This window comes from Lemur catta, chromosome 19, assembly GCF_020740605.2.
Source record: "Lemur catta isolate mLemCat1 chromosome 19, mLemCat1.pri, whole genome shotgun sequence".
In the NCBI taxonomy this organism is placed as follows: domain Eukaryota; kingdom Metazoa; phylum Chordata; class Mammalia; order Primates; family Lemuridae; genus Lemur; species Lemur catta.
Genome location: NC_059146.1, coordinates 19,313,955 through 19,434,254, shown reverse-complemented (window position 1 = coordinate 19,434,254; position 120,300 = coordinate 19,313,955). Strand labels below are relative to the sequence as shown.

The window sequence follows — 120,300 nt, the reverse complement described above, 5'->3', positions numbered from 1 at the left end:
TTTAAAATACACCTATTTCCACATGCCACACCCAGAACAACTGAATCAGAATCTCCAGGGGTGAGGCCCAGGCATCACTATTTTCATAAGCTCCCCAGGTGGAGCTAGCGCCAAGACTCACTAGTCTAGACCTTGTGGCCTCTTTGAGGACAAAGCAATGATCTTTGCTTAAGGAAGCCTTTTTTCCGAACAAAGCCCTAGGATAGGAGATAGTCTGGGATCACTGAATCTTTCAGAACCTCAGTTTTGTCATCTGTAAAATGAGGCTAAGTGTACTTACCTCGCAGGGCAGTTGCAGTAACTTTGTAAGACAGTAAGGAAAATACTGAGTACGTGGTAGTTATTCCCTTCCTACTCCATCATTTTATTAATAAATCTTCATTCACTCAACTGAGTACCCAGGAAGGAGATGGGAATATTTCCTTCGAATGACTAAGGTCTAGAAAAGCTAGGCTACCTTAATGCAAGGTCATGGGCCAAATGTGGCTCACCACCTATTTTCATAAATAATGTTTTATTGGAACACAACCATGCTCATGTGCTTACATATTTTCTGTGGCTGCTTTGAGGCAAAACCAGAGCTGGGTAATTGCAACAGGATCTATAAATCTCATATATCTTCTTAGTGGCAGACCACAGTATGAGGGGACACTGCTGTAGAACCAAACACAGCTCACATAATTCTGAGGTAGACACAAAGTACACGGGACTCTTCTTTCACAAATCCAGCCCCGACATCAACTCTAGAAACAGAGAAATAAGGCAGTGGTTCACACCTGTAATCCTAGCCATTTGGGAGGCTGAGGAGGGAGGAACACTTAAGGCCAGGAGTTTCAGGTTGTAGCCACTGCACTCTAGCCTGGGCAACAGAGCAAGACCCTGTCTCAAAAAAAAAAAAAGAGAGAGAAACAGAAGAATAAGGTTGGGGTACTCATACCTAAACTCCTGAGTTTCAGAGTCCAGCAGACTTCACAAATTGTCACACACAACCACACTGAGAATGTCACAGTCACAAAAACACAGCTACATTCACATGCTGGCAAACCACCATACTCTCAAGCCACCACATACACAGTCTCTCTCAGTAACACAAGCCCCAAGCACAATCACATACCCAGCTACAGGCAAAACATATTCGCACACTGTCACACGTGTGTAACTGTCTTAATGCAACCTCCAGCATGATAGCATGTTCTTTTGCACACAAGTTTGAAACAACTGCTGCACCCCAGCCCTGCCCTGGGGACTCTTGACTTCTCATCTTTCTCAACCCTAGCCTGTGGATGAATTCCTTGGGGAAAGTATCTTCTCAGTGGTAGCTTTAGGACATCACCAGAGGTCATGGAGGTGGGGAGGGTCTGATCAAAACCAAGAAAAGGACTGGATTCTGAGCCTGACTCCAGGACAAACTCACTGCCTCAGAAAGCTCCTGGGCCTCTTGGGAGAAGGCTGCCTCATTCAGACAAAACAGGGCCTGATCAAGATCCAAGACATCTGATCCTCAGCACTCTGGTCTCTCTACACTAGGCCATGTGGTCTCTGGATGCATAAAGCTTTTTCCTCCGTCTAGGGCTTCCCAAACTTTCCCACCAAAGTCCCCTTAAACAGCAGAAAGATTCACACCCACTCTTGGGAAGTTGTTTAAGGAAAACACCAAAGAAACTGCTAAGTAACAGATTTATTCTGAGGTTTCTTGAATATCTCAGCCACACCTCTTGTTCTAGTACTACCAGATGCTTGGAATAATCTCCCAGTCCACAAAAAAAAAAAAACCAAAAAACTTACACACCCTGAAGACATAGAAATAGTAGGGGCTTTGGAGTCAGAAAGACCTGGATTCAAAATCCGCTCTGACCCTTTCTAGCTGTGTTACCTTAGGTGTGTTATTTAATGTCCCTGTGCCTCAGTTTACACACTTGAAAGCTGGAGATTTTTGTTGAAACAACTCAGAGGTGGGTTAAAAGGATTAAAGAAAACAGTAAATAGAAAAAACCACTTTTGACTGGGATCAGCAATCAGTTAAGTACTACTAATAGTCATAGTGGTGACAGCAGTAATAATAGTAAAAGCCCGAAATACCTGTTAGCTGATATTTTTATTATTATCACCACCTAATCATACAAATGGGAAACTAAAACTTGTTCCTCACACATTTACCCTAGTACCTTGTACCCAAAATTTCCTCACTCATAGAGTCACATGGGCAAAACTGCAAGCCCTGGGTTTCCCTCACACATATGCACACATACACAACCACAAAAACTGGGTCTCCACATACAGGCAGGTACACACACGGTCACAACAGTGGCTTCCCATACACAACCACAATAACTTAGCCTCACACAAACACATACACACAATACACAATCACAAAAACTGAGTTCAAAAGAGTCACATAATATTTTAGGCCTGTGGGTCATAAGATCTCTGTAGCAACTACTGAATTGTGCAAAAACAGCCACAGACTATATGTAAACATACACTAGCACACGTGTTCAAAATCAGTGGTTCCCGAGACAGGTGTATACACCAAAAAACTGGGTGTCACACACACATATACAAGCACACACATTCACTATCAGTGATTACACATACACAGCCAAACAAACTGGGCTCTAAAGCGTTAGACAGTAGAAATTTTAGGTTTTGTGGGGCTATACCGTCTCGGTTGGACTACTCAATTCTACCCTTGTGGAAAAGCGGATACAGATGTTAAACAAATATACATTCAAAATCTGAGCCCCTCCCCACGTACACAGCCAGAAAAGCTGGGTCTCACACACATGCACGGGCACACAACTACAAAAACTGGGTCACATACACACTTATATGAAAACACACATTCACAAACACACATATCCACAATAACACAATCTCGGTTTCACATACACAAACGCACAAAAGCCGGAACCCGCACACCCAGAAGGCCGGGGCGAGGTCACACCTCACACGTTCTCTCACAGAGACTCACAATCACGCAGTGGTAACCTCACGCCCCGCCGCGGTGGGCAACCCTGGACCCCTCCGCTCCCCGCCCCTCCGACCCCCTCGCCAGCCCCACCAGCCCCACCAGCGCCTCATCCCCGGCCGGGTCCCAGTCTTACCTTCGCACCGCCTCCAGCCGAGTCCGAGGCCGCCTCCGACCCCGGGCGGCGCAGGCGCAACACGACACGGAATGCAAACTGACCGCGGGGGTTCCTGGGAACTGTAGTCTGCGCGCCGTGCAAAGGACTCTAGGCCTCCTCAAAAAGGCGCAGGTGAGAGTCCCCATTCCTGGCCAGAAAGAACGTCCCTCCGCCCCTCTCCAGAATCACTCTGTCTCCGGACCGGACAGATCAGAGCAGCGAAGCCCGAGAGCTCTCCACCTCACGTTTTGGTGTGGCCGTCACCGCCACGCCGCGGAGGCTTCTGGGAGTTGCAGGCTGAGTTCGTAGTACGCACGCCCAGCTGCGCGCGTCCATGTCCTCATCCAAGGGTGCTAAAGTCGGGGGCTGCGGGTGCTGGGGCGTTAAGCCCCAAACGGGAACATGCCGGGGAGGACAGCAAATTGGGGAGGTTGTGTTTAGTAAAAGAGCTCAAGGAAGGGCCTCAGCGCCTGAGTAGGTGCACGTACCTTCGTGAAGAGCCGCAAGTGAGGCCACAGATGCCTGTCCAAAAGAGGCCCTGAGCGCGCGAGTGCGCGCTGCTACAGGGAGGTGGGCGCGTGGGGGCGGTACTCCTTCCCGAGGCCGGCTCTGATTGCGTGAACGTGCTTGCGTGCTGCTACGCGTCACGAGAGGGCGGGGCTTAGCGGACCGGTCCCGGAAAGACGTGAGCGCGCGCGCGCGCCGCGTGGCCTTGTTTGGGGGCGGGGCCTCACGCTCCGGGGCGTTCCGGGGGCGGGGCCTCACGCTCCGGGGCGTTCCGGGGGCGGGCCCCGCGCGGGGTATCGGGGGCGGTGCGCAGGGGTGGGGGGCGCGAGAGCGTGGGGCTCCTTCGCGGGTGTTACGGTGGGCGCTGCCAGGGCCAGACCCAGGGATGGGGGTGAGGACGACTGCGAGTGTGTGGGGCGTGTCTGTGAGAGCTTGGGGCTGCGTGGCCGAGTATGCGTGGGCTCTGAGTTTGCGTGGGTCGTGCACCTGCGCTGGGTGGTGTGCGTGCAGTTGTGCCTCTGTGACTCTTTGGGCTTGTGCGCCTGTGGCTGCGTGTGGGGTTGTGTGTCCGTGATCGTGTAGTGGACTCCAGGTTGAAGTGAGATGGGGTTGTCGGTGTCTCCCTGTGTTACAGATTCGACCTGTATGGTGAAGGGAGCTGTGTCTCCGGACCACGTTTTATAGATCACTACGTAATCAGTGGCATTTGCATAAGGAAACAGTAGAGCCTGTAGGGAGCTGGGGGTGGTGTGTGAGTGTGGCTCTGAAGATTTTTGTTGTTGGGAGCGAGTGTGTGTGTTGCAGACTGATGTGGCTGTTTATCGTAGTGGGGTGACTGTGATTTGACTCAGTGTCTTCCACTAAGTGTCAGTGGCTTTGTGGTTGTGTATGGCAGTGTGTGACTGATTGTGCCATCCTGGTGTATATCTCACCAAAACTGTGGAAACGAGGGTCCTCGTAGGGATAATTTTGAGTGGCTGTACAGGTGTGGTGGGCTACTCTGGAAACTTCATTTGTGCAAGATTTTCCTCCTGGGTGAAATAGGAACATAATAGCATCTGCCTGGGTGCTATTAAATGTGATAGCACAGCTGAAACACCCCACACAGAGCTTGACACATACAGAGCATTCTCTTTGTGGGTGTTAGTTGTAGTGCTGGTGGTCATTCTTCTTTGACACAGTACAGAGATAGGGGTGAATCCTGGAAGAGTTTGCGTCTCTGAACTTGGGACTGGGTGTTCTTCGTCCTCATAGCAGAGGATATGACCATCTCCCAGTTGAACAATGGTGCCCGCTGTAGCCGAGCACCTGCATTGTCTGTTTCTGCATGAGTGTGCATTTGAGGGGAGGGCAGAGCCCACCTCGCCTCTGGGACCCAAAACTGCATATGGTTGTGCCTTCATACATGTGATTAAGAGCATGGACTCTGGGCCCCGCTGCCTAGCATTGACTCCTGGTTGCACCACTCACTAGTTGTGTGACTTTGGGAGAACTTACTTACATGTGCACACCTCAGTTTCACCTGCAAACAGGGTTAATAACAGAACCAGCCTCAGGCTTATGGTGAGCAATAAGTAGAACAGTGCCTGGAAGAAAGGAAGCAACATATAAATGGTCATTGTTTTTATTATTAGCATAGTAACTGCAGGGATCCCACACTTAGAGAATAAAATCCATAGGTAGAAAATGAAAAATATAAGTGCCGGAGTAAAGGTTTCAGGTCCAGAGGTCAAATAAAGTCTAGATCAGGGCTTAGATTTAGAATTTTCTAGGCAGGGCACCGGGAGGGCAATGGTGGGACGGAGGAGGTGGGGACAGGAATAGAGGGTCTTCCTGGGTGGAGATGGCTCTAGGGAGCCTGTGGGGTCAGGACCAGAACTGAGAAGTGGCAGTGACTAAGGAGTGTTTCCATATAACACAGAGGTCTGGGAATGTCTCTTTGCAGACCAGGGCTCCTCAGCCTTGGCACTAAGGGCATTTTGGGCTAGATAATTTTTTGTTAGGGATTGGGAGGGGAGCTATCCTATGTATTATAGGACGTTGGGCAGCATCTGTGTGGTCTACCCACCAGATACCAGTAGCACACCACCCCCCACCCAGTTATGATGAGCAAAAATGTTTCCAGACACTATGATGTGTCCCCTGGGGGGCAAAATCACCCCGGTTGAGAATCATTGCTGTAGAGGACCATAATGTGAGCACACCCTGGACAGGCTCAAGGCATAAACATAGGAGAGCAAGGGGCCTGGGGAAAGTGGGAAGGGAGGAGAGGATAAAGGGATAGCATTCTGAGATGAGAAGTGTCCATGGCCTGCAGCTGGGTAGGCTCCAAGACACATTGATTCATTCAGCAGTTGAGTGCCTACCATGAGTGGGGCACCATGCTAGTCTCTGGTCAAGACAGACAAGGTTCCTAACCACCTGAGCTTGCATTTAGTAGGAGAGACAACAGTAAAATCTACAATAGGTGGTGATAAGTATTTTGAAAAATAAAGCAGGGCGAAAGGATTACAGGGTGATGGCAGGTGCTATTTTCAGAATCAACATCCAAACTTCCCACGGGCATCTCGGTCAACTCTCCTGAGCCAGGAACGGCCACCATTGGTGACTTCTTTGGAAATCACTTGACTGGGGAATCGAAGAGTTTGGCTTTGAGCTTATCAAAGACTTTTCCAGTGGTGAGGTGTGGGCCTCAGCAAAGAGAGGTCTGATTTCCAGCACTGCCCCTGAGACAGTGATTCTAAACTATAACTTTGCATTGACATTACCTTGGAAAGCTTTTAAAAAAATAAGAATAAAAGGCCCAGACTCAGTTCCCAGAGATTCTGATGTAATTGGCCTGGCATGGTACACAGCCATTGCTATTTATTAGAAAGCTCCCAAGAGACTCTCTTGGACACACAGGGTTGAGAGCTACAGCTCTGAGTGCCTGCGGCACCCCTGGCTCCTAGAGAGCTTGTGGGAATGAGAAAAATTATTTGGAGGAGGGAGGGGAGGATGAAGATGACCTGTGCTTGGATATCTCACCGAAAGCAATCTTCACAGCTGCACTTGCTTGCAATAGGGGCACTTGGAGCCCTGCCCCACAAGTGAGGGAACCAAATCTGCTCTCGGGGAAGTGGCAGGACTAATATGCACGTGCAAAGCCCATGTTCTTTCTGTTACAGACCATAGAGATAGGCATTAACCCTCCTCCACTATTCTGAGATATTAGTCAAAAGTTTGAGAATTCCCAGGCGAAGAACAGCACTTCGGTCTCAGAGGCCCTGTGGCTGGAGTGCTGTCTCATTTGAGCCCATTGCCAAATCCCTCTCCAGCCCCATGTTGGTAGCTCACAATCAGCTGTGGTGGGAGTATTTACACCATGGAATTGGCAAATGCTACAAATCTCCCAACATTCCCCATCCAAGCTGCTTGTTAAACATTTACCAGCCTACCACTGCCCTGGTGTCTAATACAGAGGGCCCAGAATTCAGGTGTCCAGGACTCTAGGCCAGGCCCTTTGGTCCCAATTTCTGCATGAGGGAGGCCTTGCTTAGAGCAGCCAGAAAATTGAGGGCCAGGCCACTCAGATTGTCACTGAGCCACAACTCCTCAACCTGAACATGGTGAGCTCTAACTTTCCCCAAGTCCTGGGGGATGTTTTCAGGAAGCTGCTCACCACATTGATGCCTCTTGGACCCTGCCAGGGAGGACAGTGGACTCCTATCCTGCATGAGGAGAGCAGAGTGTGCCACTTGTGGATAGGGGCTCAAATCTAGGCTCCATCAATCAAAGCTCTGTCATAATGGGCAGGTCATCTTCCCTCTCTCATCCTTAAGATGAAAAATGAACCCTGTATGGTTGGTTTGCTCTAAAGATTAAAGGAGATTATATATCACATTCAAAATATCCAGTGCAGCTTTCCTTCTCATTATTTTGTTTTGTTTTATTGAAACAGGATCTCACTCTATTGCCCAGGATGGAGTGCAATGGTGCAATCGTAGCTCAGTGCAGCCGCAAACTCCTGGCCCCAAGCGATCCTCCTGCTTCAGACTCCTGAGTAGCTGGGCCTACAGGTATGCATCACCACACTCAGCTGATTTTTAAATTTTTTGGAGACAGGGTCTTGCTATGATGCCCAGACTGGTCTTGAACTGGTCTTGAACTGGTCTCAAGCGATCCATCCACCTCAGCCTCCCAAAGTGCTGGGGTTACAGACATGAGCCACTGTGCCTGGCCTTGTCATTAGTATTGACTGAAGAGATGATGTTGCCACTTGAGCATTGAACTCATTCAACACACACACCTGAGTGCTTACACAGAGCACATGGGCAGAGGACGGTAAACCTGGCCTTCTCCCCAAACTTAGCCCACAGAACTGGCCCCAACTGGCACTCATAACATCAACAGCAGTGATGATATTAGTACATACAGCTTACCTTAATGGAGCACTGACTGATACGATTTCATCTCATCCTCACGACAGCAGCCCTTCGTCCTCCCTTTGCAGATATAAAGGAGGGTGGTAAAGGCTCAGCAAGGTTCAGTAACTTCTCCAAGGTCACACAGCTACACACACAAGAATGTTGGTCAACGCACAGTGTCCAGTGGAGGACAAGAGGTGAAGGCGGAAGGCAAATGTGGTAACAACTGAATGTGGTTCCCACTTAAAGAAATGGCACCTGGTACCAGCGGAAGAGGCACCTACCCTGGCCTGGGGGCAGGGGTGAGGAAGTCTCCTTGAAGAAGTGAAGGTAAAGAAAGTTAATTCCTACTGTGGGGCCATTCAGTCCTTCAATGAGCAACAGTTAACCAGCCCTTCCCCCATGCTGGTTGCTGTTTCAGGCACTTGGGATCCATAGAGCCCCATCCTGGAGGTGTGCACTCGGGTGGATGGAGACAAAAGACAGTGATCAGTACATATAATAAGTGAGCAACTTCTGTGGCATGTTAGACCATGATAAGAGCTATGGAAAAGAAAAAAATCTGGATAGGGTAAAGGAGATCGGCAGTGGTGGGTAGGTGGGACGAGGGCAGGTTGCATTGTTGAAATGGCCAGGGTGAGGCTCGCTGAGGAGGTGAGGTTTAAGCCATGGCTGAAGGGAGTGAGGGACCGAGGCACGGTGTGCCAGCCCATCCAGGGACTAGCAAGGAGGCACCAACTTGGGGGTGGGGTTGTGGGACCTGAGTTTGACTCTTCTTCATCCTTACAACCCCAGAAGTCAGCTCTGTATTGTCCGTACTTAACAGGTGAGGAAACTGCTGCACAGAGGTTGAGTGACTTGCCCAAGGTAACACAGCTAGTGAGACCAGTTGGTCACTGCTGAGCTGGGGGGCTGTCCCGCCCTGACCCCCAACCCTAGCTAAAACTAAGCAGGGCTCAGAGCCTCGTGTGATGTCGGTGTCTGGACCCATAGTATGTACCTGAGGCAGGGCTGGCATCAGGGCTCCTTTCTGCCTCTTGGGGGGACCTCCCAGGCCAGCGCCAGCGATCACCAGCCAACCTTTTCATCTCGCCATCACTGCCCTGAATGAATGACACGTTTTTTTCAGCAGCGGGTCACTGACAAAGCAAAAGAAGCCTATTTATTGGGCCCGAGGACTGGAAGAAATGGCGGAAGGGTCGCCGTGTTCATTGCCTGCTGCTGCTGTGACAAATTATCACGAACTTAATGGCTTCCGATGACACTCATTTATTCCCTTACAGCCCTAAGAAGCAGAGTATGCCGTGGTGCCGCAGGGGCCCGGGTTCCTTCCTCTACGGAGCCAGACGCGTAGCATCCTCCACTCTCTGACTCTGGCCCTCTTGCCTTCCGTTGAAAAAGAGCCCACTGGGATAATCCGGGATTATGATATTGCGAAATAACGTATCTGGTCTTTGGCCCTATTTCTTGATACGCAATTCCTAAAATCCATGGAGTCTCCAAGTGGCGTCTGTCCATATGCTAATGAGCTGGCCACCGGAAGGACCGAGGGGGGGTAGGCGGGAGTAGAGAGGGGCTGGGGATTGGGCGGATCACCAGTGGCCCATGGTTCAGTCAATCATGTCTACGTCATGACGCCTCCGTGTTACGCAATGGCGCCTCCATAGAAACCCAAAGGGAGCGTTGGGCGATCTTCCGGTCTGCAGAGCGCCAGAAGGATCCTGCAGGCTGGCGCGCCGGGTTTGGCATGGTGGCTCCGCGATCTGCGCATCTCATCGTCTTGTGATATCCTTTATGATAAATCCTTTATCTTTGTAATATCCTTTGCAATAAATAGGTAAGCATCCGTATTACCCCGAGTTCCGTGAGCTATTTTAGCAAATTAATCAAACCCGAAGGGAGGGTTGTGGGAACCCCAACGTGAAGCCAGTCGATCAGAAATCGTAGACTCCTGGACTGGCCCCTGGTGTCTGGGGGTGAGGGTGGGGGCGGCCTCGGGGACTGAGCCTTCGGTCCGTGGGATCTGACGCCATTCCCAGGTAGCGTCAGAATTGAATTGGAGGACCCTCCGCTGGTCTTTACTGTAGAATTGCATGCTTTCTTGGTGCGTAGGGTGACATCCCCACATGTATGTGTTCACGGAGGTCTTTTGTGTCGATGGCGGTTGTGGCGTGAGAGTAGAAGAAAAACTAATTTCCTGACCTCCAAGATCCTTAACTTAATCAGATTGGCAAAGTCTTTTGCTATATAAGGGCCACCTTCATGGGTTCTGGGATCAGGATGTGGCTATCTTTTGGGGGCTATGCGTCTGGTCCACCGCAGGCACTAATTCCTCCCAGCCCTTGGTCCCCCACCCTAGATTCCTCCCAGCCCTTGATCCCCCACCCTAGCCCCAGGCAGGCCAAGCCAGGCACTCGCTCAGCATGGCCTGGCCTGTGTGGCTCACTGTAACTTAAGGGTCCTCCTGGATCGTGGCTCAAGTGCAGGGGACCCCACCCTCCCACCCAGTGAGAAGTAAGAGAGAAGTGGGGTGTGGCTTAAGAGTGGCTGGGGAGCTCCACCTCCGGCTGAGGCTCCTGTGCCCCCCCCCCTCAGCCCCATCTGTAGCAGAACCGGCTGTTCATTGGTCCTGCTGTGTGAGGCCGGTACAGCCACCTCCCACGTTGAGCCATTCGCTGGGAAGACTCCCATGTCACAGCCTGTAGTCATACTCAGCTACGACTTTTTACCGTGGAAGGGTACAAAGCAGTATGGGCAAAGAGAAAAGGTTTGTGGGAGAGAGTCCTGGGGGAAGCCAGCAAGCTCCCAGGAGTCCTCACCCAAGTGGAATCCCATGGAATACACTAATCCCCCTGGAACACACTAATCCCCCCCCCTCACCCCCGGCAGTAATGAGTTAACACGTGTGAAATGTCCTCCAGGCACACTGTTGCAGACTCAGTGTCCATGCTTGTTACTGTGAGCTGGTCCCAGGTCGACAGCCTCTGCCTGGCAGGTGCCAAAGTTCCGGACTTCCAGAAGGAAAGCAGGCCTTCAGCATTAGCCATAAATTCTGTGGCTAACTGGGCTCTCCCCGCCCCCACCCCGCCCCCCACCCCATGTACACAGCAACTCACAGGGAGCCATTCTTACCATTCAGGGAAAGTTTTATATCAGTGTAGGGAACTGCCAGCCTCTCGGGACAGCAGTCTCAAGCCTGGTGGGTTGACGCTTCTCAACTTGTTTCCTCTGACCCAGGCAGAGGGAAGGTGGGCACAGCATGATTAAGAGCCAGGCATTGGGGGGCAAATAACCCCACTTTGAACCCTGGCTCTGCACCTTGCTACCTTGTGACCTTGGGTGAGTGATTCCTACCAGTCTGTGCTTCCACATCCTCATCTGGAAAATGGCATTAATAATAGCACTTGCAAGAATTAAATGATAAGCCTCAGAGTGTTGCCTGGCAAATGTAAGCATTCAATATTTATTAATCTTGTTAAAATTATTCTTAGGTTGGGGCCAGGCGCAGTGGCTCACACCTGTAATCCCAGCGCTTTGGGAGGCTGAGGCGGGAAGATCACTTGAGGCCAGGAGTTCAAGACCAGCCTGGGCAACATAGCAAGACTCTGTCTCTACAAAAAATTTTAAAAAATTAGCAGGTCATGGTGGTGCACACCTGTAGTTTTAGTCACTCGGGAGGCTGAGGCAGAAGAATCACTGGAGCCCAGAAGTTGGAGGCTGCAGTGAGCTATGATGGCACCACTGCACCCAGCCTGGGCAACAGAGCAAGATCCTGTCTCTAAAATAATAATTCATCTTAGTATTACCTTTTACTGTTATTTTTTACTACTGCTTTATCCTACAAAGAAAGAAACATAATAAAGCAAGCATTATTCTGGCTGGGCTCCCTTAAACAGTACAAGGCCATCTTATGGTTCATGGTTTTACATCAAAACATACCCATTATCTAACTCTGAACTTAAGCATGGCCTTGGTTTTGTTATCTTCCTCCACCCCCAGGGGAGGGAAAAAAGCAAACATCTATAGAGGGAAACACCCATATTTCCACTTTCCTGGCTGCATTCTGCTGTAACTTTTTCATAGAAAAGTCACAAAAAGAGCTTTGGGGGATGTATTCACTGTTGTCAGACCAGAGCATGGTGATGATGTTCGTCCAAGGCACATGCTGAAGGATTTAGGGATAAACTGTCACCAGGCTACAGCTTCCAACCAACTCCATTTTTTAAAAGCATAAGTAAAGTGTTAACATTTTTCTGAGTAATCAGAAGTTCATTTTACTGGTTTTTTTTACTCTTCTCAAGATTTCACGCTTTCCACAATGAGGGAAATAAAAAGTATGTCCCCATTCCTGCCATTCTCCAAATGACAAATTTGGAGGGCTGTGGAATGGCTGCCAAGAGAACTGTTTCCCTGCAGTGGGGTTTCAGCCTAGGGTGGTTGAATAACACCTTGATTTCAGCCCACAAGGAAGCGTGTTGCGGTTGTGGTTATTGAGCACTGGCTCGGTGTCAGGTGGGTTCTCAGCCCTGGAGGTGGAGCAGTGAATAAAACAGCCAAGGTCCCTGTTTTCCTCAAGCCCAAATCATGTGTGCATATCTGTGTGTGTGTGTATGTGTGTGTACTAACGATGTAAACACATGCAAAAGCAAGCTGGTCTCAGGAAGCAACAGGTACTATGAAGAAAATGAAGCAATACAATAATAGAGACCCCACAGTATGGAGTGGCACTGTCCTGCAGAAACATACTGCAGAATATATAATTTTAACGTTTCCAGTAGGCACATTGAAAAAGGAAAAAAAAAACCAGAAAGTAATCATTAAGTTAATTTTAATAACACATTTTATTTAACTCATTATATCTAAAATATTACCATTTCAATATGTAATCAATATAAACAATCAGATATTTTACATTGTTTTTTCATACTGAGTCTTCAGAATCCCATATAAGTTTTATACACACAGCCCATCTCAAGCTGGACCCTTAATTGTCATCAGAGATACCTGATCTGTACTTAAGTTTCATAAAATTCACCATTGGAAAAGTAGAGTCACATACCCAAGTTATTCCAAACATACTTAAAAGGTTTACAATAACTGAATTATCAGTTTTTTCATTTTAAATTATTTTTAATTTAATAGTTTTAACTTTTATTAATTATTGTTTTAATATTAAATTGCTTGAGATTAAATTCAATCAAGTTCCTCACTGGCCCTAGTCTTATTTCTAGAGCTCAGTTGTTGCATGTGGCTAGTGGTATGCGCCTTGGACAGGACAGGTAAGGACTGAGGGTGGAGGTGCTTTTGGACAGGTGGTTAGAGGGGCCGCCTTGAGGAGGTGAAATCTGACCACATCTTACCCCTTCCACTCCACCCACCCTAGTCCACTCTGCCAGCATTTCCCCCTAGATTTCTGCACAGCTGTCTAATGAGTTCCCTCCTTAGCCCTTCCTTTTCCCCCAATATGCCCAGTTTATTTGCCACAAAACCACACAAAAAAATTTTGTTGAATGTTAAGTCAAATGATGTCACTCCCCTGCTCAGCTCCCTTTTCTTTCCCTGTGATGTCACGCTTGGGGTCAGATCCAAGCTGATCACTCATGATCCCTCTCCTCCTGCCCTCAGCCAGCTCCTCCCTTCTGCATTCACTCTGCTTCAGCACCTACCCCTTGCTTCCCTCCACACTCCAAGCCTGCCCCTGCCCTGGGGCTTTGGCACCTGCTGTGCCTCTGCCCAGATTGCTCTTCTCCTGACACCCATGTGGCTTGCTGCATTCAGACCTCAGCTAAATTTTGCCTCCTCAGAGAGGTCTTCCCTGACCACCCTGTCACTCTCTATCCCCTGCCCTAGTCTTTTGTTCCTTCATAGCGATGACCTTGGCTATCATTGTGTTTTATATGGACTTGTTTTCCCTACTGGGATGTAAGGTGCATGGAAGCTGGCACTTTTAGGCCCTAACTCGCTGCTCTCTCCCTAGCCCCTGGGACTGCACCCGACACCTCATAGGCACTCAATAAATAATAAATACTTGTCAAATGGATGACCAGGGCGGGGCACAGTGGCTCACACCTGTAATCCTAGCACTTTGGGAGTCCGAGGTGGGAGGATTGCTTGAGCTTAGGAGTTCAAGATCAGCCTGGGCAACACTGCAAGACCCAATCTCTACAAAACATTTTTTAAGTTAGCCAGGCATGGCAGTGTGCCCCAGTAGTCCTACCTGCTCAGGAAGCTGAGGTAGGAGGATTCCTTAAGCCTAGGAGTTCGAGGTTACAGTAAACTGTGATCATGCCATTGCACTCCAGCCTGAGTGACAGAGTGACACTGTCTCTAAAACAAAAAAATATTTTTTTTAAATGGATGATCAGGTGTCTGCACAGTCCTCATTAGCCCCCTGATTGAGAGCTTGCTGTGATCTTAGGAGCAGTGTTGGGGATGCCATTCCCTGCTCCCTAAGAGGTGGCAAGAATGCTCCAGATGTCCTGACTTCTGTGTGTGTGTATGTGTGTCCAGGGCCTGTGGACTCTGGGACCACTGAAGAGGCCCCTTCAGCCCCGTGACCTCTCTTCTCCCCAGCTCTGCCTTCCCAGTAATCTGTCTCTCTCTGAATGTGGACCCGAAAGAGGAAGGAAAAGATGCCTCCTGTACGAGGGAAATCCAAACCCAAGGTAAGTGATGATGTGTCTTCTTTCAGGAATAGTCCATCTTGTCTTGTAAGATGTGGACCACTTGCTTCCCTTCCACGGAGACTTCCAGCCTGTCAGAGACCCATCCAGCACCTGGTTCTTGGTTTATTCCCATCACTGTGGAGAACGGGAGTCTGAGTAGGGCCCAGTGGCCCTCTCTCTGTTCCTCTCAGTGTGCACACGATCACTCAACTGTCTGTTCAACATTTCCAAGGGCTCTGCCAGTGCCGGGAGAAATACCCTCCCCTGAGGGAAGATGCAAGCCACTGTGATTTCTCAGGGTAGAGATGAATGTCCAGTGGGGACCTGCTGAGGCAGAGGGAGATTTAGTGTGTACTTCAGAGTTAATCTCATCGTGACACTTTGTTTACATGTAGGAAATCTCTCTAGCTAGGTCCCAAGTCCAAGGGGCACCACATAGCTCTATTATTCCATGAGGTGGTACGGTCAGCCTCCTGTGGTCAGCATGCTTCACGCCTATAGATGATCAGGTGGTTTCTACAACAGCATCTCAGGTGCAGTTTCCCATAACAAACTCATTTGCCTTCAGAGTTATGTATATTAGCTCTATCTTGCTGTTGTAATAAATTAACCACAAACTTGACAGCTCGAAACAGTACATGTTTATTATCATGCTGCTTCATGGGGTGGAGTCCCGGCACAGCGAGGTTTGGCGGCATCCTCTGTGGGCTGAAATCCAGGTGTCAGCTGGCTGCTTTCTCATCTAGGGCTGGGGTCTTCTTCCAGGCTCACTGGGGATTGGCCAGATTCAGTTCCTTCTCACGCTTGCCACGTCACCCTCTTTTTCTATATCCATCCAACAAGAAATAACCAAGCCAGCCAGGTCAAGGCCCTGGCCAATCTACCTATTTTAAGGTCTCCCTATATTAAAATTAGCTGGTCAATAACCTTGTTACATGCTCAAAGAACCTTTTGCCATGTGTAACATATTCACATGCTCTTCAGAGATAGCATGTGGTCGGGAGCTGGGATTTACTAGCTGTAACACCTTCGGTAATTACCTCACCTTCAGTGGGCCTCAGTTTCCTCGTCTGTGACATACTCTGATCCCACTGGCAGTACCTCTGGCACTGGTGAGTGAGAACACTAAGTGAGCCAGTGGGGTTGGGTGCTTACAAAAATGCCTTGGCTTTGTAAAATGCCCATTAGTATCAAGTTGTTAGCTTTTTTTTATTATTATTATTTTTGTATCCCTTAGCAAAACTCTTTTATTTATTTTTTTATTATTTTTTTTATTTCAGCTTATTATGGGGGTACAAAAGCTCAGGTTATATATATTGCCCATGTCCCGCCCATCCCCCTGAGTCAGAGCCTCAAGTGTGTCCATTCCCCAGACAGTGCACCTGGCACTCACCATGCAGTCATACCTCCATCCCCTCCCCCCACCCCCCACCTCCCGTTGTTACGTGTTCTTATGCCACATGATCTTTAGTAACAGCTGTATCATATTGCATTGTATTGTGTTTATTATATTTAATATACCTGCTCCTTTTGGCCTCAGAACCCAGAATGCTTCCTGGATAATTCCTGGCACCATGTGTCTCCTGTGTTTGGGCTGCGTCCACTGGTTTCTCCAGCTGTGTGGAAGCGCGAGCCCGGGATGAATGGACGTGTGATTTCCATTTCAGGCACCAGTGACGTTTGGGGACGTGGCCATCTACTTCTCCAAGGAGGAGTGGGAATGCCTGAGCCCCAGTCAGAAAGATTTGTATGAAGATGTCATGATGGAGAACTACCAGAACCTGGCCTCGATTGGTAAGGCCCTCCTTCCCCCATGATCCAGAATCATCCTGCTGATGGACATGTACGTCAGGGTCTAGTCAGGAAAACAGAAGTCAACTGCAGTTTTTTGTTTTTTTTTTAAGTATTTTTGACGGACTTATTGAGGTATAATTCACATACTATACAATTCACCCATTTAATGTACAATTCCATGGTTTTTAGTGTATTCACAGTTATGCATCCATCACTGCAATCAATTTTAGAACATTTTTATTACCCCCAAAAGAAACCCAGTTCCGATTAGAAATCAGTCATCATTTCCCCCCACCCACTCAAACCCCCAATTAGGAAACCACTAGTCCACTTTCTTTCTCTGTGGATTTGCCTATTCCGGGCTTTCATACAAATGCAGTCATAAATATTTAGTATGTGGCCTCTTTCACTTACAATGCTTTTGAGGTTCATCATGTCGTAACAAGTGCCAGTACTTCATTCCTTTTCATTGTATGAATAGACCACATTTTACTTATCCATTCATTAATTAATTGATGGGCATTTGAGGTATTTTCACTCTCTGGCTATTAACTATGTTGCTAAGAACATTCATATACAAGTTTTTGTGTGGATGTAAGTTTTCATTTCTCTTAGGTATATACCAAGAAGTGGAATTGCTGGGTCATATGCAAACTCTGTATGTAACCTTTTGAGGACAACCTAGTTGTTTTAAAAAAAATTCACACATTGCTTTAACAGGTGCTGTTAAAAGCGAATAGTGGATATTGATGTATTAGTGGAAATAAACCCAAACTCTGTAAAATAATTTTAAGAGGTTTATTCTGAGCCACGTGTGTGTGACCAATGGCCCAGAGCACATGTTTTCAAGAGGTTCTGAGAAAATGTGCCCGCAGCAGCCTGGTTACAGTTTGGTTTTATACATTCATGGAGACAAGATTTACATGTAAGGTAATAAGTCAGTGTGTGGAATGCATACATTAGTTTGGCCCAAAAAGGCTTACAGGTTATAGGTGGGTTTAAAGATTCTTTGATTTGTAACTGGTTAAAGAATGAAGCTTTGTCAGCTCCCAGCTTTTTAAGTTAAGGATGTTTGTTAATCAGAGACAAGCCACCAGACATTTACCAAAACTCAAGTGATCCAGTGCCTGGCACAAAATAAATGCTAATTTATTGGTTGACTATATGAATAAACAATTGAATTAAAAAAAAACCTCAAGTGATCTGTAAATTCGTGGCCAGCAGGTGTGGTTTAACCTTTGTCTTGCATGGCCTTAGGTCCTGTTAATGATTTAGTATCTTATTCTTTTTTTTTTCTTTGCCTCTTTTTTTTTTATTTCAGCTTATTATGGAGGTACAAAAGCTCAGGTTATATATATTGCCCATGTCCCACCCATCCCCCTGAGTCAGAGCCTCAAGCATGACCATTCCCCAGACAGTGCGCCTGGCACTCACCATGTAATCATACCTCCATCCCCTCCCCCCACCCCTCACCTCCCTGAGTCAGCACCTTCAAGCATGACCATTCCCCAGACGGTGCGCAACGCACTCATCATGTAGGCATACACCCATCTCCTCCCCCCATCCCCCGCCTCAGTCTGATATCCAGTTGGTATCATTCCCCAATGTGCATTTAGGTGATGATCAGGGAAACCAATTTTCTGATGAGTACATGTGATGCTTGTTTTTCCATTCTTGGGATACTTCACTTAATATAATGGGTTCCAACTCTCTCCGGGGAGAACCAAAGAGATGTCGTATCACCGTTATTTCTTATAGCTGAGTAATCCTCCATGGTATACATATACCACAATTTACTAATCCCTTCGTGAATTGATGGGCATTTGGGTTGTTTCCACATCTTTGCAATTGTGAATTGTGCTGCTATAAACATTCAGGTGCAGGTGTCTTTTTTATAGAATGACTTTTGTTCTTCTGGGTAGATGCCCAATAATGGGATTGCTGGATCGAATGGTAGGTCTACTTGAATCTGTTTAAGGTATCTCCATATTGTTTTCCATAGGGGTTGTACTAGTTTACAGTCCCACCAGCAGTGTATGAGTGTTCCTGTCTTTCTGCATCCACGCCAACATGTATTGTTTTGGGACTTTTTGATAAAGGCCATTCTCACTGGAGTTAAGTGGTATCTCATTGTGGTTTTGATTTGCATTTCTCTGATGATTAGAGATGTTGAAAATTTTTTCATATGTTTGTTAGCCATTTTTATATCTTCTTTTGAAAAATTTCTATTCATGTCCTTTGCCCACTTTTTGATAGGGCTGTTTGATTTTTTTCTTACTGATTTTCCTGAGTTCTAAATATATTCTTGTTATCAGTCCTTTATCTGATGTGTAGTATGTGAAAATTTTTTCCCATTCTGTAGGTTGTCTGTTTACTCTCATGACTGTTTCTGGCTGTGCAGAAGTTTTTTAATTTGATCAGGTCCCATTTATTTATTTTTGTTGTTGCTGTGATTGCCTTAGGGGTCTTCTTCATAAATTCTTTGCCTAGGCCAAAGTCTGTAAGAGTCTTTCCTACATTTTCTTCTAGAATTCTAATAGTTTCCCACCTAAGGTTTAAGTCTGTTATCCACCTTGATTTGATTTTTGTCAGAGGTGAAAGCTGTGGGTCCTGTTTTAGTCTTCTACATGTGGCTATCCAGTTTTCCCAGCACCATTTATTAAATAAGGAATCTTTTCCCCAGAGTATGGTTTTGTCTGCTTTGTCAAAGATCAGATGGCTATATGAGGATGGTTTCATATTTGGATTTTCTGTTCTGTTACACTGGTCTATGTCCCTGCACTTGTGCCAATACCAAGCAGTTTTAATAATCACAGCTCTGTAGTATGGTTTGAAGTCTGGCAAATTAATACCCCCCATTTTGTTTTTGTTGCTTAAAATTGCTTTTGCTGAACAAGGTCTTCTTTGGCTCCATACAAAGCATAAAATTATTCTTTCTATATCTGTGAAAAATGATGTTGGTAATTTAATAGGGATTACATTGAATCTGTAGATAACTTTGGGCAGTATAGACATTTTAACAATGTTGATTCTTCTGATCCACGAGCATGGTATGGTTTTCCACCTATTTACATGCTGTGCGATTTCCTTCTTCAGTGTTTTGTAGTTCTCCCTATAGAGGTCCTTTACCTCCTTAGTTAAATATATTCCAAGGTATTTTATTTTCTTTGTTGCCATTTTGAAGGGTATTGAGCCCTTAATTTGGTTCTCTGTTTGACTGTTATTGGCATATATGAATGCCTCTGATTTGCGTGTATTGATTTTGTATCCTGAGACTTTACTGAATTCATTGATCAATTCCAGGAGTCTCTTGGTTGAATCCTTGGGGTTTTCTAGATATAACATCATATCATCAGCAAAGAGTGAGAGTTTGATCTCTTCTTTCTCTATTTGGACTCCCTTGATTCTGCTCTCTTGCCTGATAGCTCTCGCAAGGATTTCCAATACTATGTTGAAAAGTAATGGGGACAGTGGGCAGGCTTGTCTGGTTCTAGTTCGAAGTGGGAATGCTTTCAATTTTTCCCCATTCAGTATGATGTTGGCTGTGGGTTTGTCATATATGGCTTGTATCATTTTTAGATAGGCCCTGTCTATGCCTATTTTGTTAAGTGTTCTTATCATAAAAGGGTGTTGAATTTTGTCAAATGCTTTTTCTGCATCTATTGAGAGGATCATATGATCTTTATTTTTGCTTCTATTTATGTGGTGAATTACATTTATAGATTTGCGTATGTTAAAACATCCCTGCATCTCTGGGATGAAGCCCACTTGGTCGTGATGGATTATTTTTTTGATAAGCACTTGGATTCAATTTGCTAGGATTTTATTGAGAATTTTTGCATCTATATTCATAAGAGATATTGGTCTGTAGTTTTCTTTTTTTGTTGCATCCTTTCCTGGTTTTGGTATTAAAGTTATGTCGGCTTGGTAAAATGTGTTGGGGAGAATTCCATCCTTCTCAATATTGGAGAATAGTTTATGTAGGATGGGCACCAGTTCTTCTTTGTAGGTATGGTAAAATTCAGGTGTGAACCCATCTGGTCCAGGGCTTTTCTTTTTGGGAAGGTTTTTTATTGCTGTTTCGAGTTCAGATCTAGATATCGGTCTATCCAGGAATTCTATTTCTTCCTGGTTGAGCCTGGGAAGGCTGTGTGTTTCTAAAAATTTGTCCATTTCCTCCTCATTTTTCAATTTGTGTGCATAAAGATTTTTGTAGAATTCATAGATGATATCATGTATCTCTGTGGTATCGGTCATGATTTCTCCTTTCATGTTCCTGATGGAGGTTATTAGAGTTTTTTCTTTTCTGCTCTTGGTTAGTCTAGCCAGAGGTGTGTCAACCTTATTTTTTCAAAGAACCAACTTTTTGTTTTATTAATCTCCCTTATGGTTTGTTTGTTGTCCTTTTCATTTAGTTCTGATTTTATCTTAATAATTTCTCTCTTTCTGCTGGGTTTGGGGTCAGTCTGTTCTTCCTTTTCCAGCTCTTTGAGTCTGTTCATTAGATTATCTATTTGTAAGTTTTCTGTCTTTTTGATATAGGCATTTATGGAAATAAATTTTGCTCTCAGGACTGCTTTAGCTGTGTCCCACAGATTTTGATAAGTTGTGTCTCCTTTGTCATTTAATTCAAAGAATCTTTTGATTCCCGTCTTGATTTCTTCATTTATAAAATAATCATTCAGGAGAAGATTGTTTAGTTTCCATGACTTTGAGTAGGAATGAGAAGTTCTGTTAGGGTTCATTACTACTTTTATTCTGCTGTGATCTGAGACGATGCATGGTATAATTTCTATTTTTTTAAATTTTTTAAGACATGCTTTATGTCCTAGGATATGGTCAGTCTTGGAGAATGTCCCATGAGCTGATGAGAAGAAAGTATATTCAGTGGATTTTGGATAGAATGTCCTGTAGATGTCAATCAGGCCCATTTGTTCTAGCATTCTATTTAAGTCCATTATTTCTTTGTTTATTTTTTGTTTGAAGGATCTGTCCTGTACTGTCAGCAGCATGTTAAAGTCTCCAGCTATTAAAGTGTTGTTATCTATCGTTTTGTTCAGACCAAGTAGGGTTTGCTTTATGAATCTGGGTGCACCTAAGTTGGGTGCATATATATTAAGTATAGTTATGTCTTCTTGTTGAATTGTACCCTTCACCAGTATATAGTAACCGTCTTTGTCTTTCATTACTTTTGTTGATTTAAAAACTAAGTTATCAGAGATTAAAACCGCCATGCCAGCTTTCTTTTGGCTTCCATTTGCTTGAAATATCGATTTCCACCCTTTATTTTCAGTCTAAATGCATTCTTACAGGTTAGATGAGTTTCCTGAAGACAGCAGATACTTGGCTTGTATTTTTTTAACCATTGGGCCAGTCTATGTCTCTTGAGTGGGGAATTCAGTCCATTCACATTTAATGAGAGAACTGATAAGGGAGACTGATTTCTGTTCCTCATGTGAGACTGATTTCTGTTCCTCATGTTGGGTTGAATTTCATTATTCTGTTTTCTGACTTGAGCCATTGTGATAACTGGGTTTTTATCTTCTCTTGAGTAGTTTTATATTCGTGGGTCTTTCTTGTGCTGGTCCGTGTGTAACTCTGTTTTGAGTACTTCTTGGAGAGCTGGTCTTGTCTTGGTGAATTCTCTGAGTTTTTGTTTATCTGAGAATGTCTTAATTTCACCTTCATATATAAAGCTGAGCTTAGCTGGGTGTAAGATTCTAGGCTGGGCATTATTCTGTTTCAGAAGAGTGAGAATGGGGCCCAAGTCTCTTCTTGCTTGTAAGGTTTCAGTTGAGAAATCTGGCGTGATTCGGATCGATTTTCCTTTGTATGTTACTTGTTTCTTTCTCCTTACAGCTCAAAGAAGGGCCTCTTTAGTGGATATTTTGGTCAGTCTGATAACTGCATGATGTGGTGTCTTCCTATTTGGTATGAATCTCCCAGGGGTTGTTTGAGCTTCTTGAATCTGTATATCTAGAGTTTTGGCAAGGCCTGGGAAATTTTCCTCAATTATATCTTCAAATAGCTTATCCAACCCTTGCTTATTGTCTTCTTCACCCTCAGGAATGCCGATAACTCTCACGTTAGGCTTCTTCATATAATGCTACATTTCTTGTAGACTCTGGTCTTTTCTCTTATTTCTTTGCTCCATCTCTGTGACTGACTTATTTAATTGGAAAGTGTTTCTTCAATCTCTGAGATTCTTTCTTCTGTTTGATCTACCCTGCTCTTGAGACTTTCCACTGTGTTTTGTAGCTCCCTGAATAAATTCTTCATTTCCAGGAGTTCAGTTTGATTTTTTTTCAATATTTCGATTTCTTTAGTGAATTTTTCTTCCAAGTCCTGGATCTTTTTCTGTGGTTTCTTTGTGTTGGTTATCCATTTTTTCTTGCATAATATTCAGCTTATTTATGATCCATGTTTGAAATTCTTCCAGTGACATGTTGCTATTTTGAATCTGGTTTGTGTCAATTGGTAAAGAACTAGTAATCCTCTCTGAGGGCAAGGTTTCAGCTTGATTCTTTATACTCCCAGAGTTCTTTCGCTGAGCCCTTCCCATCTGGAACAATCGCTAGGTCCCTTCTTTCAGCTTTAGCCTGGATAGAGGCATGCCCTGCGTGCTGATCTTGGGCTTGTGCAGCAGCCCAGGTAAGCTGCCTCCTCTGTCACTAGGGGGAGCCCTTCACGTGTTGTTCAGGATTTTACTACCTCAGCTGGGGGGGCTGATCCTGTTGGGTCCAGCCCCAGGGAATTAATTTGACCCGAAACCGGTTTGAGAGTCCCGTCACTGGGCTCTTCTAATTGCAGACGGAAAGCGACTTTTTCCTTGCCTCTTCCTCTCCCAAGATGGTTTCTGCCTCTCTCTGCGCGAAAGACAGTGGACAGGGGGAGGGGGCGGTGCCCACGTTCGCCCAGCGCCCCGGCTGCTGCAGCTCTCGTGGGCGATGGTCCTCCCTGTCCCAATGTCCGCAAGGTCCACGCTCCGCTCCCTCGCAACTGGGGAAGCCCTCAGTGTTCACGCAAAGGCGGAGCTCCTAGTGGGGGTCCACGGACTAGGGGAGGGAGCCACCCAGGGAGCCACCCGGTTCCCAGTTGCTCCGCAGCGGCTAGGCTGGGGACCCAGACAGTGGCAGCTGCCCGCCCACCGATCACTGGCACTGGGGGCGAATGTTCAGGGTCCAGCAGGAGCCGGAGGAGCCGGGGATTGAGGGAGCCCAGCCGCCCGTGTAAAGGAGACAGTTCAGCATCCCCCAGGTGTCTTTCGCTGCAGCCCAGCGCAAACCCTCTCCCTCCAGTTGCAGTCCGCCCACAGGGCTCCGGGGTCCAAAATGTCCCCCGCTATTGTCTCCTGTCTGCAGAGCCCCACGGCTCCCACGGTGATTCCACACTGGCTTCAGGCAGATCCCTAATTGAGTGGGTGTGGAGGTCAGTGGGGAAACAGGCCGCTTTCCTGTGGGGCTGAACCCCCCTCACTCGCTGGTGAGGTGGGTGCAGCCGTCCCACGCTCCCCTCTCTATTGCCCTTCCTGCACTCTCCAGATTTTCACGATCTGATTTCCCGTTCACCTCAGTCTTTTCTTGCTCTCTGTGTCCCATGCTGATTCTCCATGGATTCACACCGCTGTTCTTGTGGGGGAGCGATCCTCTAGCATTGTGGCAGACTGAGATCCATGCCTTCCTCTCCAGGAGCACGAATCCAGGAGGTCACCACTGCTCTGCCATCTTTCTCTATGCAATATCCATTTTTATTGTGTATCTTATTCTTATTCTCAGGTAATTCCAAAAGGGAGGGGGCATGATGAGGCACATCTGACCTCATGTCTAGCAACTCAGCTTTAACGTTTTTCTGGGGTCCCCTTGGCCGAGAGGGCATCCATTCAGTTGGCTGGGGGGCCTTAAGATTTTATTTTAGGTTGGGCATGGTGGCTCATGCCTGTAATCCTAGCACTCTGGGAGGCTGAGGCAGGCAGATTGTTTGAGCTCAGGAGTTCGAGACCAGCCTGAGCAAGAGCGAGACCCCCGTTTCTACTAAAAAAATAGAAAGAAATTAGCTGGACAACTAAAAAAAAATATATATATGGAAAAAATGAGCCGGGCATGGTGGCGCATGCCTGTAGTCCCAGCTACTTGGGAGCCTGAGGCAGTAGGATTGCTTGAGCCCAGGAGTTTGAGGTTGCTGTGAGCTAGGCTGACGCCACGGCACTCTAGTCCGAGGAACAGAGTGAGACTCTGTCTCAAAAAAAAAAAAAAAGTTATTTTAGTTCACAGATGTAGTGCAGAGATAGTAACTGCAGGACACTGCCACCATCCCTGGGGTTTCAGGGACAGAGGGAAGGATTTAGGGGTTTTAGGACTTAGAGGAAAGTCCCCACAGAGCTGAAACTCAGCCTTCTGTGTTCTGTGACTTTGTCCTCTGATGCAGTCATTTGCTAGAGTAACTCACAGAACTCAGGAAAGCGCTTTACTTGCATTTGCCAGTTTAGTATAAAGGATATAACAGAAGATGAGCAGCAGCTGGGAGGGTTCAGAGGGCGGGTATGTGGGAGGGGTGCAGGGCCCACATGCCCTTGCTACGTGGCTGCATGCTCTGCCCTCCACTTGTGCGGCAACCAGGAAAGTTACCCAATGCAGTCCTTCTGGGCTTTTATGGGGGCTTCATCACGTAGGCAAAGTTCATTAAATCACTGTCCATTGGTGATCACCTTGACCTCCAGCCCCTCTTCCCTCCCAGAACTCAGGAGATAGAGCTGAAAGTACCCACCTTCCAGTCACAGGGTTGGTTCCCCTGGCAACCAGCCCCTGTCCAGAGGCTGTCCAGGAGCCCCTAGCCACCAGTCATTGCATTAGCATACAAAAAGACTTATCCATTTGGAGATTGGAAGGGAGATTGGAGGAGACAGGGATGAAGACCACATGTATTTATTATAAATCACAGTATCACACTCCCCTATCTCCAGCTGCCTTCACATCCTATGTGCTCCCTTCTTGCTAATAAACCCTCAACACCTATTGACACAGGATATGGCTCTGAATTCTATGGTGTCCACATTGTGGCCAACTCACACATTTGTCCCTTGTGCAGGTTTTTCCTGTCGGAGGCCAAATGTGATCACCTTATTGGAGAAAGGGAAAGAGCCCTGGATGGCGGAGCCATTGAGAAGACGCCAGGGCCCTGGTGAGTGATGGAGAGCCAAGGCGTGTGTTAGTCCACTGGAGCTGCTGTGGCAGGATACCATACAGCAGTGGCTGATAAACAACAGATATATTTTGCTCACAGCTCCGGAGGCTGGAGGTCCAAGATCAAGGTGCAGGCAGATTCGGTATCTGATGAGGGCCCAGTTCCTGGTTCGTAGATGGGGCCTTCTCCCTGTGTCCTCACATGGGAGAGAAGGGACAAGGGAGCTCTGTGGGGGTCTCATTTATAGGGGCACAAATCCCATTCATGAGGGCTCTACCCTCATGACCTAATCACCCCCCAAAGGTGCTACCCTTAATACCATCACTTTGTGGGTGAGGATTTTAGCATATTAATTGGGGGGGTGGCACAACATTCAGTCTATTGCAATGTAGAAAAGTAGGCATTCTGCATAGGGGTCCATGTGATTGTAAGGAGGACAACCTCTTTAGGATATTATTTTAGAGCCTCCCCCTTTCCAAAGGCCCGGGGCCTATGCATAGAAGTCAGGTCTCTTTAATGTGAGTCCTTGAGAGAGAATAACCAACATTCAAAAGCCCCACTAGCTGTCAGGCACTCTTCTAAGTACAGGTTCCTCCCAGCAATTTTATAAAGTGGGTGCTATTATTACCCCTAGGTTACAGATAAGCAAACTGAGACTCGGAGACATTTAGTGACTCAACCAAGGTCACTCAGCGAGGATGTGGCAACAGAGCAGGGTTTGAAGCCCAGCCTGTGCCTATATCCAGAGTTTGACACCCTCTGCCCTACCTGTTGCCGCCCGCTCAGAGAAGGTGTATGCTGACCTCTGATTATGACCTCTGATGATTAAAACATTAATCATGATAATGTTTAAATTTGTATTATTTTCATCCTTTAAAAAATTTTTTTGAATCTTTTCTATAACTTTTTTTGTCTTCTCCTTTCCTTTACAAATAGAGTCCTCTTTGGTTGGCAAAGTTATATATTCTTTTATGTGTTTCTTTAAATAGCATGCATTGAATTTCTGCTTGGACAGACACTGTCTAGGGACTAGGGGTTGGCAGGGGGTGTGAGCCAGGAGAAAAGTGCACCAATCCGGGCATCCAACGTCCATGTCTGAGGGTCCGTGATAAGACACAGCCAGATGGCAGCCCAGCGCAAGCAGATGGGCCCATCTTCATGTCTACCTGAGAGGGGAAGAAATATCCTTCATTAAAACACTGTTACAGAAGAAACTTAGCCACATTACATAAAATTTAGAAAAAAGAAAAGATAAAAGTAGTTATGCAACTATACCTGTTTATTTCATGAAATGGAGTGTCATACTTATTTTCATAAAATTTATATATTTTTGCTTTTTCCCACATTTTGTTTTAGTGGAAATGTTCTACATTAGTAGTCTCTTGTGTCCTGTTTTCCATTTAGATTCTAATTTCTTATTAATATCAGCATGTTTCTATAAGTAGCTGGCTTTGCTTTTTCTCTGTTGTATCAAGTCACAGAAGTGGGATCACCATGTCAAAAGGTAGGACCGCTTTTCAGACTCTAGATGCTTCCAAATTGCTTTTCAGAAGAATTGTCAAATCACCAGCTTTCCATAAGAAGCCTGGCACTGAGTCTTTTTCAGTTGTGAAACCTCACAAATTATGTATGTCTTGGTCACAATTTGTTTCTGCGAGAATGAAGCACAGCCTGTGTGACTCCATGGGGACAAAACTCCTGAAACTTGGCACCTGGTTTCCTCTGGACTTTGCCCCAGTAGCCTTTTTCCCTCTGCTCACTTGCTTTGTATCTGTTGCTATGATAAATCATAGTCATGAGAACAACATGAAAAGGAGAATTATCAAATCAGCACCATCAACAGCAATGGGGTGTAGTGTCAGTTTCATTTTCTTACTCACTAGTATTGGATACTGTCATTAAAATTTCTCTCTTAATTTGGTAAATTAAATGAATAGCAGTCAGCTTTTATTGAGAACTTACTATGTGCAGGTTCTATGCTAACGCCCATGAGTCCTTTATCTCATCAAATCCCCACAGCACTTATAGGAACCTCTGTCATTCCCACGTGTCGGATGAGGGTTGGAGTCTCAGAAAGGTGAAATACCTTGCTGGGGTCTCCTGTAAACCCTGGCATTTTCACTCTTGGGCACCTGTGGACACACTGGACATCCACTCTGGTCTACACACACGGGAAAGACCACACAGTCTTGTATATTTGCTGGCATTTGTTTGTTTTCTGTTTTTACTATTTCTCCTATGGATTTTCTCCTGGTAATTTTTCCCCTTCTACCAGTGACTTTGTTTCTTCTTTTCAACTTCTATAGTAAGCTTTCATGTAGAAAAGACATTAACCATTTGACATCACATTATACTTCAAACGTTTCCCCATTCTGTCCTAAAGCTTTTTCTTTGTTTTTTTTTTTTTCCAAATAGGTTTTTTTTTTTTTTTTTTTTTTTTTGAGACAGTCTTGCTCTGTCACCTGGGCTAGAGTGCTGTGGGGTCAGCCTAACTCACAGCAACTTTAAATTGCTGGGCGTAAGAGAGTCTCCTGCCTCAGCATCCCAAGTAGCTGGGACTACACCACACCACCAAAAAATTAGCCTGGCTAATTTTTTCTATTTTTAGTAGAGACAGTTCTCGCTCTTACTCAGGCTGGTCTCCAACTCCTGACCTCAAGTGATCCTCCTGCCTCAGCCTCCCAAAGTGCTGGGATTACAGGCGTGAGCCACTGCACTTGGCCCTAAAGCTTTCTATTTTACTTATCTCTGATTTTTCTATTTGGTTGTACGAAAGTTGTTTTCATTTTCACATGCTTGAATGTGTGCCTTCATATTGTAATTTCTCCTGCTATTTCCACAGTTAGAAATTCATCTGCTTTGTAGAGGATTGGCTACAGTCCATGTTATTTTAGTTTGATTTTTAATGCCTTTATAACTTAACACTGAACCGAATTTGGTGCTTAATTTTGGTGTATGCTGGGATCTAAGGGACATCCACACTGAAGACAGGGAGAGGAGCTGAGGGCAGTGTCGTATTCCACACAAGAAAGAGTGAGGCCATGAATGAAGGAAGGTGCGGAGAGAAAAGAAAGGAAGACAGGAGTTGATGTGACTTACGGGCTGAGGAGCAGGAAGGATTCTAGGATAAATCTTGGGTTTCTTGTTTGGCAAGTGTTGCTGGCTTCACTGTGAAAATTCCAATAATTTTCCTTTCTTAATTCCTCATTTTGCCGGTTGTTTTTTGGTACTTCTGACAATGATAATTATAGTGATAGCTACTCCCAGGTACTCCCCAGCTGCAAGTCCACAAAACTTTCTCCAGAACCCTTGGAGCAAGATGTGTTTCACATTTCAGAATTGTTCAGATCTTAGAAAGGTGAACGGGTCGTACACTGCATATTGGGTAACACATCCCGCAGGGGCTGGAGCAGCAGCTGGAAATCAAGCACATTAATACAGCTGCAACAAACACATGACTCGTCTTCCTCACTGCAGTAAATGGAGGCCGTGAATAACTTCTTTGCACTTCAGGTGGGATTTTGTTTAAAATATCCAAACATCCAAAAAGAAAAAAAAAAAAAAGGAGAAAGCAAGCTTTGGTTCTCAGTTTTTTGGATACTGGAATGGCAGATGGGAGATTATAGTATGTGCCAGAAGTTATTTCCAATTTTCACAAAAGCTCCGTAAGGTAGGCCATTGTGTCTACATCTTGAAGAAGAGAATATGCTGATGGTAACAGAGGTGAAGAGAGGGTCTCAAGGTAATGTAGGTAAATAACAAACACTTCAGTAAAGTCTGCTGTTAAAGCACAGCTATGCAACAGAAATATAATGTGAGTCATGTGTGTAATTAAATTTTTCTAGTACCCACATTAAAATAAATTGTAAAAAATAAGTAAAATTAATTTTATTTTATTTTTATTTTTTTATTCTTATTTCAGCATATTGTGAGGGTACAAAATTTAGGTTACATATATTGCCTTTGCGCCCCCACCCCCCTGAGTCAGAGCTTCAAATGTGTCCATCCCCTAGACAGTGCGCATCGCACTCATTATGTATGTATACACTCATCCCCTCCCCCACCCACATCTGCCCGATACCCAATCAATGTTATTCCTAAATGTGCTCTTAGGTGATGATCAGTGAAACCAATTTGATGATGAGTACATGTAGTGTGTATTTTTCCATTCTTGGGATACTTCACTTAGTAGAATGGGTTTCAACTCTTTCCAGGAAAATACAAGAGGTGCTATATCACCATTGTTTCTTTTTTCTTTCTTTTTTTTTTTTTTTTTGAGACAGAGTCTCGCTTTGTTGCCCGGGCTAGAGTGAGTGCCGTGGCATCAGCCTAGCTCACAGCAACCTCAAACTCCTGGGCTTAAGCGATCCTACTGCCTCAGCCTCCCAAGTGGCTGGGACTACAGGCATGCGCCACCATGCCCGGCTAATTTTTTATATATATATTTTTAGTTGTCCAGATAATTTATTTCTATTTTTAGTAGAGACGAGGTCTCGCTCAGGCTGGTCTCGAACTCCTGACCTCGGACAATCCACCCGCCTCGGCCTCCCAGAGGGCTAGGATTACAGGCGTGAGCCACCGCGCCTGGCCTCATTGTACTTTTGATTTACATTTCCCTGGTGACTAATAATGTGGAGCATTTTCTCATATACCTGTTGACCCTTTGTATGTATTCTTTTGAGAAATGTCTGTTCAGATCCTTTGCCCATCTTTTAATAGGATTATTTGAGTTTTTCCTATTCAGTTGTTGGAGCTCCTTATATATTCTGTTTACTAATCCCTCGTCAGATGGGTGCGTTGCAGATATTTTCTCCCATTCTGTGGGTTGTCTCTTCACTTTGCTCATTGTTTCTTTTGCTGTCCAGAAGCTTTTTTAGCTTTATGTGATACCATTTGTCTAATTTTCCTTTGGTTGCCTGTGTTCTTCAGGTTTGGGAAGTTCTTTGTTATTATTTCTTTGAGTAAACTTTCTACCATGATCTCTCTCTCTCTCTCTCTCATCTCTCTCTCTCCCCCTCCTCTTTAAGGTCACAATAACTCTTAGATTTGCCCTTTGACGCTATTTTCTAGATCTTGTAGGGATGCTTTATTCTTATTCTTTTTTTTTTTTTCCTCTTCTGACTGTGTATTTTCAAATAGTCTGTCTTCAACCTCACTAATTCTTTCTTCTGCTCAGTCTGCTGTTGAGAGACTCTGATGAATTTCTTAGTTTATCAGTTCAACAGTTAAGCTCTACAATTTGTGTTTGATTTTTTTTTTATTATTTCAATTTCTTTGTTACATTTCTCTGTTAGGCTTCTGAATTCCTTCTTTGTGTTGTCTTGAAGTTCATTGATCTTCAGGGAAGCTATTTTGAATTCTTTGTCTGAAAGGTCATATATCTCCAAGATTAATCACTGGTACTTGATTTAGTTTGTTTGCTGATGTCATGTTTTCCTGCATGTTCTTAATGCTTGTGGATGTTCATTGAAGAGTTAGGTATTTATTTTAGTCTTCCCAATTGATCTTGTTTGAACCCATCCTTGGGAAGACTTTCCAGATATTCACAGGGAATTGAGTGTTGTGATCTAAGTCTTTGGTCACTGCAGTCATAGCAGCACTGGGGTGCCCCAAGTGCAGTAATGACTCTTGCAGACTCCTGGCCGTACTGCCTTGGTAAACTTCAGTAAGATGGCAGAATTCCCTGGATTGTCAGACAAAGTCTCTCACTTTCTTCCCTCCCTCTATGTGCTGGGCTGCAGAAATTGGGGGAGGAGTGATGTAGGCACTCCCTCATGGCCAACAGTGCCAGGTCACTCCGGAAGCCGTTGCAGTCTCACCCAAAGCCCATGGTGACTGCTGCCTGGCTACATCTGATGTTATTCAAAGCTCAAGGGCTCTTTAGTCAGTAGGTGGTGAATCCTGCCAGGACTGGGTCTTTCCCTTCAAGGTAATATGTTTCCTTCTGGCCCAGGGTGGGTCCAGAAATGCCTCCCAGAACTAAGGCCTGGACTCAGGAGCTTCAGGAGTCTGGTACTTTGTTTTACCATGGAGGAGCTGGTACTCAAAACAAAGTCCTCTGAACTTTTCCCTTTCCTTTCTCCAAATGGAAGAAGACGCTCCCTGAGCTGTATTGCTTGTAGCTGGGGCTTAATGATGTGGGCACTGGCTTGGCCGCAGCTGCTGGTGTCTCACGGGGTCCGTGCACCCCAAGTTGGCTGACTCAGAGCCAGCACAGCCACAGGAATTGACCAAGAACTGCAGACTTTGTGGCCTGACTGCTTTAGGAATTTAGTCCAGGCTGCTTTTGTCAGGTGGTGGTGGTACTAGCTGGAACTTGGGTTTCAGGGCATAGGATATCCCTCTGGCTGGGCTGTTCTAAATGCTCCCTCCATGGGCACCAGCAGAATTTGTCCCTGTGCTGTGTTCCCTTGTGCCAGGGCTGCCCTAAGTTTCAATGCAAAGTCCCACAATCACTTCAGTCTCTCTCCCCTAGGCACACAGATTCTCTCTCCACTCAGCGTCCCTGTGTGTCACTGCTGGGGAATAGGGGTGGGGTGGCATAGGCAATGCAATATTGTCTTTTCTGGCCTATTCGGTCTTTCCTTTATATAATGTTAAAAACAGATAGTATGATCGCTCACCTGATTTTTGGTTCTTCCAATAATGCTTGTGTGGATAGTTGGTGAATTTGGTGTCTTAGGGGAGGGATGATGGTTGGAGGTATCTATTTGGCCATCTTGCTTCACCTACCCTCACAGTGCATTTCTTAGAATGTATCCCTGTCAGTAAGCGACACATGACTTTACTCAATTCTAAGTGCTACCAGATTCGTTTTTGTACTATTTGATTTTAAGAATACACTTTTAAAGTTTACAAGTTTATTGAAGTATAATTTACATATCATAAAATTCATCTCTATCTGGCATATAATTCAATGATTTTTGATCAGTTCATCAAATGTGCAGCCATCACCATAATCCATTTTTAGAAAATTTTCATCAGCACAGTAAGATCCCTCATGGGACCTTGTACCCTATGCAACCACTAATTTTCTGTCTCTATGGATTTGACTTTTCTGGATATTTCATATAATAAAAATACATTTATCTGATGAACAACCTATGGAGTTTAATGTGCAATATATGGTATAACATTTTTCCTATAAATCTTTATATATTTATTTTCAAATTATAGACTCTTCTGAATTCCAGTTATTAAATATGTCTGTAAAGCCTTTGGTATGATAATTGAAACCATAATAAGACATCAAAAATTTATTTTGATTATCATGATTATTGTTGTTATGATTAATAATGATAATTCCTGCCTTATATTGTAGAAGCTTCAGTTTTTCAGCACAGGAGAACAGAAACATTTAATTTCTTGATGTCTTTCAGACTTAGGGTCTAAGAAGTTACCTCCAAATCACTGCAACAAATCTGGGCAAAGCAGCTCTCAGAAACCAGTTTCTGCACGACAGAAAGTTCCCACAGGAAAGAAGGGCTGCAAGAAAAGTTCAGTCCTAATAAAATCCAAGAAAGGGCATTCAGGGAAGAAATCTTTAAAATGTAATGACTGTGGGAAAACCTTTGGTCAAACCTCCTCTCTTAAACTTCATCAGAACATCCATACTGGGGAACGGCCTTATGAATGCAGTAATTGTAGAAAGGTTTTCAGACAAGTTTCATCCCTCATTCTTCATCGGAGAATTCACAATGGAAAGAAAAGCCATGAATGTGATAAATGTGGGAAAAGGTTCAATCAAAAAATAACCCTTATTCTACATAGGAGAATTCATAATAGAAAGAGAACCATCGCGTATCGGAAGGCCTCGAGTCAATGCCCCTCTGTCTGTGTACGTGAGAAAATTCACATTGTCGAGAATATCCACCAGTGCAAAAAATGTGGGAAAGCCTTTAGTCAGATGTCATCCCTTTTACTTCACAAGAGAATTCACAATGGAAAGAAAAAACATAAATGCAAGCAATGCGGGAGAGGCTTCAAAAATAAATCAGTCTTTGTGATACATAAAAGAATTCATACTAGGAAGAAAACCCCTGAAAGTGAGAAAGCCTTAAGTAAGAGCCTGCAGCAGAGGTGTTATCAACTACAGAATCCTTATAAATGCAGAAAATGTGGGAAATCCTTTAATAGGATTTCACCCCTTATGCTTCATCAGAGAATTCACACTTCAAAGACACCCTACAAATGTGATAAATGTAAGAAGACCTTCAGACGGCTTTCAACCCTTATTCTGCATCTAAGAATTCACAATAGAAAGAAAAAATACAGATGCAATAAATGTGAGAAGGTCTGTAATCGCTATTCATCCCTCATTCAACACCAGAAAATTCATAAAAAGAAAAAGAAACGATTTGAGTGTAAGGAATGTGGGAAGATGTTTTCTGGAACTGCAAACCTTAAAATACATCAGAATATTCATTCTGAAGACAAACCTTTCAAGTGTAGTAAATGTAGTAAAGTTTTTGGCCGCCAGTCATTTCTTATTGAACATCAGAGAATTCATACGGGAGAAAAACCGTATCAGTGTGACGAATGTGGGAAAGCCTTCAGTCACCGAATATCTCTTACTCGACATAAGAGAATTCACACCGAAGATAGACCCTACGAATGTGATCAGTGTGGGAAGGCCTTCAGCCAGAGTGCACACCTTGCCCAACATGAAAGAATTCACACTGGAGAGAAGCCGTATACATGTAAAACATGCGAGAAAGCCTTTAGTCAGCGCACATCCCTTATTCTACATGAAAGAAGTCATACTGGAGAGAAACCCTATGAATGTAACGAATGTGGGAAGGCATTTAGCAGTGGCTCAGACCTTATTCGACATCAGAGAAGTCATTCTTCGGAGAAACCCTATGAGTGTAGTAAATGTGGGAAGGCATACAGTCGGAGCTCCTCCCTGATTCGACACCAGAATACACATTCTGAAGAAAAACCCTAAGGTGGTTTTAAATCTATCAAAGTGAAGAATGAAGCTATCAAAGAGGCAGAGGTATGGGGAAAATGTATTTGTCTATAACATAAATTTTGTCTATATGGGACCATTTCTTGGTGTGTCCCACTTTAAGAGACGAAGAGCAAAAGTCATTCATGACTTTTGACCTCAGGATTTGAAATTGTCTACAGCAAGTCCAGAATATTGGATTAGTCATTGTGAGTGAGACCATTTTTCACTTGATAATAATTATTGATATTTTACTTCCAGTGTAGTTTTAAAGATACTTCATTGGTCACGTACAACAAAGTAGAATTGTGAAGTCCATTTTCATTTTTCTGAGTGGGGCTTTTGAGCCTCATTTGATGTCACTTGAAGAAACTTTTGAGTCTGTTCCTCAGAACTAGACATATCAAATAGAAGGGACTTCCTGGCAAAACAGGGTGCCACTTTCAGCTGACAGAAACTTGTGGTTGAGAATAAATAAGAATGAGTCTTTAGGTAAATGAAGATATCATGCATAATGGTGTGTAGCAATAGAGTTCTTACCATACTGTCACCATGGTTATGATGATATATAATCTTCATGATGTGAAAAATCTAACATGGCTGAGACAGACTAACAGAAAAAGAACCAGGATATACTGAAGAACAAGGAACTTCAGAGCCGACAGAAATCGTGAATGTTTATTTGAAGATAAATTGTCTATATTTATATGAAGAAACATTAGTATTTTCATGTAATAGTACTTGTGTGCAATAAGTGATTGGTGAAATATAAGTTCTTATGGAATGAATGTTTGTGTCCCCCAAAGATTTATATGTTGAAGCCCTAACCCCCAATGTGATGTTATTTGTAAATCAGGCCTATGGGAGGCAATTAGAGTTCAATGATGTCATGAGGGTGGGGCCCTCATGATAGGATTAGTGCCTTTATAAGAGGGAACATCAGAGAGCTTGCCCTCTCTGTGCCATGTCAAGAAAGCAGCTGTCTGCAAAGCAGGAAGACAGCCCTCTCCAGAACCTGACCATCTTGGACTTCCAGGCTCCAGAACTGTGAGAAATACATTCCTGTTGCTTAAGCCACCCAGTCTGTGGTATTTATTATGACAGTCAGAGCTAATACATGGGGGAAACCCTATATTTGTATATTGAGCTCTTTTCCTGTCTGCTGTTCACCATATGTGGTAGCTTTGAATCCCTCTTTCTTATTTGTGCCAAATATATAAGAAATAAAATCAGAGTTCTGTGAGAGTTGGGCTCTTCTGTGTTAGTTTTCCTTCCGCAAGAGCTATTTTTTTTTTATTTCGGCTCATCATGGGGGTACAAAAGCTCAGGTTATATACATTGTCCATGTCCCGCCCATCCCCCGATCTATTTTTTAGAACACATGCATCTTGTTAAGAAGACTTCATGGAGTATATGATCACATGGGCTAGATCATTCTAACTTTGACCACAACTGAGAAAACAGCAACCAAAATTGTGAGGTGTGAGCATTCATTCAGGATACTAGAACAACTAACTACCCATTTAAACTTGTCCTTTCAGATCTGTAAACATAAAAAAAAAATCTCCACTACTTGGAGCAAATGGGTGAGAAAACAGTACAGAGAAGGCTCATGAAGAGGCATGTCTTTTCTCCCTCCCCTTCTACACACATCATCTACGTTGTTAATTCCTCTGCCAACCTGCTGTAGATGTTGGTGCCAGGTGAGTGGTGACAGTTACACTTGAAGAGTGGGAAGGAACAGAGGATGCCCTGCCCACAGTCACCTATTTCTTCAGTCTTATCTCATTGCCTATTGCATTTCTTGTCCCTTTGGGGAATTTAAAGAGTGTCTGAGACTAGCAATACACTGTAATATATGTATATATATATTTTTGAGACAAGGGTCTCACTCTGTTGCCCCAGCTAGAGTGCCATGGCATCAGCCTAGTTCACAGCAACCTCAAACTCCTGGGCTCAAGTGATCCTTCTGCCTCAGCCTCCTGAGTAGCTGGGATTACAGGCATGCGCTGGCATGCCTGGCTAGTTTTTTCTATATATGTTTTTATTTGTCCAGTCAATTTCTTTCTATTTTTAGTAGAGACGGGGTCTCGTTCTTACTTAGGCTGGTCTCAACCCCCTGACCTCAAACAATCCACCTGCCTCGGCCTCCCAGAGTGCTAGGATTACAGGCATGAGCCACCACGCCTGGCCTACACTATAATATAAAACCTAACATGGAATTGATTGTGAGAATGGCTTATCCTTGCTGCCTTATTTCTGACCTAGTCAAAAATCCTCACTTCATCTCATTTGCACACTGCCTCACAACTCCTCTTCTTCAGCTCTTAGAGACATCTGTGAGGGTGTTGTAAAGGTAAAGTAATTGCAGACTCATGTGTGTTCCCAACTACTAGGAACTCAATTGTTTTCTAAAGGAATGAAACCATTATTATTTATTTTAATTCTTTTGTATTATGTGAGTTCTAAAAATAGCATCCAAACTAAGAAGAAAGTCAAGGGTGTTTTTTGAAATCGTGAAACTTAAACTGACCAAAACCAATGTTTTATCATTAGAATGATGTAGGAGAGCCCATTATGGAAACATTTTTCTTTTAAGGGATGCCTATGGATTTGTAGGTCTCCTTTAGCAAACATTTCACCTGAACATTTAAAGAAAAGATTTTTTTTTAACAGATGGGGGTCTCACTGTGTTTCCCAGGCTGGTCTTGAACTCTTGGCCTCAAGCCATCCTCTTGCCCTGGCCTCCCAAAATGCTGGGATCACAGGTGTGAGCCACTGTGCCTGGCCTCATGTGCACATTTGTTGTGCATGTAGCTACCATGGACTAATCACTGGTAAACCTCAAGGATATATAAACTTATAAGACACTATTCTTGCCCACAGGCACATAAAGTTTACCAGGGAATACAAGAAAAAATACAGAAATATGTATAAGGTGTACAGGTAGCACAGAGAAGAGGATGATGAAATTCATGGTGATGGAGAATTTGGGGATTGCTTTTTGGAGGTGGTGATTAATACTATTACCTATTATACTAAAGGAATAACAAGAATTTACTAGGCATACAAAGTTGGAAGGCTATCAAAGACAGAGAAATGTACAGATGCATAAAATAATGACAGAAGGTAGAGTATTTGGGGAGTTAAAATTTCTAGCATTTAGTATGGTGACTAACACATACTTAAGTGTTCAGTACTCAATAATATTTGAATGAATTATTAAATAAGATATTTTGGTATAGCTGGACTGTCTCTGAGGCATAATCCAAAGGTAACACTTAAACCTGAAGGTGACCTAAACATTGAGATTAACCCTTGTGAATATTAGCCTTTGCCCTAAAAATAAGGAATCACTAGTGGTATTTGAAGCCTGTGGTGAATTTAGGTTAACCATAGCAACAACAAACTTTAAACCTACCCAATTCTTAACTATATTAATTCAAGCCCTCTTCACACATTAAAGGCTCAATAGAAGGAAAAACTTGCTCTTTCCAGTAATTAAATCTGTTTACCTCCGTTTCTACTATCCTACAAAAGATATCTGGCTTTCAGGATGAAAAAAACCCACAAATTACAAGGCATACAAAAATGCAAGAAAAAGTAACACTTCCCCACCCCCCGCCCACCAAGAAACAGCAGTCCTCATAACTAGATTCAGAAATAATATAGCTGTTGGTTATTCTGACATGGAATTTAAAATAACTATGAGTAATATGTTAAAGATTCTAATGGAAAAGGTACACAACAGCCGGGATTAGATGGGAAATTTGAGCAGAGACAAACTATAAGAAACAATCAAATGGAAATACTAGAAATGGAAAACACAGTAAGCAGATGAACAATGTCTCCAACAGGTTAATCAATATCCTTGACACAGCCAAGGAAAGAATAAGTGAACTTGAAGACAGGTCAACAAAAATTACCCAAACTGAAACATGGGGGTGGGAGGAGCAGTGACAAAGAACAGAGAATCCAAGAGCTGTGTGGAAATAGCCATTGGTTCAACACACATAAATTGAATCCCAGAAGGCATAGAGAGAGTAATGGGGGCAGAAGAAATATTTGAAGAAGTAATGGCTAATAAGTTTCCAAAATTAATGACCCCACAATACAAATCTATGAAGCTTGGAGAACACCAAGAGAAGTAAATACTAAAAGTGAACACACATACACACCCCTAGACATACCATGTTCAAACTGCCAAAGACAGAAAATTTTGAATGAAGACAGTGAGGAAGGGGAGTCATTACATGTAGAGGAATGAAGATAAGAAAGAATTAAAGCAGAATTATCAGAAACATTGCAAGACAGAGAACTATGTAATAACACCTTTAAAGTACTGAAAGAAAAAAACCTGTCTTCATAAAATAGTTCATGAAAATACCTGTAAAATTGATAGAGAAATGAAGACTTTCTGACAGAAACAAAACTGAGAGAATATATTGCCAGAAGACTTACTTTACAAGAAATGTTAAATGAGTTCTTCAAGCAGAATGAATATGAAACACAACAGATACTTGGAGATACACAAACAAATGAAGACATATGGAAATGGAATAAATTAAGGTAAAATAATTTTTTAAATTTATCCAAATGGTAACTGGCTGTATTGAAGCATATAAAAGTGAAATAGGACAGAAGCATAAAGGATGCTTGGGACAAAATGGGAATATATTATGTTAAGTGGTATTATTTGAAGGTATATTCTGATTAATTAAAGATGTATTAAAGTTGTATTATAAACCCTAAATTAGTCACCACTAAAATGTTTAAAAAGATACGTAAATAATAATAGGACAAAATAAAATCACTAAAAATCAAAAAACAAAACAAAAAGACAGGAAGTGAGGGAACAAAAACCAGAGAATGGATGGAACAATTAGAAAAGAGTTAACAGGATAGATAGATTTTAATCCAACTATATAAAAATTACATCAAATGTGAATGGTCTAAATATACCAGTTAAAAGACAGATTGTAAGACTGAACAGAAAAGCAGGATCCAACTATATGCTGTCTACCAGAAACACACTTTAAATATAAAAGTGTATGTAAGCTAAATGGTGAGGAAAAGATACACCATGCAAACATTAACAAAAAGCTTAAATTACAATTGGTATCAAGTGAAGTAGACTTCAGACCAAAGAATACAATCAAGGATAGAGACAGAGTTTATGTAACAATAAAAGGGTGAGTTTTCCAGGAAAAGATAAATTCTAAATGTATATGTGTTGAATTACAGAGGTACAAATTACATAAGGAAAAAATAATAGAACTGAAAGGAGAAACACACAATTTCACAGCTGTCACTGGAGATTTCAACACTCCTCTCATTTATTAATAGAACAAGTAGGCAGAAAATCAGTAAGCACATAGAAGACCTGAACAACATGATCAATCAGCTTGACCTTGTTGACATCTGTAAAAACATTTTACTCAAAAAGAGCAGGATACATGTTCTTTTTAACTGTTCATGAAACATTCTCCAAGACAGACTATAAAACAAATCTTAATATATTTTTAAAAAGCAGTTATTGTATAAAGTATATTCCTTGACAGTAACAGAATTAAACTAACAATAAAAGAGATAAATGAAAATATTTGGAATGCTTAAATTACAAATTCTATTTCAGATTTATAAGTGTTCTGATTATCTTTTTCTTGAGTAAGCTTTAGTAGTTTGATTCCTTCAAGAAATTTTTCATTTTATCTAAGTTGTCAAATTTATTTGCATAAAGTTCATAACTTCTGTTATCATTCATTTAATAACTATGGAATTTGTATCTATATTACCTCCACCATTCCAGATATTGATAACCTGTATATTTTCTTTTTTTTCTTATCAGTCTGCATGAAGATTTATTGGTTTTGTTGACCTTAAAGAGCCAGGTTTTGTTTTTCTGTTTTTTGTTGATTTCCATTCCAATTTTTATTATTCCCATTCTTATGCTGACTTTGGAGTTCATTGTTCATCTTTGTCTAATTTGTTAGGTGGAAATTGAAGTCATTGATTTGAGACCTTTCTTTTATAGCAGGCATTTAGTGCTGTTATTATTTCTAAGTACTGTGTTAGCTGCATCCCACACAATTTGATATGTGTGTTCTAAGTTTCCTTCAACTCAAAATACTTTCTATTTTTCTTTTCTTTTTGATTTCTTCTTTGACCCATGGGTTACTGAAAAGTGTGCTATTTTGGTCCACATATTTGGGGATTTTCTAATTATCTTTCTGTTATTTGATTTCTAAGTTAAATCCATTCTGATCAGAAAACATATTTTGTATGTTAAATTTTGCATTTTTGTATTTCAAATTTATTGAGATGTGTTTGGAAATCTGGAACAAGGCATGTCTTGGTAAACATTCTGCATACATTTGACAAGAATTTGTGTTCTCTTCTTGGGGTAGATTGTTCTTTAAATGTCAATCAGGTCAAATGGTATTGTTCAAGTGTACAATATCCTCACTGATTTTCTGCCTACATCTTCTCTTATGAGAGGCATGCTGAAATCTCCAGTTATAATTATGGATTTATCTATTTCTCCTTGTAGTTTTGTCAGTTCTTTCTCCAGCTTCAGGTAATTTCCTCACATCCATATTCTGATAAGTACTCAAATGAAAAATAGAGGGGCAACCCTCTATAGATTTCTAGGGATTTTTTTTTCTGAGAGCTCTCTCCTCTCAGGGACTATCTTGTGAACTCTAGCTACCTTGATCACTCTGACTCCGAGCTATATCACCTCAATTCAGAAAGACCTGAACCACAGCAAGGATACTCTCCGTGCAATTATCTAAGGAAATCATATGAATCATATTTGTTTTCCATTTTTCAGTGATCACTCTTTCATTGCCCAGTGTGCAATGTTTTGAACAGCAAGGTTTCATGTATTTTGGGCAGTTTTTTAGTATTTCAGATGGCAGGTTAAATCATTCCCTATAACTCCATCTTTGCCAGAAGTGCAGATTTCAGATACGCATTTAGGGAGGGCAGGAATCACTATAAATCTAGGAATTTTAATTTTTAAAATAATGATGCCATTAACAGTATTGTACATATGCTTTTGAAAAGTTTTACCAATATTTTTAGAGGATAGATGATTGGGTCAGAAGGCAGGCATGTTTTAATAGATATTGCCCACTTGCCTTTCCTAACCAAACTAGTATCTATCTGGTGTGAAGTAAAATGATTCTTAAAGGAATTTTATGTACCTTTGTCCAGTGCTACCTACATTTTGCCCCCCAGATTGGGATATGTCAGTGAAATTTTCCAGAATTTCCTCCACCTACTTTTTCTCCATTATGCTGCTTTTCCCAGAGGACAGAGAGTGCCATAGATGCTGGCATATTCTTTTTGTATGGCCCTAACTGTTGTTTCTGTATTACATGTTTAAGTGTGGGATATGAGGTGGTACCACTTCCTCTTTCCATGATGCTGGTGCACCGTTTCTTTTCATTTTGTTCAGTTTTAATGAAGGGAAGTTCTGTAAGTTTGAGTCTACCATTATCAATAGGATCTGTAAAGGGGTGGCCTTTTTAAATTTTTGAATGAGAGGAGTTCTTCCTGATCTAGTTATTTATCAAAGGCACTGCTTCAGATTAGCAGGAAATGTGTGTCAGCTCAGTGATTCTCAAACCATAATGTATACAAATCACCTAGGGATCTTGTAAAAATACAGATTCTGAATAATGAGGCTGGCATGGGGACCACGATTCTGGAATGCTAATCTGTCAGATGACACTGATGCTGCTAGTCCATAACCCATACTTTGTGTAGCAGGATTTAGCCTTTACTTTGTAGCCCTGCACACATCACTGGCAATCTTTCCTCTCCCTCTGTCACATGGTAAATTGTCTTTGCAAAACCCATGTGTTTTCCCCTAGAGCCTTCTTGCTGCTCACCCCTGCCATTCTGCACTTGTAAATAGAGTTTAGGAATGCCTGTAAAGTAGACTGTTCAAATGATATTGTGGCTGCAACCAAGATGCCCTTTCTATTGCCTTTCCAGATATGTTACTGCTTTGGGGGAGTTTTGTGCTTGTCAATGCAGCAGCCCTTACCACTTTCAGGATTCATGCCACATTTGGCAGCACTACTTTGAGAATTTTGAAACTCAGAATTATAGATGTTTCTTCACTTCATCAAATATGAAACTTCCAAATCTATTTCTTCTTATTCTTGTTGCTTAAACTTGGTTTCAGAAAGGAGAAATAGAGACTTCTTGGTTCCACTATGTTACATTCAGAAGTTAGTAAATATTTTTAAAGGCTACTCATACAAACAAACTTGCCTCCTTGTAGGGATACACCAGTCTGCCGTTCTTCTATAGAGATCAGGAAATGGGAACGGGAAAACAAAGTTTCCTTACTTGAAGGCGACATTCCTTATGGATCAGATCTTCTGTCCTTTATCTCATATGTAAACAGCTTCACTTTCTGTAGGTTGTGTCTCTACCTGACACCTTCTGTGAGGGAGGACTTCTTTGGAAGGTCTTAAAAGAATATCCCCTGAAGTCCCCTGACATGCTGGGTCCAGGTGAGGCTCAGCCATTGTCTGTCACCCCAGCCCCAGTCTCTAGCTTTTGGAGTTAGTCTAATATGCAGCCATGTCAGGATTACTGGAATGAGGGATTAATTCCAAACCACTTTGTACTGTGTCAATTTGACCCATAGAAAAAAATTTTTTTTTTTTGAGACAGAGTCTCACTCTGTTCCTTGGACTAGAGTGCCGTGGCATCAGCCTAGCTCACAGCAACCTCAAACTCCTGGGTTCAAGCAATCCTTCTGCCTCGGCCTCCCGAGTAGCTGGGACTAGGGGCATGTGCCACCATGCCCGGCTAATTATATATATATATATATATAATATATATATATAATATATTATATGTATATATAATATGTATATTATTCTTTAGCTGTCCAAATCATTTCCTTCTGTTTTTTTTTTTAATAGAGATGGGGTCTCGGTCTTGCTCAGGCTGGTCTCGAACTCCTGACCTCAAGCAATCCTCCCACCTCGGCCTCCCAGAGTGCTAGGATTACAAGCGTGAGCCACTGCACCCGGCCTAGACAGATCTCTTAAATCCTCTCTGTGTGCCATGAGAATATTATTACCCCTTATTCTTCCTTCAGTCTCTTATTTCTCCATCTACCTCTCATCATCCAATATCTCAACTATATTTTGTCTTTTACCTTATTAAGTAGATATTTATAGTTAGATATATTTCAGTGACTCATCTATATATTTGAAATATAGAAAATATAATAGCATTGTATTACTGTCACCTTGTAAAAATCACTCTCTGAAGAGCCAGAGCCAAGTGATGGGAAGATTATAGATAATATTCCTCCTCTACCAGCCCAAGGTTATGATCCCAGTACCCACTTATAGGAGACTAGTCCCAATATCAGTCAAATGGATTTTCCTTTTCTCATACTCTAGTTATTTTCCAAAATCATGCCACCTTTTTTGAGTACTTGCTTTACATTAAGACCATGATATCTGGTATGTTTTCCTTTGTTTTTACCAGAGCCAATAATTGCCTTTCTTGCCTTGTAAGAACAAAATTTTGTATCCAACATATTGCTAAGGTCCTCCAACTTTGTATGAATTCTATATAATTGAAGCCATTCCATTCTTCATGAAGATTTTCTTCACTGACACCCTGGACTCTTAGTCTGTCAATAATTTGGTTTGTTTCTATGCTTGCTTGCAGAGTAGGCATCCTAGTCATCCTCAACACCACTGTCCTGGGTCACATCTACTATTTATTGAAGCTTTTTAGGAAAGGTGATACTTCTATGCACTAATGTGGAGGGGTATGAATTTGTACAACCTCTTTGGTGGGCAGTTCCTCAATTTTGGAATTGAGGAACCACCAATAATAAACATATCCTACCATATTTTCTTCTAATACTTTCATTTAGTAATTTACTTTTACATTTAAATTTTTATTCATCTAGGACTCATTTTTTAATGAATGATGTGAGGTAATGATCCCATTTAATGTATTATAGAAGAGAGGGTGGAGTAGGGAAGCTGCTGGCAGGGCCTACTAACATAACTTTCACATAGAAAAGCTTTTAGCAGCCTTGTCATGATGTCTCCTTATTATTCCCTGCCTCTACACAAGCAACTCCAAGCCTACACTTCCCTAAGAATCCTTTGGGCAGATTGGCTCCCATTATTAAAGCCTTTCTGTGATTCAAACATTACAGGTAGCAGCTACTTCTGCTACATTTCATGAATAAACCATCATCTCCTTTTTGTCTTTTATAAAATGTAATTTTTTTCATCAACTGATAATCCTTTTTTTAAAAAAAATAATTTTTACATCTTCCTATTTAATTGGCCCTGGAAGTAAGACAAAATTATGTGCTATTTTTTAATTGCAAAAGAAAATCTTGGCTTTCCAAACAAAATTCTAAAATTGAGGAACTGCCCACCAAACAGGTTGTACAAATTCATACCCCTCCACATTAGTGTACAGAAGTATCACCTTTCCTACAGTTACACAATGTAAATTTTTACTGATATATTTTTACAAATGGATATTTTGTCTTTTTATGGTCACAGTGAGATTCAGTACTTATTACACTTATAGGTCACTGGTTGCCTTTTCATATGTTCTACCTACGAGGGGAGAAGTGTCATTTTCTAAGTGATTTGTAAGAGCACTGTTAAGGATATGATTTTCATAGGTTATATATATTGCAATAATTGTCTCCCATTCTGAGGTTTTAAAAAAAGTTATCACTTTTTTTATACTATCTTTGACCATACAAAAGCTTTATAAAGTACATATGCAGTCAAACCTGTGAATCTTGGGGGTAGGGGGCAAGAGGACTTGCAATTTCATTTTTAGGAATATTGTTCTCATTCCATGATTGTGTGTTACACAATCCTCTAATAACTGTTTGTTCCACATTAATGTTAACCACTTGCAAGTAACTTTCAGGTATAGAATGAGAGCATTATTTTTGTACAGAGCACAATCAGTTTTCCTAATACTGTTAAACCATTCATGTGAAATGTCACTTTTATTATGTATTTTCTTTGTATCTCTATGAATGTACATGTGTGTATCTTCACACATATAATGTTCCAAACCTTGAAAAATTATTGTCCAGGTTTTGCTGGGTATAAAGAATTTGTAGATTAATTCACAGGCTACTGACATCTATATGATAGCTAGTCTTACCATAGAGGAAGATAAAAATATCTCCTTTTTCATCCTCCATTAAACTTTCATCATTATATTCGTATATATATTCATATGTGAATTGTTTACTGCATTAACTACATACTCAAAGTCTTCAGGAGTCAGGAAGAAATATAGAGTAAGACAGGTCACATATAAAGGAACAGAGTAGTTTGAACTTAAGAGAACTAGAAAATACATGCTCTCCTACAGGTATTCACATTTATTTTAACCTCAATGCAAACCAAGTCAAACATGTTTGTGAGCAGCCAATTTATAAGTATTAATTTACAGCTTTGGTTTCTTTTCTCTAATTTTGGAATTTTAGAAATTTAACACCTTGTCTAGTTTAAATGACATAGGCTTCATACAATTCATTCACCCAGAACTAGGACAGGTGCTCATATACTTTATTTTCTATTCTTTGTAGGCTACTGATCTTTTCAAGTTTTCTCTCTTGTGTTTTAAATTTTTATTTTGCATCTGCTTTCATATAAATGTGTACATCTGAGTAAATTCTGCCTGTCTTATTAAAAGTCATTTTTAAAACTGACTTCTTCAGACTGTTGAATATCTGTTTTTTTTTTTATCAATAAAGTCATATATCTACGTGTTCATGCTGATAGAAGTCAGCTGTTTAATCAATCCTATTGTATTGGATACCCTCATCAGCTACCTTTAGAATAATGATTACTATTCTTAATCAAAAAGCTTTACAATCTCCCAGGCCTGAGCTGCTGATTCTTTCCATTTGTCAGATAGATCACAGCTGAGATGATTAGCTCTGCATTGTATACCATGGTATCTTTTTATTTTACATACATGTTTTAGTTATTACTTTATGCTAGGCACTCTGCTGAGAAATTTACATGCATTACTTAATTCTTCTATTCACTTTTGAGGTAGTACCATTATTATTCCCATAATATAAATAGGACTGAAGCTTGCAAAGGACAAATGCTCCCCTCAAATTAGAGGGCTAGAACATGGAAGAGCAAGAACTCTAACCCAGATCTATCTGATGCTGGAATATGAGTTCTTAATTCTGGGTAAGTATGCAGACAATGAGATGGCTAATGACATGAAAGGGCTTCAGAAGGTAGTCTGGAACAAGGAGATATTGGGAGGTAAAGGGTCGTATAGGCTATTTTGAGGAATGTGTGCTTTAACTTAAGAACTATGGGATATCACTGAGGAATTTTAATGAAGGAGAAATGGTATGATCAATTTTTTAAATACAAGTTTGGCTGTTATGTGGAAAACTGACAGTGGTGATGGTAAATACAGGGAGACCAATTAGAAAGCTATTTCCATATTCCATGTAAAATATATCAATGTGCATTGGACAAGGATGAAATGGAAGTAGATTGAAGGGGTCATATTCTAAATATATTTAGGAGATAAAACCTATAGGTCTTGGCAACTGATTGGATGTGGAAGGTGAGGGAGAGGAAAGAGTCAAGAATGACTCCATAGTATGAATTCTCTCATGATGAGCAAGGTGTGCACGCTGCCTGAAAGATTTCCTGCAATCCTTACATTCATATGGTCTCTCTCCAGTATGAATTCTCTGATGTAGAGTAAGAGATCCACTATAGCTAAAGGCTTTCCCACAAATATTACATTCATAAGGTTTCTCTCCAGTATGAATTCTCTGGTGTTGAGCAAGGCCTGCATTCTGGCTAAATGTTTTCCTACATTCCTTACACATATAGGGTTTTTCTCCAGTATGACTTCTCTGATGTTGTGCAAGTGAAGAACTATTACTAAAGGCCTTCCCACATTCAATACATTCATATGGTTTCTCTCCAGTATGAACTCTCTGATGTTGATCAAGGTATGCAATCTGGCTGAAGGCTTTCCTACATACTTTACATTCATAAGGTTTTTCTCCAGTATGAACTCTCTGATGTTGAGCAAGATGTGCATACTGGCTAAAGGCTTTCCTACATTCCTTACATTCATAAGGTCTCTCTCCAGTATGAATTCTCTGATGTACAATGAGATATCCACGATGGCTAAAGGCTTTCTCACATACATTACATACGTAAGGTTTCTCTCCTGTGTGAATTCTCTGATGCTGAGCAAGAAATGAACCATTACTAAAGGCTTTCCCACATTCAATACATTCAAAAGGTCTCTCTCCAGTATGAACTCTCTGATGTTGAGTCAAGTGTGCAATCTGGCTGAAGGCTTTTTTACATTCTTTACATTGATAAGGTTTCTCTCCAGTATGAACTCTCTGATGTTGAGCAAGATGTGCATTCTGGCTGAAGGCTTTCCTACATTCTTTACATTCATACGGTTTCTCCCCAGTATGTATTCTCTTATGTTGAGCTAGGTTTGCACTCTGGCTGAAGGTTTTCCCACATTCAACACATGCATATGGTTTCTCTCCAGTATGAATTCTCTGATGAAGAGTAAGGGATGAGCTCTGATTGAAGACTTTCTCACATTCATTACATTTCAAAAGTTTCTTTTCCACATAGACTTTCTTATGTTTTGTTTCAACAGATTTTTTTCGGTAACTTCTCTTTTGTGGATCATGCCTACGTACCTTTTCTTTTGTGGGAAAACTCTGTTGTATATCAAGTATTGCATCCTGATGCAATATTTGCCAAGATTTATTATATTCATTACTTTGATCTTCTGGAATGATTTCTTTATGCATGATGATTAATTGACTAGAGTGAACCTCCTGACTTCTCAACTGATTCTTAAACCAGTCTTCACTTTCACAGTCTTCTCTCATACTGGGGCAGTTAAGGTTATAAGTAAGATGGCTTCTTCCCATTGTCATTGCTTTGGATGACTCTTCATAAATATCTTGCTTTGATGAAAATTCACTGTTTTTAAACACATACTCCCAACCTAAAAGATATGAAAAATACAAATGTCTTTTATATTTATTCATTAGAAGAAAATAATCTTCTAAAACAAAAATAGGTGAATAAAATACATAATAAGTTTAAGGATTTAACAGCTCTTAATGCAGTCTATAAAAAATATGATAATAAAGAATGAGAACTTGGCCTGGCGCGGTGGCTCATGCCTGTAATCCTAGCACTCTGGGAGGCCGGGGCGGGCGGATCGTTTGAGCTCAGGAGTTCGAGACCAGCCTGAGCAAGAGCGAGACCCTGTCTCTACTAAACATAGAAGAAAATTGTACGGACAGCTAAAAATATATATGGAAAAATTGGCTGGGCATGGTGGTGCATGCCTGTAGTCCCAGCTACTCGGGAGGCTGAGGCAGGAGGATTGCCTGAGCCCAGGAGTCTGAGGTTGCTGTGAGCAAGGCTGACGCCACGGCACTCTAGCCCGGGCAACAGAGTAAGACTCTGTCTCAAAAAAAAAAAAAAGAATGAGAACTTAATCAAGTTGATTAAGGAAAAAAATTAATCATAAATAATAACGCAAATATCAGAAAAGTAAAAACATTGAAGAGGTCATGTAAAATCATAATCATCATTTAATATCGAGGTCAATATAACAGTTTCCAAACACCTTTCCTCTCGTGCCACAGGTTATCCTGCATTCAAGCTAAGTTAGTTATCTTTAAAACGCCATTTTTTATATGTCAATAATGCAGCTAAAAACCCCCTTTGGAACTGCTGACATAAAGACACACCAGGCACTATTAGTATCCTTAGGATGCACATGAAATACTATGGTTAAACTTCTGCAGTTAGAAAAAGGTTTTCCTGAAAATCATTTTCTATGTGATAAATTCCAACCAAATGTAAATTTTCAGTTGATTCCTGAAGATAAGATGCCTTCACATAAAACTACTTTCATACGCTTTTTTTTTTTTTAACCTAGTGCGCACTTTAATCTACCTTCCCCTTTTCACTTCCAAATCAGATCACCTTATTTTTCTGGTTAAGACTTTCTTGTGCTTTCTCAAAACACTTATAATAAAACCAAAATTCCTACCATGAGTTTCAAAGCTCAGTATGATCTTATATTATAACCTTAATTTCCACTGCTTTCTTGCTTACTTACTCCCCCCCTTCAGCCACATGAGTACATGAGTACTCACTTCATTGCCACTTTAAGAACACTACACTTGTTTTACTAAACCTTTTCTTTCTTTCTTTCTTTTTTTTTTTTTGAGACAGAGTCTCGCTCTATTGCCTGGGCTAGAGTGCCGTGGTGCCATCCTAGCTCTCAGCAACCTCAAACTCCTGGGTAAGCAATCCTTCTGCCTCAGCCTCCCGAATAGCTGGGACTACAGGCATGTGCCACCATGCCCAGCTAAATTTTTCTATATATTTTTAGTTGTCCAGCTCATTTCTTTCTATTTTAGTAGAGACGGGGTCTCGCTCTTGCTCAGGCTGGTCTCAAATTCCTGCCCTCAAGTGATCCTCCTGCCTCGGGCTCCCAGAGTGCTAGGATTACAGGCGTGATCCACCTTGCCCGGCCAAACCTTTTCTATGTTTAAATTTTAAAAAATACTACACTTGCTGTTTCTCTGCTTGGAAAGCATTCTCCAGAAACTTCCTTGACCAATTATCTCAATGTACTTCTTCACTTGAAGTTCTACTCATATATTACCCTCTTCAGTATGGCCTTCCCTTACCGCCCAGTATAAAATATTATACACTCATCATTTTCAATCTTCCTGCTTTGCACTTCATAGTACTTAACTTACTTAACATTATCTTACATGTTAACTTAATCTAAACCTTACTAGAATGTAAACTTTCATGTGCAGGAAATTTTTTTTTCACCCTTGAATACCCATTGCCTAGAAAAGGATGGGCAGAGAGGTGATTAGTATCTGTGGAATAATTCATGAATCAGTAATACATGAAACACCACACTAATTCATCCTCTCATTAGAATGATATCTTTGTATGAATGTGGTAAATGGTTGAAATCAAATGGAATGCTACAACTGACCAGGATGTATTAATGTAGCAGATAATGAGATTTAGTAGGAAAAGAATCTGAAGATAATGTACTCAAATGGAGGCCGATAAATCCTGCTGTGTAGCCTCAATGCTCATCCAAACTCCGCCTCTCCTCTAAACAATTACAAACCACATTCATAAATGCTCCCTAGAAAGTCAACATGAAGATGAAATTCTGAAAACTTATGCGTAGAGAAGAAATAGGAAATGATTGGCAAGAAGCACTAAATCTAGTTAAACCCAGAATTAAGTTAATAAAACAGTGCTAAGAAAGAAAAACGTAGGTACAGTCATTCATAATATTAAATTTCATTAGACTGAAAAGCATGTATATTATAATCATTACAGATGGCTGTAATGATTCTCAAATTTTAGATTGCATCAGAATTACCTGGAGAACTTGCTAAAATATAGATTGCTGTGCCCCATGCAGAGTTTTTGATTAAGTACGACTGGGATAAGGGCTGAGTATCTGCATTTCTATTAAGTTCCTAGGTGATTCTGCTGATCTCAAAACCACAATTTGAGCACTACTGTGCTACAGCAGCCACTGAAAACATACTATACAAAAGTATACCTAAAAAGCCAACAGATAAAGTAAAAGAGAATTCTAAAAAATATTCAAACCCAAAAGACAATAGGAAAGGGGAAACAGAGGAACAAAACTTTTGTTAAAAACAATGTAAAAACAATAGAATGGTAGACTCAAATCAAATTATATAAATAATGAAATATTAATGGACTACATATCAAATTAAAGACACAGTTTATAAGAATGAATTGAAAAGGAAGACCCAATTATACACTGACCACAGAAAACCCACATTAAATATAAGGATACATTAAAAATAAATAGATGGAGAAAGCTGTAACACGCAAACAGTAAACATTAGAAAGCTACAGTGACTGTATCAACTGTCAGATAAGGTAGACTTCAAAACATACTATTACAAAAGAAGAAACTATAATAAAAAAGGGTTACTTCATCAGGAAGAAATGATAATCATTGTGTATGCAGCTACACAGAGCCTCAAAATACATAAAACAGAAATTGACAATGTAAGAAATAGGCAATTCCATAATCATACTAGGTGATTTTCACATGCTTTGCTCAGCAATTGACAAAACTAAAAAAGAAAAAAAAATAGTAAATACATAGAAGATCTGAACAGGATTAACCACCTTGATCTAATTTATATTTATGGAACACTACACGCAACAATTGTACAACATGTATTAAAGTGCACATGGTGTGTTCAATAAGAGAGACCATATGCTGGGCCATACACCAAGTCTCAATAAATTTAATTTAAAAGTACTTAAATGAAGGAGAGTATGTTCTCCAGCCTCAAGAGAATTAAATCAAAAATCAATAATGAGGCCGGGCGCAGTGGCTCACGCCTGTAATCCTAGCACTCTGCAAGGCCGAGGCGGGTGGATAGCTCAAGGTCAGGAGTTCCAGACCAGCCTGAGCAAGAGCGAGACCCCACCTCTACTAAAAAAAAAAAAAAAATAGAAATTATCTGGCCAACTAAAATATACATATGAAAAATTAGCCGGGCATGGTGGCGCATGCCTGTAGTCCCAGCTACCCGGGAGGCTGAGGCCGTAGGATCGCTGAAGCCCAGGAGTTTGAGGTTGCTGTGAGCTAGGCTGACGCCACAGCACTCACTCTAGCCCAGGCAACAAAGCGAGACTCTGTCTCAAAAAAAAAAAAAAAAAATCAATAATGATGTCTAATAAACTCTAAACATCGAGGAACTAAACAATACATGTCTATATATTTCATGGGTTAAAGAATACAAGAGAAATTAGAAAATATCTTGAACTGACTGATAATGATGATACAGCATATCAAGATTTATGGGATAAAGTAATACTAAAGGAAAATCTATAGCTTTAAAATACTTAGGAAAAAAACTGAAAGTCTGAAAATCAATAATCTAAGGTGCCACCTTAAGAAATAAGGAAAAGGCCAGGTGCAGTGGCTCACGCCTATAACCCCAACACTTTGAGAGGCTGAGGCAGGAGGATCACTTGAGGCCAGGAGCTCCAGCCCAGGCGGAGCAACATAGTGAGACCCCGTCTCTACAAAAAAGTTAAAAAATTAACCAGGAGTGGTGGTGCATGCCTGTAGTCCCAGTTACTCAGGAGGCTTAGGCAGGAAGATTGCTTAAGCCCAGGAGTTCAAGGCTGCAGTGAGCTATGATCTTCCCACTGTACTCCAGCCTGGATGACAGAATGAGACGCTGTCTTTTTTTAATAAAAAAAAAAAAGAAAGAAAGAAATACAGAAAAGAAAGAAAAAAGAAATAAGAAAAAAACCAAAGTAAACTTAAGGAAGGTAGACAGATTTAAAAAAAAAAATGCCAGGAAAAGAAATTAACAAAATAGAAAACAAAGAACAAGAAAATAAAACCAAAAACAGGTTATTTGAAAAGATCACTGATTAAGAAAAACAGACCAGAAATCAGCAACACCAGAATGGAAAGAGTTATCATTACATATTCTAGAGACATTAAATAGGTAATAGAATGTCATGAACTTACATTAAAAAATTGGACAACTCAGATGAAATTCACAAATTCCTTGAAAGATTCAGCCTACCAAACCTGACTCAACAAGAATTAGATAACCTGAATAACCTTATATCGATTAAAGCTGTTAAACAAAAAATACTCCATGCACAGATGTCTTCACTGATGAATTCTACCAAATATTTAAGATAGAAATATCATTTTACCCAAATTCTTTCAGGAAATAAAAGAGGATAAAATAATTCCCAAGGTTTTTTCATAAGGCCACCATTATCTTGACACTAAAACCAGATAAAGAAATTATAAGAAAGTAAACCTACAGACCAATGTAGCACATGAACATAAATGCAAAATCTTTCATAAAACTATAGCAAATCGAATCCAGGAAAATAAGAAAAAAATAATCTTGACTAAGTAGAGTTTATTCCAGGAATGCAACATTGGTTTAATATTTGAAAATCAATGTAATTTAATATAACAGATTAAAGAAGAAAAATCACATGATCATTTCAACAGACGTAGAAAGAGTATTTGACCTATTTATTATAAAAATTCTCAGCAAACCAGGAATAGAAAGTAACTTTTTCAAATTTATCAAGGGTATGTAAGAAAAACCTACATCTTACATGACCTTAATGGTGAAAGACAGAATGCATTTCCCCTTACAAATGGAAAAATACAGCAGGGTGTTGTGGCTCACACCTGTAATCCCAGCTACTTTGGAGGCTGAGGCAGGAGGATCACTTGAGGCCACGAGTTTGGGACCAGCCTGGGTAACACAGAAAGACCCTATATCTAAAAAAAAATGAAAAAAAAAAAAAAATTAGCCAGGCCCGGTGGCACATGCCTGTAGTCCATAATCCCAGCTACTCAAGAGGCTGAGGCAGGAGAATTGCCTGAGCCCAGGAGTTCGAAGCTGCAGTGAACTATGATTATGCCACTACACTCCAGCTTGGGTGACAGAGATCCTGTGTATAAACAAAAAAAGAATGGACAACACAAACATATATGCTCTTACCACTTCTATTCAACATTCTACAGCAGGTCCTAGCCATTACAATACACCAAGAAAAACAAGGCATAAGGATCAGGAAAGGAAAAAACAAAATCGTATTTGTAGATGGCATGATTGTCTATGCAAAAAATCCCCAGGGACCTTCAAAACAATTATTAGAACGACTAAATGAATCTAGCAAGGTCATAAAATATAAAGTTTATATAAAAATCAATTTACATTTTTTCATACTAGCAGCAAACTATTAGAAAATAGAATTGTTAAAAATTCTATTTAACATATGGAGATACCTCAGAGAACTAAAAGTAGACCTACCATTTGATCCAGCAATCCCACTACTAGGTATTTACCCCAAGGCAAAAAAGAAATTTTATAAAGAAGACACTTGCAAGTGAATGTTTATAGCAGCACAATTCATAATCGCAAAGATGTGGAATCAACCCAAGTGCCCAGCAATACATGAATGGATTAGTAAAATGTGGTCTATGTATACCATGGAGCACTACTCTGCCATAAAAAAGGTGATCTAGTATCTTTTGTAACAACCTGGATGGAATTGGAGGCCATTCTTCTAGTGAAATATCGCAGAAATAGAAAAACAAACACCACATGTACTCAATACTAAATTGGAACTAATCAACCAACACTTATGTGCACATATGGAAGTAAAATTCAAGGGAAATCAAGTAGGTGGGAGGAGGGAGGAGAGGATGGGTAAGTTTACACCTAACAGGTACAATACACACTGACTAAAGGGCACACTTACAACTTCTACTCAAACTGTACAAAAGCAAATTATGTAACCAAAATGTATGTACCCCCATAAAATTCTGAAATTAAAAAAAAATTCTATTTATTACAGCTCCCCAAAAAAGTATAAAAGACTATGGAAATGAAGATGATTTTAAATATATAGAAGACCACCACTCTGCATACAATAAACTATTCCTAAGAGAAATTTTAAGACTGCAATAATGGATTGGAAGACACAATGATGTCAAGATGTCATTTCTCTTCCAATTGATGAACAGATTCAACATAACCCCAACCAAAAGCCAAGCGTAGAAATTCTCAACTTCATTCTAAAATTTACATGAAATGCAAATGATCTAAAACAGTAACAGCAATTTTACAAATCGTATTATCTGATATCAAAATTTAATATAAAGCTACAGTAAGCAAGACAATATGGTGCTGGTGAACGGACAGACATATAGATCAATGTAACAGAACAGAGTTTAGAACTAGACCCATGCACATGTGGTCAAGTGATTTTCAGCAAAGGTACCAAGGCAATACAATTGGGAGTGGAAAGTCTTTCCTAACAAAGTGTATAAGAGCAACTGTATACCCACATGGGGAAAAAAATGAACCTTACCGTTTACTTCACACAAGAAACGAAACTAAGCTCAAAATGGATCACATACCTATATGTAAAAGCTAAAACTATAAAACTCCTATAAGAAAATCTTTGTGACCTAGAAATAGCAAGAATTTCTTAAATATGACACAAGAAGTACCAACCAAATTAATGAATTAAACTTTACAAAAATTGAAAACTTTGGCTGTACAAAAGACAGCAGTAAACTGGGCACTGTCACACAAGCCTGTAATCCCAGCTAACTGGGAAGTTAAGGCAGGAGTATTGCTTGAGCCCAGGAGTTTAAATCTAGCCTCAGCAACATAGCAGACTATCTTTTTAAACAAACAAACAAACAAAAGACAAGACACAAGTGGCATGTAAACATCCCAATCCATATAAATGACAAAGAATCTGTTTTAAGACTATATACAAGCCGGATACAGTGGCATGTGCTTGTAGTCCCAGCTACTCTGGAGGCAGAGTATCACAGGCTGAGGCAGGAGGATCACTTGAGTGCAGGAGTTCCAGGCTGCAGTGAACTACGATCACACCTGTGAATAGCCACTGCACTCCAGCCTGGTCAACACAGCAAGACCCTGTCTCTTAACAACCAAAACAAGACTATATATAGAACTCTTACAACTCTATAAGACAACCCAATAAAACATGGGCTAAAGATCTGAAAAAAACACTTCATGAAATGTATATGCATATGAAAAGATACTCAACACATCATCAGTCACCCTAGAAATGCATATTAAAACCACAATACAGGCCAGGCATGGTGGCTCATGCCTGTAATACCAGCACTTTGGGAGGCTGTGGTGAGAGGACCGCTTGAGGCCAGGAGTTCAAGACCAGCCTGGGCAACATAACAAGACCCCATCTCTACAAAAAAAAGAAAGACAAGAACAAAAAACCACAATATAACCATTAGAATGACTAAAATAAAAATACTAATGACAATACCAAGATTTGGTGAGGATGTGGAGCAACTGGAATTCTCATATACTGCTAGAAGAGATAGTATAATCCCTTTGGAAAACTGTCTGGCAGTTTCTTACAAAGTTAAATATATACCTATCATATGACTCAGTTTTTCCACTCTTAGGTATTCACCTAACAGAAACAAAAACATATGTCCACACAAAGTCCTATATATGACATCTTCACAGGAGTTTTATTTATAATAGCCAAAAGCTGGAAACAACCCAAATGTTCATCAGCAGGTGAATGGATACTACTCAATGGACTACTACTCACCAATAAAAGGAATAATCTAATTATACATGCAACAATATGGATGAATTTCAAAATCATTACGCTGAGTGAAATAAATCAGGCATAACAGAATACACACTATGTGATTCCATTTAGTTTAATTTTTATTATTTATTTATTTATTTATTTTTTTAATTTTTGGAGACAGAGTATTGCTCTGTTGCCTGGGCTAGAGTGCCGTGGTGTCAGCCTAGCTCATAGCAACCTCAAACTCCTGGACTTAAGCAATCCTTCTGCCTCAGCCTCCCAAATAGCTGGGACTATAGGCATGAGCCACCATCCCCGGCTAATTTTTTCTATATATTTTTAGTTGTCCAGATAATTTCTTTCTATTTTTTAGTAGAGAAGAGGTCTCGCTCTTGCTCAGGCTGGTCTCGAACTCCTGAGCTCAAACGATCCTCCCACCTTGGCCTCCCAGAGTGCTAGGATTACAGGCATGAGCCACTACACCCATCCTCCATTTAGTTTAGATGCATATTAATCTAAAATGACAAAGATCAGATTAGAGTTTGTTTGGAACTGAGGATGACTGCAAAGAGATAAAAGCAATCTTTTGGGGTGATAGAAATCCTGTGTATCTTGAGTGTTGTGATGGTTTCATGGGTATATGCAACTATCAGAACTCATCAAACATATATAATTTATATGGATGCAGTTTACTGTAGGTAAATAATTTCTTAATAATAATACTGTCTGATCAAATACAATAAAACAATCTGACCAAAATACAATAAAACCACAAAATCTCTTTTAAAAACTCTTGAGTGAAAGGGAAACTTTAAAAATGTATATTATCTCAGAAACTGCAATAACCAAATACTAAATATCAGAATCTATAGGGGACAGTTAAAGTCAGAGGAAAATTCATAGCACTTAATAATTTCATTACTGAATAAAAGAGAATGAACAGATTAAGCTCTCATTTCAGCAATATGGAAAACGAAATAAACAAGAAAATTACAATGAAAGAAATAGTAAGGAGAAAAACAAAAAACAGAATTGGAAAAGAATGTAACACTATACAGAAATCCATAAGCTGGGTCTTTAAAACTAAATAAAACTAATTTATGAGTAGCAACCTAATAAATAAATTCTTTTTAAAAAAAACAGCTATATAAAATAAAAAATTAAAGTAGGAAACCATTATAGATATAAAAGAAATAAAAAGAATTATAGGATATTACTTTGCTCAAATTCATGGAAATAAATCTTGGTAACCTAAATAAAAAGGATAATTACCTAGAAAAATTAAAATATATAAAATGTAACCAAAGACAGAAAATCTAAGATAATGAGGAAGTTGTCAAAGATCTACTTTCCACAAAGGCCTCAGCATCAACCTTTATCTCTCAAATTCTTAAGACCACTGATCTCATTCATTCACACTGACATCTCTAAATCAGACATTTTGTCTGAGCCTCCATTTCACAATCCAATTGCATGCTGCATTTCTTTGCTTGGAAATCTCCCTATCTCATAAAAATAAATCCCTATGTCCCCAACCTATTCTTTCTTCAGATTGTTTCTATTAAATGCTACCGCAACTTTCAGTTACCCAGGCTTGAAAATAAAACTGGAAATGCTTTCCTTTTTGATGGTTTATAAACCTCAGAATAATCCTAAAAATTTAGCAGAATACACTTCTCAAAATAGAAACTCAGTGTGTCTTGGCAAAAGAATATGTGAATAAATAAATGCACAGATTCTTCAATCTAAAAGGAAATTAGTAACTTTCTTAGAAAAGAGAAAAAAGTCTGGATTTTTTTTCAACAGAATGAATTAAATTGTGCAAAACTAAAATGAAAGGACGTTCCATGAATCCTAGGAACCTGAAAAAAAAAAAAAAAAAAAAAAAAAGAAAGTTTTTTTAAAAAAATAAATAAAAGAAAAATAAAATGCAAGGACAAGGAGATGCTATGACATTTGGAGCTCAAGAATATATAAAAAGAGAATAACTGGGGAACTCATGCTAAAGATGCCTCAATGTTTCTTCCCAGACCTTGAGCTTTTAAGAAAAGCTACCCAGGAAACATCAATTTGAGCTAAAACCTTTCAGAATAGCCAAGCTTTTCCTGGCAATGGTTTCTAACTTACTGGTTCTCTCTCACTCACCAGGGCTTGTGCCTCTTGTTCCCTCCTTCTTCACCATCCAGGGCTCTTGTCCTTGCTCCAATAAACAGATCACATCTGGCTTAGAAACAGAAACTCCTGCTTGCAAGAAATAAAACAGGAATTAGCCAGGTCTATAAATCAGATCAAGTTCATTGGTCATCAGGAAGATGGTGACATTACAGGAGGGAGTTAAGGAAAAGGTGAAGTATTCTAAAGAATGGAGAAGATGAAGTTGCAGGAATATGTAATGAAGCTGCCAATTCTACAAAATTCAACATATTTTGGGAAATACGTGAAAGAGAAATTTAGTAAAGCACATCAGATGCTTCCCAAACATTACACTAGAATGCAGTCCTGTGTGCAGATTCTGAATTATGGAGAGACCTCCTTACCCAGTGAAACCAGGCTCCTATAGTTCTCCAACATCACCTTCCTGTACAAATTCCTCTGATAAGGGTTGAGCCATTCCCACTCCTCTTGAGAGAAATTTACAGCCACATCCCCAAATGTCACCAAATTCTGAAATGACATAAACACATTCTTGCTCTATTAGTGTTCATGCCCTCACATGAGCCTAGGTTAAAGAGTTAAATTGTCTATACTTTTAAACAGAAACATATTGCATACAGCAAAATTTTATGGCAGTATCTTAGATTCTGAGTAATGCATGTCTAGTAATTGCTAAACAAGTTCTTTTGGTTTAGTTTTGATATTCTGTCATGGAAAGTATACAATTTCACAGATAATTCTCCTGATATAGCAAAGATTTATAACACACACACAAAATTGAACAACAAAGAACACTTTAAACAATCAACTATAAAATATGTTATTCATAATAAATGCTAGAGCATTTCTCAATATGGGGAAACCATAATACACTGGGGCTTCAAGGAGGAGACAAGCCATGAGTTAAGCTTTATAAGATATACAGGGTCTAAGCTGGCATTTTTCCAAACTCCGTACAATGGAATGGTCAATATTCCAAGGACATTAATATGGTTATATAAAAATGTATTTGATGGTTATAACATTGATTTTCTAAAATTAAATATATATGTAATAGAAACAATAAACAAGTTTTATAGTAACTTACAAAAATATGCCATAACAGAACAATCAGGAAGTTGAGTGACAGATCACCTCATGTATGAAGGTATGCCACTGAATTTGTGCTTGGTAGCAAAGACAAGACTTCCCAACCAACTGTCAAAGTGATGAATGTCACGTCACTGATGACATCATGTATGTTACATACTTTATAAAAAATATTACATATTTTATGCTCCATTTCATTACACATCTCACAATTCCAACCTGAGTCTTTGGTTTGCTGCACATTAAACATTTATTTTACACAAACTCCTTCTCTGTAGATGGTTTTAAATGAATGGAAGATATATGGTTTAAATTAACAGGATTTAGGTTTCAAAAGGTATCTGAATCAAAACAAAAACTTTGCATACACAAAATGAAGTTGATCAAAGCCTTTGACTTCTAAATCTGAGAAGGGGTAAATTAATTTCTGAATCCATATAACCAGCACCCAGTAAAAAGAAATCAAAGAGGTTCAATAAAAGTTATTTAGGTTTGGGATGCATTTCCTTTGCAAATAAAAATTGTCCTGAGACTCAATGTGTAAGGGGTAATAAAAGTTTATCTAACAGCTCTTGATAATCCCACTAAGTTTCAAAGACAGTTGGTAACTTATTATGCTACCTGAGAGACTAGTAATTTTAAGTACTATTAATTAACTTAGTGAACACTTCAAAGTCTGATGATAAAATGTATCAAAAAATACAGCTCTCATTAGAGGAACATACACAATTATGCATGTCTAATGAGCAAGAGAGTTTTTAAAATGTTATATAATACAGCTCTCAAATAATACTACTGCATATCCAATTAAGGATCTTTATGATAACATAGAACAACACTTCATTTGCTCCCGAAAAATTCAAAATGGGTGTTCTTCCTACCAAGATAAATCTGTTCTAGACTTACCATGGCTTGCTGTGTGGTGTGGTAAATGCTCCTTAGCTTTGGTATGTCACAGAGCAAGGCTTGTTCTTACATTAGGCTGACATATAGATAACATTCAATGGTATACACCTAAACAGCTGTACTGATTTGTTAAATATTGAAATATCCCCACACTGGTTGGTAAATAGCTACTACACTTGAGTCCTGCTAGTGACTACACCAGATTTCCCCACAATCCAGCAACTGAAGGTTAATGCCTAGTTCAGCAGTGGCCTCCAGGATCCCAGGAATGAAGCAGATTGCTAGGTAAAGTTCTTAAAAGACATTTTTTAGCTGCACACGTGAACTAATGGATCCCAGGTTTTGAATGTCTGACATTTTCCTCTCAGCCAATGAGACCTGAATACCTTTTGAATATTTTAATATTTATTTTGATTTGATAAAAATATATATACAATTTTGTCATCATTAAAGAAAATTAGAAAATAATGAGCAGTATTTCTACCCTCAGTGACTTTTTTCCTTTTTAAGTTAAAGAATTGGAAATCTTCCACCCACCTCCACGCCTAACCCCCTGTGTAACCCTACCTCCTAGAAGCAATCACAATTAAGTTAGTATATATTTGTCCAAATGTTTCCCTATACAGATATGTCTATGATCATGTATATATATGTTCATTTACCTGTAACATCACTTTTGTTGGCTGGATAAAATTACATGTTATATATATGACATCTCTTATTTAATAACCCCATGCTTATTTTCAGTTAGGTGAATCTTTATTTTTCACCATGATTCTGCAAAGGTCTCTAATTATTTTTTTATTTTTTTGAGACAGAGTCTCGCTGTGTTGCCTGGGCTAGAGTGAGTGCCATGGCGTCAGCCTAGCTCACAGCAACCTCAAACTCCTGGGCTTAAGCGATCCTACTGCCTCAGCCTTCCCAGTAGCTGGGACTACAGGCATGCGCCACCATGCCCGGCCAATTTTTTCTATATATATTTTTTAGTTGGCCAGATAATTTCTTTCTATTTTTAGTAGAGACGGGGTCTCGCTCTTGCTGAGGCTGGTCTCGAACTCCTGACCTCGAGCAATCCACCCGCCTCGGCCTCCCAGAGTGCTAGGATTACAGGCGTGAGCCACCGCGCCCAGCCTCTAATTATTTTCTTAAAATAAATTTCTATACGTTCTTCTCTCCAATGAAACCAAGATCTCCCAAACTTACTTACCCTTAGAAAAAATTTTAAATTACAGCATTTTGACCCAGCAAGAACAGGAACTCATGAAAAAATAATTTATACTGGGAGTAAAGTATTGACTTGCACTGAAGAAAATCCTAATAGGAGTTCTTCAAGTAGAAGGAAACTGAAAGGAAATGGAAGGAAAATGGAAGCATAGAAACACAGGAAGAAATTAAAAGTCCCAAAACAGTTAACTATAAACTAAATATAATAGTAAGAATATCTTGGAGTTAAGTCAATATGTGTCTTATCCTGTTCAGGAAATGGTAAGAATACTAATACAGGAGGAAGATTACAGAAGCAAGAAAGATTATTATATAATGAGTAATGGATGCATATTATATTAGAGTAGCCTCTGAAAAAACAATAAAAATTATGTATAATTAATAAGATAATAAAGGAAAATATCTGATTTAACCAAAGGCAAAAAAAGAGAAATAAAGGAACAAAGAGCAGGTAGAAAAATGGAAAACAAATAGAAATACAGTAGGTTTAACACACACCTATAAATAATTATGTTAAATGAAAATGTACCAAAAACTAATTTAAAGACCAAGATTATCAGTCTAAAGTTTTAAAAACCAATGAAATACATGCTGTTTACAAGAAGCATACTGTAAATATAATCTTTAGAAGCAGAGTTTCTCAAAAAATGAGCACTAAAACCATCCTGGGAAATTCAAGAAAAATGTTTTCCTGGGCCCCACAACCAGAGACTATGATTCAGGAATTCTGGGGTGGGGTCCTAGAAATAGCTTGAGCTCATGGGCTCTTTCTATTCTATACATCATACCCTCAATTTTTTCCTTCTTCCATTACCAATTCAGGGGCAGAAAAGAAGAGGTGGCTGCCTCCTGCTATGCTGATCTCACTCACAGATGAAGAATTCATTCCTTTGTTCTTTCATATATTTATCTGCCAAATATTGACTAACTGTCTACTACCTACCAGGCACTATTCTAAGAGTCAGTAATACAAAGGAGAGCAAAGCAAAGTCCCTGCCCTTGTGAAGTTAAAATTCTAACAGAGGAGAAAGACATTAAACATAAGGTCATATAATGTCAGGTAGTGTTAAATACTGTGACAAAAAATAAAAGAGGGTAAAAGGTGATTGAGAGTGACAGGGGTGTTAATTGTAGATAAGATGGTCAAAGTAAGCCTAAACGAAGGGGTAATGTTTGAACAATAATCTGAGTGAAGTAGGACAGCAAGCCATACCAACATGTAGGGGGAAGAGAATTTTACAAAAGGGAGGAGCAAATGCAAAAGTTCAGAGACAGAAAGGAGCTTGGCTAGTTTGAGGAACAGCAAGTTTACCAGTGTAACTAGAATAGAGACTTGTAGAAAATGAGGTCTGGGGTAGTCAGGAACTAGAGCACATAGGGCCTTATAGGCCATGGTAAGGACGCTGAATTTTATTCCAAGTAAGATGGGAAGCCAATGACAGTTCTGGGCAGGAGAGTGAAAGAACGGGCCCCATCACAGTCTCTTCAGAGTGTCCTCCTTCATTTTCTACCACCCTCTTCAAATCATCACTCAACATCTATGTTACTGGCCCTCAACATATATTACAACTTCTTACATCTGACTCAGTCACTAACTAGTGACATGGATATGTAACTTTCCTCCCTTGGCCTCTTTTTCCTCATTTGTAAAGTGAGTAACTTGGACAAGATCATCCATAATTTTCTTCCTGGCTTTTTCATTCTTTTTTTTTTTTTTTTCTGAAACAGGGTCTTGCTTTGTTGCCTGGATTAGAGTGTAGTGCCATAATCACAGCTTATTGCAACCTCAAACTCCTGGGTTCAAGTGATCCCTATGCCTCAGGCTCCTGAGTAGCTTGAACTACCGACATGTGCCACCACAACCCAGCTAATTCTCACTTTACATTTTACAAGCCGAGGTCTGTGCTGTCCAATATAATAGCTGGCTATTTACATTTAAATCAATTAACATTAACAATTCAGTTCCTTAGTCACACCAGCACATACACGTCTCCACAGCCACAGGTGGTTAGCGACTACTGCATTAGACAGTGCAGACATAGAACATTTCTATCATCAACCATCACAGGAAGTTCTACTGGACAGTGCCACACTAGCTGACTCCTGCATCTTCCTCTTTACAACCATTCTCTATATTTTTATCTAGCAGTTTATATGGTTTTATTTTTTATATATAATCTAGAGAATAGATTTAACCTCTACGTATTTTCTTCTAAGTATGAGGAAAATTATATTTTCTAAATGAATAATCTATTCCTTCCCAGCTTGTTTAAAATAATATCAGTACATTATCATATAATAAGCAAACTTAGTAGACACTCAATTCTATGAAGACATGAAGACAAAGACAGTGTCTATTGTTATTTACCACAGCACTTAATACACAGTCCGTAATAACTTTGTGTTTAGTGAATGAATAAACATTTTCCATTCTTATGGAATTCCCATACTTGCATTTGTTTCTCAACATTATATGCTGATCTTTTCATGTTTCTTCTGGCTCCCACTCCACACCATTTACTGTTTTCATTATTATAGATTGATGTAGCTTTTTTTAAAAATGTGGATTCTGCTCCTAATTACTTTTTTCAAAAAGCGTTCTGCTAGTCTTCCATATTAATTCCACTAATCTTAACTGGATGACCCAGAATATCATAACTGTGGCTTGCTACTAACTCAACATGTCCCTAAAATGGGACCTCATTATTCCCATGAAATCCTACTATTCAAAGCCCACAGAATGCCTAGAAATATCCCTACCATGGCTGACCCACACTTTAATACACAAGATCCAACACATCCCATTCCTCAAAATCACCTCAAGTCAAGCAAGAGACCTTGCCATATTCTATGACTAAGACTACCCGCCTGTTTTGCCTTCCTTTCAAACCCAGGTCTGTAGAAAAGCTCTATGCTAGCATTTACATCTGAACATAGACGTTGACCTCAATGAATCAAGTTACCACAATGAAGGTTTGCATATCCCACCAATGAGTGTATTTTTGACTCTTGAGAGCTCCTGACACTGAACCCATAGGAGGTACTGAACTATTTCTTGAATGCAGATGAAAATGCTTCCTGTGAAAAAAAAGGAAGACAGCCGGGCTTTCTGGGACATTCTTTTACTGAAAAGGAGGACATGAGGAGCAAGTAAGTCAATGGATGAATGGAATTTTGTTAGGGTGGGGAATTTTGGAAGAATAGCAAAATGTTCACATAACCTGAAATATCAGTTCGGTATCAAGGAAGAGAGAAGAAATGCTTCCTTACCTTGGACATGGCTTTAAGAATTTATGACAGTTCTTCTGTCCTCCTCCTTCAGGTTCCTTTCTGAGGAAAGAGTAGTATCCTGAGAAAGTAAAGCTGGAGAAGAAAAAAAAAAAACATAAAATGCCAAGCCTACCCAGCAGGTCCCACCATCACCTGCCTAGAAACCCTTCTTTCCTTTTCTTTCCCCTTCTCTCTATACCACATAAGTAGATTAGAAGAGTCACTGAGCAAGTCATTCACATCTAAATTTACAATTCTTTTCCCCATGTGCTTTAGGTCTTAAGAATACAATATACATTTTCTGTGCATAAGTTATTCTTCATTTATAAACAATAACAACAATTACAGAATGACATTACCAAGTAGGGATTCGTCCCCCTTTTACAAATGAAGGCTGTTCATTGGTGAAATTATCCAAGGTGAGAAGTAATTGAGCCAAAATGGAAACCAGGTCTGACTTTTTAGTCTTTACACCAGATAATGATGTTGAAAGGAAATATGTACCCTCCCATTTCTGCAAGGATGATAGATAAAGCTACAAACTGAATGCTTCAGAGAAAGCATCTTTACACAGAGTGGATATCAGAGGGGCCATGTGGTCTGGAGGACACTGGACCAGTCAGGACACCCGCTTCTGGTCCTGGCTATGACAAACTCCACCCGAAAACCAATCTCTTGACTTTTCTTCTTAGCGATTTCCTCGAAAAGAGAGAAAGAGGGAGGAAGGGGAGAGGAAGGAAGGGCAGGCTATGTATGAACAGTCATCAGAGTCTTTAAATCTTTTCTTTTCCACTATACTTCCACTATACTTCAATGCCTTGAAAAATAAAGCCATTACTTAAGAAGCAGCATAACTCAGTGGTGAGAACCACTAGGTTGGGGATTAGAACACCTGAGCTCAAGCACCTGATCCATCACCACTCACTACCTATGCAACCTTTGGCAAGTTAGGTAACCACTCCAAATGTGTTTCCTTACCAGTGAAATGGTAACTATTCCCTATTAAATGTTGGGAGAATCCTGAAATGATCCAAATAAAGCATTTAGCACAGTGCTTGGCACATTCTTTGTGCTAAATAAATTTTAATCATCAGTCACTTATTTTCATAAAGAACACATAGTGAGTCTCCCTTTCCTTTTTCCTCTTCAATTCCCCACATGCCCGAGAGACTAAGAGAGGATGGAAAGACCTTCCCTGTACACCAGAGAGGGCTAAGGCCCAGCAACCCGGTCTGCTTTCCAGGCCTAAGGCTGGGGCTTCCCTCTCAGTTTCTCCCTCTCCAGCTCTCTGCTCTTTTTCCAGCTCTCTTCCCCTCTTCTTCTCCTCTCCCCCTCTCCATCTTTTTCTCTTCATCTCAATCTCTCTGTCTCTCCCCCACAACAGCAGTCTCCTAAACCCCAGAGCCCATTGGCCTCCCCAAGCACCAACACAGCCTCCCGCCCACCACACAAACCAGACAAGACAAACCACAGAATCCTTCATTCTGGCACCTCCCTGGCAGCCTGTGCACATGGCCCCATGCTATAGCCCACCCTCCACTCACAAGGGGTCATAAAAGGCCACTCTGGGTCACCCTGTCACAGTCAGGATGACACACAGTGTTAAGTTATGCAATCTCACATAATCATACACACTGTCAGCTTCATAGTCACACTCACTCTCCCACTCACCATCAAGCACATTCTCAAACACTGTCAAATAGAGTCTCACATGGTCCCACAACACACAGTCAAACTGTTCACAGTTACATACAGCCCCATACAGTGACATGGTCTCACACACTGTCACACAGTCGCACACCAACAGTCACATACTGTTCACACACAATCACATACAGCTTCACACACAATAACACATCATGACATGGTCTCATACTGTCTCACAGTCTCATACAATCCAAACTTTGTTCACACAGTCACCCACACTGTCACATACTCTCACACACTGTCGAACAGTCTCTCACACACAGGTCATACACACGATGACATAGTCTGTCATACTGTTCATCCACGGTCTGCCACGATCTACACCACGATCTACACACAGTGATACAGTCTAACACTATCGCCCATTCTCAAACACAGTTTCAAATGGTCGGTCTCACACGGTGACACAGACTCACACAGTGCCACACTTTGTCACAGGCTCCCTCACATTCGGAGGCACGGTCTCTCACTGTGACACACATTCTCACACACTGTCTCACACGCGGTGGCACGGCGCTCCCGGCGCCAGTTCGGTCCCGGCAGGCCCGTCCGGGCGCGCGCCCGCTACTGCACTCCTCACCGCCGCCTCCCTGCCGGCGGGCAACCCCCTCGGCGCGGTCGGCGGGCCTGGCCAGGGCCCGCTGTCTCTGGCCGCCGGCCGCGCTCACAAAGGCGCCGCGGCGCTAGTGCAAGCAGCAGGGGCCGCTGGGAAATGGAGTCCGGGCAGGCGTGGCGCAGAGGATCCTGGGACTGCTCGCAGGCGCCGGCTGGCAGTGGGACACGCCACTCAGTTGCAAGTCTTCTCTGCTGCTCCACCTCCACCCCGAGGGCCTTCGGAACCAAAATCCGGACCAGCTGAGCACTCCGACACCGTCAGTTCCACCACCCGCCCAGCCACCGGTCCCACCCGAGACTTTGGCGAGCCGGCTCGGACTGCGCAGGCGCAACTCGCTGGTGCCGGCGCGCGTGTCGGGCGGGGCTGAGGTGCGCACGCGCAGTGGCCGGTCTCCGCTCCGGGTACCCGCTGGAGCTCTAAGTCCAGAGCTGGGGAAACCGAGCTGGCAGTGCCCCCTGGGAGCGGGGGCGTGTGGGGTTAAAAACTGGTTGCCTTTCTGTTTCTTCTTTCTCCGCCTTAACCTGTCTTTCTTTTGCCATTTATTGAGTGCCTACTGTGTTGGCTACTGTTGTAGGCTCTGGGGACACGGCAGTGAACAAGCAAAAATCCCCATCCTCACTGAGCTGATATTCTAATGCGGGAGGAGTTCAATAAAAAAAAAACAAAAACATACCGGTATATATTGGGAAGTAACACGTATTATTATATATGTAAAAAAAAGTAAGCCCGGCGTCGTGGCGCATGCCAGTGATCCCAGCATTCTGGGAGGCTGAGACTGGAGGATCGCTTGAGTCTAGCAGTTTGAAGCTGCAGTCCGCTATGATGCGGTCACTGCACTCCAGTCTGGGCGACAGCGTGAGACCCTCTCTCAAAAAAAAAAAAAAAAAGGCGAAACACGAAAAACCTCTGTGCACGTTCTGTAGAGTGTTAAAACCATTTCATGGTTGGTGGTCTTTTATCAGGAAAGAATGCTGGTCTCACCCTTAAGAAATAAAGCCTGATGGCTGTTAATGAGGGAGGGGTAAAATGATGTGTCTGACCTCCCATCACGTCATGACTAGGAACTCAGTTTTAAGGTTTCTCTGGGATCCCCTTGGCAGAGAGGGGTCTGTTCAGTCAGCAAGAGGCTTAGGATTTTATTTTTAGTTCACAAACTTTATGTAAGGTATAACATCAATAAACTTACAGGTTTTGCAGCCTTTTCCACATTTCACAAATGCTTGAAGACAGTAGGCATCTGTAGCCTGAAGAAGCTAGGTGATGACATTTTTCATTTTCGCCATTATCTCTTAAGCTTCTTTTGGCAGAACCCTTTACAAAGCTTGGTAACAGTCACTAAGTGAATCAAAGTTTACTCTAATTTGCATAAAAACCACATTCATCCTACCTATATGGGTAATCAGCAGACAGATGTCTGCCTAGCATATCCAAGTTTAATGTAATTATCTAAGTACAAAATCTTGAGTAATAGAGATAAAATAAGGAATCTTCAAAGAGAGAAGGCAACATTTATTTTGCCCTTGAGGACTGAACTCTGATCTTTTGCTCAAAACTCCTTCCTAAGGAGGCCAGATGAGTCAAACTCACAAATGGTAAATTCCCACTAAGCAGGTTTTGTTAACCAAATATAGTGTGGTTTACTTCCCAACCTGATTCTGGTATAGCATTAACATCACCTAAAAGATAGAAAGCCCTTATCAACTCAAGTATCCCAGGGATCCTTATCTTAACTTGAAAGATTCTCCTGTCTGGACCTCCCAGAGGGCTCACACCTTTATCTTAAATTAAGCCTTTCCTTTCTGGTCTTTTAGATAAAGCCTAACTCAGCCAATTGTCAGCCAAAGAATCTTCAAACCCACCTATAACCTGTAAGCTCCCCCCCCCCGCCCCAGCTTCAAGATGTCCCACCTTTTTGGCCCAAACCAATGTATGTCTCTCATGTATTGATTTATGACTACCTGTAACCCCTCTGAAATGTATAAAACCAAACTGTAACCCAGCCACAGTGAGTCCACTTGCTCAAGGCTTCTTAGGAGTGGCTCCAGGCCATGGTCCTCAAATTTGGCTCAGAATAAACTTCTTTCAAATATTTCAGAGTTTGGATTTTTCTGTCCAAACCCTCAATTGTCACAAAGGAAGATGCAATATATTTATCTTTTCATGGATTAGTATTGGAGCAAATTTAAGTCTAACCCATTTTGAGTTAATTTTTGTATGAGTTGTGAGGTTTGGGTTAAATTTCTTTTTTCCTATTTTAAAAAAAAATTTTTTGGGTATGAATGTCCAGTTGCTCCAAGACAATAGTCTTGTTGAAAAGTCTGTACTTCCTCCATTGAATTGCTTTTGTATGTCAATGGAAAAAAAGCCAAACTCTGTAAAATAATTTTAAAGAGATTTATTCTGAGCCAAATTGGAGGACCATGACCTGGAGGCACACCCAAGAGGCCTTAAGCAAGTGGACTGACTCACTGTGGCTGGGTTACAATTTGGTTTTATACATTTCAGGGAGACAGGGGTTACAGGTAAAGTCATAAATCAATACGTGGGAGGCATACCTTGGTTTGGCCCAAAAAGGTTGGCCATCTGGGGGGGGGGTGCTTACAGGTTATAGGGGGGTTTAAAGATTCTTTGCCTTGTAATTTGTTAAAGACTTCAATTGAAGCTTTATCTAAAGGCTTGGAAAGTTTTAACATAGTTGCTGTTTATCAGAGATAAGCCACAGGACATATATTTGTTGCGTAAATTGAGGACCTGTAGGTTTGTCTCGCATCCCCTTAGTCCTGTTAATGGGTTACAAAGGATGTTCCCAAGAAGGGAGAGGGGCATGATAAGGCATGTCTGACCTCCTTCCTCCTGGCAGGCAATTTAGTTTTAGGATATTCCTTTGGCCACGAGGGGGTCCATTTAGTCAGCCAGTGGGGGGCTGAGCCTTAAAATTTTATTTTAGTTCACAAGTACTTGTCAAAAGTGAGTTATCTTATAAGGACTTGTATCCAAAACACGCAAAGCCTTCCTCTTAACATGGTCCTCTCACCATAGCACCAAATTCTCACTTCATTTCTATCACCCAGGGCTGTTTCTCATATTCTAATATATTAATTCTTAAATGACTTAGAAATGTAAAGAGGAAATAAGAAACTTTGTTTAAGGGTTCAAACCCTGCCCCTTAGTCATTAGGGAAATCACTGCATAACCAGGGGACAGTCATCTGGAGAAAGGAGAAGATGTAGTTTCAGATAAGGGTCAATGGAGCTGCCTAGTACCAGCCTCAAATATTTCTTTGTGACCAGGAGGCATAACACCTCAGAAGCCCCTTGAAATTTCACCACTAAGAAATTAAATCACCCCTAGACAGTAATTATATTTTCAACCACTGTGGAAAGATGTCTTTATCCAGAGAGTCAAATTCCTGTAGTTTTCCAATACCACATCCTAATACACCTCCTTCTGTGCTGGCTTCAACCCCATTCCTTCTTAGAGAAATAAAGGCCACATTCTTGAATGTCAACAGGCCAAGAAATAAAGTTATTTACCAAGAGATCAGGACTTCACATGCTTTGGGGGATTTGTGGAGTTAGTTAAGACAACAGAAATAGTTAATGTATATGACCATGCTTTTACCCAGTGTTCAGGGTCTTGAGTTAAATAATACCGGATTGGTTAAATTATAGAATAGCAATACTCTGTGATCGAAAATGTGATTATAAATATAGTCATGATGAATTTCAGGTAGGAAAAGTATGTGGCAGGTACTCCTTTTGAAAGTATAATATAAAGACAGAAAGGTAAATAGAAGGGCAGAGATAAATGAATAGAACATGTTTGGAAAGTTATATCCTTAAATTTCAACTCATTATCTCTGGATTGTGGGATTATGAATAACATTCAATTTATTCTTTGTTATAAGTACTTTTTAATTTTTTTTACAATCACCATATATTCTTTATAATCAGATTTAAAAAAAAATAATTTGTTAAATGGAAACTTTTGTTCAACTGAGGAAGAGAAATTTTCTTTTATATTCAAAATGTACATTTTTACATTCAAAACACTTACAAATGGAAGTGGCCATTTCATCATCTTCTGAATTTCTCTTTGGCAGAATAAGGATTCTGAGAAAGTAGAAATGGTATAGAAGAAAGTTACCCTGAAAGAAGTCTGGCTTTGCATCAGCTTGGTCTTATTCCTTCCTTTCGTCCATAATCAACATTCACACATGTACATGTACACACAGATAGACAGTGGGATGTTAGAGGGAAACTAAAGCCACTAACCCCTTCCCAGAGTCAGAGCTCCAGTCTCAAAAGATGTGCCTCAGTTTCCCCATTTTCAAGTAGAAAAGATCATTACTTTTTGTGGCTACTTTCTGTTCTTCAACTCATAACACTGTGCTGAACCATGAATAAGGTCAGGTAGGATAAACTGACAACTGTCTCCTTGAACTGCAGGTTCACAAGTGTGAAATTCAACCATCCTTGCTTAAGTTGTCTCAATATCAGTAATAACTCAGCTCTGAACTTTGCTTTTATTACATTGTTTCATTTGACCCTCAGCACAAAGCTGCAAGCTCAGCATTACATTATTTCTTTACAGATAAAGAAAACTGAGATAGTATTAAGAAACTAGTAAATGTCTGAGTTGGTATTTTGAATCCAGTGTGATTCTAAAATGCATGCTTTCCACCACATCATTGTGCCTGCAAGGGAAATGCTGCCTCTACCCTCTCCTGAAGAATGTGTAAAAGAGGCAGGCAATGTGGCGGATTTCTTGGAAAAAGCATCTTTGGAGAAAGAAAGTATTAGCTTCATTTGCATCATCATCCTTATCAGAAGCAGCAGTGGTAGCATTATTTTACATATATTAGGTCATTTAGTTAGAGTGCAGCCCCATTTTCAAATGTGGAAACTCAAGCACATCTCTTGAAACTGGAGCATTCTGGCTCCAGAGTCCACACTCTTAACTACTACACCATAGAGGTCACCAGGTCTCAGGGAAACAGGATCAAATCAAGAGAGAGTAGCTCTGGACTCTGGGCCTGGCTCAAAGAAAAACTGCTGCCCACACAGTGGCTCATGCCTGTAATCCCAGCACTCTGGGAGGTCAATCTGGGAAGATCACTTGAGGCCAGGAGTTCCACCAGCCTGGGCAACATAGCAAGATGGGTCTCCAGAAAAAAATTTTTTAAAATTAGCTGGGCACGGTGGCGTGCCCTTGTAACGTCTACCTATTTGGAAAACTGAGGTGGGAGAATCGTTTGAGCCCAGGAGTTTTGAGGCTGCAGTGGGCTTAGGTCGCACTAGTGTACTCCACTCCAGCCCGAACAACAGAGCAAGACCCCGTCTCTAAGAAAAAGGGGGGAAAAAGGAAAAAGGAAAAAGGAAAAACTTCACCACCTTGGACAGGGAAGGTTTCCTCATTCAGAGACGGGGCATAGCAGAGCCTGATCAGCATCGGGGACAGGTGACTCCCGACCATACTGGAACATGCTGCCTCAGGATATGTAAAGTCCAGGGTTTCTCACACTTTCCCACACCAAAGTCGCCTAACAGCAGAAGAGAATGATCAGCTAACTACCCGTGGCAGTCCGGCCGAGAGATGCTACCCCATAGCAGGAAACTCCCTGACGTCTCTTCGCATTGTCCTTCACAATCCACATTTATGTCACCATAGTCATAATGTTTAAAATTGGTTACCAGACAAACTCTTAGGCTTCCGAATATTCTGGTAAAATGACTGCTCGGCGGAAATGGTGATTTCAAGGACGACAAAGTTCCTCACGTGGACTCGTACACAGTCACACAGGTGTGTATCCCTGCTAAACGGTCCCAGTGACACACACTCAACGACCCACGCCGAATCGGATCCAAACGCCGCACACCGTCACAACAATCACCGCGCACACAGCGGGGGTCCCTTGCTCACTCGGTCACTTGCAACCACACGCGGAAACTCCCACGCCGACTGCACTCCCACCGCCTCAGACCTACCTGCGGCCACCCAAAGGCTCGAACGACCGTTCACCGCTGCTCCGTACGCATATGCGCGAGCCTGGGCACCACACCCCGTCCCCTGAAACGCCGCGAGACGCTCGCTGCAGCCTTTACGTCTAGAGACTACATTTTCCAGAAGAGACTGCGGTGCGGACCCAATCACGACGCGGCATTGGCGTGCTGTGTGCGTCGCGCCATCTTCCGGCTCCGCGCGGCGACTCCGCCGCCACCGAGGTAGAGGCGCACTCTGGGCTGTGGGGGGCGCGGTCGCGGTGGCGCCTGGATCAGAGGAGGTGGCAGGTGAGGGGCTCCGGGGTTTTCCAGACGCTCCGGGATCCATGCGGGAGCGGGAGCCGCGGCCGGGCGGGTCTCGGGCCTGAGAAGAACCCGGACGTCTCTCCCGGCGTCTGTATGTGGCTGTCTGGCGCTGGACTACATTTCCCGGCGGCCCTTGCGGCGCGCCCCGCCGGCGCCCCCTTGCCGCGCTCAGCGTCTTAGCCCGGCTGCATGGACCCTGTTGGTGGGTGTGGAGGGCCCCCCCACCCCTGAAATTGCGAATGCTTTGCATTCATTTGTATCCGTGCTTTTTTTTCCCCCTTAAATCTAGTACAAAACCTTGTTTCATGAGGTTCTCAAAGTGTTGCAAGATCACAAAAGATTTAGAACCACTAGTTTAGAGGCAGAGACTTATCCTTGGTAATATTTTAGATGATTTTGTTCAAACTCTATGTCTAACAATGGGGAAACAGTTGAGTAAATCACAGGCCATCTTGTGTAAATATGATATCGTACAGTTAATACAAATAATGCTTATAAAAGTGGGTCATAGGAAAAGCTGCCTATTACATCATATTCAAGCAACATTCATACTTATTTTATTTACACATTACTTAGAACTAAATAGTTGTAATGTGACAGGCACTGTCCTACACTCCTTTACAAAATACTACTCATTTAATGATGAACTCAAGAAGTGGTTAAATGACAACACTCTAAATACTTGGGTCTTTTCTATTCCAGTTTTTTGTTTTGTTTTGTTTTGAGCCTGTGTGACAGTGGGTGAGTGGTTTGAATTCTTTCTGCTGAATGGCCTTTTATGGTATAGAAGATCTAGTTGTGACTTTCTTTGTTAATGTTGTCCAGCATCATTTTTGGTAGTTGCTTGATGTTCCATTATATGGCTGTGCCAAAAATGATTCAGCCACTTGCCTACTTATGTACTAGTTTTCAATTATATTCTTCAGCAAATATTATGCATGCAGCTTTGTGCATTGCTGTGTTTCTGTGGAAGGGCACATTTATGTGTTGGTGATAGAGTGCTGACCCTGCTCCATTTAATTTGTCTTATTGTCTCTTTCCACACCACCCCCTTTGTTGACTCAAGGCAAGTCCCATGAAGTGCTGTCCACAAAGCCTCAGATTGGGCTATGGAGTTCTTTGTAAATTTGGAAGTTGGGAGAAGAGCCAGATAGACTTCTGAAGGTGTTGAATTTGATGCATGAGAGAGGTAAATGGCCTGGTCTTGGGAAGGCTTTATTCTACGTTGGGGCTATGCAAATTATGCAGGCCTGTGCTTCCTGGCTTTAAGAGAACCTTTGTTGTCCTTAAGGTACCATGTGAGTCCTAGCCACTAGACCAGGTCTGAGCATCCCTGTCTCAGGTTTACATCAGTCAGGCAGAACCTCTGGGTATTTGGGGGGAATGGGAGAGAAGGAACCACAGGTTCCTTGTCTCTTTGTGTAGGGACCGTCCCTGGGTAAGAATTGGCTTGAGCCCAGAGTCAGCGAAACTGGACATGCTTCTTGGGTCCAAAGGTCAATAGGTCCAGAACACTCCTTGAGACCAGAAGTCAGTAGGTCCAGACACGGCCTGTTGACTGCTGGCTGCTTCCTGGAGCTAGAGGTCAATGGCCTATTGAACAGACATACTGTTCCCTATGGCAAATAGCCAAGGGCCTAAGGTCTTGCACACAAACCAAGGCATGTCTCATTGTCCTGCACACGGTAATGAGGTCCAAATGTTAAGATGCAAACGCAATTTCCATAAGAAATGGAACATGTCGCCTCAGGGCTTTAAAGATAGTCATGTACCAGGAAGTAGCTGCTGGACAAAAGGAATATAAAAATAAAGCGACTGGTGCTTTCGGCGCTGCAGTCTTGTACTGTCTATGTGTCTGTATGTTTCTTTCTGTGTTCATCCCCCATTCTGTAATCGGGCCGCTACACTTTGCAGCAGTCAAAGCTGGTTTCCTGGGTTTGGGTGAGGATCACTGTTTGTCCCAACTCTAATTTTTATGGTGGGTGGAGGGCAAGCAGGAGAGGACTTGTAACCTTGGCATACTTGGAACTGTGAGGCAAGCCTGATCTCTCATGTTTGTTCTTTTCTCCCCAGCTCTGCCATCTCAGGACTCTGCCCTTCCCCAAGAGAGGAACCAGGAGGAGGACCCATCCACCCTTGAAATTCTAAAAGTCATGTTCCTTGTGAGTTTTAAAATCATGTAAATATTTGCTTTCCTTATCCAGAAACTTCCCACCTGGGTTCCCATCCAGGAATTTGGTTCTCGGAGGTTCCCATTTTATAGAATAAAAGGACCAGGTAGTTGGTCCCTTCTCCCATTGCCCCCTCCTCTCTGACAAATGCCCACGGATTCATTCTGTGTAGCATTGCACATCTCCTGATGGTTGTCTTCTGCCAGGAGGCCAGATAGAGCATAAATCCATTTCCCTGTATGAAATGAGAGCATCCCTTAGTCTTTCATGCTGTATATATAAAACAAAAAAAGAAATGAGAGCATCCCTTGTAAGAACACTTAGGAGCAATCATATATGGAAAAGCAGGGGAGGTGGTGTTGGTTGGATTTAATTTGAGCGTGTGGTGCAGTGTCCTGCGTTGGGAAAGATTGGTGATTGGGTATATAATAGTGGCTTGGCTGGGAATCGGTGAGAGATTAGATACCAGAATTAAGGTCTAGGTTGAGGTTGAACAGAGTATTTGAATCTGGGTCTTTCTCCATTAGTTTCTTTAGCTTAAGAGCAGGAGAAGTGCAGAGTTGAGGATGGTGGGTGATAGCAAATGAGAAGGTCAGCCAGATGGGGGGATAGTCAGAGCTTGTAAGAGCCTTAGATACCTGATCTAACCTGTGGATCCAAAATAAGAGGATTAGCTTTTGAGATGAAGTCACGCAAAAAAAAATAAATGAAGCAAGAGGATGTTTGAGTCATTCTTTCCACTTGATAGAAAATTATACAGTCAATAAAAGTGATCTTCATTCATAGTTTTTCTCATGAAGAAAAAAATGCTTGTGACATAATGAGGAACTTACATCTCTAAGAAATTCTTGACTTACACAAAAATCCTATTTCTAAGATAGAAAACATTTTTTAATGTAATTTTTAAAAATAAAATATTTGGGGAGGCCAGGCGCAATGGCTCATGCCTGTAATCCTAACACTTTGGGAGGCCGAAGCGGGAGGATTACTTGAGGTCAGGAGTTCAAGACCAGCCTGAGCAAGAGTGAGACCCCTTCTCTATAAAAAATAGAAAAATTAGCTGGGTGTGGTAGTGTGCGCCTGTAGTCCCAGCTACTCTAGAGGCTGAGGCAGGAGGATTGCTTAAACCCAGGAGTTTGAGGTTGCAATGAGCTATGATTATGATACTGCACTCTAGCCTGGGCAACAGAATGAGACCCTGTCTCAAAAAAAAAAAAAATGATAATAAAATAAAAATTAAAAAAAATTGGGGGAAAGTCCATCAAAAATCTTTTTGTGTTTTTTATTTCATAAAGATAGAACTGTTTCACCTTAATTGAGAATTTGTTATATGCTAAATACAGAGTGGGTGGCATGCTTTATTACACTGTTTCTTATAAAAAGAAAAACTCCATTTAGCTTGATTTTAATTTTAATCCCAGACCTGTATACAAGAGCTTTGGTTTGCAGTAAAAAGGAGTATTTGAGAATATTTGAACATTCTATTTTACTCATGACCGTTTTCTCTGTCACCTGCTCACATCCAGCCCCAGCCTTCTTGTTCAATCAAATAACCCCTTCTGCAAAGACCTCCAGCTCTTCTCATCCCACTGTGAACCACTGAAATACACATATATTGTACATGCCTATTGTTCCAGGGGTCAGAAGTGTTCAGAGATGTGGCCATAGTCTTCTCCCAAGAAGAATGGCAGTGGCTGGCACCTGCTCAAAGGGATCTCTACAGAGATGTGATGTTGGAGACCTACAGCAACCTGGTCTCACTGGGTAAGGTGATCTGGTCTATTTGGAGGTTATCCTTGGGTATGTCTATTCCTTCCTGGTTAGTTTCTGGGTGCATTGCAGTTTTGTGACTGGTTGGTCATTTCTGTGGGGTTAAAGGGCAGTTGCATCAGCTAAAGCTGGCATCCCCTGCCCTCAGGCAACCATTACATCTTCTGTCCTTCCTGCAACTGCCTCTCCTGCTTAATGACCAGGAGATCTGAATTCTGGGGCCGTCACGCCATTACTGGGTGGCATGTTTCTTCTCATCTCCAGGTCTTGCCATTTCCAAACCCGATGTGATCTCCTTCCTGGAGCAAGGCAAAGAGCCTTGGATGGTGGAGAGGGTGGCAGCAGGAGACCTGTGCCCAGGTGAGTGAGGCATCGGTGAGAAGGGAGCAGCCACTGCAGGTATCAGGTCAGCTGGCTGGGAAGGAAGCAGCCCCTTTGCATTAGAAAATCTTCCTTCCAAGTTGCCAAATTCAAAGGTCATGTCTTAATTATGATCTTTCTCAGCTTGTCAGCAGCATTTGACAAAGGTAGTTGCTCCTTCCTTTCTGAGTGAGTATAAATATGGTGTTTCTTAAGGAAAGTATTTTCTCTTTGGAAAGATGTCTATATCCTTTGACCATTTTTTCTAAAGGAATTTGTATTGGTGGTTTGAATTTTGGAGAGTTAGTAAAAAGTATTTATTAAGCTTTTATTATGTACCACAGGGTATGCCACAGTATACATTGGTGAGGCAGGCAGACATTATTTCTGCCTTCATGGAACTTATGCTGTAGTGGGGAACAGATGTTACACACATGCATGCACATAGGCAAAAAGAAAGAAAGAAAAAGAACAGGTTCATTTGGGGTGCATGACAGGGCTGATGGCCTCTCCAAGGATAAGGCATTTGATCTGAGACATGGAAGATGAGTTGTAGCTGGGGAAATACCAGCTATAGCCAGTGGGTGTGAAGGACCTGAGCAGGAGGAGCTCTTGGTACCTCAGATGCTGGACAGCCGTGGAGCTGGGGTCGAAGAGCAAGGGGAACAGCATAGAGATATGACAGGAAAGACAGCCCCGTTAAGAAGTTTGGATTCTGTGCTGTGGACAGTGGGAAGCCAGAGAGGAAGTAGAACCAAGCCATGGTTTGTGGGAACCTGCTTTGAGAATATATAAATATTGTGCTTGTCACAGATTTTTTTACCTGTTAGTTTCAGGATTCATTGACAGTTTTCTCTTGGATCAGGTATGACTGATAATTACAAAATAGTGGTTTTTTTAAAAACCTATTCTTTCTCATTTAGTAGTTAACATACTACTGTAAAGAAGAGGTTTTTCCTGTTCATTTGTTTGTTCATTTATATCATAAGGATTAATAGATTTTGTTTTATTCAGTAACAGATTTTAACCCATTATCATCATTTATCAAAATGTTCATATTTTTCAAAATTTGGCCAGTGAAAACTCTTTTAAACCCTGGTTCCTTTGGATATAATCCTCATCTTTTTTTTTCAAGAGCACATTTTTAATTTTTTTACTTTTAGCAATTCAACTAAAAGTCACCAGCTAGTTAATATACATACAGAACAATTGCACGTAATTTACAACCATGTACATAAATGCAAGAATAGCAAACCTCACATGAATGAAAAGATATCAGCTCTCACAGTGTTGACTATTTAGCTATGACTGACAGGTCATAATTTAATTCTTCACATAAGCAGGGATATACATTGGAAAAGTTTTTTAAAACAAAAATTAAGTGTAAAACAAGAATTTTATGTTTCTGAAACAAGTAGCATAAAAGTCAATGTATAGATAATAAGAAATATAAGGGCATAATGGAGAATAGATTTGAGTAGATAGATAGAAACTTAGTATATTGTGTTAAATACTTTTATATATTAAAAATCCTTCTGTAGCCAGGCACAGTGGCATATACTTGTAGTCCCAAGCTACTCAGGAGGCTAAGGCAGGAAGAGTGCTTGAGCTCAAGAGTTCGAGGCTGAAGTGCACCATGATCGTGCCTGTGAATAGCCACTGCACTCAAGCCTGGACAACAGAGTGAGATCCCATTTCAAAGAAAAAAAGATCCTTCTAATTTAAATTATTCAGAAATATGTATATTCTCAGGGATATTCAAGTCATGATTGATATTGGCAGAAGAAAGGGTGAACTATTTTATATATCAGCCCCCAATGGTCCCTACATAACTAGCAGTTGGGTTGGAAAAACATATGAACAATTTAGTGTTAGGCATGAACAAAGCTGAAAGATAAGAGGGAGACTGATGTCTAGCACTTAAATCCTTCAAATGCAAGTCAACATTTTTAGTAATTTAAAACAAACCTGAAAATGATAAAATGTTTACACTCAAGTAAGAGTCACCATTTGTTATTGTTTATATATATGTGTGTGTGTGTGTATATATATGTATATCCTCTTTTTTTTAAGGGGATCGGGTCTTGCTGTCTTGCCCACACAGGCCTCGAACTCATGGGCTCAAGTGATCCTCCTGCCTCACCCTCCCAGGTAGCTGGGATTACAGGCATGTGCCAGCACACCCAGCTAATTTTTCTAATTTTTTTGTAGAGACGGGGTCTTGCTCTCGCTCAGGCCAGTCTTGAACTCCTGGCCTCAAGCAATCCTCTTGCCTTGGCCTCCCAAAGTGCTAGGATAATAGGCGTGAGCCACTGCACCCAGCCCTGTTCATTATTTTTAACAACCTAAACTGTTGTTCCTAATATAATAAAGTTGTTCCATATTGTCATTAGGGGTTTTAGAAGACAAAAGGCAGGGTTAAATATTCTAATGATAGTCTGTCATGGTTTCGAAGTTACAAATCAATTGTTTGTGGGCCCCACCTAGTAGCGTCAGTTCCACAAAGTTATATACATAATGAGAATGAAGACAAAGCTTTACAGATACAGCTTTTTCAGGGATGCTTTTCAAAGCATTGTATGGTATCCCAAAATCACAGGATTGATAATCCTCAGATTTGGACTTTGAGCAAACTTTCTATGAGCCAATAAATTCAAGAGCTTCATCTGCTATTCTGTTAGAGTACTACAGGATCCTCTTTCAGCATCTATTGCTTTCACCTGAATAGGTTCAAGTCATCTTTCTGAAAGGACAGAAGTGCTTACCATCGTAAAATGCCGACTACCTCTATCCCAGAAATAAAAAAGTTTTATCTGATAGAAAAGAGTTGAAAACAAAATATAGTTTGAAACATATCCAATGTTTTGAATATGCTTTTCTCCTTTTTAGACCTTTGACTCAATCAAAAAAAAAAAAAACTCTCCAAAGAAATATTTTGGAGGCAAACTTTACATAGAACTTTTATATATAGCTTATTTTAAGTTATTAATGTCATACTTAAACTGCAGATTGTACTTTGGGGGGATAAAAACTTGATTAAAAATAAAATTCATTGTTCCTTCTTACCTAAAACAACAAAATCAAAGACTCTAAGATCTGTTTTCCTTCTAGTAACATAATACTTTTAAAAGTTGTATGTAACACATGAATAATGCAATGTAAGTTTTACTGTCTAAATACAAACAGTATTAGAATACACGTTCATCCTTGAAAGATACTTGTTATGAATTTGCTATAACTAATAATGTTATCCTTAGCTGCTGGTTTCATATCATTGTTTATCATTTGTGGGATATCGAGATCATTAAGATTAGGAGAATCTCTGTCCTACTTTCAACATGTTAATGTTAATGGATCTTCACCAAGTACATGGCATTGTATTAGGCAGTATAAGTGGCTCCTGCAAATGTAAACATTATAGATTGAGACTTACTCTACAGATTAAAGGTACAAACCCCCATTTTTGATTTTTAGTACATTCTTCACAATAAATGTCAAAGCCAATATTCACCATAAAAGGTATTAAGAATCCCAGAGATAAGGAATCTGAATTTTTCTTTGTCTCCAAAATGATTGGAATATTTTTGAGTCCAATCAAAGCAACTCAGAAAAATACAGTTACTGTTGTCTACAATGAATTTGAGAAGCCGAGAGAATTTAAGACAGCACTGTTTTTCATTGGTGACAAGAGAGAAAGCTTGGCAATTTTCAATAATGTTTGGGCACTACAGCGTACAGATTACTTAAAGATCTCCAAAACAACATATCTAAAACCCTAAATATTACGAACACTCTGTTTAATAAATGACCAATGTTTTTATTAAAAAAAAAAATCTCTACGTGGAATTCTCTCGTATTCTGTCACCCTTAAAAAAGACTACAAAGTACGTAACAGTCATTCTTAAGATAAAGCTACTGCACAAAATAGACACCTCATGTATACTGAGGTGAGAAGTATCACACTGGAGTTTAATTGCACACGTTTCATACGCCAGTAGTATAGCAACATCCATAGGCAGAAATCTCAGCAGAATTACAGTAAACTTCTTTTTAAGGGTCATGTACATGGTATCTATTTGAAATACCAAATGGTGCATTTGAATTTAATGGCAGCGTTTAAAAGTGATATCCTTGTTAGCACATTAACTTGAGTTAACTTCAATCTTTCTATGATTTACCATTCAGGAAATTAGGACTGAATAAAATTTGTAAGTCAGTTAAAATTGCCTGCTGAATTAGACTGCAGAGGGCCCCTTTTCTATAACTGTACACTGTCACAGATATTAATATAATGTCAACTAAAAACAAACTTGGGAAAGCTGAAAATTACCACGTTCTCTACAAAATACATGTAATCTATACAGATCTGGAAATAATTCAAAAGTTCAAGTGCTTAATGTGAAAACAAGCAGAGAAAATTCAGAATTGGTAAATTTTTCTACCTTTAAGCAAATGATATCTAGGTATGATAAACAGGTGATAATTCAGGCTCGTAAGTCACTGAAAGGACATTCTAGTTGTCCTTATGTACCACAGACTTAGAGAAGATATGAGGTGTGTTTATATCACTGCAGTGGCTAAGAAACAACATTTTACTGTTGTCCCCAACTATTAATAGTTTGTCCCTAATTATTACCATTTCAGTTTGATGTATTAACAATTTAAATGTCCAAATAATGCTAAATATCAAGCACCTGTTAGAAGTGGAAATCAAAACATTTTAATGCAAAGACTATATATAAGATTTTTATACATTATTCTACTGGTTGTTCAAAACAGTGACTACTAATGCCCAGATAATTAACTTTAAAATACTGTACCAGGTCTTGTCTGGAAATATGAAAATACAGAAGACCTCATTATTATTGTTGCTATTTTGCAACTTTACAAGGAGTTAAACACAAGCCAGAAGTTATAAACTTATGACTGTTAGTACCACCTCTAAATAGTTATAATATAATATATAATTAGAGATGGCTTTATTTAAAAGAATGGAAAAGTGCCCATGGAATAAATAACACTATATCCTGCCATAAATCAATAAAACTCAACAATGTGAGGTGGATATGTTAGAGAAAATGACATTTTGGGGAAAGTAGTGCTTTTAAAAGACATTTTCGTGGAATCACCCAAAGTTTTTTTCACATTGCCAGAAAGACCGAGTAATATATGGATCACTTTAATTCCTACAACCAATGTCCGTTTAGGTGTTTTTGTTCTGTCCACCAGGCTGACTTTAATATTCCATGGTCCACTGCAATCTCTTGGTTTTCCTTTTTTTGTAAGATGTCAGCAAGATGTCCTAACCATTGAGTAGATCAATGCATACATGGCCATCATAATGAGTGTGTTTGGAAACTGTTTCACCAGATAGGTTGTTGGACCACAGTAAAGAGACCCATAACCTTCCTCTTGAACAACCAGTGTATGAAAAAATATCTTTACTTTGTATCCTTTCTGCATAGTCTTGTTCTTACAGTGTCATGTGGATGCACTATAATCGTGGCACAAGTTTTTGAGGTGACAGCAGCCAGCATCATTCCCACAAAATCTGATGCTTCTTTCACCATCTTTATCATCTTCCATTGTAGAAGCAACCTTATATTCCAGTATTTTTTGCTTAATATTTTCACAAAGAACAAAATGAATAACAGTCTCTGATATGCCACGACAAGGAGCAGACGTGTGCCTATGAAGCCATCCAAGGCCATCTCTTTGATATGCTTTATGAACACACATTCAAAAACACCCATTCACCATCCCCCATGGTTCCTTGCATCAAGCTGTAACTGAGTCTTTTTAAGCCAAATGGGGTTTATTGCTGTAAGTGCAGGAAAACTTGCCACTGCAGCTGAAGTCGTGTACTGGCTATAATCAGTCAAATATGCCATTCAGCTTTTCCTTGCAGTTTCAATGTGTAGCAAAGTATGTTGCTCTGGAAGGGCCCATCCCCAGTAAGTTTGGCCTAATCCATTAAAGAAGGAACAACATCTTTCTTTTTCCAAGGTCACTTTTAAGAAATAGAAAGGTCCAGGAGAGTATTGACAAATTAATAAACTTGCATAACCACCACCTTAATTAAGACAGTAGCATTTTCATCACTCCATTGACAACAGCTTCAGCTATGGTGTTCAGCTAAACTTCAGATATAAAAAACATCACAGAAGATGACAACTATGTTATTACAAATTTGAGGGGACATGTGAGAATATTGCCACTGTACCACCACATCCGCTGACAGATCTGCCAGCATGTTGTTCTTGCTTATTTTCCCACCTGTCCTCCCAGCACTGAAGCAGGATGCAGAACTAGTGACATATCCTGTCCATCACTTTTATTTTTATTTTTTTAACTGTTGTGAAATGCACATAAAATTTACCATCTTAACCCTTTTTAAGTGCATTCACATTGTTGTGCAACCATCACCACCATCCGTCACCAGAACTCTTTTCACCTTTTGAAATCCCCATCATTTTTGAAAGTCCACTCTATTTGGGGTATAATTTATATTCAATAAAATGCACTTGTTTTAAGTGCAATATTGATGAGTACTGACAAAGTAATACACTTGCATAACCACCACCTTAAGATAGAAAACATTTCCATCATCCTGAAAAGTTCCCCTGTGCTCCTTCCTGCACGTGCCCTCATATCTCAAGCCCTGGGCAACCAATTATTTCCTTTTTGTCACTCTAGATTATATTTGTTTTTTTTAAAGTCTCATAGAAGCATTCACTTTCTTAAAAACCATGGATTAGAGGTGATTCTGATTCATACCAACATTTTAGAACTACTCTTACAACCTCTCTGATTACTTCCCTCATCTCATTTATGGTATTTCCCCTTTCTCTGTTCTACTTCCCACTTTCTAATTACTTAGACATATTCAAGAGCTTACATGTATTATTTTGAGTCTCAACTTTCCAACTCTAACTATAGTTCCTTTTTCTGGAAAAGGAAAAAAAATGCATATTTGCCCCTCTTTTTGTTCTTCAGTATTGGAATCTGGATATGATACCAAGGTATTATCTCCAAAGCTGCATGTTAATGAAGTTGAATCACCCCAGTGGGAGATAATGGAAAGCCTTACAAGTTATGGTCTTGAGTGCCCGAGTTTCCAAGATGATTGGGAATACAGAAGACAGTTTGACAGACAACAGGGTAATCCAGACCGACATTTCAGTCAAATGATCATCAGTCATGAAGAAATTCCTGCTTTTGACCAGCAAGCATCCCTTACTTTTTATCAGAAAATTCATACTGGAGAAAAATCCTATGGATACAATAAATGTAGAAAAGACTTCTGGCAAAAGGAATTCCTTATTAATCATCAAGGAATTCATACTAATGAGAAACCCTACAAATGTAAAGAATGTGGGAAGGCATTTAAATATGGCTCACGATTAATTCAACATGAGAATATTCATTCTGGCACGAAACCCTACGAATGTAAGGAATGTGGAAAGGCCTTCAATTCTGGTTCAAATTTCATACAACATCAGAGAGTTCATACTGGTGAGAAACCTTATGAATGTAAGGATTGTACGAAGACCTTCAGTCGAAGCTCACAACTGATTGAACATCAACGAATTCACACTGGTGAGAAACCGTATCAGTGTAAGGAATGTGGCAAGGCCTTCAATCGGATTTCACATCTTAAAGTACATTATAGAATTCATACCGGTGAAAAGCCCTATGCATGCAAGGAATGTGGGAAAACCTTTAGTCATCGGTCTCAGTTGATTCAGCATCAGACTATTCATACAGGCAAGAAACTCTACGAATGTAAGGAGTGTGGGAAAGCCTTTAATCAAGGCTCAACTCTGATTCGACATCAGAGAATTCATACTGGTGAGAAACCCTATGAATGTAAGGTATGTGGAAAGGCCTTTAGAGTGAGCTCACAACTTAAGCAACATCAGAGAATTCACACTGGAGAGAAACCCTACCAATGTAAGGTGTGTGGGAGGGCTTTCAAACGGGTCTCACATCTTACTGTACATTACAGAATTCATACAGGTGAAAAACCATATGAATGTAAGGAATGTGGGAAGGCTTTTAGTCATTGCACACAACTGATTCAACATCAAGTAATTCATACTGAGGAAAAGCCCTATGAATATAAGGAATGTGGGAGGACCTTAAGTCATGATTCAACTACTGTTCAACAGAAAATGCATAACAGAGAAACACATGTGAATACAATAAATGTAGAAAAGCCTTCGATCAATACTTATCCCTTATTAATCATCAGAGAATTTATGCTGGCAAGCAACCATATGAATGGAAGTAATGGGGAAAGCCCATTAGCTTAGGCTAATTACAACTTACTCTTGCCTCTTGGAGGAAGACTTGAAGAATGTAATGCAAGTGAGAATGCCTTCATTTACAGCTTATCCTTTATCCTAAGTCAGAAAATCCATAGCAAAGAGAAATTTTATAGATGTAAATTGTTTAGATCATGATTGTCAAAGAAGCAGGGAAAGGCTGGAAAAAAATTTGTCTCTAACACATTCCAGAATCACATTTTCTAACCACAATGTAATAATTTTAACAATAGTTAAAAGTTTTAGTTTTCTTGAAAATTAAAAAAATAAACACAACAAAAAACAAAGCCAAATTATTCTTAGATTAAAACAAGGCAATGAATCATACAATCACCATGAATGGTAATGAAAGAATGAATTGAGAGGTTTACATGCCTAGAGACATGAGGTGTAGGCTACAGCCAAAGAGATGTGAGATGTAGCCAAAGTTTCACCCAAAGGAATTTTTACAGCCTTTAAATGCATGCATATTACATGAAAACCTGTAAGATTAAACTATAATACATTAAATATACTATTCAAGACTACCAAACACCCAGACAATAAAAGAAAAAAAGTAAGAGAAAATAAAAACAGCAAATGATGAAATAGAAAGTGATCATCTTACAATAATCTCAGTTTTTATTTCTTCCTGATCTAGGAGTAATCTAAATTTAGGAGAGTGTTTCTTAATTTCCACAATGTTAAATTGTTTGGGGCTATCTTACATGACTGTCAAAGATAAATGTTGGTTGCCAACCTAACAGCCATACACAATTCCCCTTCTTACTGGCAGCATTTGTGTCTTGCCTTAGAATCTGAGGCTATCAGATGCTAATTTTCCAGCCTCCTCTGCAGCTCAGAGTGGCCAATATGTCCCAGTGTTGGCCAGTGGGATCTTCTAGGGCTACTGGGAAAGATTTTCCTCACTTGGAAGGGACAGATATATTTTGGAGACTCCCTCCCCTCTCCCTTCCTGCTTTTAAACATTTTCTCATGAGAACATGATGCCTGGAGCTGCTGCAGCTATCTTGGAACCAAGAGGAGAAAACAGAGGACCTCAGAAAAGCTGACCCAGAGCTTGACAACACTCAGCTTCTGGGTCAATCTGGAACTGCCTCTTTGATGCCTTGTTAAGTAAGAAAAATAAATATTTGTTGCTGAAGTTACTTTTAGTTGAATGTTTTATAATTTTGCAGTCAAAAGCATCCTAAATGTTATAACTTCAAATTTTATTATGATTGGTAATTGTGGTCTGAAAATATCTTTTTTGAGTTTGACATTTTTCTTTGTGGCTAATACAAGATTAATGTTTGTATATGTTCCATGAACACTGAAAAAATATATATTCTACATTTTTGGATACAAGTTTCTAAATAAATATTGAGCCAGTGGGTTATAATAAAATTCTCCATGTTTTTTACATAATTTGGCATACTGGATCAGAATTTCCTAACATTGAATTTTTGGGGAGCTGAGATCTTGAATTTCCAGACATTTTTGCTTTTTAATTTATGTTGTTTGACCTGTAATGACATATTACTAGCCCTCTATGAATCATACCTTTTATCATTACATAATATCCCATTTTGACTAGTACAGAGGTCTACAGAGCAAATCAAGCTTGCTGCCTGGTTTTAAAATAAAGTCTTACTGGAACACAGCATGCTCATTTGTTTACTATCTATGACTGCTTTTGTACCACTACATCAGAGCTGAGTAGTTGCAATAGAGAACATATGGCCACAAAACCTATATTTACTGTCTGGTTCTTTAGATAAAAAGTTTGCCAACCCCGGCCCAGGGTAATTCTTTTGGTATTTTATTTAAACACTGTAATACTAACTAAGAGTAATGATTTCCCTTTGTTTACCTGGTATATTTTTGCCCATCCATTTATTTTCAACCCCTGTCACTTTATTTTAGTTACTTACATAAAACATATACAATCAATCATCTTGGTGAACAGATACATGCAAACCTACTCCCAAAGGCCAAGGGACCTGAGAGGCTGAAGAAAGCGGCTGACAAATCTAGTTTCTAAGAAAGAAACATTTAATAGGGACTTAAAAACAGAACAGATGTCTCCCGTGGCCAAGAAACTGTGGATCTCTGCACACACCCTCCAGAAAGTATTTTTTATATAGCAAGCTGTTTTTGGTAGAACGTGAAACTGGTCACCCTCTTGTGATACTTGTGACCACTGGGGGAAGTTAGATAAGTATCTTTTTGAGGGGTTATCTATGCTACAGAAACTGTTTCTTTTCTTTTCTTTTTTTTTTTGAGACAGAGTCTCGCTTTGTTGCCTGGGCTAGAGTGAGTGCCATGGCGTCAGCCTAGCTCACAGCAACCTCAAACTCCTGGGCTTAATCGATCCTCCTGCCTCAGCCTCCCGAGTAGCTGGGACTACAGGCATGTGCCACCATGCCCGGCTAATTTTTTCTATATATATTTTAGTTGGCCAGATAATTTCTTTCTACTTTTAGTAGGGGGGGGGGTCTCGCTCTTGCTCAGGCTGGTCTCAAACTCCTGACCTCAAGCGATCCACCTGCCTCGGCCTCCCAGAGTGCTAGGATTACAGGCGTGAGCCACCGTGCCCGACCAGAAACTGTTTCTTTATGAAGGGTTATCTATGCAACAGGCGTTTCTTGACCTTGCTACAGGAATGCCTTGGTATGCAGGAGTCAAACACCTGTCATTATAGTGGTTTTGCTTCAAGATGGTGTTACTCTTGCCACACAACAGGCTGTTTTTCCTACAAGTCACATGCTACCTAATGACATTTCAGTGGGCCATATATATGATGGTAGTCCCATAAGATTATAATGGAGCTGAAAAATTCCTGTCGCCTAGTCATGTTTTAGCTGTCTTAATGTAACAGGGCAATTAACTACTCACATGTTTGTGGTGGTGCTGGTGTAAACAAACCTGCACTACCAGTAGTATAAAGCCATAGTACATACAATTACGTACAGTACATAATAGTTATGAGTGACTATGGTACTGGCTTATGCATTTATTGTACCTTTTATCATTATTTTAGCATGTACTCCTAGTTATTAAAAAACAAAAGTCACGCAGGTCCTTCAGGAAGTATTCCAGAATAAAGCATTGTTATCATAGGAGAGGAGAGCTCCGTGTGTGTTACTGCCCCCGGACGCCTTCCAGTGGGACAAGATGTGGAGGTGGAAGACAGTGATTCTGATGATCTTGACCCTGCATAGGCCTTTGTGTGTGCTTGTGTCTTAATTTTTAACACAAAAGTTTAAAAAGTAAAAAAGAAAAATTTAAATTTTAAAAACAGAAAAAAGCTTATAGAATAAGGATATAAAGAGGAAATATTTTTGTACAGCTCTACATGTCTATATTTTAAACTATTATTACAAGAGTCAAAAAGTTATAAAAATTAAAGTTTATAAAGTTACAGTAAGCTAAGTTTAATTTATTACTGAAGAAAGAAAATTTTTTTTATAAACTTAGTGTAGCCTAAGTGTACAGTGTTTATAAAGTCTACAGTAGTGTACAGTGATGTCCCAGCCCTTCACATTCACTCACTAACTCACTAAGTCACCCAGAGCAACTTCCAGTCCTGCAAACTCCTTCATGGCAATTGTCCCATACAGTTGTACCTTTTTTTTTTTTTAATCTTTTACATTATATGTTTACTGTATCTTTTCCATGTTTAGATGCATTTAGATACACAGATACTTACCACTGTGTTACAATTGCCTACAATATTCAGTACAATAACATGCCATACAGGTTTGTAGCCTAGGAGCAACAGCTTGTACCACATAGCCTATGTGTGGAGAAATCTACCATCTAGATTTGTGTAAGTACATGCTGATATTTGCGCCAGTGACACAATCGCCTAATGATGCATTTCTCAGAATTCATCTCCATCACTAAACAATGCATGACTATAGCTGATTTTTCAAAACTGAAAATATGAATCTTTTTTTCTATAGGTAAATTCACATTTTCATTTAGTGTAATAATTCAGCTTTATTCTTTTCATTTGACTTTGTGTGCTATTTGTTACATTGGTCTTTTGTGTTCCTCTTGTTGGCTGATCATTTCCTTTTTCTATTGCTAAATTAGAACCTCCAGTGTGTTTAGATTAGTGGCTATCTCCCCTGATTATTTTTCCTTGAGGTGGTCATCATTTATTCCAGCCTTCTGGCCATCAAGATTTTATTTGATTATTAATATATTTATTTAAACAATACTCTTATTGGCAGCAGATTTGTCTTGCCATCAGCAAACTCATGTGCTATAAGCCAGATCGCTAGATCTCTGAAGATCATTCCCTAGAGGTTCTGTTCCAACCTTTCCACCCACAATGGTAATTACACCCTCATTGCCTCTGATGGTTAAGGGCTGTCACCTGGCCTCCATTACTCTGAGATCCTATCATTTCCACTGAACTAGATAACCCAGTTCCCTAACAGCACCTCTTACAGTCGGATCTGGCTTAATGCACAGCCACTACTAGCCATTTCCATGATGCCTGCACTCCCTCCTTGTACGTTCCTCCTCTCTGAGTCTTTTGATCCCTTCCTCCAGGTTGTCATGGAAGTTCTGGTATCTCTACTTGATTTGAGAGCTGTGGCTTTTTCCAAGTTTCAAGAATTATCCCAGTATCCATTAGAAGCATCTTTCTGCTCCCTTGCCAGGGCGTTAATCCTGTCGTGTAGTGACCACATAGCAATAAACTCTCCCTTATACAACTTTGTATTCTACCCCCTCTGTTCAGTAGGCTCAGGATCTCCTCACAGGTTTACTCTTCTCGTTCTTGCTGGTACATTTGAGCCAGCCCCTATGGCTCCTTTGGTGCCTGACTCCATCTCTTCCCATAGCAGGCCCAGCACTTCCCTTGGTGTTGCTGAAATCTAACCTATTACTGATTGGAGAAGATCCCAGGGAAGGCAAGCATTGTCTGAAAAAGTGGTGCCTCATTTAGGGCTCTGCATAGTCTTCCACAAGAAGAGGGGATGTAGAAGGCACTGGGAAGTCTGGGGATTCAAGGTTCTCAAATGTATGCACTAAGAGAAAACCAAATCCTGACTCTCAGAGTGCCACTTCTTCCCCAACAGGTCTTACATTCATCACTTCTATTCAATACTGCCCTGGAGGTCACAATAAGATGACCAAAAAAACCCCCTGAAATGAATGGCATAAAGACCAGAAATGAATAAATTAAGCTGTTTCTATTTGCAGATGATATGGTTGCTTATATAAAAAAAAACCTAAGAGATCGAAAGGAACTCCAAGAATAAGTGAAATTTTCAACAAGACAGGATACAAGGTAAATATACAAAACTCTTCTGTATCTTCATGTCTAGTAATAAGCAACTGAAAAAATAAATTATAAAACAAACCAATTTACATATTGTGAAAATATCTATGAATAAGTTTAAGAACGTACATGCAGAAAACTACAGGGTGTTGGTGAGAGAAATTAAAGGAGACTGAAATAGAAAGTTATGCTAAGGTTACAGATTGCAAGTCACTGCTATTAAAGTGTCAGTTCTCTTCAAATTGAACTACAGATTCAATGTAATCTCAATTATAATACTAACAAGGCTTTTTGGCAGAAATTGACAGGGTGATTCTAAAATTTATCACAAAATGGCAAATGAGCTAGAATAGCTAGAACAATTTTAAAAAATAACAACAAAGCTGGAGGACTTATACTACCTAATTTCAACACTTCCTCTAAAGCTAATAATCAAGACACTGTGGAACTGCTAAAAAGACAAATAGATTGATGAAACAGAATAGATTCCGGAAATACACCCATACATAAATGGTTAATTGATTTTTGAGAAAGGCTGCAACACAATTCAAGGAGAAAATGAAAGACATATCCAAAAAATGATGTTGGAATGGGACAATTATATCAGGAGGAAAATATACTTCAACCCTTACCTCCTCACATTATCCATAAAAACTTGAAATAAATCTAACTGTAAAAGGTAAAACTACAAAATAGCTAAAGAAAATATGCAAGAAATTTTATGTAAGCTCAGCATAGACTAGTATTTCTTCAAACATAAAAAGCAGAACCATAAAAAAAATGTTAACTGGATATGATCAAATTTAAAATTTTTGATTTATCACCATTATGGAAATGAAAAGGCAAGTTAAAGAATAGTAGAAAATGTTTCCAAAAATCTGGCAAACAACTCTCACAACTCCGTACTCAGAGAAACAGACACTTCACCGAAGATATAGTCAAAATGTTCATGAAAAGATTCTCAAAGTCAATAGTTATCAGGGAAATGCAAATTAAAGCTGCCATGAAGGTGTCATTCCACACAAACTATAATTGCTTTTATTTAAAAAGACTAAGAGTAAAAAGTACTGGCAATGATGTGGAACAAGTAGAATTAAAAGTTGAGGTTTGACTATTTGCTAGCATTTTCCATTACACATTCTATAATGTCGAGTAAGGGGAGAGCTGCATCTGAAGGACTTCCCACACTGACTGCACTCAAAGGGCTTTTCCCCTGTATGAATTCTATTATGTTGACAACATGTTGAGGAGGTATTAAAGGCCTTCCCACAGGCAAGGAATTTATAGGGTTTCTCTCCACTATGTGTTCTCTTATGAGTAATAAGGGAAGAGTGGGCATTGAAGGCTTTTCCACATTCCTTGCATTTATAGGGTTTCTCTCCACTGTGTGTTCTCTTATGAGTAACAAGGGAAGAGTGGGCACCGAAGGCTTTTCCACATTCCTTGCATTTATAGGGTTTCTCTCCAGTGTGTGTTCTCTTATGAGTAACAAGGGAAGAGTGGGTGCTGAAGGCCTTTCCACATTCTTTACATTCATAGGGTTTCTCACCAGTGTGAATTCTCCTGTGTAGAGTGAGCTGCATGACACAACTAAAGGTCCTTTTGCAGTCCCTACACTGATACGGTTTCTCTCCAGTGTGAACTCTCCGATGTTCAATCAGGGAAGAGAGGCGTATGAAGGATTTCTTACACTTACTGCACTCATACAGTTTTTCTCCAGAATGAGTTTTCTGATGTCTAATGAGCTGTGCACTTTGAGTGAAGGCTCTGCCATATTCCTTACATTCAAAGTGTTTTTCTCCACTGTGAATTCTCCGGTGATCCATAAGGGCTGAGGACCGGCTGAAGGCCTTTCCACACTGATTGCATTCATGGAACTTTTCTCTTGTGTGTGTACTCTGATGCTGAGTGAGATGAGTCATCTGGCTGAACGTTTTCCTACATTCTTTACATTTATAGGGCTTCTCACCCGTGTGAATTCTCTCATGCTGGGTCAGGTGTGCTCTCTGATCGAAGGTTTTACTACATTCCTTACATTTATAGGGTCTCTCTCCTGTGTGGATTCTTTGATGCTGAATGAGAGTTGATCGACGACTGAAGTATTTCCCACAATGAAAACACTGATTGCATTTCTTTCTTATATGATTTCTCTGATGGAGAGTAAGTTGGGTATCGTGGCAGTAAACATTTCCACATTCCTTACATATGTTTCTTGTACATTTTATCACTGTGTCAAACTGAGATAATACTTCATTAATAGTCCTCTTTGCAGATAACTCCTTAATCTCTGGACTTGACTCATCTGAAAAGAGAAAAAAAATAATAAAAACAAATTAAACTAACTTAAAACACATTTTATACTCTGTCAATCCATTAGGAGTCAACTTGAGAAATTGAAGTATCAGTTTTTAAGGATATATTGATAAGAATGCTTATTAAAACAAGCTTTATATTGTAAATAAGCTAGATGTCCCTCATAATTCATCAGGGTATATCTATATCTGGACTGTTATTCAGTTACTCAAAAAATACTGAACTTCAGCTATGTTTTCTGACCTGCAGGATAATGCATTATTAAGTGAAAAGAGTAAGATGCAGATTTGTGTGTTATACATCAACTTTCAAACCACAAAAAGGTAAATAATAGGTTGTGTATGTATATGTGTGTATGTACGAAACTGAAGTATTAATGTTTCCAGCTTTGGGCAGAGAGTGACTCTCCAATTATTTTAGTACAGAAAAAAAATTTGACATAATAAAGAAACAATAAAATCAAGCATAAAATCAAAGGCAGGCAGAGTATGAATTCTTAGTGATGTATTAATAGAATTTCCACAATTGAAGCGATCACTAGGCAAACATGAGAAATAGGGGAGTCAAGTGAAGGCAGAAAAGAAAAGGATTTAGAGCATCAGAAGACATGTATCATGTGGAATTACAGGGGCAAAAATGATATCAAGGGAAGGCTGATCGACATGATCAAAAATTAAAGAAAGGCAATAGGATTTGCCACAAAGGACATAAGTAGTATCCTTCCAACCTATAGTTATTTTTACTGTTTAGGAACTAAAGGCAGGCCACAGGTAAGAAAGAAAATAAAATAATTAAAGTTGAAAAAGCAGAAGACGGTGATGGGTACAGACTGCTAGTGAGCAACAGGGATGGAGGAGGTAGTCTGGAGTGCAGGCGCACAGAGCCTTGCACTCACGGTTCCTACATGGATCCTGAGGGAAGTAAACAACTCCACTGGAAATCAGTTTTTAGAAAATTCTAAAGTTCTTACAGTTTCCATCCTCACAAGTCAGCTGGACTGAGATGCTGGCTGTAAAAGTAATAACAGGACCTTGGCAGCCAGGCATGGTGGCTCATGTCTATAATCCTAGCACTTTGGGAGGCTGAAGTGGGAGGATCGCTTGATGCCAGGAGTTGGAGACCAGCCTGGGCATTAGCGAGACCATGTCTCTACAAAAAATTAGAAAAATTAGCCTGGCATGGCGGCACATGCCTGTAGTCCCAGCTACTCAGGAGGGTGAGGCAGGAGGATCTCATGAGTCCAGAAGTTTTGAGGCTGCAGTAAGCTGTGATGACGCCACTGCACTCTATCTCCTGAAAAAGAGAGAGACCCTGTCCCGAGGGGGAAGAAAAAAAGAATAGGACCTTGGTCAGTTATGGAGGATGGATACTGAGTTCTGGCCTGTTCCTGATGTACTAAATATGTAGGTATCCCACCTTGTTGGAGACACCAGGAGGCCTAACCCCATTAAGGGTGTAAGAAGGGCTAGTTATAGGAGTTACAGGAGACCTCTACCAGAAAGGCCTAATGTTTTCTAAAATGAATCTAAACAAAAGATTATTACCAAATGTGATGATGCAAGCTCATTATTCTATGTCCTTTGCACCATAGATCAACCCACTAAATAGAAATATCCACTTTAGCAAGAACAAGAGATTGGTCAGTTACCTTTCAATGTTTTCTTACTCCAATGTCTCAATCTTATTTTGGTTACCTGTTATTCCTGAATAGTGAGTGAATATATGAAATAAACATTCATCTACAATCCTGAATTTCTACTGAGACCCAGTTACATATTTCTAACTTACAGTTCAAGCTATACCTCCTAATGATTCCTTAATGAATATATCACAAATGTGCCCCATTGTCCCACTTCACATTAACTTAAATATCACTGAGTTTCAAAACCAAAACTATATTAATTGCCACACATCAGAACAACCAATTTTAATGCTTCTAATTATAGTTTCCACTTAGCACAAGATTGTGGAAGCAAGTTCTAATTCCCCCACTCAAATGTACAATCACTGCAAGTTTCTGGATTTTTAAACAAACCCCAAAAGTATTAATATAGCAGGCTCTCCTTTCTACTGCTCTCCATAGAAAGGTCTGCTTGCAAGGTTGGCCCCTGACTGGCCTCTAAGGAACTTGGATTTCAGGAGGGTTCCCACCATTGCCAGAACTGATACAAGTGGTTCACTGTGCCTAAACTATTTGTGCAGATGATGTAGTTTATGCTGAACACCTGCCTTCCTTCTGAGCATCTGGAATTTTAGCACATTAGGCAGAGGGTACCTTTGGGACTTACCACCAGTAAAACTCCTTGATGCTGAGTCTCTAATGTTATCTAGCAGCCAATATCTTATACATATCACACAATCTGTGGCTAGAGGAATTAAGCACATCCTGTGTGACTCCACTGGCAGAAGACTCTTGGAAACATGGCTGGTTTCCTCCAGACTTTTCCCTTTGCTGATTTTGCTTCATATTCTTTTGCTAAAGTAAATCTCAGCCACTGTGTAGTAAGGAATTTAACCTTTTTCCTATAAAGATATACAACTATTAAGTACCCATAATAATTAAAAATAATTTTTTTAAATAATAAAAATGTTTGTATAAGCATTGTTAAATTAAAATTATGTAACTAATGTCAAACATTAAAAAAAATTAACCTTTTCCAAAGACAAGTCTAGCCTCTGCCCTTGGCTCCTGAGTAGTCGTCTCTGACCCCTTGGAATATACCGCCTGGTAAAAGTGTCTCTGTCTACCTAGTGGCCTTGGACCATACCAGATTGTCAAACAATGTGATTTATGTGGGGGTCTGAGTCACATGGTATCAGTGTGACCTCCAGAGGGCTGGAGCCTGAGGTCAGCCACATGAGCAGTCACCCATGTCTATGTGATGGGGCCCAGTAAAGAATCTGGACACAAAGGGTCAGGTGGGCTTCCCTGGTTGGCCACACTCGGTGCATATTGTCACACATCATTGCCGGGATGAATTAACACTGTCTATGACTCCACCATGGAAGGACAAATGGATAGCTTTGTGTTTAGAACCCTCCTGGACTCTCCCCCATGTATCTCTTCCCTTGGCTGATTTCAGTGTGTATCCTTCCACTGTGATAAACTGTAACCATCAGTATAGCAGCTTTCAGTGAATTCTTTGAATCCTTGTAGTGAATTTTCAGACCTGAGGGTGATCTTGGGGACTCTCAACTTGCAATTAATGTCAGAAGTGAGGATGGTCTTGAGGACCCCCAAACTCTGGAGTTGGCATCAGAATGAGGGTGTCCTTATGGACTACTCCCTAACTTAGAGGGCACGAGTGCAACTATATTCTGAGTCCTATGACTACTCCTAGTGAGTCACTGAACCCATGGGTGGTCTTGGGGACTCTCAATACTCAACCAGTTATAAAAAAGGAATAAATGCTTGTTAATGAATAAATGATCAATGAATATACCCATGCAAACAATCACACAACTACATAGGTCATTTTACAGTAAAGAAACAGCAGTATCAAAGACTAGTATTTTGTAAAAATATAAAGCCTTACGAAAGTTCAAGTGAAAAAAGGAGGATGAGCTGGTGAGAAACAGGATCCTGAGTTAAAAAGGAATGTAACATAGATAATGAGGAAAGACACACCCATACTTTCTGAGCCTGGAGGCATTTATAAAAGTAGATATAAACGTAGGAACTCAAACTCAAGGAGCCCCAGTTTCTACACATGTATGGAGCATTGGGAGGGAGCATCTTTCATATCTTAAAGGGACTTTTCCCTCTAGAACCAGCAGATCTAGCATATACATGGCTTATCCCTAGTTGGTTCCTCTTACCCACCTGGCAATGGGTCTCTTATTTCTCCTTTTCCTATCATCCAGGGCAGCTTCCTATGTTCCAACAGTGAAATCACAGACTTAGAAATGGAAATGCCTGTGAAAGTAAGTGGAAAGAATTGGCCACGCTGTGATTACTCAAGTATTTTAACACAATTACACTGTAGTCAGGATATAAGCCATTATAAAACAACCACAAACAGTTAGAATAAAGAAAGCTACTCATTCAAATTTACACATTTCATGGAAATTCAGAACTTCACCAAAGATTACCAACAGAAAAAAGGACAGGACAGTGCAATCTCCTGGCAGGGGTTGTAACCCTCAACGCATATGTGTCAAACTCCTTGGGTCTGTGTTTCCGTTAAGGAAAAAAAAAAGCCCAAACTGAACTGATAGGGTCGAAGCCGTGTTTGCAATGGAGGAAGGAGCACAAAAAGAACTCGACTCAACGTCCACTGAAATTGACATGTTGCAAGCCTGTCCTGCAAATACGTCCTCAAAGGATCAGAGGAGCTTGTCCCACTGGGGCACTGCCGCACTATCCCTGGATGAAATAAATTGTTTTGGGAAGTCAAAAGGAAATCCCTGAATGAAAGGGGAAAATCACGCTTCAGGTAAAACAAAGGTGGCGAGCTCAGGGAGCTTGGCTGTGGGCCAGCACTCCCTGCCAGGCATCAGGCCACCGAACAGCTCTCAGCGGAGCCCAGCATGCTCCTACTCCGCTGCCTACGCTCCGCTCCACACCCAGCGACCGGCAAACACAGGACCCAGTGGGCTTCACTGATCCGATGCAAATAGTGTGCTCCGAGGAGAAGTCGGCCTGGCTGAGGTCACCCAGTGCTCCGCGGAGGGGCGCTGCGACCCTTGCAGGGATTTTTAATTCCCTCTTAGCCTCCAAATGCCTGCCTGGGCCCAATTCGATGATGTTCTGCCCAGGACAAAAGCAGATAGCATCCCCTGGATGGTGGCAGCTGCCCAGACTGAACTACGACTCTCAAAGACCCACTGCAGTTAGATCAAAAGCCATCCGCCTTGCCTTGGACAATACCGACTAGGACCAGTCTTTACAGAACAGTAAGAATCTGGAGAAGAAACAGCCTACCTGAGAAATAAGAAAGGACAACTAATTTTATTACTGATTTTTATGGACTTTAAAGATCACACCAGTTGTCTAAGAGAGACAGAGAGAGACACACACACACACAAATAGGTACTACTCATTGTCTCACATTTTGAGATAAGCTATGCAAGCATATTAACTAAGCATAGTATACTAATTAATATAACTAAGCATGTTACTGTTAAAATAATACTGGGATCTTAGGTAAAACCTTTTCTCCTAAGAACCAGAAAACATTTCATGTAAAACAGTAATTCCTGTAAAATTCCTACCGAGGGTGCCTTCAGTGAAGGTCCTACTTAACACTCCTAGAAGTTGAGATAACCACGGGTTCTCAGCCCCTTGCTGAGATGTAGCAGTCATCGGTGCCAGCCATCAGCAGCAGCTTCTTGGCCACAGGGGCTGAGACGATGCCAGTTCCTCTAGGGGAAGGGATGAGACGCACCACCACACAGCTGCAGCGGCCTGTCACCTTGCAAGGAACAGCGTAGGGCTTTCCGATCTTGTTCCCCCAGTAGCTTCTCCGCACGGGAACAATGGAGAGCTTGGCCAGGATGATGGCCTCTCGGATGGCAGTGGCTACTTTCTTGGAGCACTTAATACCCAGACCAACTTGGCCATTGTAGTCCCCGATGGAAACAAACGCCTTGAACCTGGTCCGCTGGCTAGCCCGGTCTGCCTTTTCACCAGCATAATCTTCAAAACCTCATCTTTGAGAGATGCCCCCAGGAAAAAGTCAATGATCTCAGACTCCTTGATGGGCAAGGAGAAGAGATAGATCTCCTCCAGGGATTTGATCTTCATGTCCTTAACCAGGCGGCCCAGCTTGGTGACGGGCATCCAGGGCTTGTCCTCGGCCTTGCCTCCGCGAGCTCCGCGGCCTCGGCCCTGGCCCCGACCACAGCCGTGACCCCAGCCGCAAATGCGGCTGCCGAAGCCTCCACGGAAGCCCCCGGGGCCTCCGGGCCTCCCGCTGCACCGCCGTTGTCCGCCATTTGGTGTTTTCTGCGAGAAGTTCTATCCACTAAGAGGGCAGGGAAGTTTGTTTCGTTCTCTGCTGTATCCTCCTGAATGACAATTCCTTATTTGTCTTACCTTCCCATACAGGTACTATTAATAATTCTACAGTTTTCTCATTCCCTTAAAACAGGGACCGTTTCCACGCTGGTAAAGAGCAGGATGGAGTTCAATCCTAGCAGACTGGTTCCAAAGATGTCTTATTTACTGCCTCTGAGCACTAATAATGACATTCTCATTTTGCAGTTGCGAAAGTTACTGATTTTCTGGAGTTGTAACAGTCGGGATTCCGAGTCGCTGTCTTTACTGCGGAAAAGCTTTAGCACAGCCACCCTCCCGCGGACAGGCGCTGAAGGCCGTGCTCGGAGTGACACCGCGGTCACATGAACGTAGCGCGTCACAAAGGCACACGGAGAGCACACCAGAGGCTCAGCCCCTGCGCGTCTCTCTCTGGGGCGCAAGGACCCGGTAACTAGGGACGCTACTGGTGTCCAAGCGAGGGAAGCCGGACAGCTGATCTACGCGCCTGCGCACACTCCCTCTCTTCCGGGCCAGAAACCCTGGGCCACGCCCCGCACCCGAAACCAAGTACCGCGCAGGCGCACACGCTCTGACTCGCCCTCTTTCGGACAAGGCTGAGGATCTGCCCCTCAACGCTAAGCCAGGCGCCGTCCCCGCCCCTCGCGTTGGACGCCTCGAGGGAGGCCTGCGCCTGCGCACTGAGAGTTCCAGCGTCGACTCCCGAAGCCCTTCGTATGAGAGCGTTTGGCTTCCGGGCGAGGCCGGTGAGTTATTCTGGGTGGTCTAGGAGTCCCAGCTGGAGGACCCGGGCGGCGCAGGCAGAGGAGGCGAGGCGGGAGGGGCGAAGCAGGCGGCTCGGACCCGGACAGGCAGCCCCAGCCGCGTCCGCGGTCCCCGGCCGACTACATTTCCCAGAGGTCCGCGGGGCGGGCGCGCGAGGCCGCGGCGCGGGACGGGCGGCCGGGGCGGGCTGCGCGCGAGGGATGGGTGTGAGGCTGCGCGGGCCAGCCGGCTAGCGAGTGTGGGCGTGAGACAGACTGACCTGTGAGTCGGGCGTGTGAGAGAGAGAGAGAGAGAGACAGGCAACGGCGAGAAGCGGGCGAGCCTGTATGTGAAAGAGCGGTCAGTGTGAGAGGCTTGGGTGTGTGCGAGGGAGAGACAGACTGAACTGTCAGAGTTCAGAGCGTGAGACCAGGCTGTGTGAGCGGAGACAGACCACAGTGTGAGACCAGTGAGAGTGACAAATGTGCGAAACACCAGTGTGTTAGGCTCCCTGGGAGGCCAGTGTGTCTGTGAGAGAGACAGAGACTGGATTGTGTGAGTGAGAGTGAAACCAGGATATGTTGGTGTGAGTGTGTGAGAGAGGGAGACAATCAAGTACGGGAGAAAGTTGTGTGTTTGATACTGTGAAATATAGATATTTGGTCTTCATCCCAGTTTCCTGGCATCCAGCTTCTAAAATCCCTCTAAAATCTCTGATGTAGTAAATGTCTTTTTGTATGCTAATGATCGTGTGAAAGATCAGTCAGTGTGAGAGGCCTGGGTGTGTGTATATGTGAGAGAGAGACAGAATGAACTGTGAGAGTTCAGAGTGTGAGACCAGGGTGTGTTGCTGTGTGAGACCAATGAGTGTGAGCCCCTAGGTAGAGTCCAGGTGGGGGCCGCTCACTGGAAAGACCAAGGCAGGATTAGAGGGTTGGTACTGTTTGCCCCACCTTCAAGCTCCCAGGAGAGGAAAGGATCCAGGCTTCCATAAAAACTCAAAAGGATCGGTTTTGGTGAACTTCCCGGAGAACTGAACTCATGGAAGTTCCTGTAGGGTGAGCCTCTGCCACATAACCTTTTCCCATGATCTCTTCATTTGTATCCTTTGTAGTATCCTTTATGATAAGCTGGTAAACATGTTTCTCTGAGCTCTGTGAGCTGAACTAGCAAACTGAACTGAAGGAGGGGTTTTGGGGAACCCTGATTTGTAGTTGGTTGGTTAACAGAACAACGTGGAGTTCTGGAATAGAATTTCCTGCCCCCAGGCCATGGGTTTCAGTTAAAAGCGTGAGCTGGGGTGACTAGCTCCTAACTGGAGCAGGAGATACCCTCAATTCTGGGTGACAAAGGAGAGCATTAACCAAGGGGCTGAGGTGAGAGTGAAGGTGGCAGAATGGAGTGCTCAAGTTTTCATCCTTCTAGGTTGAGGAAGTAAAGGCCCTGGGAATTTGGGTGGAGAAAGAGGATAATCTTGGCTTCTGGTGGCACTTAGGAATCAGATTTTTGAACTGTAGACTGTCAAAGCATGAAGCAGAGACCCAGGAAGAGAATGAGTCCACCTCTACCTATAAAACAGAGGAAATAACTACTTCATAGAATTATTTTAAAAATAAAGTGAGAATATAATCTATGCAGAATACCTAATACATGTCTTATTTTTATTCTTAATGAGACAAAGAATGGGAAGGCAGCTTTTGGAAAAAGATTAAATTTAGGACTTTAAGCATAAGAAAAACAGTTGTCTACTATATTCCTTTGATGGCCATAGATTTATTGCCCATAATCACCCAGTTATGTGAGTCTGGAACAAAAGAAAGCTGGGAGGAAGAAGGAGAAGACTATTTTTTAGGTTGGTGATTCTGGGAGTACAGTGAAGGCCTCATCTCTTACTATCTTTTTTCTTCCTCCAGCCTTGCCCTTCCAGGACACTACTGTTGTCCAAGAGAGAGACCAGGAAGAGAAGGCAAAAATGAGTGTTGAGCTAGTGAAAGCCATGCCCCAGGTTAGTTGACATTTCTTTGCTCTTCCATGAGAGGCATTCTTGCTGTTTCGAACTTGGTAATGCTTCTTTTCTTTTAAAAATTCCCTTATTAACAGTCTTGTCCAACAGCCTGGTTCCCACTTCTCCTGAAGGAGGACACTGTTCTTAACTCTGACTACCTAATAGGTAATGTCCGAGTATGATGAGTCATGGAGGCCCATCTGAGCCCCCTCTTCCCACCTTATGCACATTTTAAATTTAGTGTTGACCCTTGTGAAAAGATTTGCTTTATATTATATGGAATATATATATGGATATCTCAGTACCAGTGAGCTGGTTTCTGTGCATCCAATGGCTCCTATACATTAGTACATTAGGAATTATTATTTTGATTGAATTTTTGTCCAAATCTCTAATTATATCCTTAAATTCTTAAAAGTTTTTTTTACATTTTGGGCATGAATTTCTAACCTCATTTGTTCGCCTGAAAAAAAATCTTAATTCTACTTTATTTTTGCAAATTTTATAAATGTAAATAGGTGATGTATGCACATAGTACAAAACTCAAAAGACATAAAATTTTACTCTTGCCTTCCAGTTCTTCTCTTAAGAGATTGTCAGCTTATATGTCATTCAGACCTGTGCTATGTCTTTGTGTGTATATATACTTTCTTTCCCCCTCACAGTTAATGTTTTTTGTGCCCTGTTTGAGAAATCTTTGCCTATCCCTAGGTCCTGTTTTTCCAAAGGGTTTGTTTTACCCTTCACAGTTAAGTTTCTGGTAAATTTAGAGTTGATTTTTATGGTTTTCCATGACAAGTGGGATTAAATTCTATTACATTTTTGTATTTAATTTACATTAAATTATCACATTGAATATATAACCTATTGTGATAGGCGAGGTAGGGGTTTATTCTTTTTCTAGCTCCCTATCTCGTTGACACAATGGCATTACTTGAATAATTTGTCTCATTGTCACTAATTTGTAATACCACCTATATCATGCACTAAATTCCCGTGTATGTTTTGTTCTGTTTCTGGACTACATTCAGTTGTACTTGAATTTCTATTTTTAATCTTCTAATTTAAAAATATATCATATTTGCATGAGTACAAGGAACTCTGAATACAAAAGGACCCCTTAATTTTCCCAGAGCGAAATTACCCCTGAAATTTTTTTCCAAGTGGAAAACATGCTTGCATGACATACATGAGAGTCAAATGTTCACTTTTGAAACATGTAATTAAATTAAGTATTAATATTGAAATTCACACTAGTTTAATTTTAATTTTTTTTCACAAGGGTCTTGATGTTAAACATTAAATTAATTTTAAAACACTGTTTTTCCTCCCCCACTGTCAGAGTTGATGAGATTCAAAAATATTTATGTGGTTTTGGGGCATCTGTGTCTTCCTCAGCATTAGGACCATATTATGAATTATCTAACATAATTTTCCAAAGATACAGAACTCTTAGAGTTTGTGTGCATGATGTTGTCATTGAAATTGTATCTGAAGTCACATTAATTAACACAACAGAATGAGTTTTCCCCCTCATTTGTCCTATAGGAATAAGTTGGGGATCACTACAATATTACTACTTACTGTCTTTAGTTTTGATATTTAACTCATACTCGTGAATATGTTTGAAACATTATCTCTTGATTATTTTAGTTTTAGATATTATCTAGTAACCTATTGTAGATGAGAAAGATGTAGTCCATTAACAACCCTGCTACCCAAAATGCACATACACTGTCAGACTTTGAACTTTGATTTAAAACAAAAACAGTAATAAAATAGTGTTCAGCATAGCTTGGTGTCTTTCATCAGTTTTAGAGAATTTTCAACCACTCTCTTTTCAAATATTAGTTCTGAAGGTTTCCTCTCCTAGGATTACAATTATATAAATGGTAGATCTTTTTTACACTGTATTATATGTCATGCATGCTCTGATTCTTCAACTCTCTAACCTGTTAATCACATTGACTTCTTTCATTATTGCATGCTTAGTTCTAAGATTTATAATTGTTTAATGTAGTTTACCATTTTCTGCCTTAATTTAACATTTTTCCTTTTAGTTCCTTAAAAACATTAATTATTTTGACATCCTTGTTGGATAATTCCATTGTCTGGATCTCCTGTGTGTTTCTTTCTGTTTTCTCATTATTTTCCTCTTGATTTTGTCTTATGTGTCTCATTATTTTTAGATTCAGTGCTGGACTCTATATTCTTAAAAATTTTAGAGATAATTTAGAGCTTTGTCTTCTGCTTGAATGGGTTTACTTTGTAAAAATTCTTAAAAATTATTTTTTTAGAATAGTTTTAGCTTTATAGAAAAATTGCAACGAAAGTACAGAGAAATCTCATACCACACCCAGCATTCCCTAGTTATAGCTTACATTATTATGGTGCATTTTTTAAAATTAATGAGCCAATCTTGATATATTACTAGTAATTAAAGTCCATGCTTCGTTTAGATTTTCTTAGTTTTTATCTAATGTCCTTTTTCTGTTCCAGGATCCTATCCAGGATACCAGATTACATTTACTAGTTATATTTCCTAAGGCTCCTTTTAGCTGTGAAAGTTTCTCATACTTTCCTTTTTGATGATCTTGTTAGCTTTGAGGAGTGCTCAGGTATTTTGTAGAACATCTCTCAAATCTGATTTTTTTTTGTGATCATACTAGGGTAATGTGGTTTGGGGAGGAAGATGACAGAGGTAAAATTCGTTTTTTATCACATGAGATCAAAAGGTACATTCTATCAACATGACTTATTATTGTTGATCTTAATCAAGGTTAACTTGATTAAACTTGAGGTAGTGTTTATTGGGTTTCTCCACTGTTAAGTTTACTTCCCCCTACCTGACTTTTCCATACTGTACTCATTATGAAGTCATATGCATAGCCCACACCTAAGGAGTGGGAAGTTATGTTCTACCTCCTTGAGGTCAAAGTATCTACATAAATCATTTGGAATTTTGTATGAGATATTTGCCTATTTTCCTCATTTATTTGTTTAGTCATTTATTTGTATAAGTATGTACTCATGAATATTTATTTTATACTTTGGGTTATAATCCAATACCACTCTATTTTGTTGCTTATTGTTTCAGCTTTGGCCATTGATAGCTCTTTCAGTGGCTCCTGTGTCCCACTGACATACCTCATCATTGTGAGTTTTGTTTATTGTTTTTAGCACTTCCTTACTTTCTGACACTATATATCTAGGCTTATTCTGTATATTTCCTGCCCTAGTCCTAGAATGAGCCCTTTCTCCAAAGTGGAGAGGATTTACTCTTGCTTTAGGCAGACAACTATATTAGGAACAAATTTTAATCTTAACCAAATCAGTTGATATGATTTGATGCTAGGCCTCAGTCCTGGAAGGCTGGATCATTTCTGCTTCACCATTAATCTTAGAGTGTAGGCCTTTGGGGTCTCAACCAAAAGCCTGAGATGTTTACCAGGACCATCTTTGTCAGATTACTGTAAACACTCTAAATTAGCATTTATTGCTGTTTCTCCTGATAATGTCCTTCCTCAAAAGGTCTCAACTAGTTAGTGGTGACAGTTTTATCAATCTACTCCTGCTTGTGAACCCTGAATAAAATCCTGCTGGATATCATCTCACATGGGAGACTTTGGTAATAATCCACGGTAGAAATCATCTTTTGGGAAATATCTTTGCCTTCTGTTTGGACACCTTATTTTATAATGTGGAAGGGAAAATACCTATGGTGAATGGTAGGAAAATGTCCTATTAGTCATGTTTTCCAGAATTCTCTGGACTATTCTTATAAGTTTACTTTTCCATGCATATGTTAGAAGTAGCCAATTTTCTAAAACTCCACTGATTATTTTAAAGTGAATTTTTTTTTTTTTAGCAAATACTTTTTGAGGGCCTTGTATGTGCCAGGTGTTCCTCCTAGATTCTGGGGATGTGGCAGTGAATAAAACAAAGGCCCTGCCCTTGTAGAATTTACATGCTAGAGGGGGGAAATAGACATCAATTAATTGATTAGTGTACTTCAGATAAAGTGCAACAGATGAAGATAAACTGAGGTAAGTGGGAGAGGGGGTCCTGAGTAAGGGAAAGTCTAGATTTCATTGTTTCTAGAGTGGTCATGGAAAGTCTCTGAGACTTTTGAGCAGAGACCTAAAGAAAATAAGCAAGTGTATGGGTAGTGGAAGAAACAGGTTGCAGGCAGTGGGTCTTTACTGTGCTCAAGAAGAGCAAGGACAGAGCAAATGGGAAAAAAATAGTAGGTAACTTCAGAGAGATCCAGAGGGCCAGACCATTTGAATCTTGTTTTTGAATTGTATTTTTTTTCTTTTTTTTTTCTTCCCCTCCCCTGCAAATTGTAATGTTTTAACTGGAAAACAAATACACAACTTGGAATGGATTTGAGGCAAATTTTGCCGTAAGCAGATTTTCTTAAATTGGCTTAACAAAGTTTAAAAATCAAGTAACAATAAAAGAAAATGCTTGTGGTACAGGACCAGCAGTACAAAAAAATAGTGTAAGAGTACCTGGATAATATACTCCTTTTGCAGTAGTGCAACTTTTAAGTACATATTGTTGACTGCCCATAATCCACGCAGAATTAAAACTCCACACTTCAACAGCAACATGCTGACAGTTCCTAAAGAAAACTACTTTAAAAAAGGTATAACCCAGATGTTCCCTCATTTGACCACTTCCCTCTAAGTTTAGATGTGCAGAAGGGCTTAGATATATTCAGAGGAAGCCACATGCAACATGTTACTTGATCAATTTTCTAAAATGAGGTTTCAGGACAATGACAGTAACATAAGGGAAGAAAACATGGAGGAATGAAGTCCTAATTACTATACATGCATATTTTTTTGACAGTAGGGAGAAACCTTTTACTGATAAGTTACAAAGAAAAGACAAATAAACAATTTTGTACAAGAAATGTAACACATTCTGTACAGTGTCTTCACTTTGCTGTCATCATTTGTACAAACTCTTCATAGTTTACTTGAACATCACCATCAATATCTGCTTCCCTGCTCACTTCATCTACCTCTTTGTTAGCTTCTCTCCCACGTTTGTCATCACATGGTGAAACTCTCCTGCACTAATAGAGCCATTGCCATCCTTATCAAACACATGGAATGCTTCTCTAATTTCTTCTTTGCTGTCTGTGTCTTTCATTTTTCTTGTCATCATGGTCAGAAATTCAGGGAAATCAATTGTGCCGTTACCATCAGCATCTACTTCATTAATCATGTCCTGTAACTCTGCTGCTGTGGGAGTCTGCCCAAGAGACCTTGTTATAGTTCCCAATTCCTTTGTTGTTATGGTTCCACCACCATCCTTGTCAAATAGTGAAAAAGCTTCTTTGAATTCTGCAGTCTGCTCTTCAGTCAATTGGTCAGCCATGCTGCAAGTACTACTGGTTTCCAAGATGTGACCACACAACCACTCAGCTCGCTCAATCCACTCGGACTACCATTTGATTTTGAAGAAAATCATCTTTATATAATTGGGCTTTTCTTCTGATTTTGGACCATCCAAACCTGGTTCCTTAGTCCTCCTGGAAATCCCATAAGTTACCGATAGCTTGTAATAAATGCTTTTCTTCTGAGAAAAAGAAAAAATAATAATAACAGGCTCTTCAAATGTTATTAATTGCAATTTACTTCATTGATTATAGGGTCAATTAAAAAATCACTGGATATTTATACATACTTATACAATTATCCATATAAATATTGGTGAAAATCTGGTAGTATACATGCCAAATTATTAACCATGAGGAGCAGGATCAAAAGCAGAGTGCTAGAATTATAGGTGTGAGCCCCTGTACCCAGCATCATTTAATTTTATAAGGATATTTGAAATGATGATTCTCATGGTTAGTTCAGGTAACTAGTTGGTAAAAACTAGAATTCAGGAAAAGCAGTAGTTCACAGAGAACCTTAGATAATCCTGTAATACTTTTATATGAAAAACATTTTTCTAAAGGTGTTAATATCTTCTAAAGTTCCATATATTGAATATTTTTATAAATTTGTTTTTAAACAGTAATCTTTAGAACAAAGGCATGATATAAAGATTACTACTAATTAAAATGTCATGTTCATAGCTTTGTCTTTATATAGTTAAAATTTGGGTTACTTTGCAAATCATGCACTGAGATTAAGAAGATACTTATTTTTAATGAAAGTAAACCTGAAGATGAAAAATGCCTGTAATTTTTTAAATTCCTCACAACCTTCTGGTGATTGTAACTGGACATTTAGAAGTTATAACTTTTTAATTTCATTTTGTTCTCCAACTTTATAATTTCATTTTGTTCCCCAAGTGCAGGTTCAACCAACCATGGGTCTAAAATAGAGTATTCGCCAGGTGCGGAACCCACAGATACCAGAGGGCCCACAGCTGGACTTGAGCATCTGTGGATTTTGGTATTCATGGGCCATGGGATATCCTGGAAGCAATACCCCTTGGATACCATGGGACAACTTATTTTAACTTGAACTCAAACTGAATATACAAACTGGGTGTGTTGCACTCTTACACTGGGTGATCTCCTGCTTCACAGCTGATTCGAGTTGGGCATACCACTTTTAAATGGCAGAGCATAAGAATTCTAAATATATTTTTGTTTAAGAAAAAAAACTTAGCCACATCAGTTCATTACCCTTCCTCTTTGCCCCCTCCCTCAAAAAACTAGGATCACATTTGAAAAATGTCAATTTAGGTATTCTTTTTGTTATGGTTTTGAAAATTCAACCACAGGCATATGTCCTTCCTTGAAGCCCTTGTTTCCTGGCCTGTGGCCACCTACCCATTTTTCCCCATGCTGAGAGTGGATTGCCACCATTGTATATAATGCAGTTTAACACTTTAATAAGTTTCATTTTGAGTTGGATTTTAATATTTTTCTTTCTTCTCTGGGCTATTTCTCACATAAAGTAGAGAGAACTTTGCACTTCAACTTGGAGTCATCTGTGGACATGAGTATTGGTTGGTTAAGAATGTATTTTTGTCATTTCAGGACTTAGTGACATTTAAGGATGTAGCAATAGACTTTTCCCAGGAGGAATGGCAATGGATGAACCCTGCTCAGAAGCACTTATATAGGAGTATGATGTTGGAGAATTATCAGAGCCTGGTATCACTGGGTGAGATTCTTTTTCCCCCCTGCATAATTTAGAATCTATCCTTAAGGAACCTTTACTTCTTTATTTATTATGAAAACTGCTTTTATTTTTGTATAGGTCAGAATGGAATCTGGGAAACAAGGTGGATATTTAGGTATTGGAGAGAGTTTCAGATTTGGAGTCAGTGAATTTGATGTATATCATATTCTTTGGGTGTGCCCTTAAGGTAATTGGGAACACAGGACACGATGTGAATCTCCTCAGTCTCCTGTGCTTCCTTGTTCTCTCTGTCTTGCAAAATTATTTTTACCACTAAGCAGTAACAGTGTTTATCAAGAATATAGCTAGATTATTATACATTCAGAGTATCCTTTTTAAAGTCTATACCTTTTTTATTAACTTGTGATAAGTAAACCAGAGAAACGCAAACTATGTAAATGTCTTCAGATGCTCACTCTTAGTGAAACTAAATAGTCCTTTCTTCTAAACCCTGGGGCGACTTCATTGGCTAGACTAGCTTTCTATTCTCTAGAGACCCTGTTTATCATGCTTGTGGTTCACTGAGCTTCTTGAAACTAAAATTTATATCTTAAACCTATTTTAGGAAATTTTCAGCCATTATTTCTTGAAATTTTTTATCTGCTCTCTTCTATTTTGGGACTTCAGTTACACCTATGTTAGATCCTTTGATATTGTGCCCTAAGTAACTAAGGATCTGTTTTCTGTTTCTTGGATTGGATCATTTCTATTGACTTGTATTCAAGTTCACTGACTATCATTATCTTCAATATTTTGTTAAGCCCATCTAGTGAATTTTTAAATTTCAGATACTATATTTTTTAATTCTAGAATTTCCGTTTGGTTCTTCTTATAGTTTGTTTCTCTTCTGAGATTTCCTGTTTCTGCATTCATTAGAAGCATATTTTCCTTTGCGTTCTTGAGCATTGTTGTAATAGCTGTTTTAAAATCCATGTCTGTTAATTCTAACAACTGTGTTATAGTAGGGTGGGTGTCCGTTAATTGCATTTTCTTCTGAGTATGATTTCAGTTTTTTCTCTTCTTATATCTAGTAACTTTGGATTTTATCATGGACACTGTAAATAAATCGTTATAGAACCTCTGGATTCTGTGATTTCCCTCTGAAGAGTATTGATTTTTTTTTTTTAAAGCAGGCAGTTAAAGTCCAAACTATGTTTCTAGGGGCCTTTTAAAATACCTCATTTGCTACTATCTGATAATCCTCAGAAAATGCTAAATTTCTGCCCTCAAGCCTCTTAGAAAATAGTTTAAATTTTATAGAATTGATTTTCAGTCCCACTAGACTGTTTCACAGTTTTATGTTATCTGTCCTTTAAACATGCTCTATCTCTTATCTAGTCATTCTGAAATATCATTCCATCAGAACTAAGGAACTACCTTATAGTTCTGAAATAAACCAAAACATGGCCAATTTTTATGTCTTTTTCTATGCAGGCCTTTGCATTTCTAAGCCATATGTGATCTCCTTATTGGAGAAGGGGAAAGAACCTTGGGAGATGAAGAGTGAGATGACAAGAAGTCCGTTCTCAGGTGAGTGTGGGAAAGCCAGATAGGGGAATCCTTTTGACATTGTGGCTTAGCCATTGTCAAAGGTGATCACTTAAGATTTTCAGAAACTCTTCTTAAGCCTTACAGACCTGAGGAGAAGACTAAACTTGGCGTAGGCCCCTCACATGTCTTCTCTTCTGTTTGGTTCTCTTCTTCAATAACTTGCTTAGTCACCTCCTGACCATCCCCTTTCCCTTTGCCATACAGACTTATTTAAGCTTCTCTGTTTCTTAAATCTTTTCTTAACTCCCTAGTTAGCTGCTGCTTACAAATCATAATGTACCCTGAACTCTTCCTTTCTTGTTGAAAGTAGGAAAAATCCAGACTCTGTCAGCCTTTACCTGGTCAGCTGCTTCCTACTTCCCTAACCTCATTCTCTATTTTCTATTATTTCTTTATCCTTTGTGACGACCCCTGTCTAAGGGACCTGATATTTTAGTTGATAATTTTCTATGGATAAGATAGGAAAGGAAAACACTTTCTTCTTTGTCCTTTCTTAATATCACCTTTTTCCTAAGGTATAAAATATATTCATTTCCACCACTTTTCCAGGACCTCATTGTCCTACATTTAGTTTTCTTAACCACCTTGCCATATTCCTTCATGAGTTCTCATTCTCTGGAGTCTCCTTACATGTTTTCCATGTCTGTACGTGGTACATTTTGTGAGATTCATTAAATATTTTTGAATTACCTTTTTCACTTTATCTCCTTTGTTATAGCTCATGATAAAGGAAACATTTGCTTTTTTGATATCTTTCAGATTGGCAATCTATATATGAGACACAAGAATCATCTCTGAAGCAGTTCATGTACAATGATGCATTCATAGAGAGAATTACAAGCTATGGACTTGAGTGTTCCACTTTTGGAGAAAATTGGAAATGGGAAGACCTTTTTGAGAGACAGATGGGAAATCAAGAGACATTTAGCAGGACAGAAACAATCACTCATAAAAAAACCCTCACTAAGAAAACAGACCACAAATACACCAAATTTGGGAAACTTGTGCATCTGGACAATGTAGATGAGAGTGTTTATAATCACAAGTTAGAAAAAAAAAGCTTCTCTAAAAATTCTATGGTAATAACACACAAGAAGGTCTATGTATCAAAGAAACTTTTTAAATGTAATGAATGTGACAAAACCTTCACTCACAGCTCATCCCTTGCTGTTCATCATAGAATTCATACTGGAGAAAAACCATATGAATGTAAAGAATGTGGAAAAGCCTTCAAGCAGAGGCCACACCTCGCTCAACATCATAGAACACATACTGGGGAGAAACTCTTTGAATGTAAAGAATGTAGGAAATCCTTCAAACAAAGTGAGCATCTTATTCAACATCGAAGAATTCATACTGGAGAAAAACCATATAAATGTAAGGAATGTAGAAAAGCCTTCAGACAGCCTGCACATCTTGCTCAGCATCAGAGAATTCATACTGGAGAGAAACCCTATGAATGTAAGGAATGTGGCAAAGCCTTCAGTGATGGCTCATCTTTTGCTCGACATCAGAGATGCCACACTGGCAAAAGACCCTATGAATGTATTGAGTGTGGGAAAGACTTTAGGTATAACTTATCTCTTATTCGTCACTGGAGGAGTTACCATACTGGAGAGAAGCCTTTTAATTGCAGTGATTGTGGAAAGGCCTTCAGCGTTCACATAGGACTTATTCTGCATAGGAGAATTCATACTGGGGAGAAACCCTATAAATGTAATGTGTGTGGAAAAACCTTCAGCTCTGGTTCATCCCGTACTGTACATCAGAGAATTCACACAGGAGAGAAACCTTATGAATGTGATGTTTGTGGGAAAGACTTTAGCCATCATGGGTCACTCACTCAACATCAAAGGGTACATTCTGGAGAGAAACCTTATGAATGTAAGGAATGTGGGAAAGCCTTTAGGCAGAATATACACCTTGCTAGTCATTTAAGAATTCATACTGGCGAAAAACCTTATGAATGTAAAGAATGTGGAAAAGCTTTTAGAATCAGTTCACAGCTGGCTACACATCAGAGAATTCATACTGGAGAAAAGCCTTATGACTGTCAGGAATGTGGAAAAGCTTTCAAACAGAAGTCACACCTTGCCCAACATCAGAAAACTCATACAGGAGAGAAACCTTATGAGTGTAGTGAATGTGGGAAAGCCTTTAGCCAGACTTCCAACCTTATTCAACATCAAAGAGTTCATACTGGAGAGAAACCCTATAAATGTACTGAATGTGGTAAGGCTTTCAGTGACAGTTCATCCCGCACTCAGCATCAAAGACTTCACACTGGCCAAAAGCCCTATCAATGTTTTGAATGTGGAAAGGCATTCAGAAGAAAGTTATCCCTTATTTATCATCAAAGAAGTCATGCTAGAGATGAATGTTAAGAATGTACTGCATGTGGCAGAGTCTTTAGCCATTCCTTACTTCATCAGAGAACCCATTCTGAATAAAAACCATATGAATGTAAGGAATATAGAAAAACCTTCGCCAGACTGCATACTTTATCACAGCTCACTGCAGCCTCAAGCTCCTGGGCTCCAGTGATTCTCTGGCTTAGCCTCCTGAGTAGCTGAGACTACAGGTGCATGCTACCATGCCCAGCTAATTTTTCTATTTTTTGTAGAGTTGGGGTCTTGCTCTTGCTCAGGCTGATTTCAAACTCTTGAGCTCATGCAATCCACCTGCCTAGGCCTCAGACGGGATACTTTAAACAGGAGAATTCATACTGCAGAGAGATCTTTAAAATGTAAGGAATGTGGAAGCGTCTTCAGACAAAATGCACACCTTGCTCATCATCATAGAGTTCATCTCTGGCATCCATCTTTTCCTCACCTGCTATGTCACCATGCCCTGTGGCTATTTCTGCTAAGTAGTTTTGGAATTCATTTCTTTCCATGCCCTAGTTCAGAACACAGTCATTTCACCTAAACTGTTTTGATCCTCTAAAATTGTTCTCGTGCATCCTCTTTTGTTCCCTTCAAGTTCATTCTTCACATTACAGCCACAGTGACCTTTCAACAGTGAAAAGGTAATTATGTCGCTTTCTTAAAACTCTTGTTAAAATGCTTGATGCACATAAAATACGGAGCAAAATGACTGATCCATACTAAATGCTTGGTAAATGTTATATCAGTATTCTTCAGAGTTGACTTAAATTATTTTTTTTAAACAGTGAAGTCTGGAAAGCAGTATATTAGGTGATCATAATTCTGGAAATGAAACAGTATCTTAAGGTGGATGATGATTAGCCTGTGTGTATGTTCAACACTTAATATCATTAAAAAAACAATGTAGTGGCTCTCCTATGACTCTGAGGCTGTGTTCTCTTGTTGGTGACCTGATACACAGAACATGTTTTAGGAAGTAGCTAGAGCTCTGGACGACACTGGAACAAAAGATTTAGAATTTACTTGGGAGAATTTATGTAAGACCATATTTAGTCAAGGCAAAAAAACAAACAAACTAATCTTTAACTGAAGAAATACAGAACTTGAATAATCTAGCCCTATTTCAAGATATGGGTTCACACATTAATTCTAACCTTTCAAGGATCCACTAATTTAAGCTGTTCTGGAGTATGGAAAAAAGATTTAGGCTGGGCACAGTGGCTCATACCTGTAATCCTAGCACTCTGGGAGGCAGAGGCAGGCGGATTGTTTGAGCTCAGGGGTTTGAGACCAGCCTGAGCAAGAGTGAGACCTTGTCTTTACTTCAAAAAAAAAAAAAAAGAAAGAAATTAGCTGGACAACTAAAAATATATAGAAAAAAAAATTAGCCAGGCATGGTGGCACATGCCTGTAGTTCCAGCTACTCGGGAGGTTGAGGCAGTAGGATTGCTTGAGCCCAGGAGTTAGAGGTTGCTGGCCATGGCACTCTAGGCCAGGCAACAAAGTGAGACTCTGTCTCAAAAAAAAAAAAAAAAAAAGAAAAAGGAAAATTTAAAACATTCCACTTCTTTCACTGGGCTAAGTCTACTCTGATATCAAACCAAGAGGAAAAATGACAGTATAGATAAATTTACTTGTAGTTTATATGTGGAAAAGAAATTGTTAGCCTCTGCTAATGGAGAACAGAGGCTCTGAATAAGTAGAGATCCATAGCATGTTCCTAGATAGATGTTTCAATATTGCAAAGGTGTCTACACTTTATTTCAGTCAAAATTCTTGTAGGTTATTTTTACATTGACAGGTTTGTTCTCAAAAGTAGAGTGTCAATTAGGTAAGCATCACAAGGAAATTTTTGAAAATGAATATAGCTATGAGTTTAGTGTATTACAAAAATGATATTTTTGATGGGTTATTTAAATGGTCTTTGGTAGTTATCCAACTGGAAATCAGTTCCACACAGAATGAAAGTTCCTTCTATACAGATTAAAAACATAGTAGGAAACAAAAGTAAGATGGTAGAGGAGAAGGTAGACTATTACTCTGCCCTTAGGCTCAGGAAGGCTTTGGAAGGCAAGACGCATTTCAGAATCCATGGAGAGAGAAAAACAGGTAGGACCACATGAATGATTTAAACCTTTTTCATGGTATAAGATACTGTGTGCAAAATTAAAAGGTGTATGATAAGCAGAGAGATATTTTGAACATACAGTACAACAGATAACAGCTCTTACAAAAAATGCTGTTGAAAAGCAGCAAAGATAAGATATACAGTCTGGCAAAGCATATCAACAAAGCAACTCTTGGATGAAGAAATTAAAATAGTAAAATAAAATAGAGGAGGTTCTCAACCTCACTAATGAGATAATTTTAAAAGTCCTCACTACTGTGAACACAAACTAGCAAAAACTTAATGAGAATGTTAAATTTGGATAACATCCAGTATTGTTGCAGATGTTAGAAACCATGTTTTCATATATTGAGAGTGTAAACTAGAGGAAAGCCATTTTAGAAGGCCACAGGGTGTTACTTGTCAGCATTTTTAATGTAATCACCCTTTGTCACAATTCTGCATCTAGGAATTTATCTTCTCAAAAAGCACAAGTACAGAAACATAGATGCATCAGCATATCTGTTATAAAATTGTGAAAAATTTGGAACAGTTTAAATGTCTAAAACTAGTAAATTGATAAGTTATGGAAAATCAGTAAATTACTATGTAGTTTCCTGAAAAAGAGGTGGATCTCTATATATGCAAAGATGTCTTTCAGTTTATGAATCAAAATGTAATTTTCATAACTATGGAATATGATCACATAGTTACAACCACATAAAGTTTATAAATTTTCAAAAACATTTGTATCATTTATTTTTGTTTGCAAGTAGAAACCATGATCACACACTTCCCTGGGCTGCTTTAGGGGGAAGGGGTATTTTCATGCTATTTCATGAACTTTTGTGTGTGTTGCTAGTTGTGAGTGCATGGTTCGTTTTAATCAAATTGCATACTCCTTGAGATGCAGGAGGGAGTTGAGTATATCATCCTTTGGCCACAGCTTAAAGATGATATATAAGTTTCTGCTGCTCTGCTCCATAGACCTGACCTGACTCAAGTTCCTGCTAGGTTCTATTCCTGATTTGTACTGCTGAACCTATAGCATAGTGAAGTTGTTATTCCTTGTACTCCCCAACAGTAAGGAGTAGATATGACCCTTCTTAAATACAACGTAAGACAAACAGTTACAATCTTGTTACATCATTGGATCAGAAAGACTTCCAAGTCCTGGGGACTTTTTGAGGTCAATTGTTGGTTAAGGGAATGACAGCAGTGTATGGTGGTAGGCACTGGCAGAATGAGGTGCACCCTCAGAGCCTACAGTTGCCTGGACCCAGATGTATTTCTTCCACCTTATGTTGGGACACTTTCTAGCTAAGTGGATCTGTAGCAGCTAGGTCAGATTCTGTGGTCTGGTTCTGAATCTCCAACATAGGCTAGAGGCAAATTGAGAAATGTCTCTCAAAAGGAGAAACATGGGCCTTGAATGAGACTCCTCTGTTGGGCTTTCCACAGATGCCATAAAAAGTCTGCTCTCAGTCCTACAAACTAAACTGGATCTTTGTACTCGAGTCCATGGCAGAGCCCTTTGCACCACAGCCCAGATTAACTGGTAGGCACTCCCTTCCTTCACAACCCATGAAAACATAGAGGTTTATCTGGAGGGAAGACTCCCTATCTTTGTAGATGCTGCAGTGTGCCAGTACCAGCCAGTATAGAACAACTGAGCATAACCATCCTACTCAGGGTGCCCCACTCTGTGTGTGGCAGACCCTCTTCTTCCTTGGTTAGTCCAATTCTTGCTTAAAGGGTGAACAACAAAAGAAAGAAGCCATGGTTTTCTTCTAAGGTAACACTTAGACTTGACAGTGTGGGGTTACTCACAAAGTCTGACTTGGTTACCATCCCTCTAAGTGCATTTTTTTTCAGTAAAAGAAATCATTTTGAGGAAGGTGGGTCCCACTGGGCCTTTTCCATTGAAAAGAGGTGGGGATGGGGAAGTGAGTGGGGCCAGTGTGGCATTCTGGATTATTCTTATTCTGGACTATTATAATCCCACTTATTCTGGATTGTTTTCTTTTAACGTTCCTCTTTTTTTAAATCACAGATGTGTATTCGATTTTATCAGATGCTTTTTCCTCATCTATAGTCATAATTCAGAGAGTTTTTTTACCCTTTATTTATTAATGGTGGTGCATTATATTAATAGACTTCCCGCCCCGGTACTCCTGTGATATATTCTTGGATGTGTGTGCTGTTGGTTGCCTGTCTGGCCTCCAATTTTCTCTTTGTCTTTCCTAACAAAACTCAGCTTGGGCTCAAGCATATTTTCCATCCTCAAATGATAAAACCAAATTGACCCAATGCCCAGTGACAGTAGTAAACTGTCACTTGGTCTATGCCAATCAGAACAAGGCTTTTACCGAGTGATTGTTACTGGTCTAGGGGTGGGGTTGTGGGGTTGTGCCTATGTTGACACAATCATGATATGGTTAAAACCCTAAAGACATAAAACATAAAATCCCCCTCAGAAGGAAAATATGAAATCATAAATCATGATTCTATAGAAAATTCATATTTTTAATCAGATTGCCTGAATAACTAAATTCATTGGACTAAATATTAGTTCCCAAATCAAATGTCATTATATTGTACATTCTGTTTGTTAAATATCTGAAATCCAAAAATATATCCTTTCTTTGTGCTATAGATCTTTTTGCCTACACATAACTCTTTATACTGGATTTCTTTAAAATTAATAAAACATGTTTTAAACATATAAAACAATGGTAAATGTGAAGACTGATAGTTCAATCAATTCACCATTGTATCAGTTTAATGTAAATGATTCAGCAGGGAGACTATCTTTTTGTTGGTGGTATTTTTTTTAAAGAACTATAATTTTTGGTTTTGAAAAAAAAGCACAGTGTGGTGGTTAAGGTGAGATATTTTATTTTTCAACTTCTTGCTGCAGCCAAACTTTATAATGAAGTGATTCTTGTAGCTTTTTAAAATTTAGGTATATAAAAAAATTTTTCTTCATAATTCTTCAGTGTGCTTCTATCTCTTCTCTGCTATATATGAACATGGACGCATAAAACCCCCTGTAATAGGATATGGGCCATGCTGGTATAAGAAAGAGACAAAAAATACTGTCATCACTCTCAAAACTGTCAATACTGACATAAGATGGAATTTCATTGTTTTCTCAGGTAACAGCCCACAGGTGGGTAGGTAGGTAGGTCACAGCAAGAAGGCAGCTCTACTCCATGATGTCATCACAGGACACAGGTTCCTTCTATGCCATTTCTCCATCCACTTAGGATGATGTCTCCACATTACAGATCATGAGAGGATAGAAAAAGAGAACATGGCAGTCAACTGTTTTGCTTTTAAAAAAGGGACATTAAAGTTGCTAACACCACTTCTGATCACATTCCATGTTTTAGGAAGAAATTAGTCACATGACCTACCTAGTTGCAAAGGATCCTGGAAAATGTAGTCTAACTGGGCAGCTATGTGCCCTTCCTCATGAGGAGAGGAGTCTATTAAAAGGGAGATGAGAATGGATACTAGGGATAATTTGCCTGCTCTGCCATATCTAGTTAACCACTATTGTGTGACCATGAGGGATGTGTCCATTGCTGGGAATGACAGCACAGAGATGAAAAGAATTTCAGTCTCTGATTGACATTGAGAAGCCTGGAGCTTATCTTGCATCTGAACTTCCAGTTACGAATGCATTTGTTATTTAGGCTAGAAATCAATGATTTCTGCTATTTGCCCATGAGAGTATTCTGACATGCCTTCCTTTGACTTGACATATTTTTATAGGTATTGCTGGATTTGACTTGTTGTCATTGAAGATTGGCTTAAATCCTTTCCCTACTGTCCTTGTCCAATTTTGGTATCACGGTTAACTAGTTTTTTTTCATTCTCTAGTATCGTTTTATAGGGTGAGGATTATCTATTGCTTGGTGTTCATGGAAAAGCCTCAGAATTTATTTAATGATT

General features: G+C 40.4%; 5 protein-coding genes and 1 pseudogene across 19 annotated transcripts; 3 read left to right on the top strand and 3 right to left on the bottom strand.

Annotated features, from left to right (window-relative positions):
• Window positions 1-9,039: 9,039 nt before the first annotated feature.
• ZNF667 (zinc finger protein 667) lies at window positions 9,040-35,866 on the top strand. Of its 4 annotated transcripts, none has more exons than XM_045532543.1 (5): window positions 9,040-9,875; window positions 14,612-14,703; window positions 16,371-16,497; window positions 25,582-25,674; window positions 33,057-35,866. In XM_045532543.1, the coding sequence occupies exons 2-5, from the start codon at window positions 14,644-14,646 to the stop codon at window positions 34,622-34,624; spliced, it is 1,848 nt and encodes a 615-aa protein (XP_045388499.1). In that variant the 5' UTR covers window positions 9,040-9,875; window positions 14,612-14,643; the 3' UTR covers window positions 34,625-35,866. The 4 variants fall into 4 exon arrangements, with proteins under 4 accessions (XP_045388499.1, XP_045388500.1, XP_045388498.1 ...); XM_045532544.1 differs by having other exon boundaries at window positions 14,549-14,703; XM_045532542.1 differs by lacking the exon at window positions 9,040-9,875 and having other exon boundaries at window positions 14,327-14,703.
• A 10,165-nt stretch (window positions 35,867-46,031) lies between these two features.
• ZNF583 (zinc finger protein 583) lies at window positions 46,032-74,273 on the bottom strand. Of its 9 annotated transcripts, XM_045532553.1 has the most exons (7): window positions 73,852-74,273; window positions 73,258-73,406; window positions 71,921-71,976; window positions 65,542-65,634; window positions 59,436-59,562; window positions 59,044-59,139; window positions 46,032-48,694 (listed from the first exon to the last, which is right to left on the bottom strand). In XM_045532553.1, exons 4-7 carry the CDS (start codon window positions 65,548-65,550, stop codon window positions 47,217-47,219), a joined length of 1,710 nt encoding a protein of 569 aa, XP_045388509.1. In that variant the 5' UTR covers window positions 65,551-65,634; window positions 71,921-71,976; window positions 73,258-73,406; window positions 73,852-74,273; the 3' UTR covers window positions 46,032-47,216. The 9 variants fall into 9 exon arrangements, with proteins under 9 accessions (XP_045388509.1, XP_045388510.1, XP_045388504.1 ...); XM_045532554.1 differs by lacking the exon at window positions 73,258-73,406; XM_045532548.1 differs by lacking the exons at window positions 71,921-71,976; window positions 73,258-73,406; window positions 73,852-74,273 and adding an exon at window positions 67,829-68,199.
• On the top strand, window positions 74,002-87,944 carry ZNF582 (zinc finger protein 582). Of its 2 annotated transcripts, none has more exons than XM_045532558.1 (5): window positions 74,002-74,154; window positions 76,246-76,334; window positions 77,981-78,107; window positions 78,378-78,473; window positions 85,470-87,944. In XM_045532558.1, the coding sequence occupies exons 2-5, from the start codon at window positions 76,326-76,328 to the stop codon at window positions 86,786-86,788; spliced, it is 1,551 nt and encodes a 516-aa protein (XP_045388514.1). In that variant the 5' UTR covers window positions 74,002-74,154; window positions 76,246-76,325; the 3' UTR covers window positions 86,789-87,944. The 2 variants fall into 2 exon arrangements, with proteins under 2 accessions (XP_045388514.1, XP_045388513.1); XM_045532557.1 differs by lacking the exon at window positions 74,002-74,154 and adding an exon at window positions 75,269-75,361.
• Window positions 87,945-93,073: 5,129 nt separating this feature from the next.
• LOC123624593 (zinc finger protein OZF-like) lies at window positions 93,074-100,703 on the bottom strand. 2 transcript variants are annotated; one of them, XM_045532559.1, is made up of 3 exons: window positions 99,606-100,703; window positions 98,215-98,307; window positions 93,074-94,380 (listed from the first exon to the last, which is right to left on the bottom strand). In XM_045532559.1, the coding sequence occupies exons 1-3, from the start codon at window positions 99,694-99,696 to the stop codon at window positions 93,197-93,199; spliced, it is 1,368 nt and encodes a 455-aa protein (XP_045388515.1). In that variant the 5' UTR covers window positions 99,697-100,703; the 3' UTR covers window positions 93,074-93,196. The 2 variants fall into 2 exon arrangements, with proteins under 2 accessions (XP_045388515.1, XP_045388517.1); XM_045532561.1 differs by lacking the exon at window positions 98,215-98,307.
• A 634-nt stretch (window positions 100,704-101,337) lies between these two features.
• On the top strand, window positions 101,338-114,423 carry ZNF471 (zinc finger protein 471). The gene is made up of 5 exons (XM_045532541.1): window positions 101,338-102,191; window positions 103,047-103,138; window positions 110,151-110,277; window positions 111,730-111,825; window positions 112,606-114,423. The coding sequence occupies exons 2-5, from the start codon at window positions 103,106-103,108 to the stop codon at window positions 114,228-114,230; spliced, it is 1,881 nt and encodes a 626-aa protein (XP_045388497.1). The 5' UTR covers window positions 101,338-102,191; window positions 103,047-103,105; the 3' UTR covers window positions 114,231-114,423.
• On the bottom strand, window positions 108,029-108,598 carry LOC123624594 (annotated as a pseudogene). The gene has a single exon (XR_006730170.1). The product of XR_006730170.1 is annotated as a calmodulin-1-like (transcript).
• Window positions 114,424-120,300: the final 5,877 nt, after the last annotated feature.

What these genes read in the sequence shown, in the direction of transcription:
- ZNF583 (XM_045532546.1), bottom strand. Translation starts at nt 59,574, where the DNA reads ATGTCATTTCAGAATTTGGTGACATTTGGGGATGTGGCTGTAAATTTC. An exon ending in TAGGAGCCTGGTTTCACTGG is followed by an intron (nt 59,140 to 59,435) that starts GTAAGGAGGTCT and finishes TCTTGCAAGCAG; the next exon opens with GAGTTTCTGTTTCTAAGCCA. An exon ending in AACAAGAGGCACAAGCCCTG is followed by an intron (nt 48,695 to 59,043) that starts GTGAGTGAGAGA and finishes CATATCTTTTAG; the next exon opens with GTTGGGAGTATGTGTTTAAA.
- LOC123624593 (XM_045532559.1), bottom strand. Translation starts at nt 99,696, where the DNA reads ATGACTGCTACATCTCAGCAAGGGGCTGAGAACCCGTGGTTATCTCAA. An exon ending in CTTCACTGAAGGCACCCTCG is followed by an intron (nt 98,308 to 99,605) that starts GTAGGAATTTTA and finishes TTACTTTCACAG; the next exon opens with GCATTTCCATTTCTAAGTCT. An exon ending in AATAAGAGACCCATTGCCAG is followed by an intron (nt 94,381 to 98,214) that starts GTGGGTAAGAGG and finishes TTCTCTTTTCAG; the next exon opens with ATGAGTCAAGTCCAGAGATT.
- ZNF582 (XM_045532557.1), top strand. An exon ending in TTCTAAAAGTCATGTTCCTT is followed by an intron (nt 76,335 to 77,980) that starts GTGAGTTTTAAA and finishes CTATTGTTCCAG; the next exon opens with GGGTCAGAAGTGTTCAGAGA. An exon ending in AGCAGGAGACCTGTGCCCAG is followed by an intron (nt 78,474 to 85,469) that starts GTGAGTGAGGCA and finishes TTTGTTCTTCAG; the next exon opens with TATTGGAATCTGGATATGAT.
- ZNF471 (XM_045532541.1), top strand. Translation starts at nt 103,106, where the DNA reads ATGAGTGTTGAGCTAGTGAAAGCCATGCCCCAG. An exon ending in TCAGAGCCTGGTATCACTGG is followed by an intron (nt 110,278 to 111,729) that starts GTGAGATTCTTT and finishes TTTTCTATGCAG; the next exon opens with GCCTTTGCATTTCTAAGCCA. An exon ending in GACAAGAAGTCCGTTCTCAG is followed by an intron (nt 111,826 to 112,605) that starts GTGAGTGTGGGA and finishes GATATCTTTCAG; the next exon opens with ATTGGCAATCTATATATGAG.
- ZNF667 (XM_045532543.1), top strand. Translation starts at nt 14,644, where the DNA reads ATGTGGACCCGAAAGAGGAAGGAAAAGATGCCTCCTGTACGAGGGAAA. An exon ending in GAGGGAAATCCAAACCCAAG is followed by an intron (nt 14,704 to 16,370) that starts GTAAGTGATGAT and finishes TTTCCATTTCAG; the next exon opens with GCACCAGTGACGTTTGGGGA. An exon ending in GAGAAGACGCCAGGGCCCTG is followed by an intron (nt 25,675 to 33,056) that starts GTGAGTGATGGA and finishes GATGTCTTTCAG; the next exon opens with ACTTAGGGTCTAAGAAGTTA.